This window comes from Ambystoma mexicanum, chromosome 12, assembly GCF_040938575.1.
Source record: "Ambystoma mexicanum isolate Mex_15411 chromosome 12, UKY_AmexF1_1, whole genome shotgun sequence".
NCBI classification, from domain to species: domain Eukaryota; kingdom Metazoa; phylum Chordata; class Amphibia; order Caudata; family Ambystomatidae; genus Ambystoma; species Ambystoma mexicanum.
This window is the reverse complement of record NC_090936.1, coordinates 1,196,544,992-1,196,689,170: the sequence shown is the minus strand read 5'-3', so window position 1 is coordinate 1,196,689,170 and position 144,179 is coordinate 1,196,544,992.

Here is a 144,179-nt window from a genome sequence, read left to right as displayed (position 1 = left end):
CTACAGACCAGTAAGAACACACCTTAACAGACGCTAGTAAGTGTACTGCATTTTACTCATATATTTCTAAACTTTATGTATTAGATACAAAAAAAGTGATTTTTTTTTCTCACAGAAATGTATAGTACTCTGGAGTGGCTAGAGGAGCATTTCCCATGTGAGGAAATGTCTGAAGATAGTGGACCTAATGGTAGACACTTTACTATATAAACCAATTAATAAATATTATTTTATATACATTTAACATATACATTTTGTTTTATACAGACCATACAAACATTGAAAATAGTAAACAAAAAGAAATATTGGATAAGACACTCCAGCACATGGAAGAAAAAATGGACCTACTCATGGCAAATTTCAACAATTTAAAAAACTTTGTGGAGGATCACTTGAAACAAAAAAAACTACATACCATTGTTCCTCATGTACCTGTCGCCCCTCACCATATCCCAGTCAATTATCCCCAAACCCTCTCCATGAACCAAAACGTTTTAATGAGACTTCCATCCCTTCTTCACCTCATATGAATCCTATTGAAACCCTCGATTCTCCTGTGTTTGTCTCAGTTTCTGCTTCACCTTCTCTGTCATAAATTTAACATCCATTTATAATAAAGTAAAATTATTATATTGTGTCCTAATTAATTTCTTGTTTTTTAAATTTTTTTTTAAAGCAGTTCAGATGTCCGCGGTCAGCGCGGATGTCCGGAATGTCCATGAAGAAATGAAAATGGACCTGTCCTAACAACACTATACCTGTCCGTTTTGTTCGCTAGAAAGTTGAAACTGTTCTAAGAACACACGAGATGTCCGGGATATCTGCAATGAACCAAAATGGAGATGTTCTAAGAACATTATGCCTGTTTGTAATGTTCGCAAAAAAGTCCAATCTGTTCTAAGAACACATTCGGTGTCCGAGATGTCCGTCATCCAAGTAACACATGCGGTGTCCTGAAAAGTTCGGAAATAAAAAAAATGGGGGTGTCCTGAGGACGCTAGACCTGTCTGTGCTGTTCGTAGGCAGATTGAAACTGTTCTAAGAACACATCAAGTGTACCGGAATATTCATAAATAAACAAAATGGGGGTGTCCTGAGGACGCTGTCCATATTGTTCGCAGGCGAGTTGAAACTGTTCTATGAACACAGGCAATATCCTGAAATGTTCATAAATAAACAAAATGGGGGTGTCCTGAAGACGCTGTCCGTATTATTCGCAAGCGGATTGAAACTGTTCTAAGAACAAACGCCTGTTCATAACTGTTCGTTTCGTTTGTGTCGCACTTTTAATTAGTTTCAGGACCCGAACAGTGTCCGTAGAACACCAACGCACGTGCGAAAAACAGTTCCTGTGAATTTGGTGTCCTGCAGACACCGGTACCATTCGTGGACATGTTCACGAAGCTATCATGTGACCGCGCCCACACTGAGCGTGTGTTCTGACGGCGGACAATGTTTGTGTCCCCGAACAATTTAAAACAAACTTTTCGAGCAATCCACAATATTTTTCAATAATAAATCACCATAGCACAAGTCCCAGACAGCAATCCTGAGTTTCTACATACTTTCTGGGACTTTTTGAACTTTTTATTGGTGTTCGATCTGTCGGCGGACAGCACGTGTGTCCACGAACTGCGCACAAGCACCCCTATAAAAGGCCACACCCTAGAGCTCATTCTCATTGTGTTTCTGGCTATCTTACAGAACACAGTGATTTTTGCTGCCAACTTTCCAGATTTTCATCTGAAACCTGATGGCATTCATGGCTGCAGTACTGCAACCTGGTGCTACATCTGCCTCTACCAGCACTCGCGTGAGTCTTGGGTGTGGCGGTTATTTACCTTTCATGGTAACGGACCTAAGGGGCATGCGAAACAAGTCACCTGCAAAGGGTGCAAAATGGTGCTCAGTCGCAGGAGGCCTGGTTCGTACAGCTTTGGTACGACTACTATGAAGCGACACCTAAGGTCGTTACACTCTGGGTCCTTCGCAAGGTAGTACCTTGCGAAGAGCATAGTAGGATGACTTCCTCTACTACATCCTCTGTTTCCGATCCTGTCACCACAAGGAACACTCCTGTGGGACAGCGTATTCCTCCAGCTGCCTCACAGGCCTTTCACAATGCTGATGACCCTTACCTTTCGAGGATCACAGTTGTGTGTATGTACTGTGATGCAGTACTCTGCAGGGGGGAGAGACTTCGAAGTGCTTTTGAAACTCTGGACTCAGAGCACGAGAAGACCTGCTCACTACATAAGTAAGGCCCACTCTACATCTTCCTCTCTCCACTCATCCTTTCTTATCCGTGTGGTTGGTGTCCCCCCTTACCCTCCTATTCCCTCCTCTCCTAGTGTGTTGTGTATAAAAAACCAAAAAAATATTAAAAAAACAAAAATCCAAAAAAAGACTCTTTTCAGAGCCGCCTTTCACAGTTTAAAAATAGAAGTGACAATAAATGAAGCAGGGCCTTCTGTATTTTTTAGAAGTCCGTGAACCGTCCGCAAACATCTAAAATGTTGGGGTGCTGCCCTATAATAACCATTGCAGTTTTGTCTGGGTGGAAGTGGTGGCTCTGAAAAGAGCCTTTTGGTGGTGTTTGTTTGTGGTTGAAAAATTTGAAATGCTCAACACCTACTACAAAATGGATGCTGTAATTCCAAAAAAGGCTGCAATGCATTTTGCACATTTCTCAGAAAAATCTGATTGCCAGCATAAGTAAGATGGACTCCATCTCTGTGAAAAATGTATGTGCTACGAAACATAATATTTTCATTGTGAAAAGTGGACATGCCAACATCTCTTAGAAAAGCACAAACAGCCTTATTGACAATGCGCCTTGCTTTCTCCATTTGTGGACCAAATGAAGAAGAACAAAGCCACATTTGTCTCTGCGCAATCCTTGAAAAAATTACTTTAGAATTTGGAAACATGTCCATGACCTTCCCAAGTCCTTCTTTCATTGCAAATTGCAAAGAAATAACAGACACATGTCCTAAACTGTTCCCTCCACAATGAATTACAATTATGTCTGGATGTTGCTCTGTCTCCAAAGTAGCACAGCGAGGTAGCAAGTCCAATCACTTCATTCCATGTACTCCATGCCAGTGCACTTCCACATGTGGGAATCCAAGATCCACAGCTACTCCACAGCTTTCTGCATGCACCTTCATCCAATGTATCCACGAGTCTCGCAAAATCTAAACAATCTGTTTTCTGAAACACACAGCCATAGCTATCTGTTCTTCTCTCAGCAAAAATAGTATCTGAGAAACTCTCTCCTGGCAGAACACACAATCACTAAACTTTACTGACCAATCCCTTGCTCTGCTCATTCTCATTTGCATGCCTCCCCACCCTAAAATCCCTGGATGTAATACGCGATATCCGCGGACTACCACCATGTCCGCGGACATATCATAAAATGGACAGTCCTACCATTTCCATTTCACTTTCTGTGCCATTCCCTTATTGGATATAGCTAAGCAGTCACACGACCATCCACGAATCACATCCAAGACCTCTACATCTAACTGCATCGTCATAGATCAGCACTTCAAATGTACTGTTAATCTCTCTGAGTACAAGTGTCATATCATTGGAAAGCACCTTCTACAAGAAATACTGTACAAGTCTCCAAGATTTCTACTTGCAGCTGCATGCATATCCATATGCATGAACACAAACTACAGGTATGCATATTTTCTGTATAGTACATGTACAATTCTCATAGATTCATAAAAACAAATTAACTGACTTTTAGCTTGTATAACCTATAAAATAAACTTACTGTCATTTTCCCATCTCCTATAATCAACTGTCACTTCCAAACCTATCTGCTATTTAATTTCTTTTTACACACACATTTGCAAAGCATGTTGAACTAACATATTTAAAGTACAATATAAAGAGTTAACATGCTCAAACAAAATAGCATGGACACACTATGTTCAAATATCAAACAACAATACTTGTACAAAAACATAAAAATAAATGTCTAAATTAAAATCAGTGCTATATACAAACAAAATTACTAATTTGTTTCCTTTACAATTGCAGTGAAGACCACTCAACTGAAAAGAAGCAGCAGAATTTGAAGTACAAACAACAACTAAGAACAAACCTGCTCATTGCAGAAAAAAAGTAAGTTAAATACCACCATAATATGTGTACTATTACTGAAACACACTGTAAGGTTAATTCATGCTATTTCTGTGCCTAAAAATAGAGATTGTGCACCATTCTGTCCACAAATCCCCATTTGTTAAACAGAGATTTACAGGCAGAATGGTGCACAAATTCCCATTTTTTGGCGCACAAATGACCCAACTCAGCCCCTAGAATTTTGATATTATAGAACAAACAACTGTTTTAATTGTATACCATTAGATTTACTATTTGTACTTCTCCACACCACTAGCTTACTTTCTACTGTCATCTGAACCCCAGTTTAGTAGCACATAAATTCAAGAATACCCATCCCAATTAGTTGTAGTTGCCAGATGCACAATCACACACCATCACATACATCTTTATCATCATACTCAGACACTCATGCACACAGCACACATACATTGCAGAACACCCCAACCATACCTTCTTTATTTTTTTCAACAGACCCTAAAGAATGCCTACCAAAAATCAAGTCTGTGGAAAGCAACGCAGAAGTAGAGCAAATGAAAATAGAAGTGTCCAAAATAAGCATCCATCTCTAGCAGAATTTGTAAAAAAAGTTCAAACAAAACAGCTAATACAATCATTTAGCGAAACAAAACAAGCTTCAAGTACAGAAAATGTGCCTCCTCTATCAAAATGTAAAATGAAACAGAAAACAATTAACAAGAATTCAGCTACCACTACTGATAAAACTGCTCCTATAAATCGTGATATAGTGCCAAGCAAGCATACCAAAAAAGTATTTTAGCAAAAATGTTCCGTCACAGAGTCCTTCAAAATCCTATAAAAACACTAGAGAAATCAGGCACAACCCTTAAAACCTATCGTAGGAAATGAATCTTAGACGCTTTGATAGACAGTGCAATCCTTCTCAAAAGAAAGTTATTTAGTTTAGTGTTCAACAAAATGTAACCACTAACAAAACGAATGACTAAATTACAAAAAAGACTTCTCAATAAATGAAATGTCAAGAGAAATAACTTCTTAAATATATTTGGAGGTGAGTGTCATGATCTCTGCTTCCAAAAGATCAGGACTTGCCCGACTCCCTTGGAAGCAGACCCATAACCCCGGTTCCGAGTGCCAGCCAGTCCCAATTGGGACCTTTTGGACCCTGTCCTGGCGCCAGTGGCACCAGGCTCATAAAGATGCCCAGTCCCAGCGCTGGAAGCGCCGGGCTCATAATGCTTGGGTGGACTTACCTGCAGCAGACCATGCTGCTTACTTACCTGCCAGTTGAACCCCTGATCCTCTTCTGTTTGGGACTACTTTTCCTGTTGGGTGGGGCAGGAGCCACTCCCTAGGTTCAGAACACTGGAACTCTTCTGGAAAGCAGGAACTCTTTTCTTATCTAGGCGTGGCTGTGGAAGGAGACACCTAAGCACTACAGGAGGCTATTTAAACCACACCCGATGGATGAATCTTGCTTTGCGTTATTCTGCATTCTCTGCAGCAGAACGCTCATTGTGTCTTCTGCTTCTGATCCTGGGCCTAAGGGAACAAAGGCTTACCATCCTGGAATCCAGTCTTCAGCAGCACCTGTAAAGACAAAGAAAGAACAGGTTAGCACTACGGTCATCAGTGGCAGCGCATCTCTTACCTGGTCCATCGGCTGTCACCAACGCCTCGCGCTGCATTCCGGCATCTGAAAGACAAAGGCTTACCTACTCTTCGCATGCTCCGGAGGTCTTCGCACTGCATTCCGGCATCTGAAAGACAAAAGCTTACCAGCTCTTCGCACGCTCCGGAGGCCTTCGGCGCTGCATCCCGCATCTGAAAGACAAAAGAAGGTGCGTTTAAAGACATTGGGCAACTTTATTACTCACGTGCCATTACTCCTTCCCACGCCGAATCCAGTGGGTATTCCAGCACCCTTCAGCTTCTCTAAAGCTCCGAACTTGTACCTGCAAGATAAAAGGGACAGTTAGTGCGCATCGTGAAGCAGGCTACAAGCGCTTACTTACGTGCTTCCAGGCGCTTCTATTCCTCACGCGGGTTCGATCCTCAACTCTCATCAGCCCGCCATCCGCCTTCGCCGGAACCCTGCAAAACAAGAGATATCATTACAAAAGACTTTTAAGACATTTGAAGTGCCCAGAACTTACCGTTCGTGCAGTTAACGACGGACAGCAGTCCTCTGAGGTCAAGAGGCCTGCACCCTTATCCAGTGAAGAAACTGGTTACGGCACCCTGCCCCGAGGCAGATGGAGAGCTCGGCGTTCACTTACTTAAGGTGAGGGTGTTAACCTTTGGGGTTCTACAGGAGAAGAGAAAGGGAAGAGGAGAGAGGCACCCAACAACCCCAGTTCATTAATCCCATATTTTCTATCTGCAGACATCTTACTCTTCGAGTCAGACATACAGTGCACAGAGGTCCAGCCCAAAGAGCCAACCGTGTGACACATCACCTTTGAAGATACGGCATTCACCCAGTCAAGACCGGCGCCTCTGCGGGAATCAGGTGAGCGTTACAGAACGCAAAGCCCATCGCAAAACTCCCACCCAGGCGCTATGGAAACCTCGGATACCGACCAGCTAGCCCAGTTACTTGGGGAACTAAGAGCAGAAGTGCATGCAGCCCGTCAGGAAACAAATGGTCTAAGAAGGGAACTGATTATTTCCAAGGAGCGAACAGACGATCTCGCTAGACAATTGCTACAGTCACAAGCCGGACAAACTCCGTTACCCGCATCAGGGGCAAATCTTCCTTCAACATCCTCTACCAACCCAGTGCAGATCAACCTACCTGGGAATGTACCTCTGGCTCCGCCCGAACGATTTTCTGGTGACCCAAAGAGGTTTGCAGTATTTATTAATCAGTGCATGTTGCACTTCTTATGCCGGCCATCAGCCTTTCCAACTGATCAAGCTAAGGTAGCTTTCGTGCTTTCGTACCTTAGTGGCAATGCGGCAGACTGGTCGATCCCTCTAGTTAATCAAGATGATCCGGTTCTCCATGATTTTCAAGCTTTTCAGCTCAGTATGGAAAAACTGTTTGCAAGACATTCACAGGGGCAGGCCTTGGACAATGAGCTCCTTTCATTGCGACAGGGTAATCAAGACCTTTTGGCTTATATTGCGTCTTTCAACAGACTGATAGTGGAAACTCGATGGCCTGAGGACAAAAGGATTACGCTGTTTTATAGAGGTCTACGTGGAGAGCTCAAAGATGTGTTAGCCCAAGTAGTGAATCCCCCGCAGGACTGTTCGGACTATATTGACTTAGTCGTTCAAATTGACCACAGACTGCAGAACAGGAAGGCCGATCGTTCCAAGTTTGGTGCTCGAGTATTTTCCAAACCACCAACTCCTACCAAAGGAGTAGACTCCGGGGAACCCATGCAAATGGGGGGCCTGAAAGGACCACTAACACAAAAGGAGCGGGAAAGGAGAAAACAGCTGCAATTATGCCTCTATTGCGGAAACTCGGGGCACTTTCTTCGAGACTGTCCGGTGAAACCAGCCAAGAAGGCAGTAGGAGCTGCAGTTACCAGGGTCACAAACTCTGAGCAGGGAAACGACCTTGCCCGACAAGAATAGAGGTCCTCTTGCCGAGCGTTAAAACCAGTTCCGTGACCTCGCATTTCGTGATACCTATGGTCCTCATTAGCCCTGAACATCCGGATCGATTACATGCGATTGAAGCTTACGTCGACAGCGGTGCCATCGGCAATTATGTGGATCATGAAATGGTTTTGAGGATGAATCTGACTCTTTGTCCAAAGGCTGTAAAGGACGTCATTACTACGGTGGATGGTACGGAGATAGCCTCCGGACCAGTAACGCATACCACCCAAGAAGTGACGCTAGTAAGTCAAGATGGACACCATGAGAAGATCGTGTTCGATGTGATCAAGGCCCCTCAGTTCCAGATTATTCTAGGAATTCCTTGGTTAGAGAAGCACAATCCTCAGATCGATTGGCGAGCAAGAACGATTCAGTTTCCAGAATGTGTCTCTACTTGTCACCCTCGACCTGGTGTTGCACTGGCAGCAATTTCCTCGGAGGCTCCTCAGTTACCTCCTGAATACCTAGAATTCCAAGATGTTTTCCGGAAGGATCAGGCTAACTCTCTACCTCCTCACAGGTCTTATGACTGCCAGATAGACCTGATAGCTGGATCTACTCCTCCTTGTAGTAGAATTTATGCCCTCACCGAGCCTGAGAATCTTCACCTCTGACAATACCTGGATCAATACCTAGCGAATGGGTTTATTCGTCCTTCCAAGTCCCCTGCTTCCTCAGCTTTGTTCTTCGTTCCAAAAAAAGAAGGGGACCTTAGAACTTGTATAGATTATCGCGCCCTGAACCAGATCACCGTCAAGAATAGATATCCGTTACCTTTGATCCCTGAACTCCTGGTCCAAGTCAGAAAAGCATGCATATATACAAAGCTGGATCTTAGAGGAGCCTACCACTTGGTACGAGTAAAAGAGGGCGATGAATGGAAGACGGCCTTCCGCACCAAGTATGGGCTATTTGAATATCAGGTCATGCCCTTCGGACTTTGCAATGCCCCGGCCGCCTTTCAATATTTTATGAACGATGTCCTCAGAGAGCTCATAGATGTGTGTGTTGTTGTTTACATTGACGACATCCTCGTTTATTCTTCATCGGAAACACGTGAAAATGATCCTCGAGAGATTGCGTCAACACAAACTTTTCGCTAAGTTGGAAAAATGTGTTTTCAACGTGACTGAAGTTGAATTCTTGGGATTCATATTATCACCTAGCGGAGTGCGTATGGATTCAAAGAAGGTCGATGCAATTCTCAAATGGCCATCGCCATCCTCCGTAAAAGGTGTTCAAAGCATGTTAGGCTTCGCTAACTTTTACCGCAGGTTTATCCCCGAATTCTCTCGAATAGTCCAGCCCATCACCGCCTTGTTAAAGAAAAACAAACGTTTTGAATGGTCTACCGAGGCGGAACAAGCTTTCCAGAATTTGAAGACTAGATTTATCTCTGCACCGATCTTAAAACATCCTCGCCCAGAACTCCCCTACATCGTTGAAACTGATGATTCGAGCCTTGCCATGGGGGCAGTTCTATCACAAAAGGACCCAGTAACCAATCAGTTGCATCCCGTGGCATTTTGGTCCCGCAAATTCTCGCCTCCTGAAATCAATTACACTATTACTGATAAGGAACTTCTAGCTATCAAGTCCGCCTTTAAGGCTTGGCGGCATTATCTTCTGGGGGCCCGACACACCGTTACTGTGATTACAGATCACCGAAACCTGCAATATTTGAAAACCGCAAAAGTTCAATCCTTTAGGCAACTCCGTTGGGCACTATTCTTTGCCGAGTTTGACTTCATAATTACCTATCGACCTGGTACAAAAAACGGTAAAGCTGATGCCCTTTCTTGGATGGGAGTGGAAGAACATTTGATCAATCCTAAACCTGTACCTATCATTCCCGAACAAAGAATTCTAGGTGTAATTGCCACACAATCCATAGAGGAAGTTAAGGATAAAGCCAGGCTACTGGTAACTCCAGCAGACATACAGAATTGGCATCTGCAGGGAAAGGACTTTACGGTGAAGGACAACCTATTATATTTCCAAGAACGGTTATACCTGCCCAGCACAGATTTACAGAAAAAGGTAATCTCTTGTTATCACGATTCTTTAATGGAAGGACATCCCGGTATGACCAAGACCTCGGAAAAGATCAAGCGCTACTTCTGGTGGCCGTCTTGGAAAAAAGATATCAGAGACTTTATAATGTCCTGTGGAGTATGCGCCCAAAACAAGAGTCAAAAGGAAAAACCAGCCGGCCTCTTACGCCCTATTGACATCCCGCCTCGCCCTTGGCATACGCTTTCTATGGACTTCATCACCGATCTACCTCCATGCTCCGGATACAATACGATCCTAGTAATCGTGGACCTATTCTCCAAGATGGCGCATTTCATTCCACTCAAAGGCTTACCAACAGCAGCAACTCTGGCCCGAGAATTTCTCGAAAACATCGTCCGACTGCACGGTTTTCCTTCAGTTCTAATTTCGGATCGAGGTAGTCAATTTATTTCTCATTTTTGGCAAAGTTGCTGTCGGTCGGCTCAAATTGATGTGAGACTTTCGACCAGCCACCACCCTCAAACCGACGGACAAACCGAGAGGACCAATCAAACTCTGGAACAGTATTTGCGCTGCATGCTACAACAAACTGAAAAAACTTGGAAAGATATCCTTTGGATAGCCGAATATGCCTACAATAACTCTGTCCACTCGGGAACTGGGAAGACCCCGTTTTTTCTTTTATACGGTAGTCACCCTCGAACCTCGGAGTTGGATCCACTCCAAGATCTTGGAACACCAGCAGTAGACCACCTGCATTCTACAATCACCCAAGCCTTTAAGGAAGCCGTTTCTCACCTTCAAAGGGCTAAAGAACAATACAAGAAAGGAGCAGACCAACATCGGAAGGAAGCCCCCCAATATCAAGTAGGAGATCAAGTCTGGTTATCCACCAAATATCTACCTCTAAAAGGACCACGCACATTCAACCCAAGATACCTTGGTCCCTATTCCATCACTACCATAGTAAATCCAGTAGCGGTCAAGTTGGACTTGCCCCCTCACATGAAGATACATCCGGTCTTCCACGTCTCTCTATTGAAACCCGTGCAACCTCAAACCCGACTAACTACATCTCCAAAACCTATTCTAGTTGATGGAGAACTCGAGTTTGAAGTCAAAAGCATCCTGGATTCCAAGATCTCCAAATCTAAACTATTTTACCTGATTGACTGGAAAGGCTAAGGTCCCCAAGAAAGATCCTGGGAACCTGCAGAATATGTCCACGCGCCTCGTCTAATCAAAAGATTTCATCGAACATTTCCTTTCTGCTGAAGTACCAAACCATGTGTGTGTATGTTGCCGCAGAACTTTTTATAAAAGTAACACAAAAACTGTAGACCTAACATACAAAATAGAAGACAATGAAGATTCTAAATGGTTTGATTTAGCTCTCTACCCTATAGCTGAAAACAAATACGAAATAACTGACCCCTTAATACTTTGCACTTACTTCACTACAAAACTTGACAACAACCAAACTCCTTCACATGCTCTCACAAATAATTTGGAATTATTTCCACTACCAAAACCCCTACAACAACTTTATTTATATGTGAGCATCATAATTCAAACAGTGCACCCGTTTCAAGCAATAATACGCCTTCAACCAAAAACAGCAAAATTACCTTCCTCTGAATTAGTGAAAGGTGTTCGTGGAAAAGTAGTGTATTTACCATTAGATCTAAAACAAAATGTGCACACTCTGGGAGTGCAACGTCCAATGGAGCAATCTTTAATTATCTTAGTAAATGGTGTACCTACAAAAGACAAAAAAATGGCAACAACTGGTAGATTTACATAAAGTTAGACAAGCCTTGCAATATCTTAAAGACAATAATGAATACTACAAAGAAATTAGTATTGAAGAAAACTTGAAAGAAACCACTGAAATAATTCATGAGTCACCAGAAGCTGGTCAATTTGAGCTTCTAGATCCTGCTAAAGTATCCAATACTTTAGACCATTATACAATTCATCCATTGCACTCTAATGACACGGTAGAAGATGCACTAGAAACGTACCAAATCTGAAAAACAAAAGGATCACCAATCAGCATATGGGAAAAAAGTACAGAAGCACGTGCTTTTCCTCTACTCTTTCCTACTGGCAAAGGAGGAAGGTACAATGATAGACCTATTCAAATAACAGCATCAGAATACTGCTCGTTACGGATGTATTCTGAAGATCCCAGATTTAGACAAACTGTGGAATACATATTACACCTACTCTTTGAAAGTGAACTAGCAACTCTATGTTACGTAGTTGCACACACATTAAAATCAGGAGCCCACTTTCAAAATATGTCAGTTGCACAATTATTACAAAAAGTGCAGCAAAAAGATGAGGTTTTACAATCAAATATTACAAATCTATTAGCAAACATGTGTGGTAGTAAAGAGTACTGGTTCCGACGTCATGGAGATGTACATTGTATGATAAGAAACCTTGGCCCACGCACTTGGTTTGTTACATTAAGTTGTGCAGAATATGCATGGGAAGATTTACATGATTTCCTACGCATATCAAACAAAAACAAAACAAACATAGATATACTAACACCTGGAGAACTTTGTTCTCTAGATCCAGTTAATGTTTCAAGATATTTTCACCATCACTTCATTGCTATGCTACACTTTATTTGTAATAAAACTGTTCCTCCCCTCGGAGAAGTGCAACACTTCTTTTGGAGAAAAGAATATCAAGCGAGAGGACCACCACATATCCACATGCTTTTATAGATTAAAGATGCTCCTAAATTTGGTCAAGACAATGATACCAATGTATTACAGTATATCGAAAAATATGTCACTTGTGAAATTCCATCGGAAGCAACAAATAATGATCTTCATGCATAAATTTTACAATTTCAAAGACACAAATGTGGCAAATATTGTTGTTGCAAATACAAAAACAAAGGGAAATACTACACCAAATGCCGCTTTGGTTTCCCTAGACCAGTTACAAAAACAGGTCAAGTAAACAACTTCATGTCTTCAGTTAGACATAGTGTTAAAGGTAAATCACCTAAAAATACATATTACATAAAAAGAACGGAAGAAGAAAAATATATCAATGATTACAATGTAATCATTGCCCACTTATGGAATGCAAATAGAGATGTGCAGTACATTGCAGACAATTCCACTGCAGTTGCACGATATGTTACAGCATACTTAACCAAGGCAGAAAGAACAGAGCTCCAAGACCTCTGGAATGACCTGTCATCAGACAAAACACTGTCTCAGAAATTATACAGCTTAGGCATAAAAATGCTCTCCCATAGAGAATGTGGCTCCTATGAAGCAGCAGATCGTTTAACCGGTACTGCTTTGTATGGAAAATCTGAAAATATAGTATGGCTAAGTCTTGGTCCTGCTAATCTAGAAAAAGAGTTCTGAAATCATACGAAGATATAGAAACAATAGCCACACATGATCCCAACAGCCAAGACATTTTAAACAAGTATTTGCTGGACACATACTACCCAAACAGAAGTACCACTTTGAAAACCATGTGTCTATACTACATAGCCCAAAACTTCACATACTAAAATAATATAAAACCTGATGAAAAAAAAGGTAGATACAGAGTGTCAAATTGTGAAGGCAGCTTAGTAAAACTCACCAAACTAAATTTAATTAATCATATCAAATTGTCATTAAAGACTCCTCAACATAAAGAACTATATTACATGTCCCTGCTACAAATCTTTAAACCATGGAAAAAAGAAGAAGAAATACTAGATAACTATGACTCCTATGAAGACGCTTTCAAAGCAAATGAAACCACTATAACCTATGTAAACTTTACACAGTACAAAACAATGTTGCACAATGAACAGCAACACAAAGAAGAACTCCATGCCCAACTAGATAAGGACACTCCTGACAGTAGTCAACCTTCTGTAACAGGAAGCCAAGAACAACTGGAAGAGCCACCAATAACAAATGAGGCAGAATTAGCCATGATGGAAGTAGAAAACACCATGTGTCAGTATTAAGATAAAGAAGACTTAAATATACTACAATCAAAACTAAACAATGAGCAACGTAGCATTTTTCAAGAAGTAACAAAAGAAATTGCACATGGCGTACAACATGAAAACAAAGAATGCACCTGCCAAAATTACAAACCCTATACTACTGTACGTCAGTGGTGAAGCTGGTTCTGGCAAAACATTCTTAATCAAAATCATCAGTAAATTCCTTCAACAATTGACAAACAACAAACTGTCAGCTGTTGTCACTGCCCCCACAGGTTCAGCTGCCTACAACACAGGCGGTGTCACTTTCCACCGATTACTCCTGTCAGTAGAACACCAAAACAAATTAGATTATTACAAACTTTATACAGAAGCTGCAATGGAACTGCGCAGAGTATTAAAACAAATGAAAATGCTACTGATAGATGAAGTGAGCATGGTCTCCAACCTAATGTTGGCTTTGATTCACCTCAGATTACAAGGAGTACTTAAAACAAACTGCAAAGAGCTCTTTGGAGGAAAACACATTATTGTTTTCAGAGATCTTCTTCAATCGACACCAGTAAGGTGAGCCTATTTTTAAAACCTTAGGACACAAACTCTGCCGTAAAACTGTTGGCAGCATAGGAAATGTCAACCTTTGGCTACATTTCCAATACAGAGAATTAACAGAAAACATGCGGCAATCTGTAGATCTCACTTATGCCAACATCTTAAAAAGTATTAGAGTTGGTATATTATCTCAAGAAGCACAAACAATATTGAAAACCCGGCACATTGATGCACTTTATGGTAATAATGCACGTGCTACGGATGTTATAGAACAATTAGCCCACAAAAATTTCGATTGTATGGCCTTAATGCCAACTCTTGCAAGCTGTTTCAAATTCAATGAAACAATGTTAAAAAAAGAAATGTAACCAATAATTGAAATTAGCGCCACAGACAAACTAGACATACATGGTATGACACTACCCATGTGTGAACAAGCCACAACAAGACTAAATAGTTCAGAAAATTCAATCTCCAACACAGCTGGATTGGAAAAAATATTAAAATTATCCTTAAATTGCAGAGTAATGCTTAAACGTAACCTTGACGTGGATCAAGGACTAGTTAATGGAGCACTGGGTACAGTTTTTGGCTTTCAAACATACCCAAACATACCCACGTGATAACAACATTCAGTTTGTCAATATTCTCTTTGACAAACTTTCAAAAGTGACAAGGATAGGACGCTCAATAGCTCAATTCCTTCTCTTCAAAGACATGTATGTACGCAGAGAACAATTTTCTCTAACTCTTGCATACACAGTCACTATTCATAAATCACAAGGTCTCACCCTAGACAAAGCATTAAAAGACATTGGTAACACAGTCTTTAAAGAAGGCATGAACTACGTAGCACTATCACAGTTAAGTACACTTGACGGTCTATTTTTCAATCAACTTTGATGCAAGTAAAGTAAACGTGGATATTCCTTGCATTTTAGAATACAATAGACTTTGTTCACTATACACCCCCATCTAAAAACATATCCTGTTCCACAAAAAACTAAAATGTTCTAAAAGAAAACTAAATCAAACAGAAATGCAACAGGATGTAACTGCAAATCCTCCAAAGAGAATAATAAAAAAAATAATACTTCATCAAGTATCACAAACAAAAAAGAAACTATTAGGGAAAGTAAACCAGGTACTTCTTCAAAAAAGGAAGACAAAAAAAAAAAAACTCAGATACAGAACTACCTGGTCCATTTAAACTTTCAAATGTAATTGGTGTAAGTTGCTACGCAAATGTAGCAATGAATATTCTATTTCCATTACCACCAATTGTTGACATTTACTTACACAGTGCAGACCAATTGTGTTTGTAAATGTTAGTACTTCATAAACGCAACAAATAATCCTGACAACATGTACAGTGTTTATGGAATAAGAGAACAATTGGACTACTGTGCTGGAATGGTTAAATTCACTATAAACTCACAGGAAGATCCACAAGAATTGCAAATGTACTTACTACAAGTACCGGAAAACAAAAACATATCTATAAATGAAATCTTCCAGATTTCATACATGTGGAAACATACATGCACTCTCTGCAACAATGTGACACAAGAACAAATCCCCAATGAGCGCTCTGTGTATGTATCAATACCTAATTGTGAATCTGTTCCATTTCAGCAACTTGTACAAAATGCAAACCATGGTAGATTATGTACTACCTGCAATTCGGATAATCGCTCCACCTTACTAATACAAACACAAAGTAAATACGTAATACTAATGCTTCTACGTTACAATGCAGATGGTACCAAAAACAACTGCAAGCTGACTGGATTCACACATGGTCAAGTATCACTTGGTAAGAAAACCTTCACAACTATAGGTATAATCTACCACACAGGAGACTCAACCAATGCAGGTCACTATACTGCATATATAAAAATCAAAAATGTGGATGGTTCGAATGTAATGATAGTACCATTACTCTAAAGCAGAGATTACCTGCAAATCTGACAAACGCTTATTTAATCTTCTTAAAACCAAAATGTATTAACTAAACTGTACTTAAACAGTAACAAAACTTCTATTAAAAAACTATAAACTGTAAAAATATGCTAACAGCTATCTAACTGCCCCAAGATTCTACGACAACTAAACAGATAAATGAATACCACTAAATTATATCATAAAATAAACAGTTAGAATACACCAACTGGTATCTAACTACCCCAAGATTTTCAATAACCAAACAGATAAATCAATACTACTACAATATAACAAACAATAGGCAGAATATGCCAACTGATATCTAACTACCCCAAGATTTTCAATAACCAAACAGATAAATCAATACTACTACAATATAACAAACAATAGGCAGAATATGCCAACTGATATCTAACTACACCAAGATTTTCAATATCCAAACAGATAAATCAATACCACTTAATTATAACAAAAAATAGACAGTTACAATATGTCAACAGATATCTAACTGCTCCAAAAATCTGCAACAAGCCAACATTTAGAACATTAGCTAGAAAAAACAAGTGAACACTGAAAACAAACAAACAAATAGACTGTAGCATAAAAAAAAAAGATTTTAATCCAACATGGATTTTTTTTTCCCACAGACCCAATGATTTTAGCAACAAACACAGAAACTGAGCAAATTGCACAGTACACTGGTTTGTAATCTACTGAATATGAGGGTCAAAAAAAATGTTGATTATTTCATGTTATAAGTCATTACAAAATACCAATACTAACATGATCTTTTCTTTTATCACAGAAATTATCAAGGAATACATGTACTCCAGTTACTAAACCTAACAGTAAGTATATTATAATAAGTATAACCATCGCAGCAAACCACACCCATAGTGACTTATAACTTCACTATTTATAAATTTGGTCTTGACCATGCACCCAAGACTTTAGGCCCTGGCCACAACCACCGCAGCATACAACACCCATAATAGCTTATAACTTTGCTGCTTATAAATTTGATCTTGTCCATGCACCCAAGACTGGATAAGCCACTATGGGTGTGCTATACTGCAGTGTTTGTGGCCAGGGAATAGAGTCTTGGGTGCATGCCCATATGGCAATGCTCCAAAGACTCTATGCTCCTGGCCACAACCACCACAGCATATCACACCCATAGAGCCAAACTATGCCATATGGGCACTTTTAATGTCTGCGGACATGATGAGTGTTCTTAGAACAGTTTCAACTTGCCTGCGAACAGTACGGACAGGTATAGCGTCCTCAGGACACCCCCATCTTGTTTTTTTACGAATATCCCAGGACACATGTTCTTAGAACAATTTCAACTTGCCTACAGACAATACGGACAGCATCCTCAGGACACACCCATTTAATTTATTTACAAACATTTAAGGACACCGCGTGTGTTCTTAGGACAGTTTCAGCTAGCTTGTGAACAATTTGGACAGTCATAGCATCCTCAGGACACACCCATTTTGTTTATTTATGAACATCCCTGGACACTTGATGTGTTCTTAGAACAATTTCAACTTGCCTATGAACAGTACGGACAGGTATAGCATACTCAGGACACCCCCATTTTGTTTATTTACGAACATCCCAGGACACATATTCTTAGAACAATTTCAACTTGCCTATGAACAATACGGACAGAGTCCTCAGGACACCCCCATTTCGTTTATTTACGAACATTTCAGGACATCGTTTATATTCTTAGAAAAGTTTCAACTTGCCTGCGAACAATACGGACAGTCATAGCATCCTCAGGACACACCCATTTCCTTTATTTACGAACATTGCAGGACACCGAGTGCGTTCTTAGAACAGTTTCAGCTTGCTTGCGAACAATTCAGACAGTTCTAGCGTCCTCAGGACACCTCCATTGTGTTTATTTACGAGCATCCCACTACACTTGATGTATTCTTAGAACAGTTTCAACTTCCCTACGAACCATACGGACAGCCTTAGTGTCCTCAGAACACCTCATTTCCTTTATTCACGAACATTTTAGGACATCCGTATTGTCCGCGGTCAGAACGAAAACAACAGGGGTACCTGCCACCTAAATAAATACAACATTTAACCCATCTCTTACTCCCCCACCCTCCCCAAACAGTCTTACACACCAAAACACTTTATTAAATAGTATTTTTCCACCAAGTTTCACTGCGTTGTCCGCAGATGTCCGCAAATCAAAGATGGTGGGCGTTTCCAAGAATCTGACGCACTTCACGCTCTTCACCGTCCAATCAGCGAACACGTTGCATGTCTGCGGACATGAAGCAAGCCGATTGGCCAATCAGGACACTGTCCCCGGAGCGAACAGGGAAGTGTGTGCACGGACCGAACATAGATATCACTAATTTTTTATGACCTCATTTTTGGTCATTTTGTTAAAAAACTACTGGACGGATTTTCACCATATTTGCAAAAGCACGCTTTTAGGACCAAGCTGCTGCTCCTGATCCAAATTTGGTGAAAATCCGTCCACCGGTTTGGCCTGTAGGCGTGAGCAAAGTTTTTTCCCCATTCAGTCTATGGGAAAAAAAGAAGTTTTGGGACCCCTCCTATAACTTTGCCCCCTCTGGACCAAACCTCACCAAACTTTGAAAATAATTCAGAGTGACGCATATACTTTTTTGGCAAAGGTTGGTGAGGATGTTGTTACGCTCACCTGGCTCCCACAGAGGCATTGATCTGGACTGGACTGCTGCGGTCTCCACCAATGGGACGCGTAGGGCCGAGATGACGGACTGGCCCACCTAGCTTCATTTGCTTGGCCCGTAGGAATATTCTTCTGCAAGTGGAGAAAGGGAATTAACCACCCATGGAGTTGAGTGTAAATCCTCCCACCCCGCTGTTCTCCCCACTGATCACCTTGTCCTGAGGACGCTGTCCGTATTGTTCATAGGCAAGTTGAAATTGTTCTAAGAATATGTGACCTTGGATGTTCCCTCTTATAGTCTGACCTGATGATTTGAAAAGATGAGCTCTCCATCCTGCATTGAGCGCAGGGGCGCGTAGATAACCAGTTGCTTCACTGGCTCGAAGGAATTGGTGAGTTCCAGGACAATATTGACTCCGATATTCCCGGCAAGACGCCGTAAGTATGTAGTTCGGAAGAGTTCAAATGCCTGACTTTCACTCTTGTCCGATTCCTTGCAGGTTGCAGCTTGACCCTACTGAAGAGTTCCTCGTGGCAACCGGTAATGTTCTGGTAAGGTTTTGTATTATCCAACACAGTTCGATAAAATAATGTCCATATGTAACCTGTTGCTTTCTCCCTTATTCAGGCGCTGAGAGAAAGTATGAAGTCTCGGGGAATGATGCCTCCGGCGGTAAAATCAGGTAAGTCTTTTGTGGTGAGGAGGGTTCCCCTTGTTAGTCCCTTGTTTCACCTTGCTGTCCTTTTGTTTCCCCTTAGGGGCTGAGGTTCGGCTAGGATGCAGTGGAAGCTGTGCCGACCCGTGAAGAAGAATAGTACCCCCTGTGGTAAAATCAGGTAAGTCTATGGGGGATATTCCTCTGTGTATTCCCTTGGCTCACCTTGCTGTTCTTGTCTTCTCCTTAGGTGCCGAAGTGCGGCAGTAACATGCAGGATGATGCGGTGAAATGTGAAGATGCTGCGAAGGCCGATGAGTTCAGCGCGGCGCTGCAGCAGGCGAGGCAACGCGCATAAAATAACTTCTTTCTTCCAGCTCGAAGGCGCGATGGATCGGGAATTCAGGTAAGGATCAAAGGTATTGCTCTTGTTCTAACCTTTTCTCCTTCTTTCTCCCTTTTGCTAGGAGCTAAAAACTCGAGGCAGGCACGGCAGAAGACTGGATGCAGACTTGTAGGCACGGTGAGCGTTATGCTGCTGGATGCAGAATAACGCGAAGCGTGTGCTGCTCTTCGGGTGTGGTTTAAATAGCCTCCAAAGTAGTCCCAGGTAAGTATTCCTCCCCAGCCCCACCCGAGTAAAAAAATAATCCTTAGGTAAAATAGTCCCTTCCAAGCCTCGTTTGGCTTGGAGCACTTGCAGCATGGTCTGCATCAGGTAAGTTTTAATCTATGAGCCTGGCGCCTATGGCACCAGGACTGACTCTCCATATGAGCCTGGCACCATAGGCGCGAGGACTGCACCCAAATAGCCCCTAGCGGGGGTTGTTGGGCTTGCTTGGGGTAACTTGATGCCTGCTTCCAGGGTTGCTGGACTTGGTCTGGGTCCCCGGGGGTAGGCATCATGACAGATACGTTCAGGGGGAGCGGAGTTATAAGCCACCCAAAAAGGGCTCTTCCTATGGAAACACCAACTTAACCATAACTACACAGCCACTGCCATGGGTGTGTAATATATATATATATATTACACAGCCATATATATATATATATATATATATATATATATATATATATATATATATATATATATATATATTACATGGACGCGGTAGCGTCCATGTATTTATGGTTAAATTGGTGTTTCCATAGGAAGAGCACTTTTGGGTGGCTTATAACTTCGCTCCCTCTGGACGAATCCTCACCAAACTTTGCAAAAAAAGTATATGGCCCAGTCTGAATTTTTTGCAGTTTTGAGAGGTTTGGTCCAGGGGGGGCAAAGTTATAGGGGGGGTCCCAAAACTTTAGTTTTTTCCTCTAGACATAATGGGAAAAAACTTTGCGCACAGCTACAGCCCGAACCGCTGGACGGATTTACACCAAATTGAAAGCGTGCTTTTGCAAATTTGGTGTAAATCCGTCCAGTAGTTTTTAAAAAAATGACCAAAATGTAAGGCAAAAAAATTAGTGATATCTGTGTTCGCTTCGCGGCTGGACTTCCCTGTTCGCTCCATGGACAGCACCCCGATTGGCCCATGGGCTTGCGTCATGTCCGCGGACATGCAACGTGTTCGCTGATTGGACGGTGTGGGGCGTTGAGCGCGTCAGATTTTCTGTGCCGCCCACCATCTTGTATTCGCCGTCGACCGCGGACAGCGCGGTGAAACTTGGATTAAAAATTGTATTTAGTGGAGTGTGTTGGTGTGTAAGACTGTTTGGGGAAGGTGGGGGAGTATGAGATAGGTTCAATGTTTTGTTTTTTTATGTGCTATACGCTTTTGTTGTGTTACATTTGTCCGCGTAGAACACGGCTGTTCTGACATTTTGTAAATAAACTAAATGGTGTGGTGTTCAGAGGACGGAGTATGTGTCCTTTTTGTTTGCAAGGAAGGTAAAATTGAGCTAAAAACACTTGTGGTGTATTTAAATGTTCCTAAATACACAAACTGGGGGTGTCCGGAGGACGCTGTCTGTATTGTAATCTGTCAAAATGAATGTGTTCTAAGAACACTCGCAGTGTCCCGAAATGGTTGCAATTACACAAAATGGGGGTGTTCTGAGAACGTTGTTTGTATTGTTCGTTGTCAGGTTGAAAGTGTTCTACGAACCCTCCTTTTGTCCGCTGATAGTACAATTTCCTATGGGCCTCACCCCACTTTTTGTCCACTAAAGAAACGATAAATCAGGCTGGTGTGAGCCGACATTATGTGATAATCCTATGACTGGCGCTATTGACCTGGCTGACTTGCTTTTGCAACACTAAATCATATCTCCCGCCCCTAAGCCTGACATTATGAAAGCATTCATATTCCCCGCCTCTCTCCGTGACGTTACAGGGTGCGTCATCAAACGCGCCCAGTCGTCTCCAGTCCTACGCGACTTTACACAGAACCCGGAAGACAACACACATTATGTCACAACACAGCACGCCACAATTCGGAATATGAAACTGTGATTTAAAAGCAAACAGCAAGATTGTACATTTTGTAAAGTATATTTATTTGACATCAACTGTTTAGAGAATATTCAGCGATTTGCATTTGTCTTTGTTGTCGATCCGCAAAAGTTCATGTTGAGCCACGCGATGTTCCTTTGCGGTACAGAGGGTGTTAGATCAGCTTAGAACACAGCGCGCCACAATTCGGAATATGAAACTGTGATTTAAAAGCAAACAGCAAGATTGTACATTTGGTAAAGTACATTTATTTCACATGAAATGTTTAGTGAATATTCAGCGATTTGCAATTGTCTCTACTGTCGATCAGCAAAAGTTTATTTTGAGCCACGCGCTGTTCCTTTGCGGTAGATAGGCTGTTGGTTTATGATAAAAGCAGTAAATGGTCGCACTGATAACCGGAAGGTTGCTCCAACAACAAGGCATTAGACCACCATAATGTTTGGTTTGTTGCTTCTAACCGTTAGTACTCTGTAAGGGCATATTGGTCCTTGGCGATTGTCCCATAAAATGGTGAGGGTCATGAAGTTGCTTACATGCCGCTGCACCTGGCAGTTGACAAATCCATCCGCTGGAGTCTGAAAATCATGACATTGGCAAAATGGGGCAACATACCTGTTTTAAAAAACATAAATTAGTCTCACCAGCCGATCTTTATTAAAAATATTCATTTTATTTATTAGGGCGTGAAACTATTTGCTAGCGAAGATAGTGCAACGGAGTATGTTAATAATAAAATGTTCGCATTTATATAGCACTAAGAACTGTCAGGTATCTCAGCGCTGCTTATTATTACCCACGGTGTGTGGTGCTCATTTATCGACCACAGAAGGATGAAAAGCTGAGTTTGGCCGTGCCAGGATTCGAACCTGCGTTAGCAAGCTGTGCACGGATGTCAAAGCGAGCGCTCTACTCGCTGTGCCACTTGACCGGCTACAGTGAAGTGGCACAGCGAGTAGAGCACTTGACCGGCTACAGACCGGTTAAATTATTTCTATTAACCCATCCTGTGTCGTCTGCCTTTTTCAGAGCCCTCTAAACGACAGGGGATCAATTCGGCGGTGATAGTGCACGGTAGAAAACAATATGCCACATTGAACGAATAAGTACAACTTGACCGGGCTAAAGGGTTACTTATATTATAATTGCATTTTACATTGTCCAAGTGTAGTGCAGTCCCAAAATACGACTCCGCGTGTGCCAACGATCTTTCTCAAAGTGATATAATATACAAAAGTGGTTTCATTTCAGAAATGTCATCTTTATCGTGTCTTACGTTTTTGCTACACTTCTTCAAAAGGAGTCTTTTAGCACAATCTCTGTCTGTCAAGGTAAAAAAAAAATAGAACCTTATACTGGGAGTCGTGGGCCTCTCCGGGCCGCAAGAAAAAAATTGTAGCAGCTTACTTTGCAACATTCTGTGTAAAAGCCATCTGTGAGAACTTGCTGTTTACACTACATCTTTGTATATTGTTTGCGTGCTAATAAAAAAAGTTTGTTTAAGGGACGTTATGGTTCCAAGTAAAGCCGAAAAACCCCTGAAATTCGCCAGTTATTGTAAGCTAAGCAACCATAACTCGCGCCACCACCGTGCACTGCTAAGACTAACACCCAGGACATCAAAGATGACATCGCAAATGTCTTTGATGACATCACTGATGACATCACATGTGCATTTACTTTTCATGAAATTTGTGTACTAGGGATTTTTATTATAATGTTGCGAAAAAAGTGTCAAGGATCATTGCAATAAATATCATACCGTAATTAGTGCTTTGAACGATGCATTGATATAAATAGCATTGTATTATGGAGTTCTATCTAGTATACTGAGCTACTAATGGAGAAACATAGCATTGTGTGCAGCGTACAAGATGAAAGTATAATATTTGTAATGTTAATATGTTGAATAATGAAATGTTAATTGTCCTGAAATGTTCGAAAATAAATAAAATGGGGGTGTTCTGAGGACGTTCTTCGTATTGTGTGACTGCTTAGCTGTATGCAATGAGGGAATGGCACCGAGAGTAAAGTGGAAATGGTAGAAGGGGTGTCGAAGAATTAGGCGGTCCGCGGACACCACGGCTGTCCGTGGACAGGGCGTGCTACATCTGGGGTTTTCCAGCAAATCCAACATGGAAACAAGACTGTACTGATTAGCCAATCAGATGTCGAGGTTGTGGATTTGTGTTGAAAGAGACTGTGTGTGGTGAAGATGTTAGAAGTAGAGAAAGTCATGGTGTTGGTGCTTGGAGATAAGTTTGTGCATGGTTTACAACAGTACGCTCTATGCAGGCATGTTGAAAAGAACTTTGATGTGAAAGGAGTTGTGGTGGTGTGTAGCACTGTGCCTGATTGCAATGTACAGGGAATTGTACAAGTTTGTGAGGATATGGCCACGATGAACAGTCCGCATGTGGTAGTTTTGCACTATGGTTCTTTCCATTTGGGCAACGTCAGTGACCCTACTTTGTTGGCTGATTTGGAACGCTTGGTTCAAGCCGTAATGAAGATCCTTCCCAATGCCAAAGTAATTTTTTCTGGATTACTACCTAGGGCAATATGGGACAATAGTTCAGTTTTTTGTCCTCAGCAAAATATTGCTAGGTGTGTCATCAACCGAGGCATGTGTGCCTTCATGCTTAGAGCTGGTATGTTCTTCTGTAATAATGAGAATATTGATGCCAGTAATACTGTTAAATTTAAAGAAGATGGCATCTCTTTATCTTTTACGGGAAATGCCTTCCTATTTTGGAATGTAAGGGTTGCTTTGGAGAAGGTTATGTGAAGATTTTAGGAGTAAAGTAAGAAAAAAAACCAAGAACAAAAATACAAAATAACAGGTGTCTGTCAAGCATCTGTAAAAAAAACACAAAAAAACATCTCTTTTCAGAGCCAACTTCAAAGGGGAAATGGGGCACACTATTTAAATTTACATTCACCATGCTCAGATTCTCGATATGTCCGCGGACATGGCGGTAGTCTGCGGACATCAAAATCACTACGTGGGGGTTCAGTATGTTCTATGTTACAAGCATATGAAGTCAGGGATATTATGGTTAAGTTGTGCTACTAAAAACCTATGAAGTTCAGTGAAAAAACTTTGTTAAAGGGACGTTATGGTTAAGTTGCGCTACTAAAACCTATGAAATTCACTGAAAAAACTTTGTTAAAGGGACGTTATGGTTAAGTTGCACTATGAAAAACCTATGAAATTCAGTAAAAAAATGTTGTTAAAGGGACGTTATGGTTCAAAGTAAAACCGAAAAACCCCTGAAATTTGGCAGTTATGGTAAGATAAGCAACCATAACTCGCGCCACCGTGCACTGCTAACACTAACACCCAGGACATCAAAGATGGCGGGGCCTGAGCGGGGTGTTGGGGGGTACACGAGGGAGACACGGGACATGAGCGGGGGGTAACACAAGGGAGACACGGTGAATGAGCGGGGGTGGGGGTTACACGAGGGAGACATGGGGCATGAGCGAAGGGTGGGGGGAACAGGGCAGACACAGGGCATGAGCAGGGGGTGGGGGAGAATGGGAGGGAGACACGGGGTATGAGCGAGGGGTGGGGGATAACACGAGGGAGACATGGGGCATGAGCGGGGGTGGGGGGTGCACGAGGGAGACCCGCGGCATGAGCGGGCAATGGGGGGAACAGGGCAGACACAGGGCATGAGCGGGGGTGGGGGGCAACAAGAGGGAGACACGGGGCATGAGCCGGGGAGGGGGGAACAGGGCAGACAGAGGTCATGAGCGGGAGGTGGGGGAAAAGGAGGGAGACACGGGGCATGAGCGGGGGTGGTGGGAACAAGGGAGAGACGGGGCATGAGCAGGGGGTGGGGGGAACATGGGAGACACAGGGCATGAGCGGAGGGTGGGGGGAACATGGGAGACATGGGGCATGAGCGGGGGGTGGGGGTGGAATGGGAGGGAGACACAGGGCATGAGCAGGGGGGTGGGGGGAACAGGGGAGACACAGGGCATGAGCAGGGGATGAGGGTGGAACGGGAGGGAGACACGGGGCATGAGCGGGGCGGTGGGGGGAACAGGGAAAACAAGGGGCATGAGTGGGAGGTCAGGGGGAAGAAGAGAGACACAGGGCATAGCGGGGGTGGGGGAGAAAGAAGGGAGACACGGGGCATGAACGGGGGCAACAGGAGAAAGAAACGGGGCATGAGCGGGGGGTGGGGGGTAACAGGAGAGACACAAGGCATAAGCGGGAGTTGGGGGCAACAGGAGAGAGACACAGAGCATGAGCGGGGGCAACAGCAGGGAGACACGGGGCATGAGCGGGGGTGAGGGCAACAGCAGGGAGACAAGGGGCATGACCGGGGGGTGGAGGGTAACAGGAGAGAGACACAGCCACAAGCAGGGAGTGGGGGGCAACAGGAGGGAGACACGGGGCATGAGAGGGGGGTGGGGGGAGCAGGGGAAACAAGGGGCATGAGCGGGGGGTCGGGGTGGAAGAAGAGAGACACGGGGCATGAGCGGGGGTGGGGGGGAAAGAAGAGAGACACGGGGCATGAGCGGGGGTGAACGGGAGGGAGACACAAGGCAATAGCGGCGGATGGGGGGAACAGAGCAGACATGGGGCATGAGTGGGGGGTAGGGGGAACAGGGGAGACATGGGGCATTAGCGGGGTGGGGGGACAGGAGGGAGACACAGACACAGGGCATGAGCGGGGGGTGGGGGGAAAAGAAGAGAGACACGGGGCATGAGCGGGGGTGAGGGAACAGGGGAGACACGGGGCATGAGCGGGGGTGGGGGAACAGGGGAGACACGGGGCATGAGCAGGGGTGGGGGGAACAGGTCAGACACAGGATATTAGCTGGGGGTGGGGGAACGGGAGGAAGATACGGGGCCTGAGCTTACAATGTGCAGGCCGCAGAGCCCGCTCCTCGGCCCTCCGCAGGCCCCCGTGTGGCGAAGGCGTGTGCGGGGGTGGAGGAACCGGAGGGAGACACGGGGCATGAGATGGGGTGGGGGGACAGGAGGGAGACACGGGGCATGAGCGGGGGGTGTGGGGAACAGGGGAGACATGGGGCATTAGCGGGGGTGGGGGGATAGGAGGAAGACACAGACACAGGGCATGAGCGGGGGGTGGGGGGAAAAGAAGAGAGACACGGGGCATGAGCGGGGGTGAGGGAACAGGGGAGACACGTGGCATGAGCAGGGGTGGGGGAACAGGGGAGACACGGGGCATGAGCAGGGGTGGGGGGAACAGGTCAGACACAGGATATTTGCTGGGGGTGGGGGAACGGGAGGAAGATACGGGGCCTGAGCTTGCAATGTGCAGGCCGCAGATCCCGCTCCTCGGCCCTCCGCAGGCCCCCGTGTGGCGAAGGCGTGGGCGGGGGTGGAGGAACCGGAGGGAGACACGGGGCATGAGATGGGGTGGGGGAACAGGAGGGAGACACGGGGCATGAGCGGGGGTGGAGGGGAACAGGGGAGACATGGGGCATTAGCTGGGGTTGGGGGAACGGGAGGAAGATACAGGGCCTGAGCTTACAGTGTGCAGGCCGCAGATCCCTCTCCTCGGCCCTCCACAGGCACCCGTGTGGTGATGGCGTGAGCGGGGGTGGAGGAACAGGAGGGAGACACGGGGCATGAGATGGGGTGGGGTGGACAGGAGGGAGACACGGGGCATGAGCGGGGATGGGAGTACAGGAGGGAGACATGAGGCATGAGCGCGGGGTGGGGGGAATGAGAGGAAGACACGGGCATGAGCGGGGTGGGGGAACGGGAGGAAGACACGGGGCCTGAGCTTACTATCCAGGCTGCAGATCCCGCTCCTCAAATGACAAACAAAGATGGCGGGCATCTCTCAAAATACGACGTACTGCACGCTTCACCGCAGCCAATGGGAGGGCACGTCAGATGTCCGCGGACATCACGCAAGCTGCTCACCCATTTCCCGTGCTGTCCGCGAAGTGAACAGGGAAGTCTGTCCGCGGACCAAACACAGATATCACTAATTTTTTGTGACCTACATTTTGGTCATTTTTAAAAAAAACTACTGGACGGATTTTCACCAAATTTGCAAAAGCATGCTTTCGCGACCAAGCCGCTGCTCTGGGGCTGTAGGTGTGAGCAAAGTTTTTTCCCCATTCAGTCTATGGGAAAAAAATGAGTTTTGGGACCCCCCTTATAACTTTTCCCCCCCCTGGACGAATCCTCACCAAACTTTGCAAAAAAATTCAGAGTGGGCCATATACTTTTTTTTGCAAAGTTTGGTGAGGATTTGTCCAGCGAGAGCAAAGTTATAAGCCACCCAAAAAGTGCTCTTCCTATGGAAACTGCAACTTAACCATAACTACATGGCCACTACTGTGGCCATGTAATATATATATATATATATATATATATATATATATATATATATATATATATATATACGTTATGGTTCCAAGTAAAACCGAAAAACCCTTGAAATTCGCCAGTTATGGTAAGCTAAGCAACCATAACTCGCGCCGCCACGGTGCACTGCTAGGCCTAACACCCAGGACATCAAAGATGACATCACAAATGTCATTGATGACATCACTGATGACATCACATGTCTGACGCCCCCTTTTTTCCTTTCCTGACATAACTAGCCCACATGATTTTCTTCAGTAACAGTCAAGAACTAAAAATTGTAAATGTACTATATTTGTAGACTTATCCTTCAAGTATGTTCTTACAATAATTCCCTTATGGTCCAGTCATATCATATCAAACATATACATAGGGGAAGACTCAACCTTGAAAGACAGCAATTCTTTTTGTGCATTAAAATTATCAGTAGAGTTATCAGCACTTTCTGATAGTTTTAATGTTTTTTTTATTGCTGTACTTTCCCTATATACGCTCATATTTTTATATGTTGTACTGACACTAATTTCCTTAGGGTCCAGACACATCATGTGATATATATAGATAGGGTAAGTAACAGCTTTGAAACAGAGCAATCATTTCTCTGCATAAAGGTAATCAGTTAGGTTATGAACACTTTCTGCTACTATTGCTGTTTTTTTTCTTCCTTCAATTTCCTTGTATATATTCATATTTGTATGTGGTGTTGTCTCTTTGTGATTTGTGTATAATAATGCAATTATGTTGTAAGTGGGTTTTATTACCTACTTATCACAAGTTTCACTGTACGCAAAACTCTAATATGAAAACAGTTATCATCTCACTATTCAACATGGCAAGCTTATGAATATTGCACCTCCATCATGTATGCTGCACACAATGCCTATGTTTCTACATGAGTACCTAGGTATACTGGATTGAAGTTAATAATAGAATGCTATTTATATCAATGCATAGCTTAATGCACTGATTAGCACTTGATATTTATTCCAATAATCTTTGACATGTTTTGTATTAACATTACACTAAGAATCCCTTGTACAGACTTTTCATGAAAAGTAAATGCACATGTGATGTCATCAGTGATGTCATCAATGACATTTGTGATATCATCTTTGATGTCCTGGGTGTTAGGCTTAGCAGTGCACGGTGGTGGTGCGAGTTATGGTTGCTTAGCTTACCATAACTAGCGAATTTCAAGGGTTTTTTGGTTTTACTTGGCTGAATTTCATAGGTTTTTAGTAGCACAACTCAACCATAACGTTCCTTTAACAAAGTTTGTTCACTGAATTTCATAGGTTTTTAGTATTGCAACTTAACCATAACGTCCCTTTACCAACGTTTTTCACTGAATTTCATAGGTTGTTAATAGTGCAACTACCATAATGTCCCTTTAACAGCGTTTTTTCACTGAATTTCATTGGTTTCTATTAGTGCAACTTTACCATAACGTCCCTTTAACTAAGTTTTTTCATTGATTTTCATAGGTTTTTATTAGTGCAACTTAACTATAACGTCCCTTTAACAACGTTTTTTCATTGAATTTCATAGTTCTTTATTAGTACAACATAGCCATAATGTCCTTTTCAATGGATGAAGACCACTAGCATCCTAGGTTCTCAAAGTGGGAACCTGGGGTGGAAAAAAAAGATTTTTCTTCACAAACCGGAAGACCTGCGGCGTCCCGTTGTAGGAAGGAAAATCTTTTACCAAGATGGACACCATGGAAAGGGAAGGCGGGGTGTATAAAGAGAACACAACAGGGCATGGGTAGGGGAGACACGGGGCATGTGAGGGTGGTGGGGGGTTACAGGAGAGACACACGGGGCGTGAGCGGGGGGTGGGGGGGTAACAGGAAGGAAACACGGGCATGAGCGGGGGGTGAGGGGCACAGCAGGGAGACACGGGGCATGAGCGGGGGGTAACATGAGAGAGACACGGGGCATGAGTGGGGGGTGGGAGGCAACAGCAGGGAGACACGGGACATGAGCGGGGGGTAACATGAGAGAGACACGGGGCATGAGTGGGGGGCAACAGCAGGGAGACACGGGGCATGAGCGGCGGGTGGGGGGAACACGAGGGAGACATGGGGCATGAGAGGGGGGTGGGAGGTAACAGCAGAGAGACACGGGGCATGAGCGGGGGGTGGGGGGCAACAGCAGAGAAATACGGGGCAAGACCGGGGGTGGGGGGCAACAGAAGGGAGACACGGGGCATGTCCAGGGGGTGGTGGGCAACAGGAGAGAGACATGGGGCATGAGAGGGGGGTAGGGGTAACAGGAGAGAGACACGAGGCATGATGGTGGGTGGGGGTAACAGGAGAGAGACACGGGGCATGAGCGAGGGGTGGGGGGAAAAAGCAGGGAGACACGGGGCATGATTGGGGAGTGAGGGGCAACAGGAGAGAGACACAGGGCATGAGAGGGGGGTGGGGGGTAACAGGAGAGAGACATGGGCCTGAGAGGGGGGTGGGGGGGTAACAGGAGAGAGACACAGGGCATGAGCAGGGGGTGGGGGGCAACAGCAGGGAGACACAGGGCATGAGTGGGTGATGGGGGCAACAGCAGGGAGACATGGGGCATGAGCGGGGGGTGGGGGAACATGGGGGAGGCACGGGGCATGAAAGGGGGTGGGGGTATGATATGATATGATATGGTATTTGTAACGCGCCTATACACAAGTGTTTCAAGGCGCGACGAGGCAGGGAGGGGGGGAAACAAGGGAAGACAGACAAACGATCCTACTAGGCCAGGTGTCATTCAGATCGCGCAAGTGCAGAGGTAAGGGGAAAAGGAGAAAGTGCAGGGGGAGGAGGTGGGGGGGAAAGTGCAGTACAAGGTAAGTAGCGTAATAAAATAATAAATAATAATAAAAGGGCCAGCTGGTGGCAAGTGCGAGGTAAGTGCAGAGCAAGTGCTGGGAAGGGGGCTGTAGGGATGCAGTGACAGTCCCACAGTGCAGGGGGAGCCAGGGAGGCAGTGCAAGTGGAGAGTGGCTGGGCCCTGGACCGAGGTCACAGAGTGGCCCAGATGCAGGTTTAGTGCAAACTTCAGTGGGGAGTTTAGCAGGTTTAGCAGGGGAGAGGGAGAGAGAAGGAAGAAGCGAAGAGGAAGGTTTTGAGGTGCTTCCGGAACCGGAGATGGTTCTCCTCAAGTTTCAGGGAGGCAGGAAGGCTGTTCCAGAGGGAGGCCCCTGCTGCGGAGAGAGATCTACCCCCAGCTCGTTGCTTCGAGAAGCGGCTGACCATGAGGGAGTTGGAGAGAGACACGGGGTATGAGCTGGGGGTGAGGGGCAACAGCAGGGAGACATAGGACATGAACAGGGGCAACAGGAGAAAGACACGGGGCATGAGCGGGGTGTGGGGGGTAACAGGAGAGACACAAGGCATAAGCGTGAGGTGGAGGGAACAGGAGAGAGACACGGGGCATGAGCAGGGGGTAGGGGGCAACAGCAGGGAGACACGGGGCATGACCGGGGATTGGGGGGCAACAGGAGAGAGACACAGAGCATGAGCGGGGGCAACAGCAGGGAGACACGGGGCATGAGCGGGGGTGAGTGCAACAGCAGTGAGACAAGGGGCATGACCGGGGGGTGGAGGGTAACAGGAGAGAGACACGGGGCATAAGAGGGGAGTGGGGGGCAACAGGAGGGAGACACAGGGCTTGGGAAGGGGGTGGGGGGTAACAGGAGAGAGTCACGGGGCATGAGCATGGGGTGAGGGGCAACAGCAGTGAGACACGGACATGACCGGGGGTGGTGGGTAACAGGAGATAGACACAGGGCATGAGCGGGGGTGTGAGGGGCAACATCAGGGAGACACGGGGCATGACCAGGGGGTGGGGGGCAACAGGAGAGAGACACAGGGCATGAGCGGAGGGTGGGGGGCAACAGCAGGGAGACACAGGGCATGACCGGGGCATGGGGGGCAACAGGAGAGAGACACGGGGCATGAGAGGGGGTGGGGGGTTACAGGAGAGAGACACGGGGCATGAGATGGGGGTGGGGGGTAACAGGAGAGAGACACGGGGCATGGGAGGGGGGTGGGGGGTAACAGGAGAGAGACATGGGGCATGAGCAGGGGGTGGGGGACCACAGCAGGGAGACACGGGGCATGAGCTGAGGGTGGGGGGCAAAAGCAGGGAGACATGGTGAATGAGAGGGGTGTGGGGGGTAACAGGAGAGAGACACGGGGCATGAGCAGGGGTGGGGGCAACAGGACAGAGACACGGGGCATGAGCGGGGGTGGGGGGCAACAGGAGAGAGACACGGGGCATGAGCGGGAGTGGGGGTAACAGGAGAGATAAACGGGCCATGAGCGGGGGGTGGGGGCAACAGCAGGGAGACACGGGGCATGAGTGGGGGGTGGAGGGCAACAGCGGGGAGAAAAGGGGCATGACCGTGGGTGGGTGGAACAGGAGAGAGACACGGGGCATGAGCAGGGGGTGGGGGGCAACAGGAGAGAGACACGGGGCATGAGCAGGGGATGGGGGCAACAGCAGGGAGACACCGGGCATGACTGGGGGGTGCCGGGTAACAGGAGAGAGGCACGGGGCATGAGCGGGGTGTGGGGGGCAACAGCAGGGAGACACGGGGCATGACCAGGGGTGGGGGGCAATAGGAGAGAGACACGGGCATGAGAGGGGGTGGGGGGGTAACAGGAGAGAGACACGGGGCATGAGCAGGGGGTGGGGGGCAACAGCAGGGAGACACGGGGCATGACTGGGGGGTGGGGGGTAAAAGGAGAGAGACACGGGGCATGAGTGGGGGGTGGGAGGCAACAGCAGGTAGACACAGGGCATGAGCGGGGGGTGGGGGGCAACAGGAGAGAGACATGGTCATGAGAGGGGGGTAGGGGGTAACAGGAGAGAGACACGGAGCATGAGAGGGGGTGGGGAGCAACAGCAGGGAGAAACGGGGCATTAGTGGGGGGTGGGGGGAACACGAGGGAGACACGGGGCATGATAGGGAGGTGGGGGTAACAGGAGAGAGATACGGGGCATGAGCGGGGGGTGGGGGACAACATCAGGGAGACACGGAGCATGAGTGGGGGGTGGAGGCAACAGCAGGGAGACACGGGGCATGACCAGGGGGTGGGGGGCAACAGGAGAGAGACACAGAGCATGAGCGGGGGCAACAGCAGGGAGACACAGGGCATGAGCGGGGGTGAGGGCAACAGCAGTGAGACAAGGGGCATGACCGGGGGGTGGAGGGTAACAGGAGAGAGACACGGGGCATATACGGGGAGTTGTGGGCAACAGGTGGGAGACACGGGGCATGAGAGGGGGGTGCGAGGTAACAGGAGAGAGACACGGGGCATGAGCGTGGGGTGAGGGGCAACAGCAGTGAGACACCGGGTATGACCGGGGGTGGTGGGTAACAGGAGATAGACACAGGGCATGAGCGGGGGGGTGAGGGGCAACAGCAGGGAGACACGGGCATGACCGGGGGTGGGGGGCAACAGGAGAGAGACACAGGGCATGAGCGGAGGGTGGGGGGAAACAGCAGGGAGACACAGGGCATGACCGGGCATGGGGGGCAACAGGAGAGAGACACGGGGCATGAGAGGGGGGTGGGGGTTACAGGAGAGAGAAACGGGGCATGAGATGGGGGTGGGGGGTAACAGGAGAGAGACACAGGGCATGGGAGGGGGTGGGGAGGTAACAGGAGAGAGACATGGGGCATGATCAGGGGTGGGGGACAACAGCAGGGAGACACGGGGCATGAGCTGAGGGTGGGGGGCAAAAGCAGGGAGACATGGTGCATGGGAGGGGTGTGGGGGTAACAGGAGAGAGACACGGGGCATGAGCAGGTGTGGGGGCAACAGGGCAGAGACACGGGGCATGATCGGAGGGTGGGGCACAACAGGAGAGAAACACGGGACATGAGCGGGAGTGGGGGTAACAGGAGAGATACACGGGGCATGAGCAGGGGGCAACAGCAGGGAGACACAGGGCATTAGCGGGGGTGGATGCAACAGCAGGGAAAAAGGGGCATGACCGCGGGTGGGTGGAACAGGAGAGAGACACGGGGCATGAGCAGGGGGTGGGGGGCAACAGGAGAGAGACACGGGGCATTAGCAGGGGTGGGGGGCAACAGCAGGGAGACACGGGGCATGACTGAGGGGTGGGGGGCAACAGGAGAGAGACACAGGGCCTGAGCGGAGGGTGGGGGGCAACAGCAGGGAGACACAGGGCATGACCGGGGCATGGGGCGCAACAGGAGAGAGACACGGGGCATGAGAGGGGGGTGAGGGGGTTACAGGAGAGAGACACGGGGCATAAAATGGGGGTGGGGGTAACAGGAGAGAGACACGGGGCATGGGAGGGGGTGGGGGTAACAGGAGAGAGACATGGGTATGAGCAGGGGGTGGGGGACAACAGCAGGGAGACACGGGGCATGAGCTGAGGGTGGGGGGCAAAAGCAGGGAGACATGGAGCATGAGAGGGGTGTGGGGGGTAACAGGAGAGAGACACGGGGCATGAGCGGGGGTGGGGGCAACAGGACAGAGACACGGGGCATGAGCGGGGGGTGGGGGGCAACAGGAGAGAGACACGGGGCATGAGCGGGAGTGGTGGTAACAGGAGAGATACACGGGGCATGAGCGGGGGGCAACAGCAGGGAGACACAGGGCATGAGCGGGGGTGGATGGCAACAGCAGGGAGAAAAGGAGCATGACCGCTGGTGGGTGGAACAGGAGAGAGACACGGGGCATGAGCGGGGGGTGGGGGGCAAAAGGAGAGAGACACGGGGCATGAGCAGGGGGTGGGGTGCAACAGCAGGGAGACACGGGGCATGACTGGGGGGTAAAAGGAGAGAGATACGGAGCAAGACCGGGGGTGGGGTGCAACAGAAGGGAGACACGGGGCATGAGAGGGGGGTGGGGGTAACAGGAGAGAGACACGGGGCATGAGCAGTGGGTGGGGGTAACAGGAGAGAGACACGGGGCATGTGCGAGGGGTGGGGAAAAAGCAAGGAGACACGGGGCATGATTGGGGAGTGAGGGGCAACAGGAGAGAGATACGGGCCTGAGAGGGGGGTGGGGGGTAACAGGAGAGAGACACGGGGCATGAGAGGGGGTGGGGATAGCAGGAGAGAGACACCGGGCATGAGCGGGGGGTGAGGGGCAACAGCAAGGAGACACAGGACATGAATGGGGCAACAGGAGAAAGACACGGGGCATGAGCGGGTGGTGGGGGTAACAGGAGAGACACAAGGCATAAGCGGGAAGTGGGGGGAACAGGAGAGAGACACGGGGCATGAGCAGGGGGTAGGGACAACAGCAGGGAGACACGGGGCATGACCAGGGGTTGGGGGGCAACAGGAGAGAGACACAGAGCATGAACGGGGGCAACAGCAGGGAGGCACGGGGCATGAGCGGGGGTGAGGGCAACAGCAGTGAGACAAGGGGCATGACCGGGGGGTGGAGGGTAACAGGAGAGAGACAAGGGGCATAAGTGGGAGTGGGGGGCAACAGGAGGGAGACACGGGGCATGAGAAGGGGGTGGGGGGTAACAGGAGAGAGACACGGGGCATGAGCGTGGGGTGAGAGGCAACAGCAGTGAGACACGGGGCATGACCGGGGGTGGTGGGTAACAGGAGATAGACACAGGGCATGAGCGGGGGGGTGAGGGGCAACAGCAGGGAGACACGGGGCATGACCAGGGGGTGGGGGGCAACAGGAGAGAGACACTGGGCATGAGCGGAGGGTGGGGGGCAACAGCAGGGAGACACAGGGCATGACCGGGGCATGGGGGCAACAGGAGAGAGACACGGGCATGAGAGGGGGGTGGGGGGTTACAGGAGAGAGACACGGGGCATGAGATGGGGTGGGGGTAACAGGAGAGAGACACGGGGCATGGGAGGGGGGTGGGGGGTAACAGAAGAGAGACATGGGGCATGAGCAGGGGGTGGGGGACAACAGCAGGGAGACACGGGGCATGAGCTGAGGGTGGGGGGCAAAAGCAGGGAGACATGATGCATGAGAGGGCTGTGGGGGGTAACAGGAGAGAGACACGGGGCATGAGCGGGAGTGGGGGTAACAGGAGAGATACACGGGGCATGAGCGGGGGGTGGGGGGCAACAGCAGGGAGACACGGGGCATGAGTGTGGGGTGGAGGGCAACAGCAGGGAGACACGGGGGGTGGATGGCAACAGCAGGGAGAAAAGGGGCATGACCGCGAGTGGGTGGAACAATAGAGAGACACGGGGCATGAGCGGGGGTGGGGGGCAACAGGAGAGAGACACGGGGCATGAGCAGGAGGTGGGGGGCAACAGCAGGGAGACACCGGGCATGATATGGGGGTGCCGGGTAACAGGAGAGAGGCACGGGGCATGAGCGGGGTGTGGGGGGGCATCAGCAGGGAGACACGGGGCATGACCGAGGGTGGGGGGCAACAGGAGAGAGACACAGGCATGAGAGGGGGGTGGGGGGGTAACAGGAGAGAGACACGGGGCATGAGCAGGGGGTGGGGGGCAACAGCAGGGAGACACGGGGCATGACTGGGGGGTGGGGGGTAAAAGGAGAGAGACACGGGGCATGAGTGGTGGGTGGGAGGCAACAGCAGGTAGACACAGGGCATGAGCGGGGGGTGGGGGGCAACAGGAGAGAGACATGGGCATGAGAGGGGGGTGGGGGTAACAGGAGAGAGACATGGAGCATGAGAGGGGGTGGGGAGCAACAGCAGGGAGAAACGGGGCATTAGCGGGGGGTGGGGGGAACACGAGGGAGACACGGGGCATGATAGGGGGGTCGGTGTAACTGGAGAGAGACACGGGGCATGAGCGGGGGTGAGGGCCAACAGCAGGGAGACACGGGGCATGAGTGGGGGGTGGGGGCAACAGCAGGGAGACACGGGGCATGACCGGGGGGTGGGGGGCAACAGGAGAGAGACACGGGGCATGAGAGGGGGGTGGGGGGTAACAGGAGAGAGACACGGTCATAAGAGGGGGTGGGGTAACAGGAGAGAGACATGGAGCATGAGAGGGGGGTGGGGGGGTAACAGGTGAGAGACACGGTGCATGAGCGGGGGGTGGGTGGCAACAGCAGGGAGACTCGGGGCATGAGCGGAGGGTGGGGGCAACAGCAGGGAGACACGGGGCATGAGTGGGGGGTGGGGGCAACAGCAGGGAGACACGGGGCATGCCCGGGGGGTGGGGGGCAACAGGAGAGAGACACGGGGCATGAGAGGGGGGTGGGGGGTAACAGGAGAGAGACACGGTCATAAGAGGGGGTGGGGTAACAGGAGAGAGACACGGAGCATGAGAGGGGGGTGGGGGGGCAACAGGTGAGAGACACGGTGCATGAGCGGGGGTGGGTGCAACAGCAGGGAGACTCGGGGCATGAGCGGAGGGTGGGGGCAACGGCAGGGAGACACGGGGCATGAGAGAGGGGTGGGGGGTAACAGGAGAGAGTCACGGGGCATGAGCAGGGGGTGGGGGGCAACAGCAGGGAGACACGGGGCATGACTAGGGCTGGGGGGTAAAAGGAGAGAGACATGGGGCATGAGTGGGGGGTGGGGGGCAACAGCAGGTAGACACAGGGCATGAGCGGGGGTGGGGGGCAACAAGAGAGAGACATGGGCATGAGAGGGAGGTGGGGGGTAACAGGAGAGAGACATGGAGCATGAGAGGGTGTGGGGAGCAACAGCAGGGAGACACGGGGCATGACCGGGGGGTGGGGGGCAACAGCAGGTAGACACGGGGCATGAGCGGGGGTGGGGGGTAACAGGGGAGAGACACGGGGCATGAGTGGGGGTTGGGGGCAACAGCAGGGAGACACGGGGCATGACCGGGGGGTGGGGGGCTACATGAGAGAGACACGGTCATGAGAGGGGGTGGGGAGTAATAGGAAAGAGACACGGGGCATGAGAGGGGGTGGGGGTAACAGGTGAGAGACACGGGGCATGAGCGGGGGTGGGTGGCAACAGCAGGGAGAATCGGGGCATGAGCGGAGGGTGGGGGCAACAGCAGGGAGACACGGGGCATGAGAGAGGGGTGGGGGTAACAGGAGAGAGACACGGGGCATGAGCGGGGGATGAGGGCAACAGGAGAGAGAGACACAGGGCATGAGCGGGGGTTAAAGGGCAACAGTAGAGAGACACAGGGCATGAGCGGGGGGTGAGAGGTAACAGGAGAGAGACACAGGGCATGATCGGGGGCGGGGGGCAACAGCAGGGAGACACGGGGCATGAGCGGGTGGTGAGGGGCAATAGCAGGGAGACACAAGGCATGACTGGGGAGTGGGGGGAACATGAGAGAGACACGGGACATGATCAGGGGGGTGGGGGGCAACAGCAGGGAGACACGGTGCATGACCGGGGGGTGGGGGGGCAACAGGAGAGAGACACGGGGAATGACCGGGGAGTGGGGTTAACAGGAGAGAGACACGGGGCATGAGCTGGGGCGGGGGCAACAGCAGGGAGACACGGGGCATGAGCGGGGGTTGGGGGGCAACAGCAGGGAGACAGGTGGCATGACCGGGGGTGGGGGTAACAGGAGCGAGACAGAGGGCATGACCAGGGGGTGGGGGGCAACAGGAGAGAGACACGGGGCATGACCAGGGAGTGGGGGTAACAGGAGAGAGACACGGGGCATGAGCGGGGGCGGGGGCAACAGCAGGGAGACATGGGGCATGAGGGGGTGTGGGGGGTAACAGGAGAGAGACACGGGGCATGAGCGGGGGTTGGGGGCAACAGCAGGGAGACACGGGGCATGACCGGGGGTGGGGGTAACAGGAGAGAGACACGGGGCATGAGCGGGCGTTGGGGCAACAGGAGAGAGACACGGGGCATGAGAGGGGGTGGGGGTAACAGGAGCGAGACAGAGGGCTTGAGTGGGGGGTGGGGGGCAACAGCAAGGAGACACGGGGCATGAACGGGGGGTGGGGGCAACAAGAGAGAGACACGGGGCATGAGAGGGGGGTGGTGGTAACAGGAGAGAGACACGGAGCATGAGAGGGGGGTGGGGGCAACAGGAGGGAGACACGGGGCATGAGCGGAGGGTGGGGGGCAACAGCAGGGAGACACGGGGCATGAGCGGGGAAAGTGGGGAACACGAGGGAGACACGAGCATTGAGCGGGGGGTGGGGGCAAGAGGAGAGAGACATGGGGCATGAGAGGGGGGTGGGGGTAACAGGAGAGAGACACGGGGCATGAGAGGGGGGTGGAGGGCAACAGCAGAGAGACACGGGGCATGAGCGGGGGGTGGGGGGAACACGAGGGAGACACGGGGCATGAGCAGAGGGTGGGGGGCAGCAGGGAGACACGGAGCATGAGTGGGGGGTGGGGGGCAACAGCAGGGAGACACGGGGCATGACTGGGGGGGTGGGGGGCAACAGCAGGTAGACATGGGGCATGAGCAGGGGTTGGGGGTAACAGGGGAGAGACACGGGACATGAGCGGGGGGTGGGGGCAACAGCAGGGAGACACGGGGCATGACTGGGGGGTGGGAGGCAACAGCAGGTAGACACGGGGCATGAGCAGGGGGTGGGGGTAACAGGGGAGAGACACGGGGCATGAGCGGGGTTTGGGGGCACCAGCAGGGAGACACGGGGCATGACTGGGGGTGGGGGGCAACAGGAGAGAGACACGGGGCATGAGAGGGGGGTGGAGGGTAACAGGAGAAAGACACGGTCATGAGAGGGGGGTGGGGGGTAACAGGAGAGAGACACGGGGCATGAGTTGGAGGTGGGCGGCAACAGCAGGGAGACACGGGGCATGAGCAGAGGGGGGGGGGGACAACAGCAGGGAGACACGGGGCATGAGATGGGGATGGGGTAACAGGAGAGAGACACAGGGAATGAGCGGGAGGTGAGGGCAACAGGAGAGAGACACGGGGCATGAGCGGGGGGTGAAGGGCAACAGGAGAGAGACACAGGGCATGAGCGTGGGGTGGGAGGTAACAGGAGAGAAACACGGGGCATGAGCAGGTGTGGGGGCAACAGCAGGGAGACACGGGGGAGGAGCGGGGGGTGAGGGGCAACAGCAGGGAGACACAGGGGAGTGGGAGGAACATGAGAGACACAGGGCATGATCAGGGGTGTGGGGGGCAACAGCAGGGAGACACGGGGCATGACCGGTGGGTGGGGGGCAACAGAAGAGAGACATGGGGCATGACCGGGGGGTGGGGGGTAACAGGAGAGAGACATGGGGCATGACCGGGGCGTGGGGGTAACAGGAGAGAAACATGTGGCATGAGCGTGGGGTGGGGGCAACAGCATTGAGACACGGGGCATGAGCGGGGGTTGGGGGACAACAGGAGCGAGACACGGGGCATGAGAGGGGGGTGGGGGTAACAGGAATGAGACACGGGGCATGAGTGGGGGGTGGGGGGCAACAGCAGGGAGACACAGGGCATGACCGGGGGGTGGGGCCAACAGCAGGGAGACATGGGGCATGAGAGGGGTGTGGGGGGTAACAGGAGAGAGACACGGGGCATGAGCGGGGTGGGGGCAACAGGACAGAGACACGCGGCATGAGCGGGGGGTGGGGGGCAACATGAGAGAGACACGGGGCATGAGCGGGGGTGGGGGTAACAGGAGAGATAAACGGGGCATGAGCGGGGGGCAACAGCAGGGAGACACAGGGCATGAGCGGTGGGTGAGGGGCAACAGCAGGGAGAAACGGGGCATGACCGGGGGTGGGTGGAACAGGAGAGAGATACGGGGCGTGAGCGGGGGGTGGGGGCAACAGAAGAGAGACACCAGGCATGAGCAGGGGGTGGGGACAACAGCAGGGAGACACGGGGCATGACTGGGGGGTGCCGGGTAACAGGAGAGAGACACGGGGCATGAGCAGGGTGTGGGTGGCAACAGCAGGGAGACACGGGGCATGACCGGGGGGTGGTGGGGCAACAGGAGAGAGACACAGGCATGAGAGGGGGTGGGGGATAACAGGAGAGAGACACGGGGAATGAGCAGGGGGTGGGGGGCAACAGCAGGAAGACACAGGGCATGACTGGGGGGTGGGGGGTAAAAGGAGAGAGACACGGGGCATGAGTGGGGGGTGGGGGCAACAGCAGGGAGACACAGTGCATGAGCAGGGGGTGGGGGGCAAAAGGAGAGAGACATGGGGCATGAGAGGGGGGTGGGGGTAACAGAAGAGAGACACGGAGCATGAGAGGGGGTGGGGAGCAACAGCAGGGAGACACAGGGCATGAGCGGGGGGTGGGGGGAACACGAGGGAGACACGGGGCATGATAGGGGGTTGGGGGGTAACAGGAGAGAGACACGGGGCATGACCGGGGGTGGGGGGCAACAGCAGGTAGACACGGGGCATGACTGGGGGGTGGAGGGCAACAGCAGATAGACACGGGGCATGAGCGGGGTATGGGGGGTAACAGGGGAGAGACACGGGGCATGAGCGGGGGTGGGGCAACAGCAGGGAGACACGGGGCATGACTGGGGGTGGGGGCAACAAGAGAGAGACACGGGGCATGAGAGGGGGGTGGGGGGTAACAGGAGAGAGACACGGTCATGAGAGGGGGTGGGGGTAACAGGAGAGAGACACGGGGCATGAGCAGGGTGTGGGGGGCAACAGCAGGGAGACACGGGGCATGACCGGGGGGTGGTGGGGCAACAGGAGAGAGACACAGGCATGAGAGGGGGGTGGGGGATAACAGGAGAGAGACACGGGGAATGAGCAGGGTGTGGGGGGCAACAGCAGGGAGACACAGGGCATGACTGGGGGTGGGGGGTAAAAGGAGAGAGACACGGGGCATGAGCAGGGTGTGGGGGGCAACAGCAGGGAGACACGGGGCATGACCGGGGGATGGTGGGGCAACAGGAGAGAGACACAGGCATGAGAGGGGGGTGGGGGATAACAGGAGAGAGACACGGGAATGAGCAGGGTATGGGGGGCAACAGCAGGGAGACACAGGGCATGACTGGGGGGGTGGGGGGTAAAAGGAGAGAGACACGGGGCAAGAGTGGGGGTTGGGGGCAACAGCAGGGAGACACAGGGCATGAGCAGGGGGTGGGGGGCAAAAGGAGAGAGACATGGGGCATGAGAGGGGGGTGGGGGGGTAACAGGAGAGAGACACGGAGCATGAGAGGGGTGGGGAGCAACAGCAGGGAGACACGTGGCATGAGCGGGGGTGGGGGGCAACAGCAGGTAGACACGGGGTATGAGCGGGGGGTGGGGAGCAACAGCAGGGAGACACGGGGCATGAGCGGGGGGTTGGGGGGTAACAGGAGAGAGACACGGGGCATGACCGGGGGTGGAGGGCAACAGCAGGTAGACACGGGGCATGAGCGGGGGGTGGGGGGTAACAGGGGAGAGACACGGGGCATGAGCGGGGGGTGGGGTGGGGGCAACCAGCAGGGAGACACGGGGCATGATCGGGGGTGGGGGCAACAGGAGAGAGACACGGGGCAAGAGAGGGGGGTAGGGGGTAAGAGGAGAGAGACACGGTCATGAGAGGGGGTGGGGGTAAAAGGAGAGAGACACTGGGCATGAGTGGGGGGTGGGTGGCAACAGCAGGGAGACACGGGGCATGAGCAGAGGGTGGGGGCAACAGCAGGGAGACACGGGGCATGAGAGGGGGGTGGGGGGTAACAGGAGAGAGACACGGGGCATGAGCGGGGGGTGGGAGGTAACAGGAGGGAGACACAGGGCATGATCAGGGGGTGGGGGGCAACAGCAGGGAGACACAGGGCATGACCGGGGAGTGGGGGGAACATGAGAGAGATACGGGACATGATCAGGTGGGTGGGGGGCAACAGCTGGGAGACACGGGGCATGACCGGGGGTGGGGGGCAACAGGAGAGAGACACGGGGCATGACTGGGGGGTGGGGGTAACAGGAGAGAGACATGGGGCATGAGCAGGGGGTGGGGGGCAACAGCAGGGAGACACGGGGCATGACCGGAGGGTGGGGGGCAACAGGAGAGTGACACGGGGCATGACCGGGGGGTGGGGGTAACAGGAGTGAGACACGGGGCATGAGCGGGGGTGGGGGCAACAGCAGGGAGACACGGGGCATGAGTGGGGTGTGGGGGGTAACAGGAGAGACACGGGGCATGAGCGGGGGTTGGGGGGCAACAGCAGGGAGACACGGGGCATGACCGGGGGTGGGGGGCAACAGGAGAGAGACATGGGGCATGAGAGGGGGTGGGGGTAACAGGAGCGAGACACGGGGCTTGAGTGGGGGATGGGGCGCAACAGCAGGGAGTCACGGGGCATGAGCGGGGGTGGGGGGATAACAGGAGAGAGACATGGGGAATGAGCGGGCGGGTGGGGGTCAACAGTAGGGAGACACGGGGCATGAGCAAATGGTGGGGGCAACAGCAGGGAGACACGGGGCATGAGCGGGGAGTGGGGGGAACACGAGGGAGACACGAGCATTGAGCGGGGGTGGGGGGCAACAGGAGAGAGACATGGGGCATGAGAGAGGGGTGGGTGTAACAGGAGAGAGACACGGGGCATGAGAGGAGGGTGGGGGGCAACAGCAGAGAGACACGGGGCATGAGCGGGGGGTGGGAAGAACACGAGGGAGACGCGAGCATGATAGGAGGGTGGGGGGTAACAGGAGAGAGACACGGGCATGAGTGGAGGATGGGGGTCAACAGCAGGGAGACATGGGGCATGACTGGAGGTGGGGGGCAACAGCAGGTAGACACGGGGCATGAGCGGGGGATGGGGGGTAACAGGGGAGAGACACGGGGCATGAGCAGGGGGTGGGGGCAACAGCAGGGAGACACGGGGCATGACTGGGGGTGGGGGGCAACAGGAGAGAGACACAGGGCATGAGAGGGGGTGGAGGGTAACAGGAGAGAGACACGGTCATGAGAGGTGGGGTGGGGGTAACAGGAGAGAGACACGGAGCATGAGAGGGGGTTGAGGGGGTAACAGGAGAGAGACACGGGGCATGAAAGGGGGTGGGTGGCAACAGCAGGGAGACACAGGGCATGAGCAGGGGGTGGGGGGCAAAAGGAGAGAGACATGGGGCATGAGAGGGGGGTGGGGGGGTAACAGGAGAGAGACACGGAGCATGAGAGGGGTGGGGAGCAACAGCAGGGAGACACGTGGCATGAGCGGGGGTGGGGGGCAACAGCAGGTAGACACGGGGTATGAGCGGGGGGTGGGGAGCAACAGCAGGGAGACACGGGGCATGAGCGGGGGGTTGGGGGGTAACAGGAGAGAGACACGGGGCATGACCGGGGGTGGAGGGCAACAGCAGGTAGACACGGGGCATGAGCGGGGGGTGGGGGGTAACAGGGGAGAGACACGGGGCATGAGCGGGGGGTGGGGGCAACAGCAGGGAGACACGGGGCATGATCGGGGGTGGGGGCAACAGGAGAGAGACACGGGGCAAGAGAGGGGGGTAGGGGGTAAGAGGAGAGAGACACGGTCATGAGAGGGGGTGGGGGTAAAAGGAGAGAGACACTGGGCATGAGTGGGGGGTGGGTGGCAACAGCAGGGAGACACGGGGCATGAGCAGAGGGTGGGGGCAACAGCAGGGAGACACGGGGCATGAGAGGGGGGTGGGGGGTAACAGGAGAGAGACACGGGGCATGAGCGGGGGGTGGGAGGTAACAGGAGGGAGACACAGGGCATGATCAGGGGGTGGGGGGCAACAGCAGGGAGACACAGGGCATGAGCGGGTGGTGAGGGGCATCAGCAGGGAGACACAGGGCATGACCGGGGAGTGGGGGGAACATGAGAGAGATACGGGACATGATCAGGTGGGTGGGGGGCAACAGCTGGGAGACACGGGGCATGACCGGGGGTGGGGGGCAACAGGAGAGAGACACGGGGCATGACTGGGGGGTGGGGGTAACAGGAGAGAGACATGGGGCATGAGCAGGGGGTGGGGGGCAACAGCAGGGAGACACGGGGCATGACCGGAGGGTGGGGGGCAACAGGAGAGTGACACGGGGCATGACCGGGGGGTGGGGGTAACAGGAGTGAGACACGGGGCATGAGCGGGGGTGGGGGCAACAGCAGGGAGACACGGGGCATGAGTGGGGTGTGGGGGGTAACAGGAGAGACACGGGGCATGAGCGGGGGTTGGGGGGCAACAGCAGGGAGACACGGGGCATGACCGGGGGTGGGGGGCAACAGGAGAGAGACATGGGGCATGAGAGGGGGTGGGGGTAACAGGAGCGAGACACGGGGCTTGAGTGGGGGATGGGGCGCAACAGCAGGGAGTCACGGGGCATGAGCGGGGGTGGGGGGATAACAGGAGAGAGACATGGGGAATGAGCGGGCGGGTGGGGGTCAACAGTAGGGAGACACGGGGCATGAGCAAATGGTGGGGGCAACAGCAGGGAGACACGGGGCATGAGCGGGGAGTGGGGGGAACACGAGGGAGACACGAGCATTGAGCGGGGGTGGGGGGCAACAGGAGAGAGACATGGGGCATGAGAGAGGGGTGGGTGTAACAGGAGAGAGACACGGGGCATGAGAGGAGGGTGGGGGGCAACAGCAGAGAGACACGGGGCATGAGCGGGGGGTGGGAAGAACACGAGGGAGACGCGAGCATGATAGGAGGGTGGGGGGTAACAGGAGAGAGACACGGGCATGAGTGGAGGATGGGGGTCAACAGCAGGGAGACATGGGGCATGACTGGAGGTGGGGGGCAACAGCAGGTAGACACGGGGCATGAGCGGGGGATGGGGGTAACAGGGGAGAGACACGGGGCATGAGCAGGGGGTGGGGGCAACAGCAGGGAGACACGGGGCATGAGCGGGGGGTGGGGGGTAACAGGGGAGAGACACGGGGCATGAGCAGGGGGTGGGGGCAACAGCAGGGAGACATGGGGCATGACTGGGGGTGGGGGGCAACAGGAGAGAGACACAGGGCATGAGAGGGGGTGGAGGGTAACAGGAGAGAGACACTGTCATGAGAGGTGGGGTGGGGGTAACAGGAGAGAGACACGGAGCATGAGAGGGGGTTGAGGGGGTAACAGGAGAGAGACACGGGGCATGAAAGGGGGTGGGTGGCAACAGCAGGGAGACACGGGGCATGAGCGGAGGGTGGGGGGCAACAGCAGGGAGACAAGGGGCATGAGAGGTGGATGGGGGTAAAGTAGAGAGACACGGGGAATGAGCGGGGGGTGAGGGCAACAGGAGAGAGACACGGGGCATGAGTGGGGGGTGAAGGGCAACAGGAGAGAGACACAGGGCATGAGCGGGGGGTGGGAGGTAACAGGAGAGAGACACGGGGCATGAGTGGGGGTGGGGGGCAACAGCAGGGAGACACAGGGGAGTGGGAGGAACATGAGAGAGACACGGGGCATGATCAGGGGGTTGGGGGTAACAGCAGGGAGACACAGGGCATGACCGGGGGAGGGGGGCAACAGAAGAGAGACATGGGGCATGAGCGGGGGGTGGGGGGCAACAGCAGGGAGACACGGGGCATGACCAGGGGTCAGGGGTAACAGGAGAGAGACACGCGGTATGACCGGGGCGTGGGGGTAACAGGAGAGAGACACGGGGCATGAGCGGGGGGTGTGGGCAACAGCAGGGAGACACAGGGCATGAGCGGGGCATGGGGGGTAACAGGAGAGAGGCATTGGGCATGAGCGGGGGTTGCGGGGCAACAGCAGGGAGATTTTGGGCATGACCGGGGGTGGGGGACAACAGGAGAGAGACACAGGGCATGAGAAGGCGGTGGGGGTAACAGGATCGAGACACGGGGCATGAGTGGGGGGTGGGGGGCAACAGCAGGGAGACACAGGGCATGACTCAGGGGTGGGGGCAACAGGTGAGAGACACGGGACATGAGAGGGGGGTGGGGGTAACAGGAGAACGACATGGGGCATGAGAGGGGGTAACAGAAGAGAGACACGGGGCATGAGCGGGGGGTGGGAGGCAAAAGTAGGGAGACACGGGGCATGAGCGGGGGGTGGGGGAACACGAGGGAGACACGAGCATGATAAGGAGGTGGGGGGTAACAGGAGAGAGACACGGGGCATGAGTGGAGGGTGGGGGTCAACAGCAGGGAGACATGGAGCATGAGTGGGGGGTGGTGGGCAACAGCAGGGAGACACAGGGGACATGACCGGGGGTGGGGGGCAACAGCAGGTAGACACGGGGCATGAGCAGGCGGTGGGGGGTAACAGGGGAGAGACACGGGGCATGAGCGGGGGGTGGGGGCTACAGCAGGGAGACACGGGGCATGACTGGGAGTGGGGGGCAACAGGAGAGAGACACGGGGCATGAGAGGGGGTGGAGGGTAACAGGAGAGAGACACAGTCATGAGAGGGGGTGGGGGGTAACAGGAGAGAGACACGGAGCATGAGAGGGGGTTGAGGGGGTAACAGGAGAGAGGCACAGGGCATGAAAGGGGGGTGGGTGGCAACAGCAGGGAGACACGGGGCATGAGCGGAGGGTGGGGGGCAACAGCAGGGAGACACGGGGCATGAGAGGGGGATGGGGGTAACAGGAGAGAGACACAGGGCATGAGCGGAGGGTGAGGGCAACAGGAGAGAGTCACGGGGCATGAGCGGGGGGTGAAGGGCAACAGGAGAGAGACACAGGGCATGAGCGGGGGGTGGGAGGTAACAGGAGAGAGGCACGGGGCATGAGCGGGGGTGGGGGGCAACAGCAGGGAGACACGGGGGGGATGAGCGGGGGGTGAGGGGCAACAGAAGGGAGACACAGGGGAGTGGGAGGAACATGAGAGAGACACAGGGCATGATCAGGGGGATGGGAGGCAACAGCAGGGAGACACGGGGCATGACCGGGGGTGGGGGGCAACAGAAGAGAGACATGGGTATGAGCAGGGGGTGGGGGGCAACAGCAGGGAGACACGGGGCATGACCGGGGGTGGGGGGTAACAGGAGAGAGACACGGGGCATGACCGGGGCGTGGGGGTAACAGGAGGGAGACCAGGGGCATGAGCGGGGGGTGGGGGCAACAGCAGGGAGACACAGGGCATGAGCGGGGCATGGGGGGTAATAGGAGAGAGACACGGGGCACGAGCGGGGTTGGGGGGCAACAGCAGGGAGATATGGGGCATGACCGGGGGTGGGGGACAACAGGAGAGAGACAATAATAATCCCAGGCCATTTCTGTCTAGATTTTATTTTTTCAGATTCGCACACTGGGAATATTAAGGATAGACTCCTTGATTAGAGCAGCACAACAAAAAGGTTTTTGTCCCGGATAGAATTTTTCCCGAGACCCTGGTAGGACAGATAGACATATCCAGGCCCTACCACTTTGCTGCCAAACTCAACCGGATTTCCGGTTACATCTTTTCAGCCTTTCAAATCCTTATTGGTTTATATAATTGTTGTTCTTTTGACACCACCGGTTTTGACCTTAGTGCATTTCCTTCTATGATTAAATAACAGATCGAATTTCGGTGTGTGCCAATCCGCACAAATTTGCTCTTTACGCTCAAAGAATTGCGAAAAAGTTTTGTTTTTTGTTGCTTTTTTGTTAGTTCCTTGTTGATTGTTCACTTGTTTAAATGCTTGATATATATATTAAAAAAATGTTTGTTATGTGAAAAACGCCTCACGATTGTACATTGCACTAAAAGCACTTATATATATTTTTCTTCTTTTAAATAATTGAACCCAGCATTTATTTGCTCGCACATATAGCTACTCAGGGGAGGTCCAGGAATTAAATGACCCCCACTTTAGCTCTCTATTTTTGGCATAGCGACACTCCCTTCCTTTTTCATGCTTTAGGGTAACAGGAGAGAGACACGGGGCATGACCGGGGCGTGGGGGTAACAGGAGGGAGACCAGGGGCATGAGCGGGGGGTGGGGGCAACAGCAGGGAGACACAGGGCATGAGCGGGGCATGGGGGGTAATAGGAGAGAGACATGGGGCACGAGCGGGGTTGGGGGGCAACAGCAGGGAGATATGGGGCATGACCGGGGGTGGGGGACAACAGGAGAGAGACACGGGGCATGAGAAGGGGGTGGGGGTAACAGGATCAAGACACGGGGCATGAGTGGGGGGTGGGGGGCAACAGCAGGGAGACACAGGGCATGACCCGGGGGTGGGGGCAACAGGAGAGAGACACGGGGCATGAGAGGGGGGTGGGGGTAACAGGAGAGAGACACAGGGCATGAGAGGGGGTAACAGAAGAGAGACACGGGGCATGAGCGGGGGGTGGGAGGCAACAGCAGGGAGACATGGGGCATGAGTGGAGGGTGGGGGGCAAAAGCAGGGAGACAAGGGGCATGAGCGGGGGGTGGGGAGAACACGAGGGAGACACGAGCATTGAGCGGGGGTGAGGGGTAACAGGAGAGAGACACGGGGCATGAGCGGCGGGTGGGGGCTACAGCAGGGAGACACGGGGCATGAGCGGGGGGTGGGAGGCAACAGGAGATAGACACGGGGCATGAGCAGGGGGTGGGGGGGCAACAGCAGGGAGACACAGGGCATGACCGGGTGGTGGGGGGCAACAGGAGAGAGACAAGGGGCATGAGCGGGGGGTGGAGGGCAACAGGAGGGAGACAAAGGGCATGAGCGGGGGGTGGGGGGCAACAGGAGGGAGACATGGGGCATGAGCCGGGGTGTGGTGCAACAGCAGGGAGACACGGGGCATGAGCGGGGGATGGGGGGAACACAAGAGAGACACTGGGCATGAGCGGGGGTGGAGGGTAACAGGAGAGAGACACGGGGCATGAGCAGGGGATGGGGGGCAACAGCAGAGAGACACGGGGCATGAGCGGGGGTGGGGGGCAACAGCAGGGAGACACGGGGCATGAGCGGGGGGTAACAGGAGACAGACATGGGGCATGAGCGGGGGGTGGGGGGCAACAGCAGGGAGACACGGGGCATGAGTGGGGGGAACACGATGGAGACACAGGGCATTAGCAGTGGGTGGGGGTAACATGAGAGAGACACAGGTCATGAGCGGGGGGTGGGGGGCAACAGCAGGAAGAAGACACGGGACATGAGCGGAGGGTGGGGGGCAACAGCAGGGAGACACGGGGCATGAGCGAGGGGTGGGGGGAACACGAGGGAGAGACGGGACATGAGAGGGGGTGGGGGTATCAGGAGAGAGACACAGGGCATGAGGGGGGTTCAACAGCAGGGAGACACGGGGCATGACCAGGGTGTGGGGGGCAACAGAAGGGGGACACGGGCATGACTGGGGTGTGGGGGGGCAGCAGGGGAGAGACAAGGGGCATGAGAGAGAGGTGGGGGGTAACAGGAGAGAGACACGGGCATGAGAGGGGGTGGGGGTAACAGGAGAGAGACACAGGGCATGAGCGGAGGTGAGGGGTAACAGGAGAGAGACACGGGACATTAGCGGGGGTGGGGGGCAAAAGCAGGGAGACAGAGGGCATGAGCGGGGGGTGTGGGAAACACAAGGGAGACACAGGGCATGAGCGGGGGGTGGGGGGCAACAGCAGGGAGACACAGAGCATGAGCGGGGGGTTGGGGAAACACGAGGGAGACACAGGGCATGAGCGGGGGGTGGGGGGTAACAGGAGAGAGACACGGGGCATGAGCAGGGTGTGGGGGGCAACAGGAGGGAGACACCGGGCATGAGCGGGGGGTGGGGGGCAACAGCAGGGAGACATGGAGCAGGCGCGGCGGGTGGGGGGGAACACGAGGGAGACACGGGGCATGAGCGGGGTGTGGGGGCAACACGAGGGAGACACAGGGCATGACCGGGGGGTGGGGGGCAACAATAGGGAGACACGGGGCATGAGTGGGGGGTGGCGGTAACAGGAGAGAGACATGGGGCATGAGCGAGGGGTGGAGGGCAACAGCAGGGAGACACGGGGCATGACCGGGGGGTGGGGGGTAACAGGAGAGAGACACGTGATAAGGGGGTGGGGGCAACAACAGGGAGACACGGGGCATGACCGGGGGGTGGGGGGCAACAGGAGAGAGACACGGGGCATGAGAGGAGGGGTGGGCGGTAACAGGAGAGATACACGGGGCATGAGAGGGGGTGGGGGGTTACAGGAGAGAGACACGGGGTATGAGCGGGGGGTGGGGGACAACAGCAGGGAGACACGGGCATGAGCGGGGGGAACAAGAGGGAGACATGGAGCATGAGCGGGGGGTGGGGGGAACACGAGGGAAACACGGGGATGGGCATGAGCGGGGGGTGGGGGGCAACAAGAGGGAGACACGGGGCATGAGCGGGGGGTGGGGGTAACAGGAGAGAGACACGGGGCATGAGCGGGGTGTGGGGGGCAACAGCAGGGAGACACGGGGCATGAGTGGGGGGTGGGGGGAACACGAGGGAGACATGGGGCAGGGGGTGGGGGGGTAACAGGAGAGAGACACGGGGCATGAGCAGTGGGTGGGGGCAACAGCAGGGAGACACAGGGCATGAGCGGGGGGTGGGGGGCAACAGCAGGGAGACACGGGGCATGAGCGGGGTGGGGGGAACACAAGGGAGACACAGGGCATGAGCAGGCGGTGTGGGGGAACACGAGGGAGACACAGGGCATATGGGGCAACAGCAGGGAGACACGGGGCATGAGCGGGGGGTGGGGGAACAGGAGGGAGACACGGGCATGAGCGGGGGATGGGGGGAACAGGGGAGACATGGGGCATGAGCGGGGGGTGGGAGGCAACAGCAGGGAGACATGGGGCATGAGTGGAGGGTGGGGGGCAAAAGCAGGGAGACAAGGGGCATGAGCGGGGGGTGGGGAGAACACGAGGGAGACACGAGCATTGAGCGGGGGTGAGGGGTAACAGGAGAGAGACACGGGGCATGAGCGGCGGGTGGGGGCTACAGCAGGGAGACACGGGGCATGAGCGGGGGGTGGGAGGCAACAGGAGATAGACACGGGGCATGAGCAGGGGGTGGGGGGGCAACAGCAGGGAGACACAGGGCATGACCGGGTGGTGGGGGGCAACAGGAGAGAGACAAGGGGCATGAGCGGGGGGTGGGGGGCAACAGGAGGGAGACAAGGGGCATGAGCGGGGGGTGGGGGGCAACAGGAGGGAGACATGGGGCATGAGCCGGGGTGTGGTGCAACAGCAGGGAGACACGGGGCATGAGCGGGGGGTGGGGGGAACACAAGAGAGACACTGGGCATGAGCGGGGGTGGAGGGTAACAGGAGAGAGACACGGGGCATGAGCAGGGGATGGGGGGCAACAGCAGAGAGACACGGGGCATGAGCGGGGGTGGGGGGCAACAGCAGGGAGACACGGGGCATGAGCGGGGGGTAACAGGAGACAGACATGGGGCATGAGCGGGGGGTGGGGGGCAACAGCAGGAAGACACGGGACATGAGCGGAGGGTGGGGGGCAACAGCAGGGAGACACGGGGCATGAGCGAGGGGTGGGGGGAACACGAGGGAGACACGGGACATGAGAGGGGGTGGGGGTATCAGGAGAGAGACACAGGGCATGAGGGGGGTTCAACAGCAGGGAGACACGGGGCATGACCAGGGTGTGGGGGGCAACAGAAGGGGGACACGGGGCATGACTGGGGTGTGGGGGGGCAGCAGGGGAGAGACAAGGGGCATGAGAGGGAGGTGGGGGGTAACAGGATAGAGACACGGGCATGAGAGGGGGTGGGGGTAACAGGAGAGAGACACGGGGCATGAGCGGAGGTGAGGGGTAACAGGAGAGAGACACGGGACATTAGCGGGGGTGGGGGGCAAAAGCAGGGAGACAGAGGGCATGAGCGGGGGGTGTGGGAAACACAAGGGAGACACAGGGCATGAGCGGGGGGTGGGGGGCAACAGCAGGGAGACACAGGGCATGAGCGGGGGGTGGGGGGTAACAGGAGAGAGACACGGGGCATGAGCAGGGTGTGGGGGGCAACAGGAGGGAGACACCGGGCATGAGCGGGGGGTGGGGGGCAACAGCAGGGAGACATGGAGCAGGCGCGGCGGGTGGGGGGGAACACGAGGGAGACACGGGGCATGAGCGGGGTGTGGGGGCAACACGAGGGAGACACAGGGCATGACCGGGGGGTGGGGGGCAACAATAGGGAGACACGGGGCATGAGTGGGGGGTGGCGGTAACAGGAGAGAGACATGGGGCATGAGCGAGGGGTGGAGGGCAACAGCAGGGAGACACGGGGCATGACCGGGGGGTGGGGGGTAACAGGAGAGAGACACGTGGCATGATCAGGGGGTGGGGGCAACAACAGGGAGACACGGGGCATGACCGGGGGCTGGGGGGCAACAGGAGAGAGACACGGGGCATGAGAGGAGGGGTGGGCGGTAACAGGAGAGATACACGGGGCATGAGAGGGGGTGGGGGGTTACAGGAGAGAGACACGGGGTATGAGCGGGGGGTGGGGGACAACAGCAGGGAGACACAGGCATGAGCGGGGGGAACAAGAGGGAGACATGGAGCATGAGCGGGGGGTGGGGGGAACACGAGGGAAACACGGGGATGGGCATGAGCGGGGGGTGGGGGGCAACAAGAGGGAGACACGGGGCATGAGCAGGGGGTGGGGGTAACAGGAGAGAGACACGGGGCATGAGCGGGGTGTGGGGGGCAACAGCAGGGAGACACGGGGCATGAGTGGGGGGTGGGGGGAACACGAGGGAGACACGGGGCAGGGGGTGGGGGGGTAACAGGAGAGAGACACGGGGCATGAGCAGTGGGTGGGGGCAACAGCAGGGAGACACAGGGCATGAGCGGGGGGTGGGGGGCAACAGCAGGGAGACACGGGGCATGAGCGGGGTGGGGGGAACACAAGGGAGACACAGGGCATGAGCAGGCGGTGTGGGGGAACACGAGGGAGACACAGGGCATATGGGGCAACAGCAGGGAGACACGGGGCATGAGCGGGGGGTGGGGGAACAGGAGGGAGACACAGGCATGAGCGGGGGATGGGGGGAACAGGGGAGACATGGGGCATGAGCGGGGGGTGGGGGGAACAGAGGGAGACACCGGCATGAGCGGGGGTGGGGGGTACAGGAGGAAGACAAGGGTAATCCGTGGGGGTGGGGGATACAGGAGGGAGACACAGGTAATGAGCGGGAGTGGGGGGAACGGGATATCCACTCCTAGGTCCTCCGCAGGCCACCGTGTACCGATTGCGTGTCTCCTGCAAGTCTGCAGCAGCCTCGGACGTTCAGGAAGTGTAATCCACATGAGCCTCACACAGCCCCATTGGAGGCCCCGCTGTCCTCTGATCTTATCACATCGGAATTTTCGATTGTTACTCTTATCACATTGGAATTTTCGCTTGTTACGTTGTGATAATCACTTGTGAAGTCTGAAGTCACTGCAGAGCTTGCGACAGATGCCAATAAAAGAACAATAAACTAAGATGGCGGGCGTCTCTGAAAATAAGACGCACTGCATGCTTTACTACAGCCAATGGGAGAGCAGACACAGATATCACTAATTTTTTTCACTTACATTTTTGTCTTTTTTTAAAAAACTACTGGACGGATTTACACTAAATAAAAATAAACACGCTTTCGGGACCAAGCCGCTGCTCCTGCTGCAAATTTGGTGTAAATCTGTCCAGTGGTTTGGGCTGTAGGCGTGAGCAAAGTTTTTCCCCATTATGTTTATTGGAAAAAAACGTTTTGGGACCCCCCTATAACTTTTCCCCCCCGGACCAAACCTCACCAAACTTTGCAAAGAAATTCAGAGTGGGCCATATACTTTTTGTTTTTGTTTTTGTTTGGTGAGGATTGGTCCAGGGGGAGCGAAGTTATAAGCCGCCCAAAAAGTGCTCTTCCTATGGAAACAGCAACTTAACCATAACTACATGGTCACTACCGTGGCCATGTAATATATATATATATATATATATATATATATTCAATGAAAAAACTTTGTTAAAAGGGACGTTATGGTTAAGTTGCGCTACTAAAAACCTATCAAATTCAGTAAAAAAAACTTTGTTAAAGGGACGTTATTGTTCAAAGTAAAACCGAAAAACCCCTGAAATTCGGCAGTTATGGTTAGATAAGCAACCATAACTCGCGCCACCGTGCACTGCTAACACTAACACCCAATGCATTGCTTAATCCACTAATTAGCTCATGATATTTATTCAAATGATCCTTGACACTTTTTGGTCAACATTATAAGAATCTCTCCTACAGAGTTTTCATGAAAAGTAAATGCACATGTGATGTCATCAGTGATGTCATCAATGACATTTGTGATGTCATCTTTGATGTCCTGGGTGTTAGTTTTAGCAGTGCACGGTGGAGTGAGTTATGGTTGCTTATCTTACCATAGCTGCCGAATTTCAAGGGTTTTTCAGTTTTACTTTGAATCATAACGTCCCTTTAACAAAGTATTTTTACTGAATTTGATAGGTTTTTAGTAGCGCAACTTAACCATAACGTCTCTTTTAACAACGTTTTTTCATTGAATTTCATACATTTTATTAGCGCAACTTAACCATAACGTTCCTTTAACAAAGTTTTTTTACTGAATTTCATATGTTTTTAGTAGCACAACTTAACCATAATATCCCTGACTTTATATACATGTAACATAGAACATACTGAACCCCTAGCTAATGATTTCGATGTCCGCGGAATACCGCCATGTCCGCGGACATATCAAAAATCTGAGCGTGGTGAATGTAAATTTAAATAGTGTGCCCCATTTCCCCTTTGAGGTTGGCTCTGAAAAGAGCTGTTTTTTGGGGGGTTTTTTTGCAGATGCTTGACAGACACCTGTTTTTTGTATTTTTTTTTCTTCTTACTTTACTTCTAAAATCTTCACATAACCTTCTCCAAAGCAACCCTTACATTCCAAAACAGAATGGCATTTCCCATAAAAGATAAGGAAATGCCATCTTCTTTAAAATAAACAGCATAACTGGAATCAATATTCTCATTATTACAGAAGAACATACCAGCTCTAAGCATGAAGGCACACATGCCTCAGTTGATTACACACCTAGCATTGTTTTGCTAAGGACAAAAAACTGAACTATTGTCCCATATTGGCCTAGGTACTAATCCAGAAAAAAATACTTTGGCATTTGGAAGTATGTTCATTACTGCTTGAACCAAGTGTTCCAAATCTGCCAACAAAGTAGGGTCACTGACATAGCCCAAATGGAAAGCACCATAGTGCAAAACTACCACATGGGGACTGTTCTTCCTGCCCATATCTTCACAAACTTGTACAATTCCCTGTACATTGCAATCAGGCACAGTGCTCCACACCACCTCCACTCCTTTAACATCAAAATTCTTTGCAACATGCCTGCATTGAGCATACTGTTGTAAACCATGCAGAAACATATCTGCAAGCACCAACACCCTGACTTTCTCCACTTCTGCCATCTTCACTACACACAGTCTCTTTGAACACAAATCCACAACCTCAACATCTGATTGGCTGATCCCTACAGTCTTCTTTCCATGCTGGATTTGCTGGAAAACCCCAGATGTAGCACGCCCTGTCCGCGTACCGCGTAACTCTTAGACAGCCCTTCTACCATTTCCACTTCACTCTCTGTGCCATTCCCTCATTGGATGCAGCTAAGCAGGCACACAATACAGAGATCGTCCTCAGAACACCCCCATTTTGTTTTTTTTCGAACATTTCAGGACACCCCGAGTGTTCTTAGAACACATTCAACTTGCCAGCGAACAATACGGACAACGTCCTCAGAACACCCCCATTTTCTTTATGTACGAACATTTCAGGACACCGCGAGTGTTCTTGGAACACTTTCAGCTTGACAACGAACAATACAGACAACGTCTTCAGGACACCCCCTGCAAACATTCCAGGACCCCACGAGTCTTCTTAGAACACTTTCAATTTGACACCGAATCCATTCTGTTTATTTACGAACATTTCAGAACAGCCGTGTTGTCCGCAGAAAAATCGAACACAACAAAAGCATCTAGCACATAAAAAAAACAGAACATTGAACCTATCTCATACTCCCCCACCCTCCCTAAACACTCTTACACACCAACACACTCCACTAAATACAATTTTTAATCCAAGTTTCACTGCGCTGTCCGCGGTCGTCGGCGAATACAAGATGGCGGGTGCCACAAAAAATCTGATGCGCTCCACGCCCCACGCCGTCCAATCAGCGAACACGTCGCATGTTCGCAGACATTGCGCAAGCTGCTCGGCCAATCAGCGCACTGTCCGCGGAGCAAACCGGGAAGTCTGTCCGCAAAGCGAACGGAGATATCACTCATATTTTTTCCTTACATTTTGGTCATTTTTTTAAAAAACTACTGGACGGATTTACACCAAATTTGCAAATGCACGCTTTCGAGACCAAGCCCCCGCTCCTACTGCAAATTTGGTGTAAATCCGTCCAGCGGTTTGGGCATATGTCTATGGGAAAAAAACAGTTTTGGGACCCCCCCTTTAACTTTGCCCCCCCTGGATATATATATATGTATATATATCGATGTTAAGGGACTGACAAATCAGAGTGACTTCTTCATGAATTGACCTATGATTTCTGAAGCTGATTGCACAATTCTTCTGCCAATTACTTTGGTAAACCTACAAGTGCTTACGATTTTATTATAACTGTCCTGTCTTAGCGTTAGCTACTAGACTCTTGAGTTTCTCGTAAAATGGAACTTGGTCGAATCTGTCCATCAGTTAAACTCTGTAAACTAATACATTTTTGAGATTTCAGTGTAATAAAATTAGAAATTTGAAAATAATGTTGCATTGTAAACCTTACTTTTCTATTAATTAGGTCAGCTCCACATGGCCTCATCACTAACGAGTGCTCTTCCTATACAGTAGGCAGAAAAGCAGCGTGGGCATTCCAGGATACCAGTCCAGCATATCAGCTGGCACAGGGTGTGTAGCTGACAAATAAATGCCATGTTTAAAAAAAAGAAATTGAAATATCATCCATTCTCTTTGCAAAGCATAAGTGACAGCGGTATATATTTAAAACCCATCACAATCAACAACTTCTTGTCATCAAATGGCAATGGTACAGTGGGGGGCAAGGAAAATGTGTTTTTCAAGCAGGAATCCTATAGCTGTGCAGTCGCATTGGGGAATCGCCATCAATCACTGAAAACAGCAAGGTTTCAAGAAAAGGCCTCCAGTACTTCCCCCACTGAGGTCTGCATGTGTTGCTTTTTTAGGAAAATACATTTTAAAAAGAAGAATCTTATGGCTTCGTACTATGCTTGGTTGGTTGTGAAAAACAAAATGGGATAATTGCGTATCTGCACATTTTCGCTACATCGTCATTATTCCATTATACCATTATAGCTGCCGCTGCCGCAGCTGCCGAGCGCTATACCTGCTGGTCATACCCTACACATGTATTATGCCCGGGATTCAGGAGAGCACCTATAACAATGGTGAATTGTATTTTATTGTATTGTAGTTGTTATTTATGTAGCGCCCTTTAACATTATTATAGTCTCAATGCACTGGTAGTGGGAATGCCCTTATGGGCTGAAGTCCAGAATGTTGGAGGTCACTGAGTAGGATTAGAATGCGTGTCTGCATTCGGCCAAATAAGGCTTAGCAGGACTGGCCAGGCTCCGGTAGAGAAGCAACCCGTGCGGTCAGGCATGTGGGTGGGTGCTGAGAAGATGAGTCCGGAGATGGCTTGAGTGCTAGAGACTCGCTATGTGTTCAGCGTGCCCACATTTGTTTTCATCGGTCTTTGCTGCGTACTGATGTCAGAGGTGTTCCACTAGCAGCTGGGGCAGTTTAAGGTAGTTTAAGGTAGAAGGGCTAAACATGTTTAAGAACATTCCACAGAATGAGGGCAAATATTCAATTTAAAACAGTGGCAGTGACTATGTGTAATGTTGGCATGGTAGACTGGTACTGGCCTTATTGTGGCAATAAGACCCGAGGCGGTGGGCCAATGCCACCCCAGGTAATGCCCGGGGCCGTAGTTATAGGCCCAAGCGAAGCCCCCGGGCATTACCTGTGCGGTATTGGCACGCCGCCGACGGTCATATTGCCATTAGCACCCCGGCCCGTTGGATCGGAGTGCTAATGGCATTTTTTTTCTGTTTCGGCACGTTTCGAAACAGAAATAAATCAATAAAAAAAAATGAAAAAAATGGCCGCCGGCAAGGGGAAACGGAGTCCGTTTTCCCTTTCCATGGTGGCCATCGGGAGCGGACGCGCTGGGAACACAAGTGTTCCCAGCGCGTCCGCTCCCAAAAAAAAAAAAAGAAAAAAAAAAGAAGCAGAAGGTAAGTGGGGTTGGGAGGGTACGTACTTGCGTCCACGCTAGGGGACGATGAAAGCCTCCAGCCATGTGGAGGCGCGGAGCGGGGATGGCCCGCTCTGAGTCTCCACACTGCTGGAGCCTGCTATCGTTGCCCAGCGGGGGACGCAGGAGCAAAAAGGTAAGTGGGGTAGGGAGGAGGGAGGGAGGGAAGGAAAAAGAAAAAGCTTACCCGAGTCCCCGGCGGGGGGCGAAGGCAGCTTCTCAGTCGTGGGGAGGCTCGGAGCAGGGATGGCCCCGCTTCGAGCCTCCTCATTGGCTGAGGGGCTGCCACGCCCCTGCCGAGGACAAGGCGACTGGAATCACGGCCGAGAATTGTTGCATTCTGATTGTCTCTCGCCGGGTACTAATGCTCTGTAATGAAACTGCAAAGTTTTTGAAAGTTGTCATGAAGCTTTATAGCCCACTCCCAAAGGCTCTATCATGTGAAGAACAAGTTAAAAGAGTGATTGCAGCAAGGGCATTTAACACACTTTATGGGCCCATAACCCCCCATATTGCCCGAGGGCAGGTTCCTCAAAGATAGTATAACCCGCCTCACTCATTCATGCAAAGAAAAAAGAGTCTTAAGTGCAGCAAGCGTGGATTGCAGGACTGCCTTCGAAGGGCCATGTACAAGGCGGATAAAGTCTCTCTACTTCCTTAGGTTAATATCCACTCTGCATTTGATATTACAATTGACATGCGCAGGTGGAAGTCTGCTGTTACGTTTTTTTGAAAGTATTGGGGTAATTGGTTACGTGCATACCTGCCTAGTTTCCGGCTTTATCCCGGAGACTCTGGGTTTTTACGCTCTTCTCCGGGTCTCCAGGGAAGAGCGTGAAGTCTCTGGGATTTCTGGCCCCTTCCAGTAACTCTGCCCAAACCCTGATGTGATTTACTGCAAACAGACCGATAGTAGCTCAGATTTCTGTTTCAACAAATACATGTGAGCGGTGTGGGTGGACAGAGGCTGGAGGGGGGGGCAGGGGGGCGGGGCATCCAATGGCATCAACCTTCAAGTTTTTCTTTAGCAAGTGAAGGCAGGGTTGCGTGTAGATAGCCATGACATGTTCACAGTACAAAATCAGCCTGGGCTGTCAAAAGGAATTGACTGTCGGAGCGCTCCACACTGACTTTAGCTTTAGAATGTAAATTCTGAACAATCAGTGGCCTCCACCAGTCCTCAGAGCACAAAGATTGCCCAATGCGAATGTCAATTCAGCACTCCTTACATGAACACTTAGGCCATGTGCCCACCTACTGTTAGTACCAGCCGTGGTAGCCCGCTAGCCCGGGGATACAGGCAGAGCAAACAGAAGGTAATTATTAAGAGGCGTTATTAACTGGTACGGCCAAGCACCGAAGAACCTATGGCCCTTAGGACCCTGGTAACGACATCTGGCGTGAACATGTTTTTTAGGGAAAAATGTTGTGGACAGGATCATAAATGCTTTTTTCCCCCAAAATACAAACTACTGATCGAATTTGGTCACCAATGAAAAAGGTAATCTAAAAAGAGCCCCGTTTTGCCTTCCATGGAAGCCCAGAGACACGCCGGGCTGAAGATGTGTGGGTGCCCATTTCAACATGATGGTTGGCCCCCTACCCCCATTGCTCAGAGCGGAAAGCAGTCTGAGGCACCCATGGGGGGCATACATTACATTGGGGATACAGATAAGGTTAATAGCCACCAATTATCACAAGACGACGAGCCAGCAGGGTGCTGAAACACTGAGTAGCTATACATCCCATCTTTCTAAGCAAGTGGCTGACATGGAGGAACCAGTGTTGAAAGGCAACGAGGTAGTAACACTTCTGTTTTCCCCAATGGAAGTGTCTAGACGTGACGGGTGGATGGGATCCTTTAAGGCAAGCACTGCAAAGTGCACACAGTAAGCCCCAGAACATAAGGAATATATAAAGGAATACTGCTGTGCTTTTACAGTGCTGACTGGCAATATGGGGGCAATTGTTTGGGGACCACCTGAGGCTCGAGGCCCCTTTCATTAAAAAAGTCTGAAAGGCCCTGACACCATCCATGCCCAGAGAAAGGTGAGATGGGTGGGCAGGAGCGAAGGGTCCAGTGCATACATTTTTTCTTTTTTTACTTCTTCTGGGATAAGTGGGGAACAGGGAGGATAAACATCCTGGGGACAGAAGGAGCCAGCAGTGTCCGCAGGCCCAGACAGCTTGGAGTGCAGGTTTTCCATGTGAACAATAGATGCATTTTGGAGCAGTGTTATGATGTACCTCCCCCCATTGTCTGGCTGTGAGCATGTGAACTGCTGGAATGCATGTGGAATGCTGGTACTGTGAAATGTTGAGTGTATGTTTCCCTGGGAGTGTTCTGTGAATTCCAGTTGGAAGTGAGTCGCCTGATATAGAGCGTGCCAGTGGATGTCTGTGTGTCTTCTGATGCTAGTGCACTTACCTTTTGCCAGTAAATTGTTCACCTGTGACTTGAACCTGAAGCCAAGAAGTTACTTACCTCAGCTGTGACTGCAGACTCATGATTGCAAGGAATACTCTACTTAAAATGCAACCTGATTGGATGTTTCTCGCATACCCAGTGCTCATGTAGAACAAGGTTATATCAGATCAGAACCTGGTCCAGCTAGTTGCTGCACACCTGGAAACACATCAGCATGACACTCGCTACACCAAAACACACTTACACTACAACATAACCATTGAACTTGGCAGATTTTGAGTAGCATGTCTTCGGGGCTATTGTGAAATCCCCCACTTATTGGAGCAATGGCAACCTTATGACTGTCATCTGTATATTTAACCGACTCTTCTTGTCAGAAGGCATCTCATTGGCTCCCTCTTGAACTGAGTGTAGAAATGACACGTCTGGTCATACCATTCAAGGTGAGCAGTGTCTATCTATCACCAGGAGTAAATGACTTGATATGTTTGCTGAATGGGGCACCTGTGTTTTCCAAATTAGGCCTCAATAAAGGCCCTATGTCTCTCTTCCTCTCTGAAAGGGCCGACCTCATCTCCTCCCTCTTGACCTCTATTTCTAAACTCCTCCTCTTGAGTGACTTCAATATCCACCTCGACTCTCCTGAGTCAGTCACTTCACTGTTCCATGACCTCTGCGACTCCCTCTCTCTTACTCTTCCTTCCGTCTGACCCACTCAGCCGGACACACTTTGGATGGCTTTATCTTTGGAGACATCCCTATCTCTAACCCGGTCACCATCCCCCTCTCCTGGACCAACAACTCTCTCTTCTCTTCCCGTTTGGGGCCCCTCGGTCCTCTGTCCGAGCCAGCCCCTGCACTGCCAGTCTCCTTCGCCATCATTCGACCGATGAAGCGAGTGTAAGTTGCTGCTTTTTGCTTCCTCTCGTCTCCCTTCCCAGACTCCCTGCACTGCTTTTTCCTCACATTTCACATCTAAAACTAAGGATGTCCTGTCCTCACACTCCACCATCCCCATCTCCATTTCCGCCCCGCTCTCTAAAGTAGTTACTCTATGAAGGTCTCATCGAAACACGTTCTCCCCTGCTCCTCCAGAACTATTAAGGACAATATCTTCTCTCTCCCCCTGGCTCTTGCGAACTTCTGTAACCACTCCTTTGCAATGGCTCTTTTCCGCTATCCCTCAAGCACTCCCCTGTGCACCCTGTCCGAAAAAAGCTGTCTCCTGGCCCTTCATGCCTAACTATTTCCCTATCTCCACCACCCCCTTCCTGGGTAAACTCTTTGAGAAGCAGGTCCTCCCCCAGCTGATCCTTCATACTGAACTTGCAGGTTGCCTCCATGACCACCAATCTGGATTCCGGGCATCCAAGGCACAGTAACATCCCTCCTGAACACCCATGCAGACTTGCTTGCAAATCTTGATTCCAACTCTCCCACTGTTTTCATTCTCCTCGATCTCTCCTCTGCCTTTGACACTGTCAACCATTCTATCCTCATAAAACAGCTCTGTGATACCCTCGGCACCAGGGACTGGGCACTGGATTGTCTGACCTCTCTCCTCACTAAATGCCCTTCCCAGTTGCAACTGGGCCCTTTCTCCTCCACCACCACCCTTTCTACCTGCAGCATCCCCAGGGCTCAATCCTACCGCTATAGCTCTTCAATAACTATCCCACCCATCTTGCTCACCTGATCTCCTCAATCTCTCCTCCAGTGTTATGCTGATGACACACAGCTTTCCTTCAAATTTCACTCTAGTACCTCCTCTTCCACCTCTCTCATCCCTGATTTTCTGACTGCTATCCAGGCTTGGTGTATGGCTAACAATCTCTGTCTTAATGCCAATATGACAGAGATCCTTATTTTTGGGACACTGCACCCTGTTTCCCTCCGTCGTACTGGCCGCCCTCCTTGGGTCCTCTAACCTCACCATCCTGTGAGGCCAAAAACCTTGGGGTTATCTTCAACTCCTCTCTCTCCTTCACCCCTATAATCCTAGAACTTTCCAAGAAGACCAACTTCTAGCTTCACCTCCTTAGAAGTATTCTCCCTTTCCTCTCCTTTCCCCAGGAGCTCAATGTCTACAGAGCTTGTGTCCTCTCTAGGCTGTCTACTGCAACATCCTCTTCCACAATCTTCCCCTTTCATCTCTGCGCCCCCTTCAGATAATGCAGAATAGGGCGGCAAGTAGTATCCTTGGCCTCAATCTCAGGGACCGTATCTCTCCAGACCTAACATCTCTTCACTGGCTCCTGGTGGCTGCAAACCTCTGCATCATCCACAAGGCTTTCTAGGGCCTGGAACCACATTATCTCCAGGGTTCTCTCCATAAATCTGTCCCTGCTAGAGCGCTCTGCTTCTCTAACTCCAACTCGCTGCTTGTCAAGCACTTCTCCAAGCAAAGATTTGGGAGCAAGCCCCTCTCTTCGGCTGATGCCTCTCTTTGGAACAGCCTGCCTGCCTCTCTCAGACTTGAGCGGGACCTCCTGAAGTTCTGGAAACTTCTCAAAACTCTGCTTTTCTCTACCTCTTTCCCTCCTCTGCTAATCACCCCACTGCCACTGAGACTGGAGGCCTGGTCCTTCATGAATCTCACAGGTTACAAACCCTTCTACCCAGTCGACACCAGTACCCCCTCAGCACTGCCCTTGTGGGCCTCCTTCCTGGAGACTGTGCATCCCACCCTTGGGATTCCTCTGCCCTCAAACTTAGCCAGTGACCTCCTCTCCTGGCATCCCTCGGCACTTCTCCCCTGGGCTCTCACCAGCACTTGCCCATATCTTCTCCCTCCCTTCTTTCTTCCTTACCTCCTGCACTTCCCTTCACGTGCACGTCCAGATGTCACACGGCCTAGAAGGGCCACATTTTCATATTTACTGTTTTCTTATCGTTCCACCACTGTTATTTACTCCATTTGTTCCCTCCTCACTAACACTGTGTCCCCTGGAAAAACCCTTTTGTTGTGTAGGTGCCTAACAAATGCTCAATAAAATAAAAATAAATATTGCCTGCTAGTTGCATCCAGAATCTAAGTAACCTCTGCAGAACATCCAGGTACTTTGCTATAGAAACCTCTATGTTCCCTAGAGTCCCCCCCTTTTGAGGTAATTCAAGAGGTGATTTATAAAATGATTGCCATATTCCAAACTGGATCGAACACAATGATGATACCCTGTTATTTGGGAAAATGCGGGATGCCCACATCAGCATACAGAGATGGGTGTGAATGGCTCTAGATTACAGAAGTTCAACTGGCTTTATATGTGCCAACATGGATCCTTCATAAAGCACATAGTTCTTCGGCCACATCTTCTCCAAGGAGGTTCTGTTGTTGTAACCTGACCCAGGTACTTGCTCCAAATCATGTCCTGGAGTTTGCTCGTTCTTTGATCTGGAGAAGTACTCTGCCAGACATAACAGAACCTTGCATAAATCAGTGCCTCACGAATGTTAAAATGCCTCTCTGGACAATAAGTCTTGCAATACCAGTGCAGACTTTATGGTCTACACTTTATAGATTGGTGCAATGAAATGACAGTATAAATTAGTCTAGTCAGGGATGTCAATTGGGGATCGCCAGGGGTCACAGTGGTGACCCCTGAGGTCTCCCTTGCTACCCCTGTGGTCTCTCGTGGTAACCCTAAAAAAAGAAAAAAGAAGGTCCTGGGCTGTGGCCAATGTCATATGGCTCTTTGTTTCTAGAGTGGCTGGCTTTCAGTGAATAAAACCACCTAGCCTACATTTTTCAATGCACCAAAATAAGTGAGGCAAACATGTGATGTCATCAGTGATGTCATCAATGATATATGTGACGTCATCTTTGATGTCCTGGGTGTTAGTCTTAGCAATGCACGTAGATGGTGCGAGTTATGGTTGCTTAGCTTACTATAATGGGGGAATGTGCAGTGGTGCTTGGTTGCACTATGAAGTATAACATTCCTTTAGTGAAATTCTTTCACTGATTGTACATATATATGTATGGCAGGGAAGGAAAAGAAAGGGGCTAAACAAGTGATGTCGTCATTGATGTCAGCATTGACATTTGAGATGACATCTTTCATGGTCTGCGTGTTAGTGGTAGCAGTGCACAGGGGTGGAGGCAGGGTTGGGGGCTTAGTTTACCCTAACTGGCGAATTTCAGGGGTTTTTCAGTTTTAATATGAAGCATAAAGGGGAGGTGTACAGGTTTTTGTTAGGGCAACTTAACCATAACGTCCCCTCAACAAAGTTTTTTTTTGTAGTGAATTTCACTGGTTTTTGGGAGGGCAACTTAACCATAACGTCCCCTTAACTAAGTTTTTTTTGTAGGGAAGTGGGTATGTTTTTGGAAGGTGAAAGGTAAGCATGAAATTGTGGCAATGAAGTTGGTGAGCAGAATATACACTGAAATCATGTGATTTTGAGAGATATGTAGAATAATCTACGTACTTGACATACATTTAACATGGAACATACAGAACCTCCTCCCTATTGATATTGGAAAGGTACGGACTAAGGACCTGTTTGCGGATGGGGTTGGACAGGATCAACATTACCGAAAGAGGCGGGCGCTAGTAGAAAATGTACTATTGTCTTACACAAAAAATGTGCAACGTAGAAGAAGGACATAAAGATATTATAAGTAGCAATAAGTAAATATGGAAACCTGAAGCTGGGAAAAGAAAACAACACATTTAATAAGCATGTAGAATGAAGTGGATGGTACCATAAAAAAAATGGATGCCTCCAGCGTAATCACTTCACAGAAACTCGGCAGCCTGGAACGACAGTGGACGGACGCAGTAGGACGAAGGAAGATTACAGCAAAAGAGTGAGTGCAGGTCATTTTTTTATATGCGTGAGGTTTTTTTTTGGTGTGTGGTGCATAAATAATAATTTCTTTCTGTTGTTTTGACGCAGAAATGGCTAGTACTTTGGGGTGGCTGGAGGAGTATTTCCAGCATTGGGAAATGTCTGAAGACAGCGACAATAATGGTACACTTTGCTCTGCATATGCAAAATAGTGACCAGTATTCTAGAGGCATTGAACTTATGTATTTTTGTTTTGAACAGACCAGGAAAAAAAGGATGAAAGGGCAACCAATGAGACAGAAGACAGTGTAAAGAGGATAGAGGAGAAAATTGACTTATTGAACGCCAATTTTCAAAGTTTACGGGAATTTGTGGAGGACTGTGTGAGAGGAAAAGTTTGTTATCATTGCCCCACCTGCACCTGCCCTACTTCTCCATTCCCTAGTGAACCATCCCCAAACCTTGAACAGGAAAATAGACGTTTTGATGAAATATCCATCCCTTCTTCCCCTCACAAATCTTCTTCTCATAACCAGCCCATGTTGAACCCTAATTCCCCCATATTTGTTTCAGTGTCTGCTTCCCCTGCTACGTCTTTCGATTGATGTGTGTGTGTGTGTTTGAACTGTTTTTGTACAGTAGTTGTAGATAAAAAGTTTGTGTGCAGAATATTTTTTTAAAAAGACGGAAAATGTTTGCGACCAGCATGCCTGTTCGACCTATCCGCAAGGAATGGAATGTGGGTGCTGTGTAATGTCAAGTAAGACGGATGTGATGTGTGACTGCACCATCTGTTGAAATTGTGCGTAAATAAACAGAAAGGGGTGTTCAAAGGATATACTACCTCGGCGTACCGCTTGGAAACGAGATAATACATGTTCGTAGAACACACCAGATGTCCGGAATGGGTGTAAATGAGGAAAATGGGAGTGTGTGAAGGACAGTACAGCTGTCCGTATCGGGCGCAGCCAAAATGGTGCCATCCGTAGAACAGACACGGTTGCCGGCAAGTTCGTAGGCAAACAAAATGGAGTTGTCCTAAGGACACAGGAACTGTCCGTACAGTGAACATAGCATGCGTGCACATGCGCAGTAGAAACGTAAGTATTGCGAACATCACGCCTTTTCCTAAATGTCCGTCTCACTTGTGTCGCACTTTGAAGTAGTTTGAGAACCCAAACACTGTCCGAAGGACAATTGTGCGCATGTGCACGTTTGAATCTTTGCATTTGCTGTCCAAGAGACTTTCATTACTGGGGCGGATGTGTTGAGGACGTCATCATGTGACCACACCTATACTGAGCATGGGGACTAATTTCCGCAGTTGGTGTGCTTCCGCAACAATACAAATGACATTGTAGACACAAAGCAAAGTATTGTAGAGTTTAAAAATATAATTTCACACATCCCAAACAATAGGCCACCTCACGACTTGCTGTGTAAAATTTGTGTACGGCTTTGTAGGGATGAAGACGGTCACGAGGCACACCCCTCCACCCCTACAAAAGGCCACACCACCGAGCACATCTTCATTGTCCTTCTAGCTATAACAACAACCGCCACCACCACCACCTCACCAAGGGCCTGCAGAGAAATATATGGGTGAGGATGTAGAGATCGAGGAAGAAGAGGAGGAAGAGAATGAAGTGGAGGAACTCCGCACTAGGAGCACTCGGCGGGAGTCGTGGGTGTGGCGTTTGTTTTCCATTTATGGGAATGTACCAAAACGATGTGAGACCCTGGTGAAGTATAACCAGTGCGAGGCAGTGTTGAGTCACGGGATATTTGGAGCGTACAGCTTTGGTGCGACAACCATGAAGCGACACCTCACTTTGTTCCACACTGCAGACATTCGCAAGGTGGTGCCATGTGAAGAGCGTAGTCGTTTTGAGTTCCTCCACAGCATACTCGGTGTCCAATCCTCCCACCACAAGAGACACTCCTCTGGGGGTGCGCCTTCCTCCAGCTGCCTCACAAGCCATTCGCAATGCTGTTGACCTTTACCTTTCAAAGGTGACAGTAGTGTGCACGTATTGTGACGTAGTACTCTGCAGGGGGGAGAGTTTTTGAAGTGCTTTTGAGGCTGCAGTCACTGAGCATCAGAAGATCTGCTCCTTACCTAAATAAAGCTCACCCTAAATATTTCTCTGTTCAGTTGCCCTTTCTTATCCCTGTGGCTGGTGTCCCTTCCTTAGCCTCATTTCGCCTCTTCTCCTAGTGTGTCGTGTGCTGTTAAACAATGAAAGTAAAAGCAACAAAAATTACAGAAAAGGCTCTTTTCAGAGCCTCCTTTCTCGGTATAACAATAGAACTATGAAGTGCCGGCTGTAGACCCCTGCAGAGTTCTGAAAAAGTTTGCAGACAGTCGTGGAGGAAAAAAGTGAGGGTGCAAGCGGAGCAAACACAATAAATTGTACATTGGGAGTAAGTGGCAGTTCTGAAAAGAGCCTTTTGGTGGTGTGCTGTGTTGGTCAAAAAAAGTGGATTGGGGAAAACGGATTGTCAGATAGGTTAGTGTGATTGCAAAAGAGGTTGCAATGCATTTTGGACATTGCAAAGAAAAATCTGATTGCCAGGATATGTGAGGTGGACTCCATCTCTGTGGAAAATGAAAGTGCTGTGAAATGAAATGTTTTCATTGTGGAAAGAGGACATGCCAACATCTCTTAAAAATGCACACACCGCCTTATTCACATTGTGTCTCGCTTTCTCCATTTGTGGACCAAATGCAGAAGAACGCAGCCATATTTGTGTTTGGGCAATAAGGGAAAAAAGTATTTCACAATTTGGAAACATGTCCATGAGCTTCGCGAGTCTTTCCTTCATTGCAAATTGCAAAGAAATTCCAGACACATGGCCTAAACTGTTTCCTCCACAGTGAATGATCAGTATATCTGGAGGACGCTCAGTCAGTAAAGTAACACACAGAGGTAACAAGTCCAGCCATCTCATGCCACGCACGACATGCCAGTGCACTTCCGCAAGTGGAAATCCGAGATTTGTAGATAAACTGCAGCTTTCTGCATGCACCTTCTACCAATGTATCCACGAGTCTCTCAAAATCCAGATAATCTGTTTTCGAGCATCGAAAGCCATGGCTGTGTGGTCTCTTGTGAGGGAGAAGATGGTTTTACTAAAGTACATTGGTCAGAACTCACCTACTGAACTTTATGGACCAATCCCTAGCTCTGCTCATTCTCATTTACATGCGCCTCCACCCTTGAGTACCCGGTGGTCATATGTGCTGGCTGCTAACTACCGCCATGTTCACTGACATGTACAGGATCAAAGCGTGACAATGGTACATTCAAGTACTATTCCCCTTTTTCCCCTTTAAGGTAGGCTCTGAAAAGAGCCTTTTTCATTTTTATTTTTTGGCCAGATACCGTAAAGACATCTGGTATTTTATGTATTTTTTTGTATTTTGTGTCCTTGCTTTACTCTTACAAACATTACGCGTTTAGCAAGAGTGGTTGCTGAGTGGGCTGTCTTGCTGTCTCCCACACTGCTCCTGTGTCCTGTGTCCTGTGCAAAGATCGATTTTGGATTGGACTTTGTTTGCTTCTGTGGAACTGGAACTTTGTACATTGTGTAACCAGTCCATGTCATTGGCGATTTTTGGGTCATTTCTCGACTTCCTGCCTGCCCCTTTCCCAGCAACCTCTTGAAAACCATCAACGCTGCGCGTTTAGCAAGAGTGGTTGCTGAGTGGGCTGTCTTGCTGTCTCCCACACTGCTCCTGTGTCCTGTGTCCTGTGCAAAGATCGATTTTGGATTGGACTTTGTTTGCTTCTGTGGAACTGGAACTTTGGTACAAATTGTTTTTAAAAGGGTCTACTAAGGAATTTATTGACTTTATTCAGTGAATAGTGGCTCATTTTTCTTATTTTTTCTGTTTTTCCATAGTACATTGTGTAACCAGTCCATGTCATTGGCGATTTTTGGGTCATTTCTCGACTTCTTGCCTGCCCCTTTCCCAGCAACCTCTTCAAAACCATCAACGCTGCGCGTTTAGCGCGCGCGTTTAGCAAGAGTGGTTGCTGAGTGGGCTGTCTTGCTGTCTCGCGTGCAAGCGTGCTGCGGCTGTTCTCTCGCTCTGCCTAATTAGTTGATCACCAACATATTATGTCAACTACGGTCAGTAAAAAATTTAAATTAACATCAGGCATGCCTGTAATTAATCCTGGCCAATTATTTAATTTAGAAATGGCAGCGAACAAAATTAATACTAGACTAAACCGCAAAAAGCATAATCTCCAGCGCTCAATATCACTTTCATCTGACATTCGTTTGTATTATTCCCAAGACACCCTGTCCAGCCTAGAGAGTGGGTCTAATGTGCGTGTGTTAACCAGTCCTCCGCCACCTTTGACCCCAATACAATCATTATGTTCGGAGACTGGGTTAGAGAGCGTGTTGGCTGAGGCCAGTGTGAGTGATAGTTCTGGACCTTTGTCCATTACTAGCACACATGTAAAATCCATTGGTGTTGTCGAAGTCGAAAATATGAATGAAATCCCTAGTACATTGATTGTTGCTGATGTGCATGTAACCCCCAATCTTTCAAGCGAAGTGACTGATTTGACTCTTGTGACAGCCTGTACTCTGGATGATCCTCAGGGTGGTGGAGAGTCCCGGCCCCAGGTTGATGTGTGCACGCAGCCAATGTTGGAGCCCTTTTGTTGCTTAGTGGCAGCCCAACATTGTTTGTGTGCTGCCCATGAGGAGCTTGTTCGACCAGGGGAAATTGATGAGGAAGTCATGGAAGTCATGGAATTTGTGAACACTTCGGGAGGACCGAGCTCTCCCTTAGCTGATGTTATGTACATTTGTTCAAATACTGGGGATCTAATTCAATTACAGCCAGATAATACAATGGGGCCAGAAAACCAGGTAAGCAATTCTGGAGGAGGGGTGAAGCCTACTGAAAATTGTCACCAAACCCCCCCAGACAATAATCAAATGTCTAACTCCAATTGTATTGATGAATCGCCCTCTTTCATTGCTCCGACTCCTCGAAGGACAAGGTTTGAGGAACCCCATCGAGAGTCTGACTTTTTCATTAATAAGAACTGCTCCAAGCGGTTTTCTTTTCCAGAAGCCCCGGCGCTTAATAATACTCTTAGCGCCATGAATACTGCGTTGCTTGCATTAGCGAAGCTTTACGAAGTACTAGATGGTAAGCTCAATCATCAAACCATCCTACTAGAGCAATGCAGTAATGGTATAGCGGTGCTTTCACAAAAACCGCCTGTCGAGCAAGTGACCTTGCGGTCCAATGTTGAGACTGTTCAAGGCTATCGGCCTGATTCATGTAGCATAATGAATGCTGATTGTATACAAGTGTGTGTGCTGTCTGAAACAGAAAATAACCGAAGTCTGTGTGAGGTAGATCCCAATGGTTGTAATCGACCAGCCGGGCAAATGGTTGCCGAATCTGATCCATCTATATCCAATAGAGATACAGTACAAAACAATCTCAGCAAATGTACTGATAGCATAGTTACCCATGACCCTGATGGCCAGATCAAGGAGAAAGAGACCTTACCTACCACAGTATTGCCAAACAATACATTCTTTTCATCTAAACCTATTACGATGAATCTAACTAAAACATCGGCGGTAGTTACTGACCCGCTGCCCACTGCCTCCAGAAAACTATTTACGAAAGGCAGAGGTGCCAGTTCCCAGGTTGCAGGCCGTAAGTTCATCAAAGCCCTTTCTAGACGTAAACAAACTGAAAAACTTGGAAAAGACAATTTGGTAAAATCAGGCCCCAAAGAAGCTATTCAAACCTTCATGCCTTATGGGCCCCTGGACGATTTGGTCACTATTTCAGCTGGCATGGGTGCCGAAGACTCGGCACGGTGCACTAATTCTTCAAAAACATTAAATCATACTGACCCCAGTGATAATAACTTCGATGGTGTAGGACCATGTAATGTGAGACAAGTTGACATACAGACCAGGCCACCCACGGGTGGGAGTGATGGGCTTCTGAGTCAAGTGAATTTAGCGGTACTCAGAGAGGAAATTAGAACATCCATCAAATCATACATGTCAGACATACCCGGGGCTTCTACCGAACCTTTGAACAGTGTAAGTTCCATGGTAACTAAGGGTTTTAATGTGGAGAAGACCTCTGCTTTAGTGGAAAATCCAAAAACAGTAATAATTAGTCAAACCCACCTACAAAATGATGTGAATACAAAATTAGGCCCCTTTCTTCCATTGCAAGTTGACTCTTCTGGCCGAACCGAGCTTTCAGCCCTGCCGCGTCATTCAGTAGATGTCTCGGGTGTTTCCTTGCCCCAACAACATGGCATCTCGCAAATACATGAACAGATGTCACGGCCTGAACCTGCTATTCAGACCCAGGACATTCGAGATATCATAAAATCTTCGATTGCAGCTTATATCGGCGAAGCCAGCCAAAGTTGCCAAGGGGCTGGAGGTACGCAATCATTGCGTTATCCTGACGTGAGCCAGTTATTAAAGGGTCCGGCGCAGTTGGGCAATCGAATAGCGCAAGGAAATGATATGCCATCAAGCCTTTGGGCCTCATTCCGAGTACGGCGCTAACCAATGGCGCTATTAACGCCTTGGTTGACGCCGTACCCGGACCGGCAGCGCCTTGGTGGTTGGCGGAATTACCGCCCCATTCCAAGGTTGGCGGGGCGGTAATTCCCCAATCCCCATTTACCCTTCCCCATTCCCATTCTTGCCCCATAGGGCATAATGGGAGTGGGGAAGGCGTCAATTACGCCACCGTAAATTACGGTGGCGTAATTAACATCAAGGTCCCTTAGCGCCATGGTTTTTAACGCCTGCTAAAAGCAGGTGTTAAAACCACCATGGCGCTAAGGGAACTCGGAGTATGGCGGTAAGGGATTACCGCCACCGCTCTCGTTAGCGGTGGCCGCTATCCCTTACCGCCATACTCGGAATGAGGCCCTTTGTCTCCAGACAAATGCTCAAGCCCACAATATGAATTTCAAGGATGGTAATAAACCACAAGTCAAGTCCAAGTCTAATTGCTTAGTGATCAGATGTCGCGAAGACCCTTATCCCAAATATGTATTAAATCGGGCTAGCATTTTGAACATATGCAGTGAAATCCCGTCCCTGTCTGATATATCATCAACAGATATAACCTTGGTTGAATTTATTAATTCAAATGACCCTTCTGAAGCAAGAATCCATCTTCAATCGACAATTGTAATGAATATATTGTGGCAATCTAAAACAGTCCTATATGAATTGGGTTTTAATTTGTATCAAGACCCTTTTATAACAAATAATGTGATGGACAAAGCTCAAATCAGGACATATCAGTCTACCAAGAATAGAGAATCGAATCAGATTGTAAACTCTGCTCCACGAATGGTGGCATTTCAGGACTACTTTGCTAGATCATAATATAATGCCGGTACAGGTAGCCTACTCTCGTGGAATACGAGAGGACATAAGCATTTATTTGACCTTGCTAGTAGAGATTTGGCAACTTATGATCTGGTAGCCTTACAGGAAACCTGGCTTGTTGACTGCCCCATCTGGACGTCCTATGATGTAATTATAACTCCGGCCATTCAACATCACAGAGGTCGTCCCAGTGGTGGTCTATTGCTTGCAGTCAAGAAAGCTACAGGTTTTGTAAGTGAAAAATTAGTCTCTCCATCCTCATATTTTCAAATTGTTAGACTCCAGAGAGGTGGTGAGCTTTTGGTTATTGTCAACATTTATTGGAGCAGAGGTAATATGACCGCAGAATCTTTTTTTGGGTCACTAAATTTGATTCTCGATCGCCTGACTTTTGAAGGTAACATTTGTCAAACCATCATAGTAGGGGATTTAAATCTCCATTTGTTATCACAAACATATACTGAACATAATGATGATGAATTAACTTGGACAAATATGATGCACGAGAGAGGATTTGTAATGCTGAATGGTGCCATCGTAGGGGATATCCCTGCTGAGTATACATGGAGTAGAGGGTCACAACGGGCAATACTTGACTATGTTTTTGTCCATAAGACATTTTTAAATTATGTACAATCTATGCAAGTGGTTGCAACCGACCATAGTGATCATAATAAGCTAACTATGCGATATTCAAGGTCATCATCTGTAATTTCGCCTATGGTTGAGACCCATCCCTATCCAAATTTTGTAAATAACAGCGGTACGCGAGTGAGATGGAATAGAAATCGACTAAAACAGTTGCATGAGGCCCTGCTTGGGTCTTCTGGGTCAACGGACTGCTATGTTACAGTAATGCACTTGTTTAAGCAGGTAAAACTGCCAGACCTGAGTGTTCGTCATAAACATTGTCATCCCTTTGACCCAATAGTACAGTCTAAGAAAGCTGAATTGCGAAGAGACCTACGTAATTTAAAATTTGTCCCTATAATCCATTGTTTGCTTTTGAAAACAAAATGAAAAGCATCCTATAGAACATGGCTAAAGGGTCAGAGAGCTGTGTGCTATCAGCAAAATGGGGAAACCATGATGTCCCAGATTATTAAAAAATCCACTAGTGGTATATGGGCTTGTCTAAATGAGGCCACGCATAGAACACAGGATGCTGTTCAAATAAATGCTATTCCAAATGCAATCTGGAAAACTTACTGTGAAAAGCTTTATGCATCGTCCTTCTCGAACTTGATTCCAAAGACATACTCCCTAGGCAGGTCCTATTTTTTTACCATCACCGTCAATGATATACTGATATGTATTAAAAACTTGAGTCGCTCGAGGGCAATAGGCCCGGATGGTCTCCATAATAGCACACTTAAAGATCACCCACAAGAATGGGCAATGATCCTCCATCAGATCTTTAGCAAAGTCATCTCGACAGGGGTCATTCCTAAATCTTGGCAGAAGTCCATCATTCTGCCCATATTTAAGAAAGGGAAGCGTGATGACCCAGCTGCTTACCGCCCCATAGCACTCTTGGATTGTCCTGGGAAAATTTTCGCCCGACTAATCCTGAATAGATTTAACATCTGGTTGGAAGAAAATAACTATCGAGACATCTTCCAAACAGGATTTTTGCCTGGAAATGGGACGACTATAAATGTTATTACCCTTACAAGTATTATTCAGAAGGCTTCCCACCAACACCAGCCACTCTATGCAGCATTTATAGATTTTAAAATGGCGTTTGACGCTGTTCCTCGTGAACTTCTTTTTAAAAAACTTATGGATAAAAAATGTCCCTGGTCAATTGTCAAGTGGATAATTGACTTACATAGAGATACCTCGATACAAATCAAACTTTCTAGTGAGGGACTATTGTCTGACCCAATTAAGACTGCATGTGGGTTGAAACAAGGTTGTTTGCTAGCTTCTGCTTTATTTACTTTTTTTATCTCGGACATTGGTGTAGACCTCAGTAAAACTGTGGCAGATCCACCCAAAATTAATGGGGTTAATGTTACATATCTACTCTATGCTGATGACATGGTGTTATTCTCAAAGACTCCCAAAGGATTACGGGCACTTTTGTGTGCGTTGGATACCTACACTAAAAGGAACTGTATTTCCTTTAATTTAAGTAAAACAAAGGTTATGCAGTTTGGCAAAAGCATGCAAAGGAAAGCCACCTACAAATGGCCTTTACAAAATGTCAACCTGTCTTCAGTTTCCTCTTACATCTATTTGGGGGTCTTCATAAGTAACTCACCAGATAAGAATGCGAATCATCAACATCTAAAACAGCGTCTAACGACGGCTATATCACAAAGCAGACTAATAAGGAGTAAATATTGTAAGTTTTCAATAGTACCATTATTGGTTTATTATAGACAAAAATTTATTCCGGTAATTCTTTATGGTTCAGAGGCTGTCTTGGGAAAATCATATCAATACTGGGCCATTATGGAAGGATGCTATTGGAAGCGTGCTCTTAACCTCCCATTGTCAGAACCCATTTGCATCCTGCGACACGAGCTAGGACTCCTGTCTTTATATGCCATCTACAAGTGGAGGCTATGCTCGTTGTATCGCAAATGCATATTGAGTGTTAATCAGCCTGGGTTGTTAGGAATGATTGCTATTTACCTTTTAAGATCTGATGATCCATTTGCAGTGTCTTGGAGAAATCAAGCAGAAAAAATCATTATTAATATTGGATTTTCAATGGCACTATTGCTAGGCAATCCCACTAAGGCAAAAAAACGGATATGGGAGGATGACTGGATAAAAACAAGATCTGCATGTCTCCTATACAAAAAGTTTAAGAAAAACCCATTTGCCTTAAAGCGCTATGGGGAAACAGAAAGGTACCTAATGATGTTCCCACATTCCCGACAGCGGGATGATTATTTAAGATTTCGATTAAATATCTGGCCCGTAAAAGAAATTCTGTGCCATCGCAGAATTATCAGAAAAGACGATGCTTTGTGTCGGTTTTGTCAATTAGCCATTGAAACAATGCAACACTTATGTGTTGAATGCCAAAGTTTGCAAGCAAAAAGAATTGTGCATTTTGAACATTTATTTACTGGGTACATGACCATGTCTCAAACACGTTGCTGGTCTCTTCTATTTAATAGTCAGTTGAAAGTTGTTAGATATGCAATATTGAGTTTTTTGTATAGTTTGGGACTTAAAGGTAAAGTTAGTGTGCAAAGTCACACTGAAGGAAGTTCACTAATCAGGTTTTAGTTACAGGAGTTATTTTATTACTTGCTTTTTTTGAATGCTCTTATTTTGTCTAAAGTGATTAGGTTTAAATCTGTATCTAATTAGTTTGTTGTTATTAACTATGTAAATCTGCATATGGATGTAATTCTTGTTAATATCAATTTTATTTTTCATAATATGTTCTCTTTTAATTTTAAATACGTTATGTTAATTTTGTATGTTGAAAAATCAAGATATACTTGATTAAAACAACTTTTAAATAAAAAAAACAAAAAAAAAAAAAAAAAAAACATTACAGAACCTTCTCTAAAGCAAGCCTTACATTCCAAAAGAATATCGCATTTCCCAAAGATAGTGCAACACCATCTCCTTCAAAGTAAAGCACATTGCTTGGAACAATATTATCATGGCTACAAAAAAACATACCACCGCGTAGCATAAATGCACGCATGCCGCGATTGATGATACACCTCCCGATGCTTTGATCTGGACAGAAAACAGAAGTGTTGTTCCATTGTACTCTTGGGAGTAAAGCAGAAAAAATGACTTTCGTTGTTGGGAAGATGGTCATGAGTGCTTCAACCAACTGTGCCAAATCTGCCAACAAAGTATGTGAAGTCAGTTATCCCAAATGGCAAACACTGTAGTGCAAAATTACCACATGAGGAGTGGTCATTCTACGCATATCTCTACAAACTTTCAGAATTGCCGCAGCATTGGCATCAGTGTCAGCACTCCACACCACCTCCACTCCTCGCACATCGAAATGGTGCACCACATGCCTACTCTTGGCATAGTGTTGTAAGCCTAGTACAAAAATGTCTCCAAGCTTCAAAACCCTGACCCTCTCCAACTCTGCCATCTTCAGTGTGCGCACCGTCTTCCGACACAAACGAGTAATGTGAACATCGGATTGGCTGATGCCTACAGTCGCCTTTCCATGCAGGATTTGCTGTAGGAACCCTTATGTGACACGCCCTACCAGCGGACAAGCGTTGGCTACGTGTGGCACGTAACTCTTACTCAGTCCTTCCACCCTTTCTACAGCGGTACCAAAGCGAGTCCCTCATTGGACACAACTAAGCGGTCCCACAATCATCCACCAATCACGAAGAACATCTCTAATTTCAACTCCGTCATCAATATTGCGCACTTCAAAATTACTGTTGATGATTCTTAATGGAAATCGCATATGATTGCAAAGCACCTACTTTACAAGCTACTGTGCAAGGATTGCGAATTTCTACATACAGCTCCATACATGTCCAGATGCATCAGTATAGAGTACAGGTATGGATATTTTAATCAGAGAACATTTGGAAGCCTTATGATTTAAAATAGACAAAATAATGCCGCTAAATGTCCATAGGGAATACATAACAATGCTCCCCCTTTAAAGTGCAAGATTGCCGATTTGTCATTCACAAATCGCACGACTGCTTACTGTCTTCCTGCTTAACCTGTACATATATTGCAAGCATGCCTATTTAGGGCAGACCTCAATTTTGTATGTGAAAATGTCGGAGTTCTGTATTCTGTACTGCCTACAGTAATGCTACTTGCAATGTGATCGTATGAGAATAGTAAGCGCTCCCGATTGTAGTGCTAACATGTCCTTCTGAGGGTCTCCCGATTTTTCGACATTGTGTTTTTCATTAACAAGTACAAAATGTTTCCCCATCTAGTACTTTGCCCTATCGCTTACAAACCTCTCTCCTATGCATAGTACACTTTGTAAAGAACAAGGCATTTCCATACCCTTAAAAGATTTAGTTATTTTGAAGGACTTTCAAGTACCATATTGAAAGTACTAGTCAAAGAGTGCACAGAGTGAAGTAAAATGTGCACGTGCACTGGGTTGAAATATGAAAGTTCAATCCTCTGACGAAAGAAGCACAAGTCATGTCTGCAGTATCATCACTGCTGCAAACACACAAAGTAATTGATATTGTTTTTTTAATTCGCAGTGAAGACTACTCTCCTGAGAATCAACAGCATCGACACTGCAGGTGACATATCCGAAGAAACCTGGTCATCTTGCACATAAAAGTAAGTACAGTACAACCTTTATATTGTAACTACTCTTAAAGAGGCTGTGTGGGTTATTATTTTGGGCACCAAAGCAAGCATTGATTGTAAACCATTCTACCTACAAATATCCATTTATTGAACAAAGAATAACAGGCAGAATGGCTGACAAATCCCTGTGTGTTTGGTACTGAAATAACATAGGTAATGCTTAAAAGGTTAGATTGTGAAAAGAAGTTACTGTACCAAGTTTTTGGCATTTCAGTTATTAATAATGGTTCTCGTCACAAGTAGGCCACGTTGTACTCTCATCTGAAGCACATTGTAGTAGTATACAAACAGTAAAGTAGCCTTACCAAATAATTGTTACAGTTCACTGTATGTTGATACACCATGCCAAAGAGCTTCCTCATCAGACTTATGCACACATGCACACTGCACACATACATTGGACCACAGAGCAAAGTATATATCTTTTTCTCAACAGACACCAAAGAATGCCTACCAAAAAGCAACTCCGTAGAAAGGAACGCAGAATTAGAGCAAATAAAAATAACTGGGCCCAATGTAAGCATGCACCTGTTGTACTTTGTAGAGAATCTTGGTACAAACCAACCAATGCAGTTGGGTAACATAATAAAGGAAGTCTCAACTACCGAAACTGTACTTGCTCCATCAAAGAGTGTCACAAAACACAGAAATGTTGTAAAAAAAAAAAACAGCTGCCAGTGCAGCTAACAATGTTCCTAATAATCCTGATAGTGTAAAAAGAACCTATAGTAAAAAAAGTATTTTAGTAAAAATGTTTTGTCACAGAGTCCTTCAGAATCTACTAAGAAGAGGACCAAAATCATTCTCACCCCTTAACACTTACCGTAGAAAGTTAATTCTACAAGCACTCGTGGACAGTGCAATCCTTCTCAAAAGGAAGTTGTTCATATTAGTGTTAAAGAGGATGAAAGCACTAACAAAACTAAGTACCAAACTACAAAAGAAACTCAGCAATAAACGGAATGTGAACAAAAATAATTTCTTGCATGTTTGTGGTGGTGAATGGAGTCACACAACAACCACATAGCCATATTTTAATAAAGAAGCATACAAACAAAATCAAACAAACACAATTGCCATCCATAGCAGTGGACGAGGGTATGAGAAAATCAATACTACCATCATGGAACAAGAAACACTGCTTAGAAAAGTATCTCCTGAAAACTCTGAATTACCTCTCGATTCAGCAAAACCACACCGTCCAGTATACAAATGGTCGTGCACATCAATGTGTGCCATTCCAAACAAAGCTTTCAAATCTTTATGTCAGTTCCTCAATCAATATGTAAAAGGTAAAGACAAAAGTAAAATGAAAGTGCTGCAAAATATGGCTATTTGTGCAGTGCGGAAAGACTCAGGACTAAAAGGACATTCATTAGCCTGCATTTCTGATCCTGTTTGCAAAAGTACCTTCCATGATATCAAAAGAATATCAGTACATCATTCCAAAGTAAGACATTTAGTGTATAAAATATACTATGCAAAAAGTCCAGCTTCAGAATTAGGCAATTTAAATACCACTCTTCTGCATGGTACACCCAAATACTTACAAGAAAAAATGGACCATATTCAGAAAAAGTATCTTGGAAGTGAGAGCCACGTAGAAAATGCAACAGTTTTAGAACATAGTAGCGACAATTCTGCACATACCAACCTTCTATTACACACATACAGAAAAGAAATAGTAACATTTTAAAAGGTCATCAGCTGAAGTACCAAACCATGTGTGTGTGTGTGTTGCCGCAGAACGTTTTACAAAAGGAACACAAAAAATATGGACATAGCATACAAAATCGAAAACAATGAATACTCTAAATAGTTTGAATTAGCTTTGTACCTTTTAGCCGAAAACAAATATGAAATAACTGAACGCCCAATATGTTGCAGTTACTGTACTGCAAAATTAGACAACAACCACACTCCTTCACGTGCTATTACAAATAATTTGGAATTGTTTCCATTACTAAAAATCCCGCAACAGCTTAATTTGTATGAGAGCATAATAATTCAAACAGTTCACCCATTTCAAGCAATTATACTCCTTCATCCAAAAACAGCAAAATTACCTTCCTCTGAATTGGTGAAAGGTATTCGTGGCAAAGTAGTTTACTTGCCATTAGATCTAACAGAAAATGTACACACTCTAAGAGTGCAACGTTCAATAGAGCATTCTTTAATTGTGTAGGTAAATGGTGTACCAACCAAAGACGAAAAAAATTGGCAACAACTGGTGGACTAACATAAAGTTAGACAAGCCTTGCAATATCTAAACGACAATAACGAATACTACAACAAAATAAATATTGAAGAAAGCTTAAGGGAAACAACTGCAATAATTGAACAGTCACTAGAAACTGGACAATTTGAACTTCTGGATTCTGCTGCAGTATCCACTCTTTTGGACCAGTACACAATTCATCCATTGCATTCCAATGAAAGCATAGATGATGCACCAGGAACTTACCAAATGCGACAAACCAAAGGTTCACCAATGAGCATATGGGAAAAAAAGTATAGAAGCACATGCTTTGCCACTGCTATTTCCAACTGGCAAAGGTGGAAGATACTTTGATAGACCCACTCAGATTGGGGCATCAAAATACCGCTCATTACGAAAATATTCGCAAGATCCCAGATTTAGACAAAGGGCCTCATTACAACCTTGGTGCTAAGTGCACCAACTTTACCACCATGGTGTAAACTCCGTTTACACCATGGTGGATGGCGGATTTACCGCCCCATTCCAAGGTGAGTGGGGCGGTAAATCCCCATTTCCCATTTTCCCTTCCCCATTCCCATTTTTGCCCCATAGGGCATAATGGGAGTGGGGAAGGCGCTAATTACGCCGCCGTAAATTACGGCGGCGTAATTAGCACCATGGCAGGTTAGCGCCATGGATTTTAACGCCTGCTAAAAGCAGGTGTTAAAATCAGAATCAGGCGTTAAGGGTTAACGGTGGCGTTAACCCTTAACGCCTGAGTTGTAATGAGGGCCAAAATGTTGAATACATATTCCACCTACTCTATGAAAGTGAATTAGCAACACTATGATATGGAGTTGCACACATTCTTAAATCTGGAACGCACTTTCAAAATATGTCAGCTACGCAGTTAATACAAAAAGTACAAGAAGAAGATGAGGTGTTGCAATCAAGTATAACAAATTTGTTTGCAAACATGCGTGGTACAAAGGAAGACTGGTTCAGACGGCACAGAGATGTGCGTTGCATGATCAGAAATCTTGGACCACCAACTTGGTTTGTTACGCTAAGTTGTGCAGACTATGCATGGGAAGATTTACATGAGTTCCTACGCATAGCAAACAGCATCAAAAACAACATAGATATATTAACACCTGGAGAACTTTGCTCTCTAGATCCAGTTAATGTCTCAAGATATTTCCATCATCGTTTCATTGCAATGCTATACTTTATTTGCAATAAAACTGTTCCTCCCCTTGGAGAAGTGCAATACTTCTTTTGGACAAAAGAATATCAAGCGAGAGGAGCACCACATATTCACATGCTGTTATGGATCAAAGGTGCACCAAAATTTGGGTACGATTTTGCAGTTTATCCAAAAATATGTCACATGTGAAATCCCTTCACAAAAGACACATAGTGAGCTGCATGGGCAGATTTTACAATTTCAAAGACACAAATGTGGCAAATATTGTCGCTTCAAATACAAAAAGAAAGATAAAGACTACACCAAATGCCACTTTGGTTTCCCTAGACCACTTACAGAAACAGGTGAAGTAACCAACTTCATGTCTTCGGTTCGACATAGTGTTAAAAGTAAATCACCTAAAAAAACATATTACATAAAAAGAAGGGAAGAATCAAAATATATCAATGATTACAATGCAATCATTGCCCTAGTATGGAATGCAAACATAGATGTGCAGTACATTGCAGACAATTCAACTGCTGTTGCACAATATGTTACAGCCTACTTAACAAAGGCAGAAAAATCAGAGCTTCAAGACCTCTGTGATGACCTAGCATCAGATAAAACATTATCACAGGAATTGTACAGCCTAGGCATAAAAATGCTCTCTCATAGAGAATGTGGGGCCTATGAAGAAGCAGATTGTTTAACCGGCACTGCTTTGTGTGGAAAATCAGACAACATAGTATGGCTCAGTCTTGGTCCTGCAAAATCTAGAAAAAGAGTGCTAAAATCAAATGAGGACATAGAAACAATTGCCAAAAATGATCCCAACCACCAAGACATTCTAAAAAACAATTTACTGGACACATACTATCCGAACAGGAGTACCACTCTGGAAAGCATGTGTCTATACCACATAGCACAAAACTTTGCATACAAAAATAATGTAAAACCTGATGAAAGCAAACATAGATATAGAGTGGCCGATTGTAAAGGGAGCTTAGTGAAACTTAACAAACAAAGCTTAATTAATCATGTGAAATTGTCATTAAAAACTCCTCAACAGAAAAAAACTATATCACATGTCTCTGTTACAACTTCTCAAACCATGGAGAAAAGAGGAAGACATATTAGATAGTTATGAGTGCTATGAAGATGCGTTCAAAGCAAATGCAAGCACTATCACCAATGTGAACTTTACGCAGTAAAAAACCATGTTACACAATGAGCAGCAACATGAAGAAGAACTTCAGGCCCAACTAGATAAAGACTCTTCCGACAGTAGTCAACCTTCTGTAACAGGAAGTCAAGAACCATTAGGACAGCCACTAATAGCAAATGAGGCTGAAGTAGCTATGGCAGAAGTAGAAAACACTATGTATCAGTATCAAGAACATACAGAAGACTTAACTGTACAATAAGCAAAACTTAACAACGATCAGCGCACTATTTTTGAAGACATAACAAAACAAATTGTACATGGTGTACAACACGAAAATAAAGAATGTACCTGCCAAAATTACAAACATATACTGCTGTACGTCAGTGGTGAAGCTGGATCAGGGAAAACATTCTTAATCAAAATCATCAGCAAGTTCCTTCAACAATTGACAAACAACAAACTGTCAGCTGTTGTAACAGCCCCCACAAGTTTAGCTGCCTACAACATCGGCGGTGTGACGTTACACCGATTACTACTGCTTCCAGTAGAGCATCAAAATAAATTAGACTACTACAAACTTTCTGCAGAAGCTGCAATGGAATTACGTAGAGTATTGAAACAAATGAAAATGCTACTAATAGATGAAGTGAGCATGGTCTCCAACCTGATGTTGGCTTTGATTCACCTCAGATTACAAGAAGTGCTCAAAACAAACTACAAAGAGCTCTTTGGAGGAAAACACATTATTGTTTTCGGAGATCTTCTACAATTGACACCAGTGAAAGGTGAACCGATTTTTAAAACCTTAGGGTACAAACTCTGCCGGAAAACTGTTGGTAACATAGTTAATGTTAACCTTTGGCAACATTTCCAATACAGAGAATTAACTGAGAACATGCAGCAATCTGCAGAACCCACTTATGCCAACATTTTAAAAAGTTTTAGAGTTGGTGCATTATCGCAAGAAGCACAAACTGTATTGAAAAACCGGCATATACATGCACTTTATGGCGATAATGCATGTGGACTGATGTTATGGAGCAAATAGCGCATAAAAATGTCAATTGTATGGCCTTCATGCCAACGCTTGCAAGCTGTTTCAAATTCAATGAAACAATGTTAAAGAAAGAAATGCAAGCAATAATAGAAATTGGCGCCACAGACCAACTAGACGTACATGGTATGACAGTACCCATGTGTGAACAAGCCACAACAAGACTAAATAGTTTAGAAAATTCAATCTCCAACCACATCTGGGTTGGAAAAAATATTGAAATTATCATTAAATTGTAGAGTAATGCTTAAACGTAACCTTGATGTAGAGCAAGGGCTAGTTAATGGAGCACTGGGCACAGTTGTTGGCTTTCAATCATACCCACGTGATAGCAACATTCAGTTTGTAAATATTCGCTTTGATAAAATTTCAGAAGTGAAAAGGATAGGGCGCTCAATTGCTCGATTCCTTCTCTTCAAAGACATGTATGTACGTAGAGATCAATTTTCTCTAACTCTTGCATATGCAGTTACCATTCATAAATCCCAAGGTCTTACCCTAGAGAAGGCATTGATAGATATAGGAAACACAGTGTTCAAGGAAGGCATGAGTTACATGGCATTATCATGCTTACGTACTATTGCTAATAAACTTTGATTCAAGTAAAGTCAAAGATGTTATTCCTTGCATTCTAGAATACAATAGATTGTGTTCACTGTACACCCCTCATCTGAATCCATACCCTGTTCCAGATAAAGTGAAATGTGGTAAAAGAAAAGTAAATGAAACAGAAATGCAACAGAATGCAACAGCAAATTCCGCAAAGAAAAGAAAGGAAGCTAAAGTTTAATCAATTGCCGCAAACATAGAAGAACCTTTTAGGGAATGTAAACCAGGCATGTCGGCAAAGAAGCAACAGAAAAACCGAAAAATGCACTCAGATACAGAACTTGCTGGCCCATTCAAATTTACAAATGAAAGTGGGGTAAGTTGCTATGCAAATGTAGCAATCCATATTCTATTTCAATTGCCAACATTTGTTAACCATATTTACCTGCACAGTACAGACCAATGGTGTTTGCAAATGTTAATGCTGCATAGAAATGCAACAAGCAATCCTGACAACACATACAGTGTTCATGGAGTAAGGCAACAATTGGACGACTGTGCTGGAATGGTGAGATTCACTATGAACTCACAAGAAGATCCACAATCATTTCTAATGTACATACTATTAGTATTGGAAAACAAAAGCATACCTGTAAAAGAAATCTTCCAAATATCGTACATGGGGAATCATACATGCACTCTCTGTAGCAAAGTGATACAGGAAGAAATCCCAAATGAGCGATTTGTGTATGGTTCCATACCAAATAGTGACAGCATTCCATTTCAGCAACTTGTACAAAATGCAAACCATGGCAGATTATGTAGTATTTGCAATTCAGACAATCGCTCCACCTTACTGATACAATCACATAGTGCCTACATAATACTTATGCTTCTACATTATAATGCAGATGTCACCAAAAACAACTGCAAACTGACTGGATTCACACACAGTCAAGTGGCACTTGGAAAGAAAACCTTTACAACAGTAGGAATACTCTATAATGCAGGAGCTACAACCAATGCAGGTCACTACACTGCATACATTAAAAATAATTCTGGATGGTTTGAATGTAATGATAGCACAATTACTCTAAAGCAGAGGTTGCCAGCTAACCTAACAAATGCGTATTTAATGTTCTTGAAGCCAAAATTTACGAAATAATGTGTACCTCAAGATTGTTAACAAAGTATGTGAAAGACTGCAAACAGAATACGCCCACAGGTATCTAACTACCCAACAGGATGGAAGAATGACAGAAATAAATGATTATCACAGATCATTGGAAGCAAATGCACAGTTAGAATACGCCTACAGGTATCTAACTGTTGTTAAAAATGGGCAGGAAGGCAACAAACATAACATTGATCAGAAAAATGAAGAAAAAACTGAAAGGAAAAAATGAAGTACTTACTACCATAAGAAATTAAGGATTATATTAATCCGAGAAGGATTTTTTCCCAAGACACAAGGATTAGAAAAGCAAACACAGAAAATGAGCGCAATGCAGAGTACACTGGTTTGTAAACTGAATATGAGGGTCCAAAAAAAAAGTTAACTGTCTATTATGCAATGTAGTAAATTTTAAAAAATGCAAACACTAATACACCTTTTTCTTTCATCACAGAAATGGAAAAAGTGATCTTTCCGCCAAGTACGATATCCAACTAAAAAATAGTATGTGGATTCTGAACAAAGTAAGGAGTAAGTATATTGGCAGGCATTTTCTACACATGGGAATGTACTCGTCTAATCTATGGTACTAATATGCTGCAGTGCCTGTAGGCTGCCCTTCCATCTTCAGTGATTAACCTACCACCTACGCCTTACAACCAAGGTACAAGGAGTATTGTTCCTATCCACAACCATCGCTACATATGGAAACCATGGTCTTTGTGAATTAGCTGCTTATAAATTTACTTTTCGGACGATCGTCTGCAGCCATGAAGTTAAGACACTAGGGCATCAACACAACTACCATATTCCACCACACCCATATTTACTTGTAACCCCACTGCTTATGACATCAGTCTTGCGTGCATGGGCTTTAGCCGTGCACCCAAGAGTGCAGGGTCTCCCCACAACCACCTCTGTGATGTCTGGTAGTGTGGGTTATTCTATAGGTGTGTTATCCTTCAGTACCTCTGCCCAGAGGCTTCCCTCCTAGCTGTATGTCTGTAGATCTTACATGGGATGGATGTGCAGTGTCTTCCAAGACTAGTACTTACCACTTTGTTCTTGGTTGCATGGCCTTTGGCCATGCAACCAAGACTGCACCCACTCCCCACAACTTGCCAATCAAAACGCAACACCATGGTGTATGCATGGGTGGCACAAGCAGCGGTGGTTGTGGCCAGGGCCTACAGTCTTGGAAGTAAGGCCTTCAGCCTTTGGCCGACGGCCATGCATCCAAGAATCTAGGCCCTGGCCCCAACCACCATAGCATGTGCCACCCAAGGCAGCGTACAAATGAATATAATAATAGCCATTGGAAAAAATAATGCATTCACAGCATGTGGTCAATTTCAATGTTCCCTAACACCACACGTGTCCTTACAAATGTAACACTCCCCTGTGCACTGTACGGACTGAAATACTGGCCTTATTCGACCACTCATTTTCTGTGCGCACAAGGAGGCCATAGGACATACGTCATTAAGTAGGTATAAGTGTATTATTAGGTGCATGGCCTTCGGCCCTGCACCCAAGAGTGCAGGGTCTCCCCACAACCACCTCAGTGATGTGTGGTAGTGGGAGCTAATTTGTAGGTGTGTTATCCTTCAGTGCGTCTGCCCAGAGGCTTCACTCCTGGCAGTATGTCTGTGGATCTTACATGGGATGGATGTGCAGTGTCTTCCACGTCTAATACTTACCACTTTGTTCTTGGGGGCATGGCCTTCGGCCGATGGCCATGCATCCAAGACTCTAGGCCCTGGCCACAACCACCATAGCATGTGCACCCATGGCGGCGTACTAATGAATATAATAACAGCCATTGGAAAAAATAATGCATTCACGGCATGTTGCCAATTTCAATGTTCCCTAACACCACACGTGTCCCTATAAATGTAACAATCCCCTGTGCACTGCACGGGCTCAAATACTGGCCTTATTGGACCCCTCATTTTCTGTGCGTACAAGGAACCCATAGAACATACGTTATTAAGTAGGTATAAGTGTACTGTGCATACAAGATGTCCATAGAAATTACATCATGACGACTGACCCCCAGAACAAATGCATTGGTCACCCATATCTTAAGACTGTAGCCCTTGGCTACAACCACCGTGGCATGTGCCACCCATGGCGGCATACTAATGAATGTAATAATAGCCATTGGAAAAAATAATGCATTCACAGCATGTTGTCAATTTCAATTTTGCCTACCTATACGCGTGCGCTTTCAACAGTTCCAAATTTCCTGGACACTACATGGACTGAAGTGCTATTCTTATCACACCCCACATTTACTGTACGTACAAGGTGTCCATAGAAATTACATCATGACGACCGAAGAACAAATGCATAGATCACCCATTTCTTAGTGTCTGAACCTTTCCCAATGCTCTGTGACACAGCAAAATAGTTTAATGAAAAAAGCATGTGTACGCTGGTTGTTGCTCTGCTTTCCGTGTATCCAAGATGTTGGGCACATCCTAACCATCTGACGCAGAACACATCTCGCAGCAGCCAATGAGCAGAGACATTGCGTGTCCCCGCTCATGACGCCAGGCCCATAGCCAATCGGTATCTTGTTCGTTGATCGAACAGGGAAGTGTGACCGTGGAGCAAACATAGATATCACTAATTATTTCAGATGTACTTTTTCATAATTATAAAGAAACATACTGCACGTATGGTGACCAAATTTACAAAAGCACGCTCTCTGGACCAAGCCCCTACACCTGCTGCAGATTTTGTCAAAATCCGCCCAGCGGTTTCACCTGTAGCCGTGCGCAAAGTTTTTCCCCCATTCAATCTATGGGAAAAAAAGATGTTTTGGGACCCCCCTATAACTTTCCCCCCCCTGGCCCAAACATCTCCAAACTTTGCGAAAAAAATCAGAGTGGCCCATACACTTTTTTTGCAATGTTTGGTGAGGATTCGTCCAGGGGAGCCGAGTTATAAACCGCCCAAAAAGTGTTATTTTTTAACTACACTGTAGTGGCCGTGTAGTTATGGTTAAGTTGTTAATCCCATAGGAAGAGCACTTTTTGGGCAGCTTATAACTTCACTCCCCCTGGACGAATCCTCACCAAACTTTGCAGAAAAAAGTATATGGCCCACTCATTGCAAAGTTTGGTGAGGCTTGGTCCAGGGGGGGCAAAGTTATAGGGGGGGGTCCCAAAATGTCTTTTTTTCCCATAGACTGAATGGGGGAAAAACGTTGTGCACGTCTACAGATCAAACCGCTGGACGGATTTTCACCAAATTTGCGGCAGGATCAGTGGTTTGGTCCCGAAAGCGTGCTATTGTAAATTTTGTGAAAATCTTTCCAGTAGTTTTTTTTAAAACAATCAAAAAGTAGGTCCCAAAAAATTTGTGATATCTATGTCCGCTCTGCGGACACACTTCCCTGTTCGCTCCGCGGAAAGGATAACGATTGGCTAATCGGGCGTATCATGTCTGCAGACATGTGACGCACTCACTCATTGGATGGTGAAGAGCGTGAAGTGCGTCAGGTTGTTCCGATGCGCCCGCCATCATTCATCCGTGATTTTGTGTCCGCGGACATCGCTGCAAAAACATATAAAAAAATACAACATTGCACTTGTTAAACTATTCAAATACTGTCTCAGAAGGTGAGGGTTGATGAGGCTGAGATTGGATGTGGCAGCAAGAAGCAAAAAAGTGGTGTTTTTTGTCACGAAAGTCATACGGTACATTTGGAGGTGTTCCTCAATATGTGCGTAAAGTTCAGGCGAAGGACTAATGTGTCTGTGTTACAATGTACTTAAAATAATATTGGAGTCAGACTGGCGCCCCCTAGAGTTTGGCATCTGAGGCAGCCACCTGCAGTGTTTGATGGAGACAGCGGCTGTGCACATGTATGCGAGTACGAGCTCTCATGAATGCGTTGAGCCATGTTGTTGCAAAGAGAGAATGTATTTAGATTCTGAGTGAAGGTCACCAGCTTTGATTTTTTGGTTGCAAGCTAAGGAAGCCCACGCATGGGACAGAAACTACAAGGGTCAATTGTTTTTTGACCATGAGAGAAAAGGAATAATAATCCGTAAGAATGCAGTGAGAGGAGGTTTGTAATAATGAACATTTGATAAGGTTATGCATTGCAAAAGTTTGTAAGGAACATGTAAAATCAGTTCATGAAGATTCTTTGGTACAAGCGCATTAAGTATTACGGTCTGAGTTACGCGAAGAGAATGGAGACGGTGAATATCATGTAAGTTTGCTTTTGACGACTGTACACTGGAACGAGCTTTAACTTATTATTATCTGAACATTAATTTTGGCAATGTAACTGAAGTACTATCTTTCTGTGTGGTTGTCTTTTTTATGTGGTTATGGGGAGTGCAGAATCTAGGTGTATGTAGACTATCACTAAATTCACCCAGGTTCAATGCTAATATTTCTTTAAAATGTCATGTACGACTATATCGAATTGTGTATTAGTTTCCGCATTCTTTTTGTCTTTTTTGAGATTGTTTGATGTATGTGCTAATCATTAGTTTAAACTCTATGCCAAATTAAGAAATCAATAGATATATTGTAATAAAGGTTGGGTATTGATACATATTTTCTGTTATGTTTTCCAAATAACTACATGCTGCCTTACTGCGATTGCCATGGATTCCAGATGCCAACTGATGGCTTCTTCATTTGCAAGGTGCACGTAGTCGTCAATGGCTGGATCACTGTGACTGTTTTGTGGGATGATCGCCCAGGGGCAATGTGCCCGTACGCTGCACTAGCGATTAGGAGTAACATAACATCTTTTATGGTGGTCTAGGCCCATGTTGATGCAGATGCCCTGGAATTCACTGTGTGACCCAAACAGTTGCTTTATCGAAAACTAACACTTTGTGTATGGAAAAAGAACAACGTGTGTCTCACGATTAACATTTTCGATCACAAGCGAAGAAACAAATTTGCAATTTGGTTGAATATGGGAATAGTCAGATGTTCTCTGAGAGTTTATTGTGAACTAAAAGTATGTTACAAATTGTACAGTGTTATTGCTTTCTTTTAAAGACCGGTTTAATATTGCGAATTGTGACGTGCTATGTTGTTAGTTGATGTGTGTTGATTTTCAGGTTCTGCATCATGGCACGTAGGTGATTATGGGCGCATTTGGCTACGCTGAAGAGGAACGTCATCGAGAAAGATGTTGAATATCACTATGGTTGGTTATGTGAGGGTCAGGGGTGGGGCATATGATTTAGTGACGTCAGGGCAGTTTACCTTAGGCAGATGCAGCAATGGATAAGAACAGCACAAGATGGAGAAGCCCTGCTGCCAGGTTTTGTGTTTCTAAAAGAGGTAAAATGAGGTAAGGTAAATTGGAAATATTTGCGATAGATCAATGTGTGTACATAAATACATGGTCGAACTCTCAGGACAATAATATTTTCTGAGCGTTGCACTTGTGAAACTTATGAAATAATGTCTGGGGAGGTGAGGGGTGATGACGATGGGTGGAATTTTTCTGACGTGATTTCGAATGAGTTTACTAATTTTGTTGGGATTTTGTGCACAGCTTATATGACAAATTACCACGCTGATGACATCACATGTGCATTTACTTTTCATGAAAACTCTGTAGGATGGATTCTTATAATGTTGACCAAAAACTGTCAAGGATCATTGGGATAAATATCATGAGCTAATTAGTGCATTAAGCAATGCATTGATATAAATAGCATTCTATTATGAAGTTCTATCCAGTATACTAAGCTACTCATGCAGAAACATAGGCAGTGTGTGCAGCATACATGATGAAGGTGCCATATTCATAATCTTGCCATGTTGAATACTGAAATGATAACTGCTTTCTTATTAGAGTTTTGCGTACTGTGAAACATGTAATAAGTAGATAATAAAACCCACTTAATACATAATTATTACAGACAAAACACAAAGAGACAACAACACATACAAATATGTGTATATAAAGGGACAGTGAAGTAAATAAAAAAGCAGAAATAGTAGCAGAAATAGTTCTTAACCTAACTGATTATCTTTATGCAGAGAAACTATTGCTCTGTTTCAAAACTGCTACTTACCATATGTATGTGTATCACATGATGTGACTGCACCCAAAGGAAAGGAGAGTGAGTATAATGTACACAAATATGAGCATATACAGGGAAGGTAGAGTAATAAAAATAAAACTATGAGAAAGTGCTGATAACCCTAATGATTATCTTCATGCACAGAAAGGATTGCTCTCTTTCAAGCCTGTGTCTTCCGCTATATATATGTTTCATATGATGTGACTTGACCCTAAGTCTACAAATATAGTACCTTTTCAATTTTTACTTCCTGACTGTTACTGAAGAAAACTATGTGGCTTCGATATGTCAGTAAAGGATAAAAAGGGAGAGCCAGCCATGTGATGTCATCAGTGATGTCATCAATGGCATTTGTGATGTCATCTTTGATGTCCTGGGTGTTAGTGTTAGCAGTGCACGGTGGCGCGAGTTATGGTTGCTTATGTTACTATAACTGCCGAATTTCAGGGGTTTTTCGGTTTTACTTTGAACCATAACGTCCCTTTAACAAAGTTTTTTCACTGAATTTCATAGGTTTTTAGTAGCGCAACTTAACCATAACGTCCTTTTAACAAAGTTTTTTTTACTGAATTTCATAGGTTTTTAGTAGCGCAACTTAACCATAACGTCCCTTTAACAAAGTTTTTTCACTGAATTTCATAGGTTTTTAGTAGCACAACTTAACCATAATATCCCTGACTTCATATACATGTAACATAGAACATACTAACGCCCTCGTAGTGATTTTCATGTCCGCGGACTACCGCCATGTCCGCGGACATATCGAAAATCTGAGCGTGGTGAATGTAAATTTAAATAGTGTGCCTCATTTCCCCTTTGAAGTTGGCTCTGAAAAGAGCCGTTTTTTTTCTTTTTTTTACAGATGCTTGACAGATACCTGTTATTTTGTATTTTTTTCTTGTTTTTTTTCTTACTTTACTCCTAAAATCTTCACATAACCTTCTCCAAAGCAACCCTTACATTCCAAAATAGAAAGGCATTTCCCGTAAAAGATAAAGAAATGCCATTTTCTTTAAAATTAACAGCATTACTGGCATCAATATTCTCATTGTTACAGAAGAACATACCAGCTCTAAGCATGAAGGCACACATGCCTCAGTTGATGACAAACCTAGCAATGTTTTGCTGAGGACAAAAAACAGAACTATTGTCCCATATTGCCCTAGGTAGTAATCCAGAAAAAATTACTTTCGCATTTGAAAGGATCTTCATTACGGCTTGAACCAAGCGTTCCAAATCAGCCAACAAAGTAGGAGCACTGACGTTGCCCAAATGGAAAGCACCATAGTGCAAAACTACCACATGCGGACTGTTCATCGTGGCCATATCCTCACAAACCTGTACGATTCCCTGTACATTGCAATCAGGCACAGTGCTCCACACCACCTCCACTCCTTTCACATCAAAGTTCTTTACAACATGCCTGCATTCAGCGTACTGCTGTAAACCATGCACAAACATATCTCCGAGCACCAACACCCTGACTTTCTCCACTTCTGCCATCTTCACTACACACAGTCTCTTTCAACACAAATCCACAACCTCGACATCTGATTGGCTGATCCGTACAGTCTTCTTTTCTTGTTGGATTCCCTGGAAAAACCCGGATGTAGCACGCCCTGTCCACGAACAGCCGCGGTGTCCGCGGACGGTGTCCATTTTACTCTCTGTGCCATTCCCTCATTGCATACAGCTAAGCAATCACACAATACGAATAACATCCTCAGATCACCCCCATTTTGTGAATTTTCAAACATTTCAGGACAATTATCATTTCATTATTCAACATATTAACATTACAAAATATTATACTTTCATCTTGTACTCTGCACACAATGCTATGTTTCTCCATTAGTAGCTCAGTATGCTAGATAGAATCCCATAATACAATGCTATTTATATCAATGCATCGTTCAAAGCACTAATAACGGTATGATATTTATTGCAATATCCTTGACACTTTTTTCGCAACATTATAATAAAAATCCCTAGTACCCAAATTCCATGAAAAGTACATACACATGTGATGTCATCAGTGATTTCATCAATGACATTTGCGATGTCATCTTTGATGTCCTGGGTGTTAGTCTTAGCAGTGCACGGTGGTGGTGCGAGTTATTTTTCATAGCTCACCATAACTTGCGATTTTCATGGGTCTTTCAGCTGTACTTAGAACCATAACGTCCCTTAAACAAACTTTTTTTAATATCACGCAAACAATATACAAACATGGCGTGCAAAAACCAACTTCTCACAGATGGCTTTACACAGAATGTTGCAAAGTAAGAATTTATGCTCGTTCACAGTGAAGGTCAGCTGCCCGGAGAGGCTCACGAAGCGGACTATAAGGTTGTATTGTGTTTCGACCTTGACAGACAGAGATTGTGATGAAAGACTTCTCTTGAAGGAGTGTTGCTAAAACGTAAGAGAAGATAAGGATGACATTTCTGAAACGAAACCACTTTTATATATTATATGACTATGCGAAAGATCGTTCGCACACGCAGAGTCGTATTTTGGGACTGCACTACTCGTAGACAATGGAAATTGCAATTGTACTGTAAGTAACCCTTTAGATTATTTTATACCAAATATAATTACAATAGCGTAGCATTAGAGACCGCTCAAGTTGAACTTGTTCGTTGAAAGTGGCATAATGTTTTCTACCGCGCACTATCACCGCCGAATTGATCCCCTGTCTTTTAGAGGGCTCTGAAAACGGCAGACGACACAGGGTGGGTTAATAGAAATAATTTAACCGGTCTATAGGCGGTCAAGCGCTCTACTCGCTGTGCTACTTCACTGTAGCCTGTCAAGTGGCACAGCAAGTATAACGCTCGCTTTGACATCCGTGCACACCTTGCTAATGCAAGTTCGAATCCCGGCAAGGCCAAACTCAGCCTTTCATCCTTCCGTGGTCGATAAATGAGCACCACACACCGTAGTTAATAATAAGCACCGCTTGATACCTTACGGTTCTTAGCGCTATATGAATGGGAAAATATTATTATTTTATTATTAACATACTCTGTTGCACTATCTTCGATAGCAAATAGTTTCACGTCCTAATAAATAAAATGATGATTTTTAATGAAGATCGGCTGGTGAGACTAATTTATGTTTTTTTAAAACAGGTATGTGGCCCCATTTTGCCTATGTCACGATTTACAGACTCCAGCGGATGGGGTCTTCAACTGCCAGGTGCAGGTCCAAATATGCAAATTCATGACCCTCACCATTTTATGGGACAATCGCCAAGGACCAATATGCCCTTACGCAGTACTAGCGGCTACAAACAACATACCAACCAATAGGGTGGTCTAATGGGTCGTTGTTGGAGCAACCTTCCGATTATCAGAGCGACCATTTACTGCTTTTATCATAAACCAACAGCCTATCTACCGCAAAGGAACAACGCGTGGCTCAAAATAAACTTTTGCTGATCGACAGCAGAGACAATAGCAAATCGCTGAATATTCACTAAACTTTGCATGTGAAATAAATGTACTTTACCAAATGTACAAACCTGCTGTTTACTTTTAAACCACAGTTTCATATTCCGAATTGTGGCGCACTGAGTTGTAAGATGATCTAACACCCTCTGTATTGCAAAGGAACATTGCGTGCCTCAACATGAACTTTTGCAGATCGACAACAAAGACAAATGCAAATTGCTGAATATTCTCTAAACATTAACAGGGTAATTCATAGAATTCAGCGCACAAGTAGCGCACGCGGCTGGCGCACAGCGTGCGCGTGCGATAGTCTGCGCCAGCCGCGTGCGCCAAAACCGAATCCGGCGCACAGCGTATTCATGGATTTTAGGCTCCCAAACCAGCCGTGGCGCAGAGTATCGCAGCGACCCTGCAGCAGCGCCAGTAACGCCCCCAAGAAAGCGCTCGCGCAAGGAAAAGCCATCAAAATCGCTAAATCATCGCAAAGGGCTGCGCTAACCCTGGACCAGTTTACAGGGCTGCCAAACAAGGAACGCAAAGCGGGTAACGTGCATATCAGGGGTACGCGTGAAGTTATACACGCGATTAGCCAGGGTACGTGTATTACAGGGGTATGCGGGAAGTTTAACATGCGATTAGCCAGGGTACGTGTATTACAGGGGTATGCGGTAAGTTTAACATGCGATTAGCCAGGGTACGTGTATTACAGGGGTACGCGGGAAGTTCTACAGGCGATTAGCCAGGGAACGTGAATTACAGGGGTACGCGGGAATCATCACACGCGAACAGCCAGGGAACGCGTATTACAGGGGTACGCGTGAAGTAGAACACGCGATAGGCCAGGGAACGTGTATTACAGGGGTACGCGGGAATTATCACACGCGATAGGCCAGGGAACGTGTATTACAGGGGTACGCGGGAATTATCACACGCGAACAGCCAGGGTGCGTGTATTACAGGGGTAGCGGGAAGTTCAACACGCGATTGGCCAGGGAACGTGTATTACAGGGGTACGCGTGAAGTAGAACACGCGATAGGCCAGGGAACGTGTATCACAGGGGTACGCGGGAATTATCACACGCGAACAGCCAGGGTGCGTGTATTACAGGGGTAGCGGGAAGTTCAACACGCGATTGGCCAGGGTACGTGTATTAAAGGGGTGCGTGGGAATTATCACACGCGAATAGGCTGGGTGGGCCCTCACAGGTGTACCCTGTACACCCTCCACGGCCCCTGCAGGCAGCCCACAAAACAGGGGACTACCCTGCACACCTGATCATGTCCCCCTGCACCCCCATCCACCAGGGGCACCCTCCACCAGGCCCCCACCCATGTCTCCCACCACCCCCACCCCCCAGCAGTGCAGGGGCACCTGCCATCAGGCCCCCACCCATGTCTCCCACCACCCCCACCCCCCATCCACCAGGGGCACCCTCCACCAGGCCCCCACCCATGTCTCCCACCACCCCCACCCACCAGCACTGTGGGGCACGTGGCCAGCAGGCAGTCAGGCAGCAGCAGATGGCAGGTGGGAGCGTGCTCAGGGCTCTGGGGGACTGTAATTTGGCCTCCTGGCCAGGAGCGTGGTCTTTCGTGTTTGAACGCGTGGACAGCCTGATAGGGAGTGATTTTGCACGTGAAAACCCCACACTCAGCGAATCGCGCGAAAACCCGTCACCAGCATATGTGCGTCTATAGTTACCTGCACGTGCAGTGTCAAAGCGTGTGATTGGTGAAAATGGATCTACACGCAGGAGTGACAAAGCGTGTGATTGGTGAAAATGGATCTACACGCAGGAGTGACAAAGCGTGTGATTGGTGAAAATGGATCTACACGCAGGAGTGACAAAGCGTGTGATTGGTGAAAAGTGAGCTACACGCAGGAGTGTCAAAGCGTGTGATTGGTGAAAAAGGATCCACACGCAGAAGTGACAAAGCGTGTGATTGGTGAACATGGGCCAAGCACGTACACGCCGTAAGTGACGCTGTACGTGTGGGCCTGTATATAAGGTAGTGTAGAACACCATTTCCTTGTACGTGCTTTTCGTGGAGAGCGAGTGGGTGAATTCTGTACTTCTTGTCGTTTCACACGCGATTTACTTCACGGCGTTTCCAGTTCGTACTCCCTGTTACCTCTGACAGCTTTTTCTCTTTGTCCTCTTGTACTGGTTTACCTGGGCCTGTTCCCTCAAACAGTGTCCCCTTCTACTGTTGTCCTGTCTCCTCAGACAGCGTACACATCTTCTTTTGGCGGGGGTGTTGCCAACCAAACGCGCTCATTTTTCACGCTCTTTTACCTGGCAGACGGTGAGTCACGCACGTATCTAACTTCTGTGCTTGCCCCGTGTGTAGCCTACCCCTTCAGAGGTCATTCTAGGCTGCGTGTGACACGCATACGTTCATTGTGTTACTGGATGCCACAGCGTAGTGCAGGGTTTTCCATCAGCACACGTGGTCTAGGAGGGGTATTGTGCACGTCCCTTAACTTTTCTGGGGTGCCTGTGCGTTGCGTGACCCGTCATCTTTCCCCAGGGGTGTCATATAGCCTTGCCACTGCACTAGGGTACGAATACCATCTGGTACCCAACCCCTTTGACACCCAATTGCCCAGGACAATTGTGCACACCGACTCCCATACGCACAATAACATCAGTGCCATGGTTGGGAGGCGTGCAAGCCGTAAGGGTGGCAAAGGTGGCCGAGCCACACGTGGTGGCCGTGGAGGATCCACTAGGGGACGTGGTTGTGACTTGCAGGGTGCCCCTGTCCCCCCCAGTCTGGAGGACCAGTCAGGTACACCCATGCCCCCCCCCTCCCCCAGTTGAGGGTCATGTGGCTGATACCAACCCTGATCAGCCCTTGTCGGACCAGCCCATTGTGGCAGCAGACCTGTCCGAGGGTGATCCCATCGCTGACATCCAGGTCAGCAGGTCCACTGCACGTGCACCGGTGCACATTGGTGTCATCAGGGCACGCGCATCTATGCCAGATAGGTCATCTGCTGGCCCCCGTAGCCAGGGTGTGGCTCCATCCACCCCACCTCTCATACACCCTGCCAAGACTGTGTCGGTCCTAGTTCATGCACCTCAGATCAGGCCTGACCCCATCCCACTACCCCCAATGCCTGCACCTACTCCCATGCTGAGTGTGCAATCCCACACACCCAGTACTGAGTCCACCACGGCTCCTGCCCCTAGTGTCCACAGCGGCGTAGGACACTCTGGATCCCCACCCCCTTCCAAGCGCAAGAGGAAGAGTGCACGTCCGGCACAGGCTGATTCCCCAGGCACGGCTGCACAGTCCGGCCCATCAAGGAAGCCAAGCTTCACAGACGCCGAACTGAATGCACTTGTTCAGTATGTGTCAGATCATGATAGGGAAATGGTCATCGTTGCAGGGTCCAAGACCACACATGCCAGACGCCAGGCACACTGGCAGACCATTGCTGACAGAATAAGTGCCCTTGGAGTAGTGAGGCGCACAGCTAGTGATTGCCAGAAGCGCTGGAATGACCTTAAGCGCAGGGCAAAGGATAAGCTGGCCTCAAGTCATGCCGCAACCTTGGTGACTGGAGGTGGGTCCCCAGCACAGGAAATAGAACTCACACCACACGAGTCCGTAGCTGGATCCTACGTCACCGAGGGACAACTCCAAGGTGTGGGAGATCTCCCTGATTACGAGGCATCATCCGGTGAGTGCCCATGCATGTGTGTATTATCCATGTGCATGGTGTGTGTGTGAAGCATTCATGTTGGGTGCCTGTCAAGGGGGTGTGTGGCAGAGTTGATAGTGGCACCCATGTGCCTCATCCAGTATGTTCAGTGCAACACCATCTGCCCACAGCACTATCCCAACTGGCAACAGTGCACATATGGCCCTACACCATGGAAGTTGCCCTTGAATTGTCATTTTGTCACTACATTGTTGCTCATACTCCCCTGTCTATTCATCTGATGTCTTACATACCATTCCTATACTTTCCCCCAGCCAATCAAGTTTCATCTTCACATGCCTGACATGCAATGATACCACATGCTAATGCGTCCTCTGTATATAAATGCCAACCAACATGCTGTCATACTGTGGATGTTGCCTCGACATCCACCTCCTACCTGTGTGCTTTGGTACCGTCTGGTTTCCAGCCCCATTCCCTCACACTCCATGCTGCTCTTCATGGTCTATCTTCCCTGACTTCTACAGTTCAGACCATCGTGCCCTACTCACGACACCTGCTTGCTAACAGTCAAATGAGGGCACCCTGCCCTCCAATGCGACCCACCCTATTGCTGACAAGTGCATCTGAGCCTACTCAAAGCTAACTCTCACTGACATCTGCTCATACATGCCTTTGCCTGTCCCATAGACCCTTCACATGGTCCCTGTCCTTTCTCCTTGCTCCTCTTCCACCATCAATGGTGGGACCCGTTGGGGTGTACTCCTGGCCCCCTTCCAATCCTCAGAGGCCACAATTGATGTGCATGGTAATGGGAGCATCTCAGTCCAAGGCCCTTAGGCCAACCTCATTCTCCTTGAGAAATGCTAGCCACATCTCATCAACTTCCTTTCCTCTCCTGCTGTCCCCCCTCCTCTCTCCTCATCAATCCTGCACTGCCTCCCTGCACCCTCCCATGATCCTTCTCCGCCTCCCACTCCAACTCCTACACATGCTGCACCTCTGATCTCTAGCACTCCCCGTAAATCCTCCAAGGCTGTCAACCTCCTCCACAATTACACTCCTTTCACTGCGGCTGCATCAGGCATTCCTCCGATATCTGTCACTTACATGAGGTTATGCACCTTGACATCCTTGGTCTCATGGAAACATGTCTGACGGCCAGCTATGTCTGCATCCTTCACACACTCCTACCTGATGTTCAGGAGACCCTCTCCTTGGCCCGCCACTACTGTGCAGGGGGGGTGTGCCCTTGGCTTCCCTGAGGGTATTCCTGCCACTGTCACTCCTACTTAGACCTACTCCACTCTGGAATGGCTTGTGTGACGTCTCTCTCTACCACACCTTGACATTCACAAACTGTGCGTACTGTGTCTGGGAAAACTGGTCAAATGTACTACTTCCTTTCTGAGTGTCCTCACCTCTCCTCCACACTCATGTCCCCAGACACAGAAATCCTCTTCCTTGTTGCTGTACGCATCCACCTGCATGCTTGTTGACCCCCCCACGTGACCTTTCTGTGACCTCAGCAACTCCCTCTCACCCTCTAGACTCCCGTCTGTCCCTACTCATTCTGCAGGGCACACTCTTGATGCTCTGATCTCATCTGACTTTCCCCTCTCCGTCCATCTCTGCACTCCTCTCTCCTGGAGTGATCACATTCTCCTCTCCTCCCAGCTCACCCTCACCACCCCACAGGCAAAGCCACCCTCACCACTGTCACACACCTTCTTGGTATTCCAACCCATGAAGTGTGTGTCAGTCGAGGCTCATGCTGCCAAAATCTCCCCCCCATCCAGCTCCCCCTTAGGCTCACTCCCATCCTGACAGGGCCCTCTCCATGCTCCACTCTATGTCAGGTACACTGGATGTCTTTGCCACGGTCATGACCACCTGTCTGAAGCCCCATGCCAATGCAGAGTCCTGGCATGACTCGGATCTTGTGAACCCAGACCACAGGTGCCGGGTGGCAGAGAGGGAATGTCCTGCATCATGCTCACCCTCTGGCAAACTGGCCTGCCACATGCTCCAAAGGCAATAGCGCCTCACCCTTTTCACCAAGATGAGATCCCCAATCCAAGGGCACATATCTGCGGCATGTGACAACTCTGCAGGACACATAGAAATCTGCAAGGACCTTGCCGAGCCAGATGCAGTGTGTACCTCCCCTGTCCCCTCCGAGCCCACAGCACTGCATGATTGTCTCTGTACCCCTATAGGCCACCCCCCCCAGCACTTGTCTGCGCCTAACACCATCTGCCCTTGACGTTAAGTCCTACTTACCTTGTACAGCACTTCCAGTCGCCACTTCCCCTTGCACTTCATTGTGCCACCCACCCCTGCACTTGCGTGACATGAATGACACCAGCACCAGTAGGATTGTTGACTGGCATCCCCTACTGCCCCACCACCCCTCAGTGCTCCGCTGTACCTTCATACATTTCTGGACCGGTGCTTCACGAATGCTATATGATTCCTTTACAGGTGATGGGGAGGTGGAATCTCATTGTTTACTGCATTTTGTTGATGTAGACAAGGCACTGTGCATCGTGGCCAATTTGGACTAGCAGATCCATGTACAACATGTTAACTTATTGATGTGATGATGCAATGTCAGGACCAGAGTGGTAGAAATCCAAAAAAGTTGCCCTCCTCTCCCTCTTCACTTGGTGGCTATGTCACATGCCATGTGTGTGATGGCATGTGCCTTTGACATGGCAATCACCGGCCAATGTGTGATGGCAGTGCTAGGCAGCATGGTGAGCAGGCGTTGCTCTCCAATCTGTACATTGTATGCCCTGAGCCTCCCCTACAGACCCAGTGATGGTGAATGCATAGGAGGTCTCCCAGTCATGTGGGACATGTGTCGTAGAACTACTGCCTCTGTTGTTCATCAGCCCTTGTTGCATGCCATGGTGCTAATGCCTGTTTCCATTTTTCTCTTTCATGTCTTTGCAGGGGACGAAGCACTTGTTGATGCTGGGGATGTGGTGGTTGAGCCGTCCCAGGAGGGCAACCCGGGCCGACCTTCCACAAGTGAGGGACGTGGTGTGTTTGTGGGTGAAAACCCACAAGTGCTGCAGGTCGTGCTGTCGAGGGGTGTCTCTGGGGGTTCCTCCCCCGAGCAGTATTCAGGTGTAGACTCGGAGGATGACACCTATGTGCAGTCGCAGGTGAGTGTTCTTGGGAGAGAATCTCCTCTGTCCGACCCACCTGCAGCCGGGCCATTGCCCTCAATGGGGATGTCAGTGTCGGCAGCTCAGCCTCCGGTGGTTACGGATGCAGGGCCACACCACACAATCTCTGATCCTGTTCCTGGGGCTGCAGATCAGAGAGGGAATGCAGTCCTGCAGCCTGAGGCCTTGCCGGCACAGCAAGGCGCAGTCCGCCTTGCCCCAGGCAGGTGTGGTGCCCGTCAACGTGGTGGCCGTATGCCACCTGGCAATACCGCTTGGGAGCAATCCATCTACGGTATGGCCAACCAACAGGCAGCATCATCCGAGATGATTGCACAGGCCATGGATAGGGTGGCCACTTCCATTGTCCCCCCAGAAAGGCTGATGGAGCGACTGGAGCAGGCTACAGAGTCCATCTGCCAGGCACACAGGGAGGATATGTTGGCGTCCAACAAGGACAGGCGGGCGGCACTGGCGACTCTGCGGGAATCACTTTCCATGGAGTCCCAGCGCCACAGGGAAGGCCTGAGGGAAGAATTCCATCACCTCAGGTCGACCCTGTTAGAGCTTGAGGCTTCATCCCATAGAAGGACAGAGGAGCAGCTGGAGCGTCTGACACGGACGCTCTCGGCCGAGATGCAGGCAACTCGTGCGGAGGTCAGGTCATCCCGGAAGTTACTGCATGGGGACCTCCGCATGATTATAACCCAGAACCAGAACTACCAGACCCGCCTGCTTGCAGCCATGGAGGAGCAAACTCGTGCTTTGCGTGGGCTGCCTCCCATTGTCACACCATCTTCTGAGGCAGCTCCCCCACCTCCTGAGTCAGCTGCAGGGTCTGGCCAGAGCGATAGCGACTCATCTCCCACAACAGAGTAGCCGTGTGGGCCACGAGCCTATGGGGTGTTTTAGTTTCCCATGATCCACACAGGTGGATTGTGGCGTGCATCCTGTCCTCGGACCTCATAGGTGCCCCCCCCCCCCCCGCCGGCCCTTTCATGGCCATTTTTTCTCAATTTTCTTTTTTCTTTTCCAAGAGTGTTGCCTTGTGTGGGTACCTGGGCATACACTGTATTGTGGCTGGGCACATGCAGGCTTGTCCTGAGTTTGGTTTCGATGCTTGGGTAGCAGACATCCACACCCCTCCTGCTTCCGTTTCCATGGGCTTGCAAAGGGTGTGCCCAAGTGACAGCAAATTACACGGTGACATTGGACTCCCATGAGCTGTTGGCCAGTCCATAGTCAATACTGTGTAGACATTCTTAGTGTACATTGTTGTTGCACCTAACTATGCATGATGGTTTGATATGTGCCTCTACTTACATATGTTGCTCATGTTTTGCAGGTATTTCACACAGTTCTTCACACGGGCATACTCTCTGGAGTCAGACTACATGTCGGTAGATGTGCACTGACACTTTTGCGTGGCGCCATCACTGTACATCTGGACGGTGAGGACATACCAGCAGAATCAGGTAATGAGACTACCATTGATTACATGCATTGTGTCTTGTTTGGGTGGGCTTCAGGGTGGGTTGGTGTGTAATTTGATTGAAATTACTCTTACACAGGTGTGTAGTAGTGGCTCCAGCGCGGTTAGCTGTTCAAGTGCGGCTATGTTCCATTTGGGGCACTGCTATTTGTGACACCGGTGTCATGTTGTGATGGCCAGTTTGTTTGCTCTCACATACCATGACATGGTGTCCTCAGTGGCGGGACTGTGAAGGGAATGGGTGACATGGCAATGTTGTCATGTAGTGAATCGCCTGTGGCAATGCATATTTGATTGATGGAGTTGTGTCTTTTCGTTGTGATGCATTGCTGGTGTATGTGTAGGTAGGGGTGCACACATAGTGACACTTCCATGTTAACAATCTCAGGCTGATGTGTATCTGACAGTTTATTGTCAAGTAATTTTGTCACATTATCAGGTAGTGTCATCATTGATTGTCAGATGGTATGTGCCAGAGCAGTGTGCACTAGCCAGCACTGTGATTCCTAGGTGAAGAAGTTGGCCACCAGTTGCGTACGGGCTGCCACCCCCCGTGCCCTTTCCCCTCCCATGCGCAGCGGGCGTGCATGTGGTTGTGGATGTGGGGGCACCACCATGTCCACGGGCAGGCCCCGGCGTGTTGCAACGTTGTGCAGGACACATGCTGCCACTATGATCCTGCACACTATTCGGGGAGCATATAACAGCTGCCCGCCAGAACGGTCAAGGGAGCGAAAGCGTGACTTCAGCACTCCGAATGTGCGCTCCACTATGCCCCGTGTTGCAATGTGGGCTGTGTTGTACCTTACCTCGGGTGGCGTGGTGGGGTTCCGGATTGGGGTCATCATGTGGGGGCTGATAGGGTAGGCACTGTCCCCTGCGGAGGTGGTGATGGGTATCATTAGTGGTGTTGTGTCATGACCCAGTATCTGACATGCATGCATGTGCAGTGGCATTCATGCTCACCAAGCAGCCATGTATCTCCATGCTGGCCAGCCTCTAGGTCCCGGCATAGTGTAGACATTCTGTAGATGAAGCTGTCGTGGGTGGACCCGGGATAGTTGGCATATACTGATGTGATGATTCCCTTGGCATTGCATACAACTTGCACGTTGATGGAATGCCAGTGCTTGCGGTTTCTATAGATGTGCTCTGTTGCCCTGGGTGGACGTAGAGCCACATGTGTGCAGTCAATTGCACCAAGCACTTTGGGGAATTGAGCCACACCATAGAATTCCTGGATGCACGTCCGCCTTTCTGCATGAGTCCTGGGGAGATATATGTGCCTGCGGACTGATGGCCGTGCAGTGATGATGTTCAAGACCTGGTGTAGGCAGCGTGACTGCGTGGCCTGTGACACACCACCCACTATGGCACTTGTCCGCTGAAAGGATCCAGTGGCCAAGAAGTGCAGTACATTCAGGACCTTCTGCAGGGGGCTGAGTGCTTGGGAGCACAGGGTGGGTGATGTGAGGTCATCCTCCCACTCACTGACCAGGTCCAGTATGATGTGTGCTGGAAACCTGTACCTCCCATACACCTGGTCATCAGGCATCCCGAATAGGCTGGTTCTGGGTGTGAATATTCTGGCCCTGACTCTCCTCCTCCTCCTCCTTTGGTAGCCCACTGCCACTGCTGCTAGGAACGGTATGTTCATCCTGGCATCTGGCTTGTTTATTGATAAGTGCGCAAATTAATGCCTTGCGCGTGTTCTAGGCGAGCGTGTGACCCTCGCACCCCTGGAATCTAGTTCCCACTCCAATAGCGTGTGGAAATTCCCACGCAGCAGGCATACAGGTGCGCTGACGTACTTGCGTGTGTAAGTGCCCGCGCACCCCTGAAATACACGTACATAGGCCAATGGCGTGTACGCGCACTTTTGGCCAATTACACGCGATGACACTCTGACGTGCAGTATTTCCACGTGTGCTCCGTCATCACGTGCTGAGTGGGGAACGCCCGTGCGGATCACGTCAGACGCGCTTACACGGTGAGGGACTCTGGTCCAATAGAATCGCGTATGCGTGCTGACGCACTTACGCGCTAAGGCCCTTTCCTCGGATTTCACGCTGACGTGCAGGAATTTCACGTGCCAAATCACTCCGTATCAAGCTGGCCACCCGAAAACACACGGAACACCACGCTCCTGCCCAGAAGGCCGAGTTACTGCCCCCCCAGTGCCCTGAGCAGCCTCCCACGTGCTATCTGCTGCTGCCTGCCTGCCTGCCTGCCTGCTGCCACCGTGCCCTGCCATTTGGTGCCTGCACATCAGCCATCTGCAGGGGTCCAGTTGCTGTGTCCACCCCTGCTGGAACTGAAGACTCCCAACTGGGATTACATCGCTCCACAGCCCAGCCCCAGGACCCAGTTGCCCACCCACACCTGCCTCTGGGGTTGCCATGTCGGGCACTTCGACATCTGGCACCAGTGGCAACCCCAGGCCAGAGGGGCAGAGGGGCACCAGCTTCACTGCCACCGAAGTTGGTGTCCTGGTGGAGCATGTCCTGGGGCAGTATGATGCCCTCTTTGGATCGTCCCGCGCCAGCAAGGAAGGACGGGAGAGGATCTGGGCCGACTGTGTGGTTGCCATCAACGCGGAGGGGGTGGCAACCCGCAACGTCCAGAAGATCAAGAAGCGCTGGGAGGACTTGAGGTCCAGGACCCTTGTGAAGGCCCGGCGCCTCGTGGAGGGGGGCCGGGGCCGCATGAGTTCCATCCAGAAGAGGGTCCTGGAACGCGTACGCCCAGCGCTCCACGCCCAGGTCCTTGAGAGGGAGGCCCGTCTGGAGTTGAGCGGTAAGTGTGCAAGCATTACTGTGTGAGACAGGGCATGTTGCGGTGTGCTGGTTCTATGATACTTGCCTGTATGTGTGCCATGGGCCATGTATGCATGTATGTGTGCAGGGACATCATGGTAATGCATGTGCGACCAGTGATGTGTGACCCACATGGTTGTTGCATGTGTTGAAATGTGGCATGGGGAGCCCTATGCAGATTTAGGACATGAGAGCATGCCAGTCTCTGTACCTGGACATGGATGGGGGTGAAGGATGGGTGCTGATGCCAGGTACATATATGGTAGCCATGTCTGTGTGCCTGACCTGCGTGTCTGTGACTTGTGCATGCCATGGATGCATGACACATGTGTGTGACAATGCACAGATTCTGTGACGCACCCAACTAACCCTTGTTTCGCCTGTGTTCGTTGTGTTTGGGGCCAGATGGATGTGACTGAGGTGAAGTGTGTGCATGTGATATGCATGAGCCATGATGCATGTGAGTTACATATCATTGAATGTTTCAAGAGTCAATTGGACATGCATGGAAATGTGCATGGCATGCACCATGCCTGTTACTGTGTGTGTTTTGCCTGGACTGACCCATGTGTTGTGGAGGGACATGATGGAAGTGTACTTTGACAGGGGTGCTCATCTGCTATTGCTTCCTGTCTAGGGGACCATTTTACAGTAGCCTGATGCTTGTGTCCTTTGTCTCCCTCTACGCAGCGGCTAGTGAAGAAGAGGGCGGAGACGGCGCTGTGGAGCAAGGCGGCGGGGATGCCCCCACGGCTGCAGCGGAAGGGGTGGGTGAGCCCCCACAGGGGCCTGCTACGGCAGGAGACGGTGAGGAGCCATCCAGGTTGGTGGTTTGCACAGAGGAGGAGGAGGCCGACACTGGTGCACACATGGGGCCTGCTGGGAGCATCCCTGCTGGTGCAAGTGGTGCAGTCCAGGGCCAGGGGCAGGAGGCAGCACAGGTCACCGTGGAGGTGCCTGTGCATGTCGCTGTCCCTGACCCTGTGAGTGCACCACCATGCACCAGCAGGGATGCCCCGTCCCAGGCCCGTCCGCAGGTAGTGGGGATGTCCATGTCAACTGACTCCCCTCCACCTGCGGCCGTGGGAACCCCTGGCCGCGTGGAGCAGGTCCTGATTGGGGTCGCGATGCGCACGGCTGTGATTCGTGATGACGTGCGTGCTTCCCGGGAGGAGCACGCACGTCATCACGAAGTGCACCGTGCCGACGTGGCCCAATTGGGATCGGCCATGTTCGGGGGGTTCCTGCATGTGTTGGCCAATCTGACGGCCCTCTCCTCCTCTGTGCAGGCTATCCACCGGTCGTTCTCCTTGCCGTCTTCCGGCCCAGATGCCACCATGGCCCCCTGTGGACCTGCCCCGACCAATGCAGCCAGCTCGGTGGGGATCCCATCCCTGCCACAGTTGGGAGTCGGAGGTCCAGCAGGGGTGGACGACACAGCAAGTGGACCCCAGCAGATGGAAGATGTGCCGGCATCATCGGGCAGGGCACGTGCACGACGGCGTCGGTGGTTACCATCAGCCTGGATGCCGTCGTGCTGGCAGAGGCAGTGGCGTCGGAGGCAGCAGCGGGCTCGACGTGGGAGGCATCATGGCTCAGGGCCATCAAGATCAGAGGGGCAGGCATCGGCCGGAGGGCAGGGCAACCCTGGCATGGCGGTGTGTTCCGTGTGGGAGGAGTTTGGCCAGCGGATAGGTGCGGAGCGGCAGCGGGCGGAAGAGGAGCGGCTCGCCATGGCCAGGGCGGAGATCTCCATGCGTCGGGCATTGAGGCGGGCTGAGTGCCTCGAGGAGGCTCGCAGGGATTTTGGTGAGCACATGGGGTTGTCCCTGCGAGACCTCGGGGCCAGGACAGAGTCCCGCCTCCAGGACATTGACATGGAGTTCGAGGATGCCCTGGCCAGCATCACCAAGTGAGCCGCAGGACTAGCCCGCTGCCTTTGTATATAGTTTTTTAGTTAGTTAGTGCTAGGTTTCCTTTATTTATTTTTATTATTTTGGACCGCTCGGACAATGGCCACTTTTTTGTACATATTGATTTTATTAGTTAGTATTAGGTTTCATTTGTGCTGTTGGGCTCATGGACCCTGGAACATTCCTGTATATATTGTTATATTTTGGGAGATACATTTTTTAATTTTTTTATTGTTTACACCATGACGTAATGGTTTTTCTTTGATTTCCTACTACATGGTTTTGCTTTGGACAAATTATATTGATTTTTTAATCCTTTGTTTTTTGGTTTATCATTTTTGTTCTCGGACATGGACCTTTTATTTACTTTGCCACATAGTTGTATGTTTTATTGGTTTACTTGATTTGTGTTTTTAATACATTTTTATATTATCTTACACTTGTGTTATTTTCTCTTTGGTTTCTTACATGTCATGATATGGGTTTTGACATTCACTTGCACCCATTGTGTATGTGTGTGTGACGGACATGTGTTCTTTTGCATACTTGCCTTTGGGGTTGTGTCATGTGATTGCATTCACTATGTGGGTGCATGCAATCCTTGCCTGGGTGTTTGTGCTGGGTATGCTGGCCATTACTACCATGATTGTGTATCGTCAGGACCTGGGGCCAGGGGGACATGGGTGGGGGCCTGCTGGCAGGTTCCCCACAGTGCTGGGGGTGGGGGTGGTGGGAGACATGGGTGGGGGCCTGGTGGAGGGTGTCCCTGGTGGATGGGGGGTGGGGGTGGTGGGAGACATGGGTGGGGGCCTGGTGGAGGGTGTCCCTGGTGGATGGGGGGTGGGGGTGGTGGGAGACATGGGTGGGGGCCTGGTGGAGGGTGCCCCTGGGGGGTGGGGGGTGGGGGTGGTGGGAGACATGGGTGGGGGCCTGGTGGAGGGTGTCCCTGGTGGATGGGGGGTGGGGGTGGTGGGAGACATGGGTGGGGGCCTGGTGGAGGGTGTCCCTGGTGGATGGGGGGTGGGGGTGGTGGGAGACATGGGTGGGGGCCTGGTGGAGGGTGTCCCTGGTGGATGGGGGGTGGGGGTGGTGGGAGACATGGGTGGGGGCCTGGTGGAGGGTGCCCCTGGTGGATGGGGGGTGGGGGTGGTGGGAGACATGGGTTGGACATGGGTGGGGGCCTGCTGGCAGGTTCCCCACAGTGCTGGGGGTGGTGGGAGACATGGGTGGGGGCCTGGTGGAGGGTGTCCCTGGTGGATGGGGGGTGGGGGTGGTGGGAGACATGGGTGGGGGCCTGGTGGAGGGTGTCCCTGGTGGATGGGGGGTGGGGGTGGTGGGAGACATGGGTGGGGGCCTGGTGGAGGGTGCCCCTGGGGGGTGGGGGGTGGGGGTGGTGGGAGACATGGGTGGGGGCCTGGTGGAGGGTGTCCCTGGTGGATGGGGGGTGGGGGTGGTGGGAGACATGGGTGGGGGCCTGGTGGAGGGTGTCCCTGGTGGATGGGGGGTGGGGGTGGTGGGAGACATGAGCAGGTGTGCAGGGTAGTTCCCTGTGGTGTGTGCTGCCTGCAGGGGCCGTGGAGGGTGTACAGGTAATGCCTGGGAGCACACAGCCAATTCGCGTCTGGAACTTCCCGCGCACCCCTGCAATCCACGTACCCGGCCATATCGCGTGTGGAACTTCCCGCGCACCCCTGAAATCCACGTACCCGGCCATATCGCGTGTGGAACTTCCCGCGCACCCCTGCAATCCACGTACCCGGCCATATCGCGTGTGGAACTTCCCACGCACCCCTGAAATCCATGTACCCGGCCATATCGCGTGTGGAACTTCCCGCGCACCCCTGAAATCCACGTACCCGGCCATATCGCGTGTGGAACTTCCCGCGCACCCCTGCAATCCACGTACCCTGACTAATCGCGTGTGGAACTTCCCGCGCATCCCTGAAATCCACGTACCCGGCCATATCGCGTGTGCAACTTCCCGCGCACCCCTGCAATCCACGTACCCTGACTAATCGCATGTGGAACTTCCCGCGCACCCCTGCAATCCACGTACCCTGACTAATCGCGTGTGGAACTTCCCGCGCACCCCTGAAATCCACGTACCCGGCCATATCGCGTGTGCAACTTCCCGCGCACCCCTGCAATCCACGTACCCGGCCATATCGCGTGTGCAACTTCCCGCGCACCCCTGAAATCCACGTACCCTGCCATATCGCGTGTGGAACTTCCCGCGCACCCCTGAAATCCACGTACCCGGCCATATCGCGTGTGGGACTTCCCGCGCACCCCTGAAATCCACGTACCCTGCCATATCGCGTGTGGAACTTCCCGCGCACCCCTGCAATCCACGTACCCGGCCATATCGCATGTGGGACTTCCCGCGCACCCCTGCAATCCACGTACCCGGCCATATCGCGTGTGGAACTTCCCGCGCACCCCTGAAATCCACGTACCCGGCCATATCGCGTGTGGAACTTCCCGCGCACCCCTGCAATCCACGTACCCGGCCATATCGCGTGTGGAACTTCCCGCGCACCCCTGCAATCCACGTACCCTGACTAATCGCGTGTGGAACTTCCCGCGCATCCCTGAAATCCACATACCCGGCCATATCGCGTGTGCAACTTCCCGCGCACCCCTGCAATCCACGTACCCTGACTAATCGCGTGTGGAACTTCCCGCGCACCCCTGTAATCCACGTACCCGGCCATATCGCGTGTGCAACTTCCCGCGCACCCCTGCAATCCACATACCCTGACTAATCGCGTGTGGAACTTCCCGCGCACCCCTGCAATCCACGTACCCTGACTAATCGCGTGTGGAACTTCCCGCGCACCCCTGAAATCCACGTACCCGGCCATATCGCGTGTGCAACTTCCCGCGCACCCCTGCAATCCACGTACCCGGCCATATCGCGTGTGGAACTTCCCGCGCACCCCTGAAATCCACGTACCCTGCCATATCGCGTGTGGAACTTCCCGCGCACCCCTGAAATCCACGTACCCGGCCATATCGCGTGTGGGACTTCCCGCGCACCCCTGAAATCCACGTACCCTGCCATATCGCGTGTGGAACTTCCCGCGCACCCCTGCAATCCACGTACCCGGCCATATCGCGTGTGGAACTTCCCGCGCACCCCTGCAATCCACGTACCCGGCCATATCGCGTGTGGAACTTCCCGCGCACCCCTGAAATCCACGTACCCGGCCATATCACGTGTGGAACTTCCCGCGCACCCCTGAAATCCACGTACCCGGCCATATCGCGTGTGGAACTTCCCGCGCACCCCTGCAATCCACGTACCCTGACTAATCGCGTGTGGAACTTCCCGCGCATCCCTGAAATCCACGTACCTGGCCATATCGCGTGTGCAACTTCCCGCGCACCCCTGCAATCCACGTACCCTGACTAATCGCGTGTGGAACTTCCCGTGCACCCCTGTAATCCACGTACCCGGCCATATCGCGTGTGCAACTTCCCGCGCACCCCTGCAATCCACGTACCCTGACTAATCGCGTGTGGAACTTCCCGCACACCCCTGTAATCCACGTACCCGGCCATATCGCGTGTGCAACTTCCCGCGCACCCCGGTATGCACGCACACGTTTATTTTTTCTCTCAGCGCGTGTCTGTGTTTGTGGGTACCCCTTTGTACGTCATTTGTCCTGGAGGGCCACAGTATTGGACATTGACCATGTCTGTATATAGGTGCTATTTGTTGGCGCACCTTTTAGCGCACATTTCTTGCAGGCGCAGAGACGCTACCACCTGCTTTCTTGTGGCGGTCGTGTTTGTGCCTGTTTGTGCCTGTGCGCTGCTTTGAGCGTGCGCTTTTTTGCCCTATTCTATTCCATGAATACGTGTTGTATGCGAGCGTGTGGGCGTTCCGCGCACTTGCCTCCTATACTTTCCCCGTGCCGCCCACATTCTTCCCCATTCCGAGTGTTGTGCCCCATTTTATTCCCCATTCCGAGTGTCCCGCCCTGTGTTCCGCCTACTTTAGAGCTGTGCGCTGCGCTCGGAGTGATAGCGCAGTGGCCGTGGCGCACGACGTTGGTTGACCTGTGCGCCGGCCTGCGCCGCGCGCTTTTTCAGCGCACGTCCTCTGCTTTTCTTGCGCACGGACTTCCATGAATCGACGTGCGCTGGTTTCCCTGCGCTTTTCGCTAATTTTCGGCGCAGCGCACGTATTGGCCCCTCTGCGCCGGGATTTTCGGCGCACATTTATTCCATGAATCGGCCAGTTGATGTCAAATAAATGTACTTTACAAAATGTACAATCTTGCTGTTTGCTTTTAAATCACTGTTTCATATTCCGAATTGTGGCGCGCTGTGTTGTGACATAATATGTGTTGTCTTCCGGGTTCTGTGTAAAGTCACTTAGGACTGCAGAGAACTGGGCGCATTTGATGACGCACCCTGTAACGTCACGGAGAGAGGCGGGGAATATGAATGCTTTGATAATATCAGGCTTAGGGGCGGGAGATATGATTTAGTGTCGCAAAAGCAAGTCAGCCAGGTCAATAGCGCCAGTCATAGGATTATCACATAACGTCGGCGCACACCAGCCAGATTTATCTTTTCTTTAGTGGACAAAAAGTCAGTTGACGCCCATAGGAAATTGTACTATTAGCGGACAAAAGGAGTGGTCTTAAAACACTTTCACCCTGACAACGAACAATATAAACAACGTTCTCAGAACACCCACATTTTGTGTAATTGCAATCATTTCGGGACACCGCAAGTGTACTTAGAACACATTCAACTAGACAGATTACAATACGGACAGCGTCCTGAGGACACCCCCAGTTTGTGTATTTACGAACAATTAAGTACACTGCGAGTGTTCATAGCTCATTTTTACCTTCCTTGCGAACAAAAATGACACATACTCCGTCCTCTAAACACCCCATCATTTAGTTTATTTACAAAATGTCAGAACAGCCGTGTTCTCCGTGGACAAATCGAACGCAACAAAAACGTCTAGCAAATAAAAAAACAAAACATTGAAACTATCTCATACTCCCCCACCCTCCCCAAACACTCTTACACACCAACACACGGCACTAAATACAATTTTTTATCCACGTTTCACCGCGCTGTACACAGTTGACGGCGAATACAAGATGGCGGGCGCCACAGAAAATCTGACGCGCTCCACGCCCCTCGCCGTCCAATCAGCGAACATGTCGCATGTCCGCGGACATGACGCAAGGCCATGGGCCAATCGGGGTGCTGTCCACGGAGCGAACAGGGAAGTCCGTCCGTGAAGCGAACACAGATATCACTCATTTTATTGCCTTACGTTTTGGTCATTTTATAAAAAACTACTGGACGGATTTACACCACATTTGCAAAAGCACGCTTTCGAGACCAAGCCCCCGCTCCTACCGCAAATTTGGTGTAAATCCATCCAGCGGTTTGGGCATATGTCTATGGGAAAAAAAAAGTTTTGGGACCCCCCCTATAACTTTGCCCCCCCTGGACGAATCCTCACCAAACTTTGCATAGAAATTCAGAGTGACCCATATACTTTTTTTGCAAAGTTTGGTGAGGATCCGTCCAGGGAGAGCGAAGTTATAAGCCGCCCAAAGAGTGCTCTTCCTATGGAATATATATATATATATTTTTTTTTTTCACTAAAAAAAAACTTTGTTAAGGGAACGTTATGGTTAAGTTGCCCAACCAAAAACCTGTGCTCTTCACTAAAAAACCTATTCAAACGTGACATTATGGTTCAAAGTAAAACCGAAAAACCCCTGAAATTCACCAGTTATGGTATGCTAAGCAACCATAACTGGCCGCACCATTGTGCACTGCTACCACTAACACCCAGGACATCAAAGATGACATCACAACTGTCATTGATGACATCACTGATGACATGACATGTGTAGCCCCTTCATCTCAATTGTGTTGCACTTTTAATTAGTTGCAGGACCCGAACACTGTCCGTAGAACACTGGCGCACATGCGCACGTTTGTTAGTCTGCATTTGCTGTCATGCAGGCATGCGTTTCCCTGTCGGATGTGTTCAGGACGTCATCATGTGACCGCACCCACGCTGAGCGTGTAGACTAATTTGCACACTTTGTCTGCCTTCTCAACATTGCAAAATAACTTACACATACCAGTGAAATTCTTTTCAGTATAAAATCACCATTTGACATTTCCCATAAAATAGCTCCACCTGTGAATGTGTCGTTTGAAATTTTTGCAGTGCTTTTCAGCGAGCAATATGGTCACGAGCTGCATCCATGGACCCCTATAAATGAGCACACCCCAGAGCTCATCTTCGTTGTGCTTCTGGCTATAGCAGTTAGAGGTGTGCTGCCTTTACTACTGTAGCGACCATTAGGCAAATATTCCTTATGGCATCCATGGCTACTATTGTTGCATTAGCCTCAGCACCACCCCCAAACCCTCCACCGCCACCACCTCCCCAAGGGCCTGCAGAGGATACACGGGTGTTGATGTAGAGATCGAGGAAGAAGAGGAAGAAGAGAATGAGGTGGAGGAACTCCGCACTACAAACACTCGCCGGGGGTGGCGTGGGTGTGGTGGTTGTTTTCCATTTTAGGGAACGTACCGAAAGCACATGCAAACTTTGTCAAGTGTAATCACTGCCGGTTGGTGCTCAGTCATGGTAGACCTGGTGCTTACAGCTTTGGTACGACAACCATGACGTGCCAGCTAACTCACCCACAGTGCGGACATTCGCAAGGTGGTGCCAGGCGAACAACGTAGTAGATTGAGTTCCTCCACAGGATCCTCTGTGTCCGATCCTCTAACCACAAGACACACTCCTGTGGGGGAGTGCATCCCTCCAGCTGCCTCACAAGCCATTCGCAATGCTGTTGACCCTTACTTTTCGAGGGTCACAATATTGTGTGTGTATTGTGACACAGTACTCTGCAGGGGGGAGAGTTTTCAAAGTGCTTTTGAGGCTACGGTCAAGGAGCACCAGAAAAACTGCTCCCTACCTAAGTAAAGACCACCCTATATCTTTCTCCATCTGCCCCTTCTTATCCCTGTGTTGGTATTTGTATTTATTTATTTATAAAGCGCAGCCAGGCCCAGGGGCATACGGGCGCATAAGTTAGATCTGGTTACAGTTGCAATTGAAAGCAGTCAATAAGGGTTACGTTACATTGCAGTTACAGATGGGTATAAACTTAGTCGTGCCAATGCATATATACATAGTCTAGTATAAGTACATTAATTACAAAAGTGTGCCAGTGACAGTCGATCATGCTGGGATCAGGCGGTTAGGGTGTCAAAGAGTCCATGTTGTGAAGCCAACACTTCGTGTTATGTTTAAATAGGTTAAATGAAGGTTCTGCACGCAAAAGCGCAGGTATTGTGTTCCATAATTTAGAGGCTTGTACAGGGAAGCTAGCACCACCCGAGTTATGAAGTTTAAATCTCGGTATGGACATAGTGTTAGCTTGTGCTGCTCTAAGTGGTCTTGAAGAAGTGTGAGGTGTAAGTTGGTTGGTGAGGTAGGCTGGTGCAAGGTTGGCCCTGGCTTTATGTGTAAGGGCCAGAGTTTTAAGGGATATTCTGTGCTTGACTGGAAGCCAACGTAGTTTGCGTCTGGTCTCCGAGATGTGCATCATTTTGGGGATGTTGAGGGCAGCTCTGATGGCATTATTTTGAATTACTTGCAGTTTGTTGATATTTTTGTGGCTAGTGCCTAAGTAAAGGGCATTACAATAGTCTATCTTGGATAGGACTAATGCTCTAGCAAGAGTAATGCAATTGGGTGAGGAGATGAACGGCCTACATGCAGTGATCAGCTTGCAGGTGTAAGCGGCTGATGATGCTACTGCATTAGTTTGTTTGGAGAAGGATAAGGTGGCATCGATGTAAACCCCAAGGGTTTTGGTGTTATTTGACACGGGGATGAGATTGCCATCTATGGTGAAGGATTTAAATGCGGGATTGAGATTTTTGAGTTTGGCGTGAGTGCCAAGGATGATCAACTCGGTTTTTTCGTCATTGAGACAAAGTCCATGATGTGCCATCCATGCTTGAATTACTGAGTAGATTTCATTAAGGGTTTTGCTATCTGTTTCATAGTTCCCCGAGATAGGAATGAGTATCTGGGTGTCGTCCGCGTAATTGGTATATGTGACACCCAGATAGTCAAGGATATCAAAGAGGGGCTTTGTGAATATATTATAGAGTGTCGGGGACACGCAGGAGCCTTGCGGGACTCCACAGGGTACTGGTGAAGGTTCAGCAGAATCAGTGGGAGAGAAGACCCTCATGGTTCTGTTCGCCAAGAAGGAACTGATCCAGGCTGTGGCTGCGTCTGAGAAGTGTGCTGCAGTTTGCAAGTGGTGACATAGTGTTTGATGGTTGACCAGGTCAAAAGCTGCTGACAGATCAAGCAATAAGAGGAGTGCAAGTTTACCATTGTCTTTCAGGATTTGGATCTGGGTAGTGAGATCTATTAATGCAGTTTCCGTACCGTGTCTAGGTCGGAAACCTGACTGCCTAAGTCCTAGGAGATTGTTTGATTCTAAGTAGGCCTGTATTTGTAAATAGGCTGCTCTGTCCAGTATTTTTAATAAGAAAGGTACAGTTGTTATCGGTCTATAGTTAGACGGGTTGGCTGGATCAAGAGTAGGTTTTTTAAGGAGTGGGATGACCCACGCATCTTTTAGGTTATCAGGCACTACTCCAGTTTTGAAGGAGGCATTGATGAGGTTAGTTATGAATGGTGCCAGGTCGTGCGCAGCAGCTTTGATGATCGGGGCAGGGCAGGCATCACCTTGGCAATTTGAAGGTTTAAGTTTCCTGATGATGTTTTCTACTTCCCAGATTGAGAGGGGTGAGAAGCTGAAAGGTTTACAAGTTGACATAAAGGTAGGTGATTTGTTAGGTAATTGTTTGTAGTCCGGGTCAGCAAGTAGCAGGGATTTTTTTGCGTTGATTTTAGATTGTAGGCGAGCTATTTTATCTAATAAGGCCTTCTGAATATTACTACACCATAGTGCATCTGTAACATATTTGTCTATGGGGGCAATGGGGGATTCTAGTTCTTTCAAAATCTTAAAGAGTTCCTTTGTGTTGGATTCCGCTTGTGTAATCCTTTTGTTATATGTGTCCTTTTTAGCAATAAAGATGGCTTCTTTGTAACTAGAGGAGGCTAGGGTTAGCTCAGTCTTATTGGATGCTGTGGGATGTTTTTTCCAATGTGACTCTGCGGTTCTCTTAGCTTTGCGTAATTCTCTTAGCTGCGGCGTGAACCAAGTGTTAAGGTGACGCTGTGGTTTGGGTTTCCGCAATTTTAGGGGGGCAATGGTGTTCAGTGCTTTAAGTATAGCCTGGTTGTAGATATCCACTGAGACTGTGGGGTCAGCCTCTGAGTCGATATTGTTCAGGATGGGGAGTAGTATGGGTAAGAGTTTGTCAGGTGTAATATCTTTCTTATTTCTCGTGCTGGTAGCTGGGGCGATGATGGGCGCCAGGTGAGGTGTATTGGCTTTGATAGAGAAGGTTATTATGTGATGATCCGACCAAATGCATGGGTCATTGGATAGAAGGTCAATAGAGCAATTGAGGTGAGTGATCCAGTCCAGTGTTCTGCCTTTGATATGAGTGGGCTCGTGAATAATGTGCGTGTGACCCAAATCCGATAAGGTGTTAGCTAGGTCATGGGCGTTAGTGTTCTTAGGGTCGTTAAAACCAAGATTAAAGTCCCCAAGTAAGATCGTTTGAGAGCTGGGTTTGGTATCTGTGGTTATGAGTGATGCAATGTCCTCTATAAAGGAGGAAATGGGACCTGGTGGTCGGTAAATAAGGTGCAAAGATGCCGTGTGGTTAGGTGATAGAGGAAGCTTAATAGACAAGGATTCAGCAGAGGGGATTTGAGAGTCCTGGATGACTTTGATGTCGAATGTATTTCTGAATATGATGGCGAGTCCACCTCCCTTCGTTTGAGTGGTGTTTCTGTCGCATCTAATAATAGCATAATCATTAGGTATAGCAAGGGCCAGAGATGGACCGGAGGCAGCATTAAGCCAAGTTTCCGTGACTGCGAGGAGATCGAGCTTTTCGTGAGATATAAGGTCAGCGATGTCGAGAGCATGGGCAGGAAGAGACCTAGCATTCACCAGAGCTGCTTTAATGAGTTTGTCTTTTTGGGAAGATTTTTCAGGTGGTACAGGTAGGTCGTGCAAATGGGTATGGGCTAACTTGACTGAGTCAGTGGTCGAATTGGCAGGGTTGTGGTCAGTATGCAAATGTTTCATGCTGCGGGCTCTTAATCTAAAGTTTCTGGTTAAAATGCTAGGGTGGTGGGAGCATGGAAAGGTAGGTGGGCTAGTTCTAGAATTCAATCTAGTGTTTCTAATGACCGTAGTACAAGGTTGGTTAGGTGTTGGTGTGGTAGCAAAGTGGCGTATCCAGAGAGCTGGATCATCCAAATACGGGTTAGCAGGTGTCATGGTGATAGGCCACGAGGTGATGGTGGTGGTTAACATGAGTGTGTAGGTGTAAGTGTCTTGACTAGGAAATGGATTAGGTTGACTAGTCCAACGTCTAGTGTAGATATACAGTAGGTGGATGAGAGTAGATAGGCACCAATACATGATGTGGGCAGTGTTGCTAGTAAGCAGGGGTTGCAAATGTGGTCTATTGGCGACCATAGGCACAACACAAATCAATCAAATGTGGTCTTGTAGGCGACCATAAGGCACAACACAAATCAATCAAATGTGGTCTTGTAGGCGACCATAAGGCACAACACAAATCAATCAAATGTGGTCTTGTAGGCGACCATAAGGCACAACACAAATCAATCAAATGTGGTCTTGTAGGCGACAATAAGGCACAACACAAATCAATCAAATGTGGTCTTGTAGGCGACAATAAGGCACAACACAAATCAATCAAATGTGGTCTTGTAGGCGACCATAAGGCACAACACAAATCAATCAAATGAAGTTTGTAGGCGACCATAAGGCACAACACTAAACAATCAAGTGAAGTTTGTAGGCGACCCTAAGGCACAACACAAGTCAATCAAATGTGGTCTGTAGGCGACCATAAGGCACAACACTAAACAATCAAGTGTAGTTTGTAGGCGACCATAGGGCACAACACCTGATGCAGTGTGGCAGCATCTAAGTACAGAATAGTACGTAGGCTGAAGAGGAGTTAGGCATCGCCTGGGTTTGGGTAGGACCCTTAAGCTAATCGTGCAGGAGGGCAGCAACTGAGTTCCGAGTCGTGCCTAGAGCTGCAAAGCTAAAGTGTATTCTAAAGGTAGTAAGCCTAGAGTCTAAGGACTAAAGATATAGGGTCTAATGGCACAACTGGCTGATCCATGTGGTGTGACAATAGTTGCTTGTTAATTCTTAGCAACAATATAATACAGCATACTATGTAGACATCACATTGATCAAGTGTGGGTAGGTCACGCTCCTTTAGCAAATACACATCGGCAGGTAGGTTTTGTCTGATTTAAGATCAGTGAGTACATTCACACAATGTCATAACACTAGAGTTGTGCACATGCATACAAGTCATGTGTCTATTAGGTAAAGTTTAGCATTATGAGCAAATGGAATGTTCATGAAGGTATGCGGCATAGTATTTCTTTTTCAAGCATGTGCTTTACACGAATAGACTTGCGCTTAAAAGCGATCGGCAGTAACGTGAAGGGTTTAGCAATGCTAGATTTTGTAGGCCGTGCAGTTCCTAGCAGGCAGCCTACCGGCGGTAGGGAGCGACGCGCAGAGTAGTGTTGTGTCGATCGTTGGTACGTGTGGGGGGTGCGATAGTAGTATATAGCATCCAGGCAGTGTGGGAGGTGGTTTAAGCAGGTCTGCCACCTGGCATAATCAGGTCGCCTAGTCCTGGCGTCCCGGGGCGAACAGGAGTAGAACAGGGCCTTTTTCCTTGGGCCTTCTTCCTGGTACCGGCTTCCGCCTACCGGTGCACAGGATTGGTGTATGAGCAAGCTGGTTGCTCAGCAACTAACGGCAGCCTCGTTTTCGTGCCGTGTTGCGGCCGCCATTTTGGGATCAGGCAGGGTCTTGGGACAAAATGGTGGATCTCCTGTGCCGGAGTGTGCAAATGCACAGATAGTGCTCTGGGAGGCGATGGGGCTCAGCATTCAGGTGCAGCTGGGTACAAGGAGGCTAGATAGCCATGATTTAGCCTCACCAGATGATTTGATGCCGTAGATGGTAGATGTGTGATGGTCAGGCATCGCAGGCCTGCTCTGCAGGAGTCGAACACTCCAGTGAGACGTCGTCGTGAGGGGCAGGGAAGGGCTCCAGCCCTCTCACCCTTCTGTGAGCGGATGAATGAGGCTCACAGGGTAGAACAGGGCCTTTTTCCTTGGGTGTCCCTTCCTTACCTTCCTTTGCCTTCCTCTCCTAGTATCTTGTGTCGTCAAAAGTAGTAAAGTGGAAAAATACAAAAATTAATAAAAAAGGCTCTTTTCAGAGCCGTCTTTCTTAGTTAAACAATAGAACTATCAAGTGACTGTTGTGTGCCCCTGTGCATTTTTTTAAAAGTCTGCAGACAATCGTAGAACACACAGGGTAAGCATAACAAAACCAATTGACTTTTTGCTGGGAGTAAGTGGTGGCTCTGAAAAGAGCCATTCAGTGGTGGTATGTATCCCTCAAGAAATTTAGGTTAGAAAAAACGGATTGTGAAATAAGTGACTATGATGTAAAAAAAAATTGCAAAGCATTTTGTACATTGCGATGAAAGATCTGGTTGCCAGCATATGTGAGATGGACTCCATCTGTACGAAAAAATGGAATGAGGACATGCCAACATCTCTTAGAAAGGCACAAACAGCCTTCTTCACATTGTGCCTCGCTTTCTCCATTTGTGGAGCAAATGCAGAGGAACGCAACCATATCTGTCTTTGCGCTATACGGGAAAAAACTATTTGGCAATTTGGAAACATATCCATGACCTTCGCAAGTCCTTCCTTCATTGCAAATTGCAAAAAATTCCAGACACATGGCCTAAACTGTTTCCACCGCAACAAATAATAAGTATGTCCGGATGACGCTCTGTCTGTAAAGTTGCACAGAGAGCTACCAAGTCCAGCCACCACATTCCACACACGCCATGCCAGTGCACTTCTACATTAGGAAATCCAAGTTATGCACATAGACCTCAACTTTCAGCATGCACCTTCAACCAATGTATCCATGAGTCTCCCAAAATCCAGATAATCGAGCAAACAGAGCCATGGCTGTCAGGTCTCCTGTCAGGGAAAACACATTCTCACTAAATGTCTCTGTACAAAATACACCCACTGAACTTTACTGACCAATCCCTAGCTTTGCACATTCTCATTTGCATGCGTTTCCACACAACAATCGGTGCCGCCTGCAAACTACCGTCATGTTCGCGGACACGTACAGGATGGGAGCGTGAGGACTGTACATTTAAATATTATTCCCCCTTTCCCCTTTAAGGTGGGCTCTGAAAAGAGCCGTTTATTTTTATTTTTTGGGCAGATGTCTTACAGACATCTGTTATTTTGTATTTGTTTATATTTTTTCTTCTTACTATACTCATACAAACAGTACAGAACCTTCACCAAAGCAAGCCTTACATTCCAAAAGAACATGGCATTTCCCAAAGAAGATAACACTACACCATCTGCTTCAAAATAAGCCGCATTACTGGGAACAATGTTCTTGTGGCTGCAGAAAAACATACCAGCACGTAACATAAAAGCATGCATGCCGCCATTGATGATACACCTTCCAATTCCTTGATCAGGACAGAAAACAGAACTGTTGTCCCATTTTCCTCTATGGAGTAACCCAGAAAAAATGTATTTCGCAGTTGGAAATATGTTCATGACTGCTTGCGCCAACTGCTCCAAATGGTCCAACAAAGTACGTGCACTGACGTAGCCCAAATGACAAGCACCGTAGTGCAAAATCACCACATGTGGAGTGGTCATCGCACACATCTGGTTGCAAACTCTTAGAATTGCAGCAACATTGTGATCAGTTTCAGCGCTCCACACCACCTCTACTCCTCTCACATCGAAATGGTGCGCTGCATTCCGACTTTCGGCACAGTGCTGTAAACCATGCACAAAAATATCTCCAACTACCAAAACCTTCACCCTCTGCACCTCTGCCATCTTCAGTATACACACCATCTTTCGCCACAAAAGAGAAATGGGAACATCTGATTGGCTGATGGCTACAGTTCCATTTCCATGTTAAATTTGCTGTAGAAACCTGTATGTGACACGCCCTACCCGCGCACAAGCGTTGTGTACGTTCAGCACGTAACTCTTAACTAGTCATTCTACCCTTTCCACATCACTCACGAATCCATTCCCTCATTGGACACAGCTAAGCAGTCACACAACCATGCACCAATCAGGTTAAACATCAGTACATCTAACTCCGTCATCAAAATTGCGCACTTCAAATGTACTATTGATCACTCTAAGTACAAGGCGCATATCATTGCAAAGCACCTACTTCAAAAAGTACAGCTCCATCGATGCGCACATGCATGCGTATAAAGTACAGGTATGCATATTTTAATCAGAGAACATGTACAACCCGTGTGATTTCATTTAAACAAATTAATGCCACTAAATCTGCATAGCCATTACATACCAACTCTCCCCCTTTAAGTGCAAGAGGTCCGATTGTACATTAACAAACCGCACTACTTCTTACTGTCTCCCGCATAACCTATACATACGTTACAACCTTCCCTATGTAGTGCGAAACTCGATTTTCCATTAGAAAATGGCACAATTATTTACTGTATACCGCCTACATCAATGCTACTTCCAATACGATCGTATGAGAAAAATAAACGCTCCCGATTTCTGTAGTGACATGGCCCTCTGAGGGTCTCCCAATTTTTCGAAATCGTACTTATAATAAGAAACTACCAAAAATGTTCCCAGCAACTATAATGAGCTATTGCTTACAAACCTCTCTGCTATACATAACAGAGCTTAAAAGAAACAAGGCATTTTCACAATCTTAAAATTGTACTCATTTCTTAAACACTTGCAACTAACATATTGCAAGTAACATACAAAGGCAGCACATAGTGAAGTGAAATGCAGACATGAACTGTGTTAAATATCAAAGTAGAATACTCCGACGACAGATGCAAAGTTAACGTTTACGGCAGCATCACCGCTTTAAACACACAAAGTTACTAACTTTTTCTTTTTACAATCGCAGTGAAAACTACTGTCCTGAAGATCAACAGCATCTACATTGCAAATGACATATCCAAAGAAACCTGGTCATTCTGCAAAAAAAGTACAGCACAACCTTTATATTCTAACTATTCCTGAAACAGAGTGTGTGGGTTATGTATTTAATTTGCACACCAAACCAAACAGTGATTTCTGAACCATTCTACCCACAAATTCCCATTTATTAAGCACAGATAAACAGCCAGAATGGCTCACAAATCCCCGTCTGTTTGGAACCCAAATAACATACAAACGTCTTACAATGTTAGTACTAGAAAAGAAATAGCTGTTTCAATTTAATGCCATTACATTTACTATTAATGCATCTCCTCACAACTAGACCTCTTTCTATTCTCATCTGAAGCACATTTTAGTAGTATACAAACTGAAAAATACCCTCACCAAATCATTGTAAGAGACCAATACACATTCACACACCAACACAAAGAGCTTCCCCATTAAACTCATGCACACAGCACACATACATTGCACAACACACCAAACCATGCCTTCTTTTTTTCTACAGACCCCAAAGAATGCCTACCAAAAAGCAAGTCCGTAGAAAGGAACGCAGAAATAGAGCCAATAAAAATAAAAGTGTCCAACCTAACCATCCATCTGTAACAGAGTTTGTAGAGAACGTTGGAAAAATACAGCTAGCACAGTTATTTAGCAAAACAAAGGAAGCTTCAAATACCAAAACTTTACCTCCTCCAACAAAATGTGGCACGAAAGACAAAACTCCTCACAAAAAATCAGCTACCAGTACTCCTAACAATGCTACTATTAATCCTGAGTTAGTGACAAGAAACTATAGTAAAAAAAGTATTTTAGCCAAAATGTTTCGCCATAGAATCCTTCAGAACCTAATAAGAAGAGGACCGAAATCATTCTCAACTCTTAAAACCTACCGTAAAAAAATAATCCTACATGCTCTCGTGGACAGTGCAATCATTCTCAAAAGGAAGTTGTTTATATTGGTGTTAAATAGAATGAAACCACTAACAAAACTAGGTACCAAACTGCAAAAGAAACTTCTCAATAAACGGAATGTGAACAAAAATAACTTCTTATATTTGTGGAGGTGAATGGACTCACACTACAACCACAGAACCATATTTAAATGAAGAAGCATACAAACAAAATCAAACAAACACAATTGCCATCCATAGTAGTGGAAGAGGATATGAAAACATCAATAATACCATCATGGAACAAGAAACACTGCTTAGAAAAGTATCCCCTGAAAACTCCAAATTACCTCCCGATTCGACCGAATCAGACCGTCCAGTATACAAATGGCCGTGCACGTCAATGTGTGCCATTCCTGACCAATCCTTCAAATCTTTACATCATTTCCTCAATCAGTATGTGAAAGGCAAAGACAAAAATAAAAGGAAAGTGCTGCAAAATATGGATACCTGTCCAGTGCGCAAATATACAACTGCAAGGACATTCATTAGCTTGCATTTCTGGACCTATTTGCAAAAGCACCTTCCATGATATCAAACGGATATCAATGAATCATTCAAATGTAAGAAATCTAGTGTATAAAATATACTATGCTAAAAGTCCAGCTTCAGAATTAGCCGATTTAAATAACACTCTTCTGCATGGTACACCCAAATATCTACAAGAAGAAATTGACCGTATCCAGAGAAAATATATTGGAAGTGAAAGTCACTTACAAAATGCAACAGTTTTAGAACAGACTACCAACATTTCTGCGCATAGAAACCTTCTATTACACACACACAAAAAAGAAATACTAAAATTTAAAAGTGCATCGGCTGAAATACCAAACCATGTGTGTGTTGCAGCAGAACGTTTTACAAAAGGAACACAAAAAATGTAGATATAGCATACAAAATAGAAGACAATGAAGATTCCACGTGGTTTGAATTAGCTCTGTACCTTATAGCCGAAAACAAATATGAAATAAGTGAACCCCTAATATGTTGTATTTACTGCACTACAAAACTACACAACATCCAAAGTCCTTCACGTGCTATCACAAATAATTTGGAATTGTTCCCACTATCAAAAACCTTGCAACAACTCAATTTGTACGAGAGCATCATAATTCAAACAGTTCATTCATTTCAAGCAATTATACACCTTCACCCAAAAACAGCAAAATCACCTGCCTCTGAATTGGTGAAAGGCATTCATGCAAAAGTAGTTTATTTGCCATTAGATCTTACAGAAAATGTGCGCACTCTAGGAGTGCAACGTTCAATAGAGCATTCTTTAATTGTGTTGGTAAATAGTGTACCAACCAAAGACAAAACAATTTGGCAACAACTGGTGGACTTACATAAAGTTAGACAAGCTTTGCAATATCTAAAAACAATAACGAATACAAGGAAATAAATATTGAAGAAAGCTTAAGGGAAACAACTGCAATAATTGAACAGTCACCAGAAACTGGACAATTTGAACTTCTGGATTCTGCTGCAATATCCACTCTTTTGGACCAGTACACAATTCATCCATTACATTCCAATGAAGGCATAGATGATGCACTAGAAACTTACCAAATGCGACAAACCAAAGGTTCACCAATGAGCATATGGGAAAAAAGTATAGAAGCACGTGCTTTTCCATTGCTATTTCCTACTGGCAAAGGTGGAAGGTACGATGATAGACCCATTCAAATTACGGCATCAGAATACCGCTCATTACGAATGTATTCACAAAATCCCAGGTTTAGACAAAATGTGGAATACATATTCCACCAACTCTTTGAAAGTGAACTAGCAACCCTATGTTACGGAATTGCACACATTTTGAAATCTGGAACGCACTTTCAAAATATGTCAGCTACACAATTAACACAAAAAGTACAAGAAAAAGATGAAGGTTTACAGTCAAGTATAACAAATTTGTTTGCAAACATGCATGGTACTAAAGAATACTGGTTCCGACGGCACGGAGACGTACGTTGTATGATCAGAAACCTTGGACCACCAACTTGGTTTGTTACACTAAGTTGTGCAGAATATGCATGGAAAGATTTACATGATTTCCTACGCATATCAAACAGACATTTATTAACACCTGGAGAACTTTGCTCTCTAGATCCAGTTAATGTGTCAACATATTTCCATCATTGTTTCATTGCTATGCCACACTTTATTTGCAATAAAACTGTTCCTCCTCTTGGAGAAATGCAGCACTTTTGTTGGAGAAAAGAATACCAAGCGAGAGGAGCACCACATATTCACATGCTTTTATGGATCAAAGGTGCACCTAAATTTGGTCAGGACACTGATTCCACTGTTTTGCAGTTCATCCAAAAATATGTCACTTCTGAAATCCCTTCACAACGGACACATAGTGACCTGCACAGGCAGATTTTACAATTTCAAACACACAAATGTGGCAAATATTGTCGCCGCAAATACGAAAACAAAGGGAAATACTACACCAAATGCCGGTTTGGTTTCCCTAGACCAGTTACAGAAACAGGTGAAGTGAACAACTTCATGTCTTCAGTTCGACATAATGTGAAAAGTAAATCACCTAAGAACACATACTACATAAAAAGAACCAAAGAATGTAAATATATCAATTATTACAATGCAATCATTGCCCTCTTATGGAATGCAAACATAGATGTACAGAACATTGCAGACAATTCCACTGCTGTTGAATGATATGTTACAACCTACTTCACAAAAGCTGAAAAAACAGAGCTTCAAGATCTCTGGGATGACTTATCATCAGAAAAAACACTATCTCAGAAATTGTACAGCCTAGGCATAAAAATGCTCTCTCATAGAGAATGTGGCGCCTATGAAGTGGCAGATGTTTTAACTGGTACTGCTTTGTACGGAAAATCAGACAACATAGTATGGCTAAGTCTTGGTCCTGCTAAATCTAGAAAAAGAGTTCTGAAATCATATGAGGACATAGAAACAATTGCCATAAATGATCCCAAAAGCCAAGACATTTAAAAAACACAATTTACTGGACATATACTGTCCGAATAGGAGTAGCACTTTGGAGAGCATATCGCTCAAAACTTTGTATACAAAAATAATATAAAACCCAATGAAAGCAAAGGCAGATATACAGTCACAGATTGTGAAGGCAGATTACTGAAACTTACAAAACAAAGCTTAATTAATAATGTTAAATTGTCATTAAAAAGTCCTCAACAGAAAGAACTGTATTACATGTCTCTAATACAACTTTTTAAACCATGGAGAAAAGAGGAAGAGATACTAGATAATTATGACTGCTATGAAGATGCTTTCAAAGCAAATGAAAGTACTATCCCCGATGTGAACTTCACGCAGAACAAAGCAATGTTGCACAATGAACAGCAACACGAAGAAGAACTGCACGCCCAACCAGATAACGACTCTTCCGACAGTAGTCAACCTTCTGCAACAGGAAGTCAAGAACCACTAGCACAGCCACTAATAGCACATGAGGCAGAATTTGCTGTGACAGAAGTGGAAAACACCATGTGTCACTATCAAGAAAATATAGAAGACTTAACTGCACAACAAGCAAAACTTAACAAAGAGCAGCACACCATTTTTGACGACGTAACAAAACAGATTGCACATGTTGTACAACACGAAAATAAAGAATGTACCTTCCAAAATTACAAACCAGTACTGCTGTACATCAGTGGTGAAGCTGGGTCAGGAAAAACATTCTTAATCAAAATCATCAGCAAGTTCCATCAGCAATTGACAAACAACAAACTATCAGCTGTTGTAACTGACCCCACAGGTTTAGCTGCCTACAACATAGGTGGTGTCACTTTACACCGATTACTACTTCTTCCAGTAGAACACCAGAACAAATTAGACTACTACAAACTTTCTGCAGAAGCTTCAATGGAACTACACAGAGTATTAAAACAAATGAAAATGCTACTAATAGATGAAGTGAACATGTTCTCCAACCTAATGTTGCCTTTGATTCACCTCCGATTGCAAGAAGCACTTAAAACAAACTACGAAGAACTCTTGGCAGGGAAACACATTCTCATATTCGGAGATCTTCTACAATTGACACCAGTGAAAGGGGAACCTATTTTTAAAACCATAGGACACAAACTGTGCCGTAAAACTGTTGGCAGTATAGGAAATGTCAACCTTTGGCAACATTTCCAATACAGAGAATTAACAGAAAACATGCGGCAATCTGCAGATCTCACTTATGCCAACATCCTAAAAAGTATTAGAGTTGGTATACTATCTCAAGAAGCACAAGCAATATTGAAAACCCGGAACATTCATGCACTTTACGGCGATAATGCATGTGCTACTGATGTTATGGAGCAATTAGCGGACAAAAATGTCAATTGTATGACCTTATTGCCAACTCTTGCAAGCTGTGTTAAATTCAATTAAACAATGTTAAATAAAGAAATGCAACCAATAATTCAAATTTGCGCCACAGACAAACTAGACATACATGGTATGACACTACCCATGTGTGAGCAAGCCACAACAAGACTAAATAGTTTAGAAAATTCAATATCCAACACAGCTGGGTTGGAAAAAATATTAAAATTATCCTGAAACTTTAGAGTAATGCTGGAACGTAACCTAGATCTGGAGCAAGGGCTAGTTAATGGGGCACTGTGTACAGTTGTTGGCTTTCAATCATACCCACGTGACAGCAACATTCAGTTTGTCAATATTCACTTTGACAAACTTTCAGAAGTGAAAAGGATAGGGCGCTCAACTGCTCGATTCCTTCTTTTCAAAGACATGTATGTACGTAGAGAACAATTTTCTCTAACTCTTGCATATGCAGTCACCATTCATAAATGCCAAGGTCTTACCCTAGACAAAGCATCAATAGATATAGGAAACACAGTTTTTAAAGAAGGCATGAGCTACGTATCACTATCACGCTTACGTACAATTAAGAGTCTATTTCTAATCAACTTTGATGCAAATAAAGTGACAGCTGATATTTCCTGCACGTTGGAATACAATAGACTGCGGTCACTGTACACCCCCCATCTGAAACAATATTCTGTTCCAGAAAAATGAAAACATGGTAAAAGAAAAGTAATTCTACCAGAAATGGAACAGTATCTGATTGCAAATCCTTCAAAGAAAAGAAAAGAAGGAAAAGCTTCATCAATTACCACAAACAAAGAAGAACCTATGAGGGAATGTAAACCAGGTACTTTTTCAAAGAAGGAAGAGAAACTCTGAAAAAAGCACTCTGAAACGGAACTAGCTGGTCAATTCAAATTTTCAAATGAAAGTGGTGTAAGTTGCCATGCAAATGTAGCAATGAATATTCTATTTCAATTGCCACCAATGGTTAACAATATTTACTTACATGGTACAGACCAATTGTGTTTGCAAATGTTAGTCCTTCGTAGAAACGCAACACGTACAGTGTTCATGGAATAAGACAAGAATTGGACTACTGTGCTGGCATGGTGAGATTCACTGTAAACACACAGGAAGATCCACAAGAATTTCTAATGTACTTACTACAAGTACTGGAAAACAAAAGCATACCTATAAATGAAATCTTTCAGATTGCATACATGTGGAAACATACATGCACTATCTGTAGCAATGTCATACAGGAACAAATCCCAAATGAGTGATATGTGTATGTATCCATACCTAATTGTGATTCCATTTCATTTCAGCAACTAGTACAGAATGCAAACCATGGCACATTATGTACTATGTGCAATTCAGACAATCGCTCCACCTTAGTGATACAAATGCATAGTAAGTACATAATACTTATGCTGCTACGTTATAATGCAGATGGTACCAAAATCAACTGCAAGCTCACCGGATTCACACACGGTTAAGTGTCACTGGGAAAGAAAACCTTTACAACAGTAAGTATAATCTACCATGCAGCAGCTACAACTATTGCATGTCACTACACTGCATACTTTAAGAAGAAATGTGGATGGATGGAATGTAATGATAGCACCATTACTCCGAAGCAGAGATTGCCAGCTAATCTTACAAATGCGTATTTAATCTTCTTAAAGCCAAAATTTAATGACTAATGTCTACTTCAACATTACCAAAAAATGAAGTGAAAGCCTACATACAGTTAGAATACGCCAACAGGTATCTAACTGCCCAAGAGTGTAGAACCACAACGCAGATAAATGAATACCACAGAAGCATAACAACAAATGCACAATTAGAATACGCCAACAGGTATCTAACTGCTTTAAAAATAGCAACAAGACTACAAGCATAACATAAATAGGAAAGAACAAGGAAACACTCAAAGAAAGCAAAGAAATAGTTTGTAGCATAGCAAGTGAAGGTTTTTTTAATCCGACAAGGATTTTTTTCGCCCAGACCCAAGGATTTCAAAAGCAAACACGGAAACTGAGTACAATGCACAGTACACTGGTTTGTAAACTAAGTATGAGGGTAAAAAAAAAACCTAAACTGTCTATTATACAATGTAAGAAGTCTTCATAAAATGCAAACACTAACATGCTTTTTTCTTTTATCACAGAAAGTGTAAAAGGCTAGGTGCCCCAAGTACTCCAGTCATGTAAAACATATGTGGATTCTGCACAAATTAATGAGTAAGTATAATTATAGTCATTTCATACATATGCAAATCAACACGGCTAATCTATAGCAGTAATATGGTACAGTGACTATAAGCAGGACCTAGCTTTTTTGATGTATAACCCAGCACCTACACCCTACGGGCAAGCAACCCACACTATAGGTCCTAACCACAAACATCGCTACACATCAAAATCATGGTGCTTCTAATTTCAATACTTTTAAGGTTAGTTTTGCGTGGTGGTCTGCAGCCATGCAGCCAAGACACTAGAACATGCACACAAACACAACACCACACCACGGCCATGTTGACTTATACCCTCACTCCTTATCACTGCAGGCTTGGGTGCATAGCTTGTGGCCATGCACGCAAAACTCAGGGTCCTGCCAGAAATAGTAAAGCATATCACAACCATTGTGGCTTCTAATTTCACTACTTATAAAGTTGTTTTTGGGAGCATGGCCTTTGGCCATGCTCCCAAAACACTACGTCCTCCCCACAATCACCTGACTGATGTTTCATAGTACGAGTGTACCTATACCTGTTATATGCTGCAGTAGTTGTGGCCACAAGCTACAGACTTGGATGTAAGCCCATACATTTTTGAATGTATGGGTATGCAGTGTATGAAATCCATACTGGTTTACAACTGCAGTGCTTATAACTTTGTTTTTGGGTGCATGGCATTTGGGCATGCATCAAACACTGTAAGTCCTCGCCACAACTACCACACCATATCACAGCCATTGTGGCTTGTAACAACACTTCGGCCATGCAGCCAAGTATCTAACACTCTCCACAACCATTTGACCCATAAGCAATACTACGATTGTATCAATTTCTGTAATATGCTGCGGTGGTTGTGGCCAGGGCCTAGAGTCTTGGAAGTATGGCCTAAGGCCTACGGCCTACGGCCATGCATCCAAGACTCTACGCCCTGGCCACAATCACCACAACATATTACAACCATGGTGGCTTACACAGGAGTGATGCACCTATACAATGAAACGTTATAAGTGTAGCATGTACTCAATTTGTACCCAGGACTCTAGGCCCTGCCCACACCTGCCAGATACATAATGGAATGTGTGGCCGAGATGTATGACTATGATATCCTGCACTGCTTGTGGGCAGGGTCTACACTCTTCAGTGTATGGCCTACAGCCTGCAGCCATGCACTCAAAACTGAACGTCCTGCCCACAACTACTGCACCATGTAAAATTCATGTTGCCTATAACTTGAGAGTTGACAAGTGAGTTCTCAGGTGCATGGCCTTTGGCCATGCACCAAAGACTGCAGATCCTCCCCACAACCACCTGAGTGATTTGCAGTAGTAGAGGTGCAGCAATAGTTGTAATATGCTTCAGTGGTTCTGGCCAGAGGCTAGACTCCTACCTGTATATCCATACACCTATTACAATTTATGGGTGTGCAGTGGCTAATACCGCCAGTGCTTGCAGCCAAACTGTACACACTCCTACAACCATCTAATCGATAATCAATACTACAGGTGTATCCATGGGTGTGACATGCTGTGGCAGTTGTGGCCACGGCCTACAGTCTTGAAAGTATGGCCTTTGGCCGTCGGCCTACGGCCATGCATCCAAGACTCTAGGCCCAGGCCACAAGCACCCCAGCATGTCACACCCATGGTGGCGTACTAATCAATAGCACACCCATAGGAGCAAATAATGTAATAACGACATATACTCAATTGCAATTTCTGCTAACACCACGCGAGTCCTTACAACAGTTTCAAGATGCCTGGGTGCAGCACGGACTGAAAAAAAAACAAAAAACATTAAAACCCTCATTTTCTGTACGCACAAACATTCCGAACAAGGCGTTCATAGAGAATACAATATTAACACCTACCGCCTGGACAAATACATTTTTTCACCCATCTCTTACAGTGTGAACCACCCGAAGCACTATGACACAGCAAAATAGGTTTTGAAATAGCATGTTGCCGCTGGTCGCCGCTGCGCTGTCGGCGGATCCAAGATGACGGGCACATCCAAACAATCTGATGCACAACACGTCTCACTGCAGCCAATCGTCAGAGACGTCGTGTGTCCGCGGTCATGCCGCCAGCCCCTTAGCCAATCGGTATCTTGTCCACGGAGCGAACAGGGAAGTGTGACCACAGAGCAGACATAGATATCACAAATTTTGTGAGACCTACTTTTTGGTCGTTCTAAAGAAAGGTTACTACACGGATTGTCACCAAATTTACAAAAGCTTTTGGGACCAAGCCCCTGCCCCTGCCACAAATTTGGTGAAAATCCGTCCAGTGTTTTGGCCTGTAGCCGTGCGCAAAGTTTTTCCCCCATTCAGTCTATGGGAAAAAAGACATTTTGGGACCCCCCCTATAACTTTTCCCCCCCTGCACCAAACATCACCAAACTTTGCTAAAAAATTCAGAGTGGCCCATATATTTTTTTTTGCAACGTTTGATGAGGATGCATCCAGGGGGAGCGGAGTTATAGGCCGCCCAAAAAGTGCTCTTCCTATGGAAACAGCAACTTAACCATAACTACACGGCCACTACCGTTAACTACTGTTATGTTCTTTGTGTCTTTATGGTGCAAGCAATATTCTTCATGTCTTCATGCATGTTTGAACTAATGCTTGTGTTTCTTCATGGTGAGTACATATTTGCTTCATGTCTATTGGATGCATCTATGTTTCTATCGTCTGTCTGGTCATTCTCGCCATCTTTAGCTCAAATCATGTTCTTTATTTGCTGCACCTACTTAGCATATGGGTGACATGGTTGCTCAGTGAGTAACGTTTCTCACTTTTGCAATATTGTACAGAGGGAGGGACAAGAACTATAGGTGGCATGTTCCTTTGTCCATCAACAGGGGAGGGGCAATAGTTACATTTGACGTATTCATCTGTCCCTCAACGTACTGTTTTTAAGAATTGAGATTTACAGATTTACCTTCGTGCAATCTACTATGGACATTTGATGCACTTCCCCTGTCGATTCCTAAATTTGGGAATAAGATAAAAAAAAAGGTAAATGTGATATCCTGAGCCTGAATACCCTATGCCTATCCTCGTAGACTTTCAAAACACTGTCAACTGGCTAAGCTTTATAACATCTACATTACTTTAGCACTCTATGCTGATGGGAGAGAGCCGAAGGCACGGCCACCGCCTGCATGCATCTGCTACCATACACTATTTTAAGGCACATCGCACAGCATCTCTGCCATAAGAATGCAGCTATGTCCTATGACAACAATTCCGTCTAGCTGGGCACGTAATTAATCTTCTGCACTGGCATACTCTCCCCTCTACCTCATAGCACCCATCCACAAGCCAGCTCGACATTGATTGCCAACGGGGACTTGGCCACTCCTACCTACCTTCTTATTGGCTAAAATGCACAGATGCATTCTAAACTATTCTGATGAATTGCACATACCTTGGACTTTGGTTCCGCGAAGGCAGTCACATGCAGCGCTTTAAGGCCATACCAAGTGGGAAAAGGCGCTATACAATACAAATTACATTATATTACATTACATCAGTAATGAATTGTTGAATCGTTATAATGGCTGCTTTATAAATATGTTTATTGCGTAACACATGTCCAGTGAAAGTTAACCCGAATTAATAGCCGGCGAGGGCACAATCACAATGAAACGACTATTCTGATTGGCCCTCGCCGGGGCATTACCTTGGATTCCATGCCTTTGTCCCCGGCGGGTGGCGTGGCAGCCCCTCAGCCAATGAGGAGGATCGAAGCAGGGCCATCCCGGCTACGAGCCTCCACACGGCTGGAGGCCATATTCGTCCCCCACAGGGATTCAGGTATTTTTGTTTTCTTTTCTTTTATTCCATTCCCTCCCTTCTGCACTCCCACCCGACTTACCTTCTTCTCTTTATTTTTTCAGGAGCGGAGGCGCTAGGAACAGAAGTGTTTCCAGCATGTCCGCTCATGATGGCCGCCATGGAAAGGGAAAACGGACGCCGTTTTCCCTTTCCCGCTGCCATTTTCTTGGTCGTTTTTTTTTTGTCCCGAAACGCTGCAGTGTTTCGGGACAGAAAAAAATGCTTTTAGTGCTACTGTCACGCAGATCTTGCAGCCCGGGGTTCTAATAGCTATATGACCCTCACGGTGGGGCATTACCAACTCTTGTAATGCCCCAGGGCCTTCATTAAGGGCCTTTAACGATAGGCTCCGGGGCATAACCTGAGTCAGTAATGCCCCTGCCGCAAGGGGCATATTGCTTAAATAGTTAAACTCAGAGCCTTTCAGAATGATCTCATCGTCACATTTAAATATAGAAGATCACTAGTGATCAGTACCTGCATCACACATCATTCTTGTACATTTGTTTGCTATTAACTTTCAGGTTGCAAAAATTCATTAAAAAAAGTATAGCCACATATATGTTGCTGAAGTGCACGTAGGGTCAGGAGCATTCAAACAAATCCATTGGTGTATAAGAAGAATGGAAAGTGTTTTCTTTTAGTGTTAGTGCACACTGTCTTAAATGCACAGAATACTCAGAACGCCCGTTGGTGTACTGCCTTATCTAGGATAGCTTTGGCTGTGTTCCCGACCTTGCGTACAATATCCCAAGGCAGGTCCTTACCCATAATGTACAAAGAATCTGTTTGAAAAGCAAAGGAGGTGTTCCTCTTCACTGCAGTGACTTTGCTGTCAAAGATGGCGCCTGTGACCTCTGGCGAGCAGAAGCTGCAGGTAAGGGGCCGTGTGCACCACCGCCAGTTTTCAGTGTGATTTTGGAAGGAAGCTTTTGAAAAGGGTAGAGGGCACTGATCCGCAGACCACCCTTTCTGAGATGGGATTACTCACATCATTTTTATTTAATAAAAATTAAAAAAGCCAGAACGTTTGTACCCTTGCCAGATGGCAATTCCTTAGAGTGGATTTTTGACAGTGGTTTTAAAGTCAGTAATGATCCAATATTGGTATGCATTTGCTTATAGAACCTTGATTGGACATTCCCTTTATTTTGGTCTCATATACTGTGTTGTTTGGGTCACTTCCAGTTCACATTCACACCCCTCTTAAGAGCATAGCCTTCCCTCGGCCTGCGTTACAACAAAAGGCAAAAGAGGTATATCTCTTGGTTGACCCTGTTTTACCTTAATGACTGCGATCGCTGCTGGTTTTCGAAGTGTGAGGGCTGAGTAGGCAGCATAGCCCTACTCACCCGTGTACTCTTGTGGGGAAGTCGTAATTTCATCAGAGACAATGCCAAGAGTTTCGGTTAATTTACAGGATTCCTAGACTAGTACTCTCACAATTTGCCAGCTCTTGTCTTCCTTTTGTCAGGTGGTTTCATGATGGCGTTGTTATCATTTTGCAACACGTCAAATTACAACGGAACAGTTTCAATGCACAGATGAGGAGAGTTTGGACCGCATGGGGATGAGTGTAGGAAGTGCCAGTGATACACGGAGGGTATAGGGACAACATTGCTGTGGTCAATATCAAATCATCCTAGCACTGGGGTATGCATCCTGCCTATTGCCCTTCGCTCCATGACTGTCCGTCTGCAATTCAGAAAGGCCTTAAAGACCCTACTCTTTTTATTTACATCTACTTAGGGTTTGTCTCGGTCAATAGCGCCAGGTTGCCTTTTGGTGTCAGTTGTGCTGTACTTCGGTACGAAACGGATAACATGTATCCTGCCATCTTCTGGTGTTTTGGACTACAACTCCCATGCATCCCAGACCATTGACTGTGATAGATGGTGTTGATGGCAGTTGTAGTCCAAAATCATTTGAAGAGAGAGCCTAGGTTGCAGATCCTTGGCCTAGCACATCTGCACAGCTGTAGCCGAGGACATTTAACATCATATATTGTTCAGTTTCTAATATAATTGCCAACCAAGGATGGCTCTACGACTGCCCACGCGGTTCAATAAATCTTATCCCGCCCCGCCAAGGCTATAAAACCAGTCAGTTGTATAATACGGATCGGTCTCCAAAGCGGATCCTTACTATGCAAATTGATGCGTTTCATCAGACCGGCACTGACTTGCCACCGGCAACATTATCTAAATTATTAATTACGAGGATATTAAAACCAGGTCTCAGATGAAAAGTCAGGAACGCAAATTAAAATAGGATCTTCCTGGATAGAAGCACCTCCTTGCTAGAGATGTCGATAAAACTCCAGCGGGCGCATAGTACCTCCCGGAATGAACAAGCACGCCGTGTAACTAATCACTTACATGAGCTTTAAAACTCATAAGTTAACGTCTAATCTCATATAAACATGTTCTATTTTTAATGCCTGTCAAGCGATTGTGCAAGCAGTCGATCACCTTAATTGTGTTAAAACTCAACGAAGTTATGAGTGGCACTCGGAGTGGCGCTGTAGGTGGGCACATTAAAATGAATTTAAGTATGCCAGGCATTGGGCAAGGTTTTAAGGGATACACTAATCAGCATTACCCATGCCAACCACATGGACCCATTCCTGAGGCAGAAAATGCCTGGCCATGCTTTTCAATATTGTAATTATGGTAGCACTGTTGCCAAGCATGGCAGGGAGTTTAATGATAATTCAAAAATGTGTTCCCTTATAAAATCGAGACGCCATTTGTCACAGCCCTGCTGCTATTTAATTAGGGGCTTAGATTGGTTAAAATGCCTGCCCTTGCTGTACTGATTTACATGCGCTATGTTAAATGAAGTTTGCTTAATGCCTCGCCTTAATGTGGTTGCAGATCAGTGGGTGGGCGACAAAGTGTGGAGATTAAATATCATTTGCCAGGCAAAACATGTCTCCGGCAAACTCCTTTCCCAGAAAACCCATGCCGCGTGCAGCTTTGAAGTCAAAGGAGTGTATAGTTTGCTTCGTTGATTTTGATATGTTGTCATGTGATATTTTAGCCTGGGTGACTAATTCAATACATGCCCGGAAGGCTTTGAATGTGAGCAAACATCACATACATGCATTCACAGGATATGCAATAATTGGCATTATTGGCAATAATGGCCATGTGTAGGTGATGGTGGCGATTCTCAAAATCTGGTCTGCAAGTTGGGAGAGTATATCTTCTCAATGACTGAAGTCCTAATGTTTCCAGTGGTAGGTCCCCTTGAAAGGTTTGCTCTAGCCCAGCTGTCTGCAACCTGTGACTCGCATTGCTTTGGACTACAAGTCCGGTGATATCTCACCATTGACTCTGCTGGCTAGTGTGATGGTGTCACGTGGGCGCGTCGGCAACACTCGCAGTCGCGCATGCACTGCTTAAATAAAGTGGGCGTACCCAGGAGCGACAACGCACACCGGAAGCCCGACGAGTAAAGTCCTGTGTCCCGCGTCTCCTTTCAGGTACGGGGGTCCCGGGTGCTAATACAAATATCACAGCTAAGACTGATAGGAAGTGTAGTCCGAGTAATCCAGAGAGCCACAGGTTGCACACCCCTGAGAATCTAATGCCTGACAGTGGGGAATTTATCATTTCGGATGCTCTAAGTCCCACCAAGTGCATGCCCCATCCCCCACTATACTGCACTCTTTTCCATACTACTCCCCTTCACCTGGTTCAACTGTGTTACTTTAGTTAAATATATTCAATTGGGGCAGGAAAATGTGTTTTAACCCACCCCTTCACCTTTTGCCCTTTTCTCAACACTTGCTGGATAGGGTAGGAGTTTTTAGTTTGGGCTATTATGTGCCGCCTGCGCCACCTACAAGCCTACACTATTACATTAGAGTACAGATAGGGAGCAATGGCAGATGAGGCGGTACACACAGCTTGTAGGTGTTGTTTGATCATTTGTCCACCCATTGACTGCCACTATAGCCATTCCCACCCTGTTCCTATCCCTCCCCGCCTAAAACACATTGGGCCTCACTACAAGGTTGGAGGTAAGGGATTACGGGATTAAAAGGGACGCAGTCAGCCAGAAGAGCAAGGTCAGATCCCTTCAGCACAATGCCACAAGCAGGCACCAACCTCTTTCAGCCTCATGGGCAGTGCCGTGAGGTGCAGCTTAGGTTTCTAGGCATGTCGAGTTCGGGAACAATGGCTTGGCATGCCTTTACTGCTCAGAGTGACGTCCGCAAACATTTCATTTTCATAAAAACATAATAAAAAACATGTAATCAAATACTTTCTCATCGTCATTCACCACTTTCATACGATATTCTTCTACATTTATGGGGTAACTTAATTTGCTTTTCTTCGATAATATAACAGTTATTCATGCACAAGAGATAGGGAAACACATCTCTTGTGCATAACTGAATAACTGTTATATTATCGAAGAAATTAGCACGTTTCTCCCGTCCCGGGAGGATAGCTTGCGACAACGTGCGCGCCTTGGAAGCAAGACGACACGAAGCAACTCAGGTTCTGGGTGTTTAAGCGTGTTATAAACTAAGACAAAAACAATTACGCAACTAAAACACAAACAATTCCTGTAACAGCGCCTCGATGCCCGCGGGCTGTGTGAGCACTTTAAAAAAAAAAAGTATATTAAATAAATTAAATTAAATCTAAGGTTCTCTTGATGGTCGACATATGTTTGAGCCCTTACAACGTGTACTAAACCCTCTCACGGGCTGTCACTTGATCTGGTTATTGGGCCATCGTCAGGACAAAAGCGATATATTCATGAAGTTCAATTTCATTCCCCAGTGGTAGATTCTCTAATCTGTTGTCCATACATAGATGAAACCGAATGTTAGCATGTGCCACACTTAGACTGTGAACACCAGCCTGCGCCGCATCTAGATACGATTGTGAATGTTAGCATGCCCACACCTAGATAGAATTCTGAACATTGCCTGCGCCGCTTCTAGATAGGATTGTGAAGGCCAACCGGTGCCACACTTAGACAAAACTGTGAATGTTAGCATGCTCAAGGTCAGGTAACCCACTAACCAATATAACCTCAAACTCTCCATATTTATCTCACTCAAAAAAAACACAACCATCTCTCGCACTACAAGCCGCATGCACTTCAGAACACTGCAACAACACATAAGCCGGAGCAGCAGCACACGCGGACTGACACCGATCCAATATCCGCACCAAAGCTCAGCACCCGGTGTATACCGAGTTGAAGCTGCCAACAGAACACCACTCCTCTCACTATCCTACTCCCTCTTCAACTTACTAACCCATCCCACCTTATCGTTTACAGATCCGCCAGAGCGCCTGGGGACCAATTCCATTGGTGACGGTGCGCGGTACAAATACCTTTAACATACATTTAACATACATTATTTGTCGGGACGTCTGAGCACGCACACTGGTAAACTTTATTTGTAGCTTCCCAGGTTGTTTTACATTTTCACACTTCGCATAGCTGTTTCTTCAGCTTCACCTTCCAGTAGTTGTCACACGTATCTTTTTAGCGTGTATTTTTGTACATCACCCGGAAATACCGGTGTAGACAAGGGGGGGGGCGTCACGGAAAATCCCACTTTTTTTCTTTTCGGTGTCTCAACAGTTTCTTGTAACTTGTATCGCCGGCAGTCCTGTTGTGTATTGCACCATACACAAGTGTTTTTTTCCGTGATGCCCCCGCCCTCCACCCCTTGTCTTTTTGAGAGCTGTGTTACATATAGTTCACAGAGCTCTAAAATGGGCTGGTGGGATCATAAAAGTCACTCTAAGGGCCTGATTCATAGAAGCGTTTTATAATGGCGCAATCCCATAGAAAAATGCTCTGTGAATCAAGCCCTAAATGTCTGACATTTTGAGCTTTGCTTTCTGACCTAAAACTAGAATCCTAAATCGTGCCACCTCAATCTGCCACTGGTCAACGCCTGGGAGGCTTAATGGGAAATACGGCCCGGAGCAGAGGGCCTTTTAAAACAGGACACGCAAAGTTTGGAGCTTGCATCAATTGTGTGGACATGATCTGCCATTACATGTAGCAAACGGTCTCGAGGAATACATTAGAAAGAACTCACATCTTAACGTGAAATAGCACTCTCTAGACGTTGGTTTTGCTTCACCGAAGTGTCCATAGTCAAAAGAGAAAGAATGGGAGTCCCAAAGAATACGAATATTATGTCTAGCTGTGCGGCAAACACAGACACTGTAGATCACGTGGTTTATGCGTGCCGGAACTGTTTAGACATGGGCATATTATTATTTATTTTTGATTGCTTACCTTTTACAATACCTATTACAATAGCATACACACTTTGCAATGATCACAATTCCTCAAGATACAATATTATATTTAGAAATTACTCTGAACGGTCTCAAAAGAAGAGTTGATATACAATAAATAAATGCTGTAACAATATTCTTTTTCCTGTAGGTCGGGCTCCATATGTATATGCCCAACACTCCAACCACAAGGCTGTCAGCGCTATACTTCACTGATCATCCTTCATACATGTGAAACCATGGCTGTAGCTGTCTGCAGTTTTGAGAAAGGGCTGCCCTCAGTTGAATAAGCTATGTATAAAGTAGGACTGCCCTCTAAGACAACGAGAATTCCCTGGAGACAAAGGTGTGCATTGAGCTCATTTGCATACCCACAATGCCTTGCTGATGTGGCACAGAACTGGAGGTAGTAAAATAAAAGTTGTGTTAGCCTTGCGTCCTGCCTTTACACCTTGATTTCCCGCTCTTCTGCACGCATGTACGCGATGTATTATGTTTACTTTGGTTTTAAAAGACTGGGACTCAGCCACTTAGCTCCCTGCTGCCATATGTTGGGCAATCCCACTGTTTTGTTGTCTTCGCTAATGAAGGTCAGCTTTTCAAAATGCCAACAGAGTCACGCAGATGCAGTGCCCATATGGTTACTTTGGTTAAAAAACTGAGGCAGTGGCACTCTTGTCAGAGTTTGTTTCAGCCCCCTTAAAATCCGCAAAAATATGCTGACCCCTTCACCAATGTATTCGAGTGCCACGTGTTCCTAGCATACAGTCCCCATCAAAATGGCTGCCAGGCGTTACACACTTCTAGAGGAATAAGAACCACTGTCTGTCCCCTAGTCATGTCTGCCAAAATCACCCCCATTGAAGAATAACAGCTAACTGACCAGAAATAAGCATTCATTTCCCTTAGGAAAGTGGCAACTGCAGGATGAAAAAAAATGGATTTCAGAATATTCGCACCTGGGGAAGGGCACTCAGCCAATCAGGTGGCTGGAACAGTGGGCAAGAACACACTGTGTAATGGCCACTGTTTCCTGCCACCCAAGGAAGTTCTCTGGGCGGTGCCATCTTGATTGTGGGGAGCCAACAGGGAACCTCTCCCTATTGTATACCCACATATATGCCCAAAAACATATTACATGTTTTAACCGATCCCTCCCTACCTGCCCACTTACCTGCTGGACCGTAGCTTAGTGCTCTGGTCCCGGCACTCCTCCCGTCCGCTGTAGCCAAAGTCTCATTGGCCAATCCAGTACATTCTCCCATTCTCTCTGGCCTCGTATTTGATGACATGCATTTTCATTCTGTGTGTCCTGCAGGAATTACACCATCACACACAGGGCACATTGTCCATGGTGTGGGAGTTATGGAGATTACTGAAGTTACTGTGGGTCTGAAAGACCATGTCAGGGATGCATGTCTACAATTGCAATTGCTACAGAAGCTTTCTTCAATATATATATATATTGCAATCATAGTAGGCATGTTGCAGTTTTCTTACAGGGCAAAGCTGATAATCAAAACCTAGATTAACCATATACATTATTTTATGATATACAACTATCATTCCACGAATATTAAGGGTCTCAGGGTGCACACGGAACAAACAAGACCAAAAACAAGAAATCAGACACAAGGGGCGAGAGTGCCTTTAGATTGAGGGTGCGTTGAAAAGGAAGGTTTTCAGCCTTTTTTTGAACTCAGTCGTGCTTTGGATTTTTTTTTAGTTCAGGCGGGATGGGGTTCCAGATGACAGGTGCCGAGACATCAAAGCTTGTCCCCCTGTACTTAGCCAGGTGAAATCTAGGCTGTACAAGTGTGGCCTGGTCCTGTGATCTAAGGGAGTGCGAGGGTAGATATGGTTTCAGGCGCTCTGTCAGGTAGATAGGCGCCAAATGGGTCAGGCACTTG